Genomic DNA, 142,060 nt, shown 5'->3' with positions numbered 1-142,060 from the left:
AAGGGAAAAAAACGAGAAGGGATCATCTTATTCTCAATTTTCATATTTAGCCGGTACTGTTTATTTATGTTATAGTTTAATGTAAAAAATAATAAATATAAGTTTTAAGGAACTACAAAGTTAAAAAGAAGATTAATTAACGTTACTCTCATATTAAATAGGGATCGACTAACAGTCCCCCTACTTCAGTCCCCTAAATGTCCCCCTAACTAACTAATGGATAAAGTACAATAGAAACCACTAACTACATGGGAAGCTACTAACTATTTTGGAGACCACTTGTATTTGAAAAAATTAACTAGCGCGGGCATGTATGGATACTTATATGCGCAAGTATTACCATATAATATATGAAGTATTCATAGCTAAGACATTAAGTATTAAAAAAAAAACTGGGCATCAACTTTCTTTTACACATTCATCTTTTACATATTTTTAGAAGTGAGTTTTTTTTGTCTATTTAATCTCGTCAATATTTCTAACAATATGTGAGGAATTTTACGAATCTAAAACCACGAACATCTTCTACGTAATTTTCTCTTTCAAATGAGATCCATGATGAAGTACTTTCGGGTCATTCGTCATTCAAGTATTCATAACTTAGTGTGCAAGTATTCATATCCTGTCAAGTATTCTTCTCTAAAATACCGAGTATTCATACTTACTCAGTAAAGTATGAATATTTATGTTGTAAAATATTTTTGAAAAATCCACATAAGTGTCTTTGGCATTAACTACTTGGGGGGATCATTACTGATAGTTTTTGTAAAAATATTAATATCTAAAATTTTAAGTATTCACACTTACGCATTGAAGTGTGAACTGCGATGGTGTAAAGTAACTTAAATCAGTTAATCAGTTAATTTATTTGGTACTTGAATGTATTGATAGGTACTGAATAAAGTATTCATACTTATAAGTGAAGTGTGAATTATTTACATATGACATTTGTATTTCTAAAAAAAATATATAACATATCAAGTATTCATACTTACACATTGAAGTGTGAATTGTTATGTTGTAAAGTAATGTAAATCAATTAATTTGCTTGGTGTTTGGACATATTGATAGGTACCGAGAAAAATATTCATACTAGTAACTGAAGTATGAATTGTTACATTGTAAAGTTTTTTAATTTAATATTTTTTTAAATTAACAATATTCAAACAATTAATATATGAAACGGTAAGTAACAGTAGTTAAGACAACAAGTATTCATATCTACTTGGTCAAATTTTGTTGTTACTGTGATGCATATGTTTTATCAATTTTTAAGACAGTAAATATTCATATCTACTTAGTCAAATTTTAGTGTTCCTGTGATGCATATGTTTTACCAATAGTTAAGACATGAAATATTCATATCCACTCATTTGTGTTATTATTCTTTTCATACACACTTTATATGATTTATTGATATCTAAAACACTTAGTATTGATCATACTTAAGTGTGAAAGTGTATATTGTTATGAAACAATATTTGACTTTAAATTTTTTGTATGCTTGGCTATGGCGTAGGAGCTTGACTCAGTCCTCTCATGGAGTGCCAAGATCGCACCTTTGATCATCTAATTAAACAACACAAAACCAGATTAGTAAAAAGTAACACCATTTTTAATGCAATTAAAAATCTAAATCGGAACAGCAATTAAAACTTCAATCTAATGCATAGATCATTGTGATCTTTTTTCTAATGCTTGAAATTAAAAAAATTTGTATACACTTCAAGTGGATCCAAATCTCAAGTTTAGATCTTGACAGGAGAACCGCCGATCGATCGATGTAAAGCGACTCTGATCGAGAGATCAAAAACAGTAAAACACATCAGAGGAAAAAGAGAAAATACTAATTAATTGTCCATCTTGACGATGGGGTTGACGACCTTGACCTTTTTGAACGCTATGAATGCGAGCTTGCTTGGAGCTGATAGCGAAAGAGAAATGTCTACTTTGGAGGTGAAGAGGAGGGGAAAGAGAGACTGAGAAGTTCTTATAAAGAAAGTATTTCTCTGGTTAGACTTGCGCTTGAAGCAGCATGCACCTTCGCCAAAAGCCGCCTTGCTGAAGGTCACTGCCTCCTTAGCCTTCGACGTCGGTACGAAGGTCAAGCCGAAGGCCGATGAAGTTTCAGCCAGAGATCGAGGTGAGACGAGCGGAGGAGGCGGAGAGGATCCAACTGGGAGATCGAGCGGAGAAGTTGGAGAGGATCCAACTAGAAGATCGAGCGGAGGAGGCGGAGTGGAGGAGGCAGAGAGGGATTTTCTTTGAGGAGAGAATAGAGTTGGGAGAGAAAGAAAGAGCCAATCCAACTGGAAAATGAAATTGGGAGAGAAATGATATATTTTATTTCTCTTTATTGACTTTGACCGTTAGGGGGACTGTTAGGGGACTAAAGTGAGGGGGACAAAATCATTACTCTATTAAATATACAATCAAGGGATAATTATTTTAAAAAAAAATCCTTCCTCTCTCTTCCATCTTGTACCTTAAAACGTTAGCGTCTTAAATAAATACAAATTTTAACTATGGAGTGTATTACCGGATTCACATGTCTCCATTTTTTGTGTCTCCATTATAAATTTATTTTTAGAAAACTTTAATAACTCAAAACTTAAAACTTAAAAGTTAAAATAAAACTGTTAGATATGATCTACATTATTTTATCTATGCACATATAAAAAATTATGACATTTTAACTTTATTTTGGTTGTCATCAAGAACTTGTAAAAATGTACTAATGTGAAAACTCTAGACGTTAATTTTTCAAGTTATTGATTCACATATAAACAAAACCAAAATGTAATAATTTTTTATGAGTACATAAAGAAAAAAAAACATAAATCACATCTAACAGTTTTATTTTGATGTTTATGATTTAAATTTTGAGTTATTAATGTTTTAAAATTAAATAGAAGCATGTGGAGTTACAAAAATAGAGGTATTTAAACCCTCCTCAATAATATTAGTTATAATATTTAAAAAATTATGACCAATACTAGTGTTATAAACATACTATATTCTAAAAGAGCGTCTAATAATTTTCACGTCCAGTTTTCTAAATATATTTTCTAAAAAAGTTATAGTAAAAAAAACAGCAGTCTCTCGTTCCCTACATATCGGAAAAACATATTAGTGCTCATGTTCTACATGGGAGCTCACACGCTCAATCTACGCATCGAGCTCACATTTGATACCTCGTGCCTATAAGAAGCAGGGGCAGACTCAAAAATTTGATCATAAAATAGCAAGAGTAATCAAGTTCAAACTTATTAGTTAATGTATAATCTTAATTTATTTTAATATTCTAACTTCTAAGTACTAATGTAAACCAATCATAATCAGTTATCCAAAAAAACAAATTAAACTTTCACAGACCAAAAAACAAAAACAACAAAAAAAAGGTTTTTAAGTTCGAACCAGTCCAGGATCATTGGCCAGTAGAGTACGCAGCAAGCGGCCAGTACATCACCGAGGAGCGTATGCAGCCGTTTGAGGGTGGAGGAGCACGCGCATCACAACTAAGGAGTGGGGCGCGAGGAGGGGAGTCGGAAGCATGTAGATAACATAAACAATCAAATTTAAAAGTAAATGATTTTTCTAAAATAATTTTAATACAAGATTATTATATTTATCATGGATAAGCATTTAAAAGTAACAATAATAAAATTAAAATTATATTGATTACCCGCAAATAATAAGTTTTATATTTATATCAGATAATAATTATAAAATATAACATAAGAGAATTTTTCAACAAAATGAGAGAAAAAGAAGTTACAGAAATTTCTTCGGTGCACTAATTGAATGGTTTATATTCATTTGATTGGGTGGTTTTTCTGCATTACTAATATTTCCAAAAAAAAAAACAGAATATAAAAGTAATTTTGCTATAGTCTATATCAATTAACGAATTTCTCTTATAAAAAAATAAATAAAAGACTAGTCTTAAAAATAAAGTAATTGCATTTTGCTCTCAATAAATCCCAATTTACTTTCATTTGATCGTATAGTCAAAATTAATTATTGAATTTTGCTCTGAAAAAAATATGGCGTGCTGAAGAATATCTTAAAAATATAATATAAGATATGAAATTAGAAATTCAGATTAATCAAAGAAATCGGACTTTACGTCCTTATTTCAAATCTATTTCGGTATTTCCTAATCTTCTTGCCAAATAGGAAAGGCACACAGTCTACTTTGCAACCTATCAGGGAAAAGGAGGCGGATATCATTAGTTGTGGCTCATGAGGTTTTGAGAGGCCGTATAGGTTCGGTATCTGAAATTCTGACCTCTGGCTCAAACACCCCTCCCCAAAAAAGAGGAAAAAAAAAAAATTATATACAGAGAGATGGACTATTATGGCTGCAGTGTTCAAATAGTCTATTTTCACTTTTTAACATGATTTTCATTTAAAATCTACTTGGAAATCAAATTTTATATTTTCTTTAACTTTTTTTTACTATATTTTTAGAATTTTTAAAAATTATTATTTCTCTTAATTTTTAATGAAAAATTGTGATTTTCAAAAATAAAAAAAGTAAAAGAATTCCAAAAATGCAAAATTTAGTCTCCAAACATATTTCAATATAAAGATCACGTTGATGTTGAGAAGTTCGAATTTTCTATTTAAAATTTGAAAATAGAGATTTGAGTGGAAAGTAAAACATCATCTTTTTAATTTCCAAAGCATCGTAGTTCCTCTCTCTGTATAGAGAGAGAGAGCGTGGGCGTACATCTACAATTTTTTAAACTTTATAGATTCCTAATCTAACATGACGATTTCTATTCTAAATTTAAAGATGTATCTCAGTTTTTTATTTAGAAACTATCAGACAAAGTTTTATTAAGAAATTGTTTCTAAATGCCACTTTGTCAAACGATTCGCTCAAATTATTATTATTTTTTAATTTATTTCTGATTTGGTTTAATAGAAACTTTAAAATTTAAATTTAAAAATATAAAAATTTAGAAATTTTAGAAATTTAAATTTCTAAAAAATAATTAACATTTATTTAGAAATTCCTAAAATTATAGAGATGGGATGCTCTCAATACAGTGAATGGTGTTTTAACGAAGGTTCGAAACCATGGTTTGAAAGACAAAACCATCCTTTATTTTAAGGGGACCTATTTCAATAAAGGACCCGTTTCATTAATTGGACGCTGTTACAAGTCTCCTATTAGTACAACAGAATAATATACAAATAAGTACTAGAGAATAATTACCGTGATAATAAATAGCTCAATATAATGAATAATTATTTTAATTCTCCTACTCCAGCCCATTGCAACAATAGAAGAACGTTGTACTATAGTCCCCACTAATGATATGATTCATTTTTCTCAGTTCCACACTCGTCTCCGCGTCAACCTTCATAGATATAAATACTTTGAATATAAGATATTAATGTTTTCAAAATAAAATATTAATACTTACATGCATAACTTGATATGATTATCTCCTTTTATGGCCTGTCAATTGTTCCCGTATCAACATTCCTCTAATGAAGTAGTAGGGACTTCTTATCTCCACATTAACCTTCTCCGATCATCCATGTGTCAGCATTTCTCTAATGAAGTGGTAGGGACTTCTTATATCCGCATCAACCTTCCTCTAGCAAATATAATTGACCTCATAGATATAAATACTTCAATCCATAGGTATAAATACTTGTCATACTTGATATTAATACTTTCAGGGTATATTTGGATGAAATGAGAATAGCTATAATAGAGGGCTATTCGGAATAGTTAGAATAGTTGCTATTCTCTATTCCTTGTAAATGTTGGAATAACTACTATTCGAAAGTGTGAAGAGAGAAAAAAAATGCTTCCTTCTCGGATTTTCGCTAACACAGTTTCGAAATTATAAAATTGACACCACTTCTGCTATTTTCACGTCGTGACAATTCATTTGAGACCCTACTTGCCTATCTTTCATCTTAATTAGCACCCTGTTAACACTATTCTTTATCGGTTACAGCTATTCACTATTCCAAATTTACAATCCAAACAACATTTTTACTAATCCAAATAGCACCATTTTTATACTAATCAAAGATCACTATTTATTTTCTATTCTCATTTGTTATTCTTAAATTTCACTATTCTAGCTATTCTAACTTCCATCCAAACGTACCCTCAGATGTAATCCAGTGTCATATGTAAACAAATACTTATAAATATAGCTATAAATACTTGCACGATGAGGTATAAATACTTGCGTGATGACGAACCCAAAAGTACGTCATCATGGATCTCATTTGAAAGAGAAAATTGCGTAGAAGACGTTTATGATTTTAGATAAAAAAAAAAAAACTCTCATAGATTGTCAGAAATATGGACGAGATTGAACGAAAAAAAAATCACTTCTAAAAACATATATTCTCCATGTAGTTTGAGTGGTCCCCCATATATTTTTATGGTGCCAGTACGTTTTGAAAAATTTGGTTGAAGAGAATTATTTACATAAAAATTGTTCACCATATAAGTATAAATACTTCTGTATATAGGTATACACATTTTCGTGCATAGGTATAAATATTTTATTAAAAATCAGCGTTATAATTTTTGCGGTCCCTCCAAACAGTTATGACGATTAAAATGCGGATACGATGCAGATACTGGAGTGCGGTTATAGGACTTACTACGCTTTAATTAAAATTGATGATTTTTTAAGCAATAAGAAAATTACTGAGTAAATATTGGAAAATCAAGAAAGAAAAAAGCAAAAGACAAAACATCATTCTGTGATTAGTTTGGATATGTTTGTTAAAAACAAACCAACGTTTCTTATTTTCAAAATGGATTCTTAAAACTTATTAAAAAGGCCTACGACAAAAAAGAATCCAATCCAGATCTTTATTTCTGAGGGTACGTTCGGTAGGTTCAATTCTTATGGTTTTTTTTTTTTAATTTTTTTTTTTAAAATGTGGACTTGTGAAAATATTCTCATTTTAGATATCCAAAGAATTTTATTTCCTTCCGAGTTTCAGTTTCATGGGGAAAAAAAAAGTATATTTCAGTCCGAGCTCCACTTTTTTTTCAAACGGCGGAGCTGTCGGAGACCCAAAAATTTTAACGACCACACTTCTCGCATTTGTCTACATCTAAAAAAAAATATTTATTTTGCTAATTTATTTTGAGTAAAAATGAAGACACGTGTATATCATAAACCACATTTTTTAACTGCTCCTTAATCATCTGCAGACACCAGTGCGTTAAATTTTATAGCATGCAGACAAATTAAAATTGTACCAGATAAACTTAAATCAATTTTTTTTTAAAAGAAAAAAAAACTGTTCATAATGCACTTTTGGAAATTTTGTTAATTAAGTAATTAACAGATTAAATTTTCATGGTAATTCGTAAAATTAACTTGTGACACAACATAATTCTTGGTAGCCACTACTAAGATTTCAAAAAAACTTGTAACACACCATAAACCTGCTAACTTTTAATTGAACTATCTGATAAGTCTAAAATTAACCAAACAAAACATAATTAAACAATACAAAAAGTTGTAATTAACACAATACAAATTAACTTGGTCAATTCACTATTTCATAAATACAATACATGTAATTTTTTTTTTATTACAATACATGTAATCAGTATCGATGTACTTAACATTTTTTTGAGGAAAATCGATGTACTTAACATAGTTTCATGTTATGACAACATTTTATATAAAAAATATAATTGTGCGAGGAAAAAAAATCAACTTCTAAAAAAAAAATTATACACTTACCGAACACTTAGTATTTAACAAAGGGTCCTGATAATTGTACCTCAAATAAAATCCCCGAGCGTGCCCCTCAAGTAGTTTAACGGATACAACTTCAAATGTTATCTAACTTTCATTTAAAGCTATGTTTATAACATTTTACAATGCTACTCGTAAGCATTTAAATCTCTGCAAGCATTACAATTTTAAATCTGTATAGTTTTAACTCCTAACTACTTTTGTTTTCAAGTCAAAAACGAAAAGATTCCTTCCACCCACTTTTTTTATTTCTTCTCTGATAATTCTCATCCATTTTCTCGACGATTCGTGATGAATTTTACAAATCTAAAAATATGAACGTTTTTTACCCGATTTTCTCTTTCAAATAAGATCCATGAAGAATAATTTTTTAGTTATATTTGTGTTGTAATTTTTTTTACCACTTTAAATATCTGTGACTTTCAAAGTTTTTTATTTTTGCTTCAAAATAATTTAAACTTCTGTTTACAAGCATATAAACTTCATTAATAACACTTTAAATCTCTAGAATAAAACATATAAACCTCATGTACAAAGTATATAAACCTCAACAATAACACTGCATTTACAAAGCTAATGTACAAAACATATAAACCTCATGTACAGAGCCTTGAAAATTTGAATGGTTGTAGACTGAGATTTAAAAACTTGAAAAATTTAAAGTGCTTATGAGTTTTACTTTAAAAACAAACAAATGACTTTAAAATTACTCAAAAGTATTTATTCATTGATCTTATTTGAAAGATAAAATCGAATAAAAAACGTTCGTATTTTTATATTCGTAAAATTAATCACGGATCGTTGAAAAAATAAATTATAATTATCAGAGAAAAATTAAAAAAGAGTGAGTGAAAAAAATATTTTCTTTTTTGGCTTGAAGACAAAAGTAGTTGAGAGTTAAAACTATTTATAAATGCTTTCAGACAGAGGTTTCTATGCTTGCGAGTAACATTTTAAAATGTTATAAACATAGCTTTAAATATTTGGATATTAGCGCTGAAAATGAAAGTTAGACAATATTAAAATGTTTTTTCTGTTAAATTATTTGGGGGATGCACTCGGGTATAATTGAGTTCTGATCAGATTGAAAGACAAACTAGATAAAATTGGAAATTTATCGGTTGAACTACTTTCCAAAATTAGAAATATATCAGTTGAACTGGTCGGGGGACTAAATAGGGTATAGTGACTTGGGGTACATAATATTTCTCTTTAACAAATTAATATTTTCATTTCTACGAAATTTCTGTTACCGAACATGTTCTGAATCTGTCCACGAGACCAGACAATGTTAGCATCTATTTCTTATTCACTCCGATTTTGCATGTTATTTGATGCGGAATAGTTTCAATTGCTGGATTTGTTAGTGTTTTTCATTTGTATATAATGAGTTTGGCTAGTATAACATCAGTGTCATTTCAATCTATATAACACTAATTTCAAAACCTATCGAATCGACTTCAAACGATGAATCTAAACCGTTCAAACCGACCTATTTCATTAGTTGTGTGTTTACATGTAAAATTCCGATTTTTTTATTTATATCCAAAAATTAAATCAAATTACAAAAAATAACCGAAGTATCGTTGAATTTTGATTTCTACCCAATCCGGTTATCCAATAACCGGATTTGGGATAAATGTCCGGTTATCCAACAACCGAACTCAAGAAATATAACCGGTTATTGGATAACCGGAAAGTTATGTTTTTTTTTTTTTTTTTTTTTTTTGAAAACCAGAAATTTCGATTTTTTTTATTTTTTATATTAAAATATTAGAAATGTTGATTATATTTCTTTAAAAATAGATGAAATACAATATAATTTGATTTATTAGAAAGACTGCAACAAATAACCCGGATTAATATTTTTCAGGCCGGATTTTTCGCGGCTGTAAGAAAAATTAATATATTTCTTTATGTGCTATTGGAAAAAAATAAAAATGCTTAGATTCTGAGTTATTGATTCCGGTTCAAAATTCACTTTTAGGTAATCTAGAAAATATTGTGATCCATCTAATAAATTTAATTAATAAAAAGTTGTTTCTATTTTGATAATTCTTTTTGAAAAACAATTATTAAATAAATTAAAGTTTTTATTTTTTTCAAAAATAGAAACAACTTTTTATTAATTAAATTTACTAGATGGATCACAATATTTTCTAGATTACCTAGAAGTGACTTTTGAACCGGAATCAATAACTCAGAATCTAAGCATTTTTATTTTTTTCCAATAGCACATAAAGAAATATATTAATTTTTCTTACAGCCGCGAAAAATCCGGCCTGAAAAATATTAATCCGGGTTATTTGTTGCAGTCTTTCTAATAAATCAAATTATATTGTATTTCATCTATTTTTAAAGAAATATAATCAACATTTCTAATATTTTAATATAAAAAATAAAAAAAATTCGAAATTTCTGGTTTTAAAAAAAAAAAAAACTTACTTTCCGGTTAGTGATTAACCGGATTTTCTTTAAAAAAAAAAAAAAAAAAAAAAAACATAACTTTCCGGTTATCCAATAACCGGTTATATTTCTTGAGTTCGGTTGTTGGATAACCGGATTGGGTAGAAATCAAAATTCAACTATACTTCGGTTATTTTTTGTAATTTGATTTAATTTTTGGATATAAATAAAAAAATTGGTAAATGCATCACTCATAAATAAATTGAATTGAACAGTTTGAATTAGTCGATTGAAATCTATTCAATCAATTTTGAAATTAATATCATGTGACACTGATGTCATACTAGCCGGACTTTATAATATTGTTGGGAGTTAAATCCGATGTTTATATAATTATATTGGTCGGAATAGACTGCAATACACTTCAACAGTTGCATGCGCAACAAATTATAACTAAAATTAGCATTCACGTGATCAGTAAAAACTAAAACATTCACGTAATCGGTGATAGATCCTCGATTGACAAACAAAAACTAAAACATCCACGCAATCGGCTGACAAATAGAGCCAATCAGCGCATGACTCCTCACTTGGATCACCTTTTTGGATCTTCTACGTGGCATACTAATTACTACTCAGAATTTAGTATTAAAAAAAATTAGTTATAGCAGCGCTATAGTATTTATATTTCGGTTCTTAAAAGCTATAGTACTATCAGCTGTTTTTTATGTTATAACATTTTTTTTTTTTTTGCATTTTCATAATAACACGATAATTATTATTTAGAACCTTGACTAAGATCAAATGGCATCGGACGGTTCACACTACTCCTATTCAATCATGTTCGGTTCTTTGACAGATCGCAGTATACTGTTTAGTTATATATTTATCATTGAATTAAGATAGTTCGGACAAGAAACTTCGTATCGTACATTCATGCACATCAGGAATGAAATCTGAGGATTTCAGGAACCCTGAAATTCCAAATCCAACCATCTAATTTTTTTTTTATACACGAATCTCAAAGCAGACAGTTTTTTATGCACAAATCTCAAAACATATAATTGGTTGAATTCAGAATTTCTGGCTCCCTGAAATCCCTGAGAATTCCCGCAGATTTGTTTCCTGCACATCATACTGGACCAAATCAAAGTTAATGGATCCTGTAATGGCTAAGGAATTTCGTAGCGGATATTCCAGTTAAGAGTATATCAGGCCCAGTAGTGTGTTAAGCAATGAACATATTGCTAGGATCTAATCAAAATTGTACTCAGTCACGTATTGCACTGGATACGAATCCCAAGGACAGAGGCGGAGCTCAGCTGTAATAAGCAATGGATCAATACAGTATTACAGTCCCCAGATCAAAAGCAAAACAAATCGTACTGAGCTCAAACAATAAAACAATCGTAAAAAGGGTAACACGCATCCTTTGAGGTAACATAATATTTGGGTTCAGATTCGGACCGTCTGATCAGAATCCCAACCACGGATCTTAGCTCAAAACTTTGTTACCTTACGTGATTTGAATTACAACCGAGGAACCGAAAGGATAAGTATAATTGTACCAAACATGGTACTCATAATCGCTTTAGCGCAATAGCAGAAAATAATTGAAAAGTGAAATTGTGCCCTCAATCCAACAACATTAGGTGACACCTGGACCTAGCAACAACTAAAACTTGAACACTAAGACCAAAATCCAGAAACAATTCCAATAGACACAACAATGGCAGCCCATTAGTGCATAATAAATACAGAAGCACGCTCTCTCTTGAATTTCGTATAAGAGCAATGCTAATAATTTTATTAAATTACCATCCCCAAAAAAGACTAAGCAAAGAAAACGACCACACGAGCCTACTACTCAGATTTGGTGTAAATCCTCACACCAACAGCCAAACCCAAAATAACCAGGGGAACAAGGAATTGGAGTATCTTGATTATGAAGTCAGGGGTCTTGTCCTGGTTATAGTGCGGCTGCTTTGGCGGTGTGTACTTCACCTTGGCAGGGATTGTTGAGGCATCGATATCTCCGACATAGTATTCATCCATCATCGCTCTCGCGGTGGTGCTATGACCCACATCTTCAAAATCATCAGTTGCATCTTTAGCTGAAAAATGGAAGAACATTTGACTAAGCAAAGCTCAAGATTCTTTACAGGATCAGTTGCCACCATGGCCTGTGCTTGATATACCAGTCACTGTGGTTTTCACAAGTCCACTGAGGGTTCTTGAGTTGAATATTTGCTATTAATCCTCCTAGGTTTGAGTATGATCAAACCATTAAGTTTTGCAAACAACCCTGTATGACCAGGCAACTGGCTGCTGGTACTGTAATACCCCACTGGTTATGCAAAGGTGCAGAATTATATATGCAACTACTCCTTGCACCCTTTTTCATATATGAAATTATAATGCATTCCTCGATTTATGAATACAAATAGTATAACCATTATCCATGGAGTGTTTTGATAGAAAACATACCAGTTGAAGATATTAGGACATCATCTCCACCAGGGTGATCTTCCAAGAACTTTGTCACATCATATACCTACAGTAAACAAAATTACAAAGTCAGATGGCAAATACTTCGATAATTCTTTCAAGAAATGTGATTATGCAATACTAAAAGGTCGTGTATTTTATCCATGGATGAGTCCCAAAATAATTGGATTAGTAACATTCTCCGTCTGATTCCTGAATTCCATCAAATTACACTTATCAGTGCATACTGGTAGGTACAGAAGCATATGACATTATTATTAAAATCCAATAACTTAGACACTTTTTATATTCTTTTGAAATGTCTTCATGTACCTTCTTAGGAGATGTTTTGATCAAGCTTTAACTAGGATTAACTGGGTAACCTTTCTTTATAATCTTCTATGACCCTTTCACACTTATCTTAAACCCAAAATGTGCTGACATAATGAACCAAAATATTTAAAATAAGGTTATAAAAGATGAATTCCCTACCAACCCACCAAGAAAAAGCCAAAAGAACCAAACCAGCAGCTAACATGCTTCATGTATTACAAATTAATACCCAAACCCAAAAATACCTTATATGCAACAAGGACAACTGAACCAAGAACTATTGGCCCTCCCCTGAACCCGACCAATATTTGCATGCAAGCACAAAATCTAAAGCTGCATCCACCAAAGAAACGGGGGCCATTGGCTAAAAGCAAAGTTGCAGTTTCTACTATCCCATGGACTAGAAATAACATGAATTTGTAATTTATACGGACATACACTTTATTAAAGTATGAAGGTTTCCAGCAGGTTAGGTAATAAACTAAAAAATATAAAAAATAATTCCATATGCAAAAAAGCGGTTGGATCAGAAAGTATACATTGCCTGTCAAGTTTAAATTTTGAAGTAGATAAAAAAAGTAGGTAACCAAATAAATTTCCAACCTCAACCCTTTGTAATTGTTTACTTAATGTTACTACTGTACCATAGAAATGCTATTCAATTAGGATGGGCTGATTGAAAACCAAAAAATACACAGATAATATTAGTCTACATAAATCGTACATCACATGGATACTCATTCATTAAGAGAATTAAAATAAGACAAAAAAAAATGTTCTGGCTCCGTTGATATTAGTTGGTTAGATTTTTGCTGATCTGATACTATTTTTCACCCCACTGAAATGCAAGTACCTTTTTTAATAATGTGTCCCTTTCCTCAAAGTCTTAAATTACTGGACATAGCAACTACTAATATCTATTGATCTATCGACCCAATCAACCCATCCGTAAACTACCGTGTCAATTAGCTGGTCTGACGAAGTATCGATATATCAAATCAAATGCTAGACTCAACAGTGCAACTATATAGGAATTAAGAAATTATTTATGACAATCAGGAAATAAAATCACAAGACCTGCCTGATCGAATAATAAATTATCTAATCGGAAAATTTGAAAGCAACACCAAAACGGTGTCACTTTAGCTGTCAAAAGGAACTCAAATATGAAACCAATCAAATCAAAAGATATCCCTCGTAGTTGCTGCCTTGCTGGCATGTATGCTAGATCCGAGGTGGGAAAAAAAAAAATCAAGCAATCCTAATTCCTAGATGCACAATCCAACAAAGGAGGACTGAAGGAGCTCGAAAATCCCAGATCTATAAGATACAGTTTGTCGCCGATGATATTTATCGTACAAAAAGAAAATCGAAAATTCGGATCGAAATTCTACCTTGCCCCCTATTACGAGCCAACAGTCTTTGACGGTGTTGTGCTTTGAGACCTCCTCAAGCGTAAACACCTTGCCCATCTCTCTCTCTCGCTCTCTCTCTCTCTCTCTCTCTAGATCAGACAGTGGCGCAGATCAAAGTGAATTGGTTGCGAATTTGCGATATAAGGTCGTGAGTTGGAAGGACGCCAATTTATAGAGCTGTCACTTTGGAATTCAGAAGAATATAAAAGTAGACCACAAATTATTTCTTTGTAATTGAACAGGAAATTGGGGCTTCGCCGTACCTACCCTCAGCATGGTTGACTGTTTATAAAATTGAAACGCTCTTTCACTTTCAGGGGTGAAAAAGGATCTGACCCGGATCGGATGGTGGTCCGTACCTGCTTTTAATTTTTCAGATCAACAAATACGGATCAGATATTAAATAAATAATATAATTTTTTTATAATATATATATTATTTAAATACGAATAATAAAAATTTTAATTTAAAATTATATCTGTATTTAATTTTCAAATACGGATCAAATACAAATCGGATATTATCAATCCTTTTCTCCTCCCCTACGGTCTTCACTATTCAGCGACCATTTTTTTTTTGTTTTCTCGTTTAATGTACTGTCATGATTTAAACGTAAAAATAGAATACAAAAATCGGTCAAATATTTTTACTAACGATAGTTAGCACCCTTTCAAACTAATATAAAAAATTGCAAATATAGAAAAACTCGTAGATTTAAAAGAGGTGATAAACTAGTCACTTTTTGTTTCCAAGGGCAACAAATTACTAAACAAAATGAAAAAAAACTAATTATATAGTATATAAGTTATTAAACAAATTCCTTAACACCCTTCCTAAAACAATATTTGAATGGTCAAACGTTCTTTAGCCTCTGTTTAAAAAGCTTTAGTGCTCTGTTTTTCTATCATTTTGGAACTTTTGTCGTTTAAATAATTATGCAAGCGGAACTTCAATTTTCTCTTATTATGCGCGCAACCCTGAAATTGTTTGGTAATCTACTTGAAATGTCACAGGAGTATGACCGATTCGGTGGGAAGGGTAGGTGATCTTGTCATTTTGAAATTCTACCAAGGGTTGGTAGGGAAACTAAGGATATGAGAAATGAACAAGTTCCACTGGTAAATGTTTGGCAAGAATAAGAATTACAATCTTAAATACAGTAAAAGTAAATTATAGTATGTTTGTATTGATAAAAAAACAAGCGAATGACTTATTACAAATATCTTAATCTTTAAACCACAGATATTTAGTAAGACTATCATTTTTATTTAGAAGGTGTAACAAATAATTTTTATGTTAAAGTCATTTAATATTTTCAATAGTTTTAAAATTTGTAAAAATTAAAATAAATCATGTCTTTACGTTCATCAACTTTTATGTCATTATAAATTAATAACAAACATAATTTTACATTCACAAATAAGCTATTGTATTCAACAAGAGATGCTTCTTTTCTCCTTTCGTTTTCGTAAAAAAAAAAAAAAAAAAATTCAAACTGTGAATCTGTGAATGAAACTTTGACTGTAAAAAAATAACTTCAGCGATAAATTATTAATTATACCTAGAAATTGTTATTCTCGAGAAGTTATATATGTGCTTTTTCAAACTTATCAAAGTAAATTATTAAAAATAAGTTTTGTAAAAACGACAGTATATGTTTGTTTATTACAGGATAACACCGGATGAGATTTTAGGAAGATGAGAATCCACTTTTGAAAAGTGAAAACCCATATGTACGAATACAAATAAAATAAATGCAGAGATAGGAGAGACGAAAGATGAGAAAAAAGAAAGAAGAAAGAAGAGAAAGTAAATGGAAAAGAAAAATTAATCTAACAGTGGTGATGAATATTATCGCCGAGGTGGGTAGATAAATGAAAATAAATGAGCCAATCAAACAGTGGTGATGAATATTATCCTAACGTTCCATAATTGTTATAATAGATTTATTATATTTAAATAATAAAGAAGAGTTTTATGTTTCTTTTTTAAACTGCTAATAGGCAAATAGTATTTTTTTTTTAAATATTCATATAATTTATTGACAGTGTCTGGTGCACGCATTCAATATATAGCAGATCCAAATATTTTTGCTGTGATCGAGTTTGGTGACCCTGCCCGATCTTTGCTCAGTTCGTATTTACCCGTTCAACAAGAACGAATTTCTTTGTCAATACCTCTACTTCTGTTTCTGTTGTCGCCCACAGGATCAGGGGATTATGCACAATACAATTAATTAAAGCCGATCCAGAAGATTTTAGGGCCGGAGCGAGATAAAAGTTTGAGGTCGTAATATTTAATTTGGTTTTTGAAAAACTCATTTTGTAATTTAATTTTCTTCTAAAATTTTTGAATATAATTTTTTTGAGATTTTAGTTTTTCTTCTCCCACTCTTTTTATGTTTCTTTTTTCGCTACCTAATACATATTTTATAGAAAACACTGTTTTAAATTAAAAAAATAAAACAAAGTAATAGAAGGATAAAATCTAGGTAATGAGACAAAAGCAGTTTAATCGAGAGGCAGCGGTCCGCCGCCTTACCTCACCCAGTTCAATTGTTGTGTTGCTGATGTTGCCGCGCCACTCGATTTCTTAATTTCTTTCTTCTCTCGTTTATTAATTTACATATAAGAAACAGTGGAACTAAATTTTTAATATTTTTATTCCTACAACGGAACTAGGTTTTCAATTTTTAGATGTTGTCGGCTGTCACAATTTTTTTGAGTCAATGTTGAATTGATAGATTTTCAAAATGAAGAAACTAACAAACGGAAAAATAAAAAAAACCAAAAAGAGGAAGGATTGAAAACCTTTCCTTTGGCGAAGAAACGAAATAATTAAGAATATTTTTGGACCTTGTCGATTGTCCATGAATTAGATTCCAATCTTTTTATTTTTGTGTTTTTAACACATATATATATTTTTCTTTTTAGGACCCTTTTGGAATTTGGAGTCAAGGGCCATCGTCTGGGTGCCCTGGGCCAAGACGGACCCTGCACTTAATACAATAATATATAAAGAATCCATGGAATTGATGTTGGTCGAATCTACTTGGCAACGTGAACATAGCGCCTGATTATAGAAACAAAAATGAGTTCCCAATCTTTTGGGTAAATAATGGTATTCGGTTATTGGATAAACATGGTACCGCCAAGCATTTAATGTTTATTTCATTGGATTTTATAAAATTTTATAATGCAATTTTCTTTGCACCCTCTCAATTTTAGTTTTATGATTCCATCCTTATATTGCCTAAGTCCAGAAACAAAAGACTAATATTTTCAGCGTCTTATGAAAAATGAGATGATTTAAAAATAAAACAATGGAGGTAGGATGTTGGGTATGGAACGATAATATTACCAGCTTTGTATCTTTGTATCCTTTCATGATTCATCTCAATTTCCACAAAACAAATTGAGAAAATGCATTCGTTATATATTTTTGTCTATTGATAAAAATATCGAGCGCATGATTCTACTACCGGGATGTTATTTATGGGGAATTTTATAAACTAATTTTCCTTCGTAAAAAATAAAATAAAATACTTTCTCTTAAATTGTTCGACAAAATGTCCTTTGAGAACCAATTATGTAAAATTGCCTCCTCTTGTTGATTCTCGCTCATTCTTTTTAGTTGACTCTTTTCCGTTCTTTAAAATTCTGATCTAAGTTATATATAAAATCATATATATAAAGAAATTTTTTTTTTTTTTTTTAAAATGGAGACTATTCTCATGAACCTTTTGGCATTTGAGCAAGGCTTAGAGCAGAAGGAGATGAACCGGTCTGATGGTCACAATGAACTGCACGATCAAGAATAAACAAGCATTTAAATTTTAGGATACATTTTAGATTGCTCGCTCTTAATTTATGTTATTTGAAAAAGACCCAATATTTATCTAATATATTTGCAAATAACAACCGAAGATAATATTTCTGTTAGACGTTGACGCAACAAGTTGTTTCTCATTATAATATTAATCAGTGGTACGTATAAGTAGGAATGCAAACAGATTGGATACGGATTAGATATTGGTAAAATTATATATGTATTTGTTTTTATTTTTCGGATATAGATAATGATACATATTGAATATTAAACTGATACAGATACGAATTGAATATTAAACGGATACGAATATAGATATCATACAGATAACATAATTATGATATTGTAATAAAATTAACTTATTATTTATCAATTTATTTATTTTTAAATAAAAATAATCAAGGTTCTAAATAGTGCGCTATAGCGTCGCTATAATATTTTCAGACTATAAAAGCTATGGCGCCATAGCTATTTCACATTATAGCGGCGCTATATGGACATAACGTTGTTTTTTTTAGCCATTCGGCTATAATGCAATAAATGCTATTTAAACCTTTAAAAATAATTCACAAGCATAATTAAAATTAATAGTCCCTCAGACAATAATCACAGTATCATATTTGATTCTATTCGAACTTTGGATTGATTTCTTATCTTTGTTTTGGAAGCATACTAGGATCATATTGTTCATATTAATTGTATATATAAATTTCTTAGAGTTAAAACACTGGAAATATTAATTTCATAAAGGATTTGTGGGTCTAAGTTTTTTTATAGTTAAGCAGTAAGTATTGATATTAATGTCATTATTACTTTTGTGGAATTGTGGGTCCAAGTTAGTGGATTGATTTTACCCCAGTTGGGTATACCCGCCCGTACCCGCCACCCGGGGTACCCGTGCCCGAGCTCGGGTATGGGTCGGGTACTCGGGTACGCGGGTACGGGCAAAAACCGGACCGGACCCGTTATTTTGGACCAATACCCGACCATACCCTACCCGAGTTTATCCGTACCCGACTAAACCCGTACCCAACTACCCGAGTACCCGTACCCGTATACCCGACCACTGTTCATCCCATTTCAAAATTCAAAAAATCTGATTTTTTTCCCCCCCAAACCAACAAAAAAAACCAGAAAAAAATAGAAAAAAACCAGAAAAAAATAGAAAAAAACCAGAAAAAAAACCAAAAAAAAACCAAAAAAACCAGAAAAAAAACCAGAAAAAAAAAAACAAACAAAAAAAAAATACCCGTACCCGTACCCGCCTTACCCGTCAAGAGTACACGGGTAAGGGTATAGGACGGGTAGGGTATGGGTTTTGAAAATTATACCCGCCATACCCGTACCCGAATACCCTTGTACCCGAGTATACCCATACCCGAGACGTACCCGTACCCGAGACGGGTATACCCGGGATACCCGTACCCGCCCAAGTTGCAAACCACTAGTCCAAGTGTCGTATTTGGGATTTCATCTGTTCGCGTAACGTCACAAAAAATAAAAATAAAATAACAGCTGTTGCCATACAGCTGTTTCCATTTAATGCATTCTGCAGTGAGAGAATAAAACAAAGGATTGAAGCTGGGTTGCGGTCTTGCGGATGGCCAGGGCGGACCCATTTTGATCCGGGACATAACTTTTTTTTTTTTTTATTATTTTTTTAATTTAGTGAAAAATTATGGTTCGGTATCACTTTATTTTTTTTGAAAATTAATTTATTTTTCTCTGAAACTAGAAAATCCGTCAAGTCAGTTTAAAAATATGGTTATTGAGAAATTTTGTTATTTTTATAGAAATTTTATAAAAATTTGTGAATCCAAACCAATTTTGTTGTCTTTTTAATATGTAAAATGGTATTATTTTGATGTTTTATTATGTAAGAGTATACTATTTTTATTTTTTTATTATATTAATTATTTTTAATTTAGTATCTGATTAGTTAATGAGTTTAAATCTGATTCTTATTCCTCTCTAATAGAAATTATGTGTCTGCCTCCACAGATAGCTTAACATATATCCAAAATTTTAAAAATTACGGATATGAATAATTATTCAACAAATTATCTGTTTTCAAATATCTGAATTTACAAAATTTTGAGTACGAATCCAAAATCGAACAGATAATATCGATCCATTTGCACCCCTAGGAATAAGCTAGCAATTATCTTTCAGACTATGTTTTTGAGTATACTATTTGATAATAAACTAGGGCATGAATTTCATAATATTTTTCACCATCAAGCACATCTTATTTTGTATTATTCGAAATTAAAATATTAAGAACTCGTTCGGTAACACGTGGAATAATGAAAGAATAGAGCAAGAGTGAAATTTATAATAGACTTTTATTTCCGAAATTTTTATTAATATAAAAAAATAATAAAAAATCAAAGTCTACCCGCTTTTAAGCGAGATTTCGGAAAATGTCCAAACTGATGAGAATCTCACTGTTTTTATATTTTTTTTTCGGTGATAATCTCACTGGTTTTTTATTTTTTACAAAACAGATTTTTTTTTTAATTTATTTATTTTTTGTATTAAAATATTATAATTGTTTAATATATTTTTTTGAAAATAGATGAAAATATGAAATACAATATAATTTGATTTATTAGAAAGATTACGACAAATAATCGGAATTAATATTTTTCAGGCAGAATTTTTGACAGCTATAAAAAAAATCAATATTTTTTACGTATTATTAAAAAAAAATATTTGAATTCTGAGTTATTGATTTTAGTTCAAAAATTACTTTTAAATAAATATATAAAATATTATCAGCAAATTTATTTGCTAACTTCTACGATTCCAGTCAATTATTTTGTTGTTCGGCGAACCTCTGGCCCACAAACATCTTTTCAGAAGTTCAAAACCCCCGCCGCTCTCTCTTTTGAAACCTCGGTGGTGGCTAACGAGTATAATCTCTCCGTCTCCCTCTCTCTCTCCCCATGTCGGGTTCGAACTCCGACTCGGAACCCTCCACCGCTGGCGCCTCGGAGGCGCACCTCATCGGTTTTATCATAGCCAACATCGTTGGCCTCCGCCACTACACTGGCACTGTGAGCGGCCGGGAACTGGTTGTGCTCTCTCGCCAACCTCTCAATCCGTACGATTCCAACGCCATAGCAGTGCTTAACATGCGCTCGGCCCAAGTTGGTCACCTCGAACGCACTGTTGCAGCCACGCTGGCACCGCTTCTCGATTCCCACCTTGCCTTGGCCGAGGCCATTGTTCCCAAGCCACCTGGTAGAAACCCTAAAAACCCTAGCGCAAGACCCTACCGCCTCCCGTGCCAGATACATCTGTTCGCACGACCTGATGCTGAGGAAATTGTGCGGGTGGCTCTCGAAGAAGGTGGGTTGCAGCTCATTCAACAGACGGACCATGAGTTTGGGCTCTCTCAGGCTAATATCTTGGCTGGGGACAAAGGTAAGAAAGGGAAGAAGCGGGATTTGGATGAGATATTTGCACTTGTGGAAAAGGACGCAAGAGGTAAAGTTTCGCCAATGGAACCCCCCAAGGATGTGGTTGTTTCTGAATTGTTTCAGCACCAGAAAGAAGGGTTAGGTTGGTTGTTTAATAGAGAGAAGTCATTTGATTTGCCTCCATTTTGGGAGGAGAAAGATGGAGCTTATGTTAACGTCTTGACTAATTACAAATCCCAAGAGCGGCCTCAGCCGTTGAAAGGTGGGATTTTTGCTGATGACATGGGTCTTGGTAAAACCCTCACTCTACTCTCTCTAATTGCTACTACCAAGAGAGGTGGTGAATGCTCTGGTGGTGCTCGCAATACAAGTAAAAATAAAAGAAAAAGAAGTAATCAAGAGGCAGAGGTATCGGGCTCGAAGGTCACATTGGTTGTTTGCCCCCCTTCAGTTTTCTCTTCTTGGATAACTCAACTGGAGGAGCATACCCGACCTGGTAGCTTGAAGGTCTATATATACCACGGGGACAGAACAAAGGACAAAAAGCAACTACTCAAGTTTGATATAGTTCTAACCACATATAGCACCTTGTCGACTGAGTTCGGTGACCAAAATTCTCCTATAACAGAGATAGAATGGTACAGAGTAATCTTAGATGAGGCGCATGTTATAAAGAATTCAGCCACTCAACAAACCAAGGCTGTTGTTGCTCTGAAGGCAGAGAGGAGGTGGGCTGTCACTGGCACACCGATTCAGAACAGCTCCTTTGATTTGTTTTCGTTAATGATGTTTCTGAGGTTCCAGCCTTTCTCAATCAAGAGTTATTGGCAGAACCTGGTACAGCGGCTTTTGGCTCAAGGCAGTGTGAGTGGGTTGTCACGTCTACAGGTCCGTTTGTTTCTTTTTAACAAATTAGCTTTATTAATAGAATAAAATTAAGTAATGCCTAGATGGTACATAATTGACAATTTGCTAGCAATGACCATTAATTATCATGTTTCACACATTTAATAAAGTTCCAGCTTATCTGATTTTTAGCAGCTAAACCCAACCATTAGTTTGGTATACTGATTTAGGGTTGATTCAGTTATATATTTCTTACTTTAGTTCCAACTCTGCTAAGATTTATTCTTCTTAGTATAATTGAACTAAAATAAAAAAAAGGAACTTAATGTTCATTTCCAAGTTTACATGAACATGTTATCAAAGTTGTCTTAAAAACCTTTCCTTGCTGGTCATGTTGTTGTGAGTGAGCCTAAAAGTTACTTTTCGTCGGAATTTGTGGAATGTGGATTGCAAATTCGAGAAATATGGGTTGTTGTTAAGAGCACAGTTAAAGAATTGAGTGTGATTAAGATAGGGCCCAAAGGAATTTCTTCACAGCTTACTTAATGTTAGGTGTAGCTTATTTTGAGCTGAGTTTTTTGCATTATAACCTTCCAGGCTTTGCTGGGAGCAATTTCTCTTCGTAGAACAAAAGAGGCGCCAGATGGAGGTGAGGGATTGGTAGGGCTGCCACCTAAGGTTGTAGAAACCTGTCTGGTAGACCTCTCTGCAGAGGAAAGAGAGTGCTACGATAAGATGGAGTCTGAAGCACAGAGTACTGTCAGAGAGTTCATTGATTCTGATACAGCCTTGCGCAATTACTCAACTGTTCTGCACATCATCTTACGGCTTCGACAGATTTGTGATGATGTGGCATTGTGCCCTCCTGATATCAAATCCCTTCTTCCATCCAATGTTTTGGAAGGTATATCTCTCTTAATATCTCAGAATTCAAAGATTCTCAAAATTCAAGATTTTCTTCCCAATTTTGTCAAATTTATTACAGCAAATACATGTTGACCTGTTAATGGATGAAATTATTGTGACTATATATTACAGTTAGTGCTGAGTTGGTCAACTTAATCAAATACTGTGAGAATTTCTATGCATAAAAATATACTTAGCTAGCTCACTTTTAAGAAAAAATTTAGAGCGTTCCGGTTGAATTTATTTGTCTGGAGATAACAATTCTTTTGTTTTGTTTTCGCTTTTATAATGTTTCTTTTCCTGATGAAGAAACTTTCTGGTAAATATTTATATTGCCTTCATCAAGGTAAACAAATCAGAACAGAGCAAAGCTGTCCTCAAACTTATATTGTAATTTGTGAAGTTGAATGTTTGAGTTAACTGAACCGCCCATCGACCAAGGACATTAGCTTATAAATATCATTGGTATCTTTTATTTACTAGATTTGACCTGACAATATACATAATTTGTCCCTTTTATCAAAATTCAACCTGAGTGCATACTTGATCTCTTAGCTTTCTGCAATGTAATTCAATGGTATTTGTCTCCTGCAGATGTATCCAACAATCCAGAACTGCTAAAGAAGCTTGCGTCATTAATTGAAGATGGAGATGACTTTGACTGCCCCATCTGCCTCTCTCCACCGGCCAAAACCGTTATAACCCGTTGCACCCACATCTTCTGCCAAAACTGCATTCTAAAAGTTTTAAAGAACCCCAATTCCCGCTGCCCGATTTGCCGGCAATCACTATCAAAAGCTGATCTATTTCTTGCCCCAGATCCACCTCCTGATGAACTTGAACCAAACCCCTCTGCTGATAACGTAGCCGTCTCTTCAAAAGTTGCAATCTTGTTGAAGTTCCTCCAGGAATTTAAAAAAAAGGACCCATTAACAAAATCTGTAGTTTTCTCACAGTTCAGAAAGATGCTTCTTTTGCTAGAGGCTCCACTAAAAGCAGCTGGTTTTGGGGTACTACGACTAGACGGTTCAATGAGTGCTAAAAAGAGGCTAGAGGTTATTAAAGAATTCTCACAAAGTGGTCCAAGAACACCTACTGTGCTTTTGGCTAGCTTGAAAGCAGCTGGCACTGGCATAAATCTGACAGCTGCATCTAGGGTTTTCTTAATGGAACCATGGTGGAATCCTGGGGTAGAGGAGCAAGCCATGGACCGGGTGCATCGGATTGGGCAGCAGCAGGAAGTGAAGGTGGTGAGGCTGATTGTAAGAGACAGCATCGAGGAAAGGATACTTGAGTTACAGGAAAAGAAGATGAAGCTTGCAAGTGGTGCGTTTAGGAGGAAAGGAGCTGAAGAACAGAAGAACATGCGTATTGAAGAGCTTCGTGTAATGATGCGACTGTGACTGATACAAGTGGAACTTTTTGTGCTCATTTTAAGTATGGTTAGTACTTTTTTTGACATAGGTTAATGCTACCACTCCTGATGTACAAGTTCCTAACATCCTTGTAGTAAAATCTTGTGGCGTGTTTTGTTGGTAGTCTTGAACTCTTGATGTAGACGAATATAGCCAAGCTCCCTTCAGTATAATTTTGATGGCAACAAATTTAAATGCCAGTAATATGTGATAGTTTTATTTGCCTCCCATTGTAACTGTATACTTAGTTTCGTTGGTTACTATTGGCTGCTTATGGTAGATGTTACTTTAGCTGAAAAAACTAGCCTGCTTGGCATAAATGTCAAGTTATTTAGATAGATGGCTTTATAAAGTTCGATGAGGTTTCCAAAAATCCACAAATTAAGCACACAAATACGCTCTTCATACCAATTAATATATATCATCATAAATGTACCATAATGTCGTTTTCATTGTGTGGCTCAAAACAATTCCCAAGTTTTGGCTCTACACTCACCTAAATGATTGAACTCTTTTTTTTTGAAAACTTAATAGTAGCTACCAAGGTTCGTGAGGGGGAATCGAACTCTTGATCTTTGAGTATAATAACTCTAGGATATTTTTCTAGTCAATTGTGCTACCTCTCCTTTCTCCTAAATAATTGAACTCAACGTACTAATCTCAGCAAAGTTTATGCTTATGCTTGCGCCTGTATTTGTTTTATTACAAAGAAAATGATATCTGGCTCGCATATATACAACCTTCTTTTGAGATTTCTGCATATACTACCCTAGAAATCTGAATATAATTCGTATGCACATGCAAACATGTTTCACATCTTTCATAAATCCTCCTTTTACTAAATGACACTTCTATGAAAAAAAATCGTACGACCTTTTGCAAATAGCTCCCAAAGGCCCCTTGCTAAAAAAAAAAAACTGGCATATTATCAAATAATCAGCGGCTTTGGGATTAATGAAAATTGACCTTATAACAAAGTCTCCTCTCCAGCTAGATTTATCTTTTTTTAAGCTTTCGCGTACTCTTCTCCACCTTTTTTTATTAATCAATTGTTGGACAAATTCCGTGCAATGAAATATCCACAATGAAAAGAAAACCTGACTCTCGTAACAGACCGTCTTTGATTTTGTCAAGATGAACTATTCTGGAAGAATTTATTAAGCAATAAAATTACCTTTGAGACATGTATAATATTTCCCAAAAATCCTGGGTTTATGTTTTAATACAAATACCCATTTTATTAATTAATTCAGATCATATATTCAAATTATTCTTTACTTTTTTATTTCAAATTCTCAGCCCAAACTGAAGCTAGAGGAATCCAACATCTTCAAGCCTATTTTCCTTTTTAAAAATTAGAATCTTCGAGTCAAGCCCAACATCACTTTTTATTTTCTTTGGTTCGTCTAGAAACAGTTTATTTATAGAATTTGACATTCAAGTCCCCTGAAAAGAAAGGTGTACAGTTTTATGTAAGGACTAAGGACCTCATATTTTTTTTTTCTGGCACTGCCCAAAAGTCATACTCATATCTATGCCCAAATCGTACCAGTACAAGAGAAAAGGCACTGGTACCGATTGGTAGCAGTTGAGAAAGGGCGCCGGAAAAAAGAAAACACACCTACAAGCTGGCCGACAGAGATCTCTCCAACAGGGTGTGATCGAAGCGCAAATACAACCTGAGAAAAAGAGGAAACAAATTAAACTGTTAGAAAAAATAGACAACGCAATTTGTTCTAACAAAGGCACTTAGTTCGAAAATTTGACAATTCCTAAGCACGAAGGGGCAAGAGATCAGAACAGGATCAAGAATATAATTATAAAAGAAACCGAAACGGAAAAGAAAAAACCCGAAAAGTATGGGGGAAAAAAATGGAGAAGCATTGTAGTTTTATAAATATTGATAAAGGTTTATCGTTTAATAACATGAGTATATTAAATGTTTTATATATTGAACATACTCAATAGATGAAAATATTATATGGATTATGTTAGTGTCATTAATATTTTCATTGTGTCTTAGAATTTTTAGATATAAGAAATATTTATTTTTCACATGAGAAGTATATAATGTAATTAATATTAAAAACTACTTGTCATAAGTGATGATAAAAATATTAGTTTCTTGTATATAACTTGTATAGGAGAAAGTCATATGTCAATAATATAATTGTCCATCATTTATAATGAGTGATGATATTTTATGAGCTTCTTGGTAAAGTAGAATTATAATGCATACAATATAACTGAAGTGCAATTATATATTTATAATTTACTTAGGAGACCAAGAAACGAATATATAATACAAAGATAACACAGTCCGATTTTGTATAATATTCATAATATCATGTGACAAGAAATAGACACAAGTGATATTATTTATAGCATTACTTTAAGGGATCGTGTATTGTAAAATGATACTTTACATCTGTGTCATTTGGGTAACTATAATGTATAGCTAGTACTGCTTATAGTTTATGGTAATAAAATGTTATTATGTCATTGCCAACATGACATAGATCCTACAGGGTCACACCGATAAGGAATTAATTAGAAAGGCTGGCTCATAGATTTATTTGACATTTATGACATGACTAATAAATGAGTTTCTCTACTTAAAATGAGATAAATATTTATGAGAATAATTATGAGATGTTTGAATTTAATTAAATGATTAATGAAATTCAAATATTGGAAAAATATCAAAATGGAAGAAGCTTTGTGAGACACAAAAGATAGTTTTTGTGTGCAGCAAAGAGTTGTGTATTTCCGCCATGATTTCTGTGCACAGAACTTAAAACATACATATCCTATAAACCATAGCTCTGATTTCAGTGTTCTACGACTTTTCAAAAAACTTGTGACAAGATCTATAGTTTGATATAAAATAGGCTGTAGGTCTATGTCGCATGCGGTATCGCACAATGAGCTGTTTGGCCAGAATCGGCTAATTTTGGCCTAAATTAATGATGGAAATCGTGGGGAATGTGGCAGAACGTGGGAAACGTGTCTAGGTCGGTCGGAGCTCCTCTAAACAACATGTAGGTGTTGGCTTTGGGAGCCCTTGACTTATCCATTTGACTAAATTTGCAAAACATACATAATTGCATTTGACAGTTTTCCTTCTTGAGAATTTGTGTAGGTTCATGACAACTGAAGGATCGATAATTACACATCAATGATGAATTAATGAACTGCAATACAACATCAAGGATATAGTCATGAAGCACAAGACATTGGATAGCAAAAATATTAACTCAAGATTAAGGATAATCAATCTGTAAAATTGGTAAAATAAGTTTGCGATTAACCTAAGTGAGGCCTACCATTGGAACGGTCAAGAAACCGTTGCAACGGAATAAATAAATCTTTTGTAAATCTCGTGACGCATAAAATATTTTAGCGTCACGGAACGTTAACCCTTCCAGAGAATTACCGTTGGGGGAACCGTTGCAACGGTCATGGACCATTGTCAACAGTATCCACTGTTACATTCCAAACCGCTCAGATTAACTCACTGTTGTAATGGTCCCCTGTATTGTTGCAACGGTCAGCACCACTTCCTTTTTATCAGCTCTCTATAAATAGAAGCTATACCAAGGTTTGAAGAATCACTCTAGTCGCCCCAACTTCAATATTTCGTATTTACAGATCTAGAGAAAGCCGTTGTTGCTTGTGCACCTCAACTTCAATACTCACAATCAATCTCAAGTTTGTTCAATTAATTCAACAACTCCTAGAGTGATCCTGCGTGATCAAATTAATTACTACTTCGAGCCTTGTGCTCACCTAGCAATCATTGAATCCTCGCGAATCAGATTGTCTTCCTTTGAGCCTTTAGTGCTCTTGTTCGAGCCGTGTGACTTTCCAGAAGATTGTAAGGACTCACTGGTTCCACCTTGTAATCCTTTCTCATTGGGTAAAAAAAGGCGCGCCATCTCGAAGGTCACGGGCCCTGGAGACATAGGCGTTAGTGCCAAACTCCGTAAACAACTTTTGTGTCAAGTGTCTCTAAATCTACTATTTACTTTATTTACTTTACATTTTAGTTTAGTACAAAGTTATTATAGTTTCAGCCAAGAATAACTTATAGACACGCTAAAACTTTATTAATTAGACAAAAATCTAAAAAGACGCTATTCACCCCCCTCTAAGTGTCTTTGGGACCAACAGTAGGCTATAAAATGAGGTCCCTACTGCCTAGGGTTTCATCTCATTTATCTCTCATCTTCTTAAGAAAGTCGAAACTTTGTCTATCTCTCGTTTGATCTCTCTCATGTATTGAGAAACCATAAACCCTAAACTCAAGATCTTCCATTAGAGAATAGGAATTAAGGAGTAATTGAAATAATACTCTCTAACAAGAGGAAACTTCAATTTCTAATTAATTTCTTTGGTGGATACCGTAGAGGGCTTCTACTTTGAAGTCTCAAGTTGGTGCAAGACATTTTAGGAGGCCGTTTCGACAAACGAAGGTATCTAAGAGATCTAGAAGAGAATACGACTTCTCTTTACTTACTAAATTGACATTTGGTAGAGGTATATCAAAATGTTCTTTTGTAGATAGATTTATGATGGATGAATGAGTAGATGATCATTCATGCATATGAATTGCTTTAATAGAATTAGAATAATAAAGTAGATCCGTAGATGCTTGAAAAATGATTAATTTTTATTTATTTTTACCGCCTTGACGCATCATGAAATCCTTCACGAGCAACATCACGTTCCACAAAAGCGTGATCGTTCTTATGCGAACTCCTCTGACAGTTATGACAACGCGGGATGTCAGAACTGAATGGGGCTATTTAAGGTGAACAGTTCCACTGAACAGGGCTGTCACTTTTGACCTATCGAGATACGATACAGGATAGAATTATAGTGTCTCACAATTACCATCAAATTCTCAATCCCAACCTTTATACCTCAGACCGCCTCCTTGAGACGGGGCGACACACACATGCACACCCAGTTAAACATTCTATTACGGTACTAGCGTCTCGCCCTGACATAGTCCGTATCAATATAAATCATACCTAAATTAACAATTAAATCCTTCATTTATTTTAAATTAAATGTTCCGTCATTCACATTTTACCTATTAACTTTTTGGACAAAATTTATTAGTCTCTTCGCACAGCTCATTGAAATTTATTGTTCTTTTTACTAATTGAAACAAACTGATACTAATATTTCATCTATGAATTTTTGTAACATGTTATATTCTATTATTTATGAACAAGAATGACAATATAATTTTTTATTTTTGAGCAGCTTTTATTTATATTATAATAATATATTATTTAAACATAAAGGTTTTCTCGAAAGTTTGTGAGTCGTAATATGTACCTGCTTCGGATCTAGATCCGTTCCACAAACAAGTTATGGTTACTATCTGGAACTGAAAGACTGAATCCTTAATATCTACGAATGGATAGATATCCAAATTTAAACCTAATCCAATTTGAAACTAATAAGTATATGGATCGAAATTTGAACCCGAATACTTTTAAGACTTTACCCAATCCGATAACACCTCTATTAATACGTTTCGTAAATCTTAAAATTAATTCATATAATTATAATTGATTTGATTTTGAGCAAATTCAAAATGATTAGTTGCTCTTTGTAGTATACTCCTGAATCCTGATAAGAGAGAGCATCAACCACTGGACAAGCACTGCACCAGACGCGAACTACAAAAGCAGGGAGCAACGAAACGCAGAGCCCCCGACCTACAAGAACAAACAGATAAATGCAGACCCCATATGTCAGCCACCCATACGAACCGGTGGAGACTGGAGTCTGGAGAGTAGTTGTCAATTGTCCCAAGTCATAACTCATAACGCAAGGCCCCTGAAGGAAATAAATAGCCGCAATCCACTGGCAGGCAAGGCAGTCCCTCCGCTATCTGTGAATTCAATTCCCTGAAGTAACTCAAATTTTGAGTTTAGATCCGGACCGTTCAATTTTCTCTGGCAAATATTAAAAGCATCCGTGCTTTTCACCTCATGCCAAATTAGTCCGATCACATCCAAATTGTGATCGGATGGTCCGGATCTAAACTCAAAATTTGGGTTAGAAATCCGGACCCACCATCTGTTTCCACAGTTTCACTGTTCGTGCTTGCTGCGGTTTGACTGCTACTGAAAGAAAAAAAATATATAAAAACAATAATAGAAAATGAGAAGACCGCCGGAGTCGGAGGCGGCCGAGGCCACTCTCGAGCTAACCATCCTCTCCATTGACAGCCATTTCTCTCACCCATTTCTCGCCAAACAAAAACCATCCTTGTCCGCCTGGGTGGACCCGGCTCACAAGCGGTCCACGACATCTCGCAACTGTGTACTCCACCTCCCGCTCCCTCTTCGCCACTTGCAAGACCCTAATTCCGTTTTAACGGTTCAGAACCATGCTCCTCGCTTGGCTTTCAAGACCTTTCGTCCCTCCGCCTCGGCCTCCGCGCCCCTCTCCTCTCTCCGTCTCTCCGGTGATCCCGTCACACTCCATCTCCGACGCCCCTCCGGCCGCCTCACCGCCTCTGTAAGCTTGTCTGTTCGAATCCTCTGGTCGCTGGTTCCAGATCCGATTTTGGATGATTGCGGTGGATTTGAAGCAGAAGCTGGTCTCAGGTTTCCTTCCCGACAATACATTTTATATGAAATAAAATTCCAAATACAATTACCCCTATTTATTTTATGTTTGATGTACCACTCGAACTCCGTTTCTGAATATTATTTATCATTGCTAGGTTGGAACCAAGTGCACCGCCATTGCCAGAACCTGAATCTCAACCTGATGAAAAAATGAAGGATGAAAGTTCAGCATTGAGGAATTTTCTTCTTGGTGCTTTGAGTGGTGCTGCGGCTGTTGTCCTGGTAAATGTCATTAGGCGGCAGTGAGCGGTTTTTTAGCCGATGAGATAATGAAGATAGTATTAACAAAATTCTTGGAGATCTAACAGTGAAGTCTCTCATGGTCTATGGATTCACTTTTTCAGTTCATACAGCTTCTCTTCAAATTTCTGACAGTTTCTGCTACATCACCTGATTAATGGAGATTTTGAATTCTTTTAAACTGTTTGATTTGTAAGGTTTGATTCTTTGGACATGTGTGTGTAGGAGATGATTTTTATCAGATATTGTGAAAGGATTATACATTTTTTTGGCAATATCCTTTCGGGTGTGAAAATGTCATGTTTTGTCAATTTGGTGTCTATAATCTGGGAGAAATTACTTGGAGGTTCACCTTACTAAAATTTTCATGGAACAACTGATCTTTGTATGCCTAAGCTGTGTCAAATGTTAGGTCAAGAGACAAGAAAGATTTAGCAAGATCAAACATCTTGATTGTTGGCTAGCTTGGTCATGTGCATATGCCTGGAACATGTCCTGGACAAGGCAATACATGAATTCAAGAATTTAACCCGTCAATTACATAACAAACTCAAACTACCCCTGAGGTCTGTTCCTGGAAACAGCAAGACCAAGATTTGGTCTACATGCAACTATGTATGATTTGATTTATTCAGGCAACATCTGGCATTCAGATAATTATTTGTCTACCAGGATTACAGGATAGGAACTCAAGTACTAGTGAGGTTACAACTCTGGAACTCAACATCTTATTGATCCTGGAAATGAAAGACTCTTTATTTGTAGCATGTTTTACACTTTCATTCATTGACCTCTGATAGTTACTTCTTTATTTAATAATCCCACTGAAATAATTTTCTGGATAAGTCCCAACATCCAAGCAATATAATTTCAGTATGGCATCCAATGCTTGCTAGAGTTTATAGTTTGGAACAAATATTATCCAGGCTGGCCACATGGGCTCATGAGATGCGATGGTAGTTGGAATCCACTACTGCCCCGGACCTCTTGTCCGTTGATTGCGGACATCAAAGAAGATGTAGATTTATCTGAAAACAGACTCTTAGAAACACCATCCTATGTTATTGTATTTAATTGCAGAGTTATAAAATTTAGCAATTTGTTATCAGGGATTTGATACACACACAAACCTTTTGTTGTGTCCCGTCATATAGTTTTCCTTTTAACTTTGACACTAATAGTTCAGGATTAAAAAATAAAATAACAAATTATTGGTCTATCAGCTAGCATCACACCCCTTTATTTTTATCTCTGCCTATAATATTTTGGTTGGGATAAAAATAAAATCATTGTGGCATACTGGCATGGAACTTCTAAACGACTGGATATGTACCCTTAATAGTAGTTTGCTTTTTCATATGATCCAAACTGTCTATTCCTAATCAACAACATACAATATTACATTTAAAATTTGATAATATATGTCAATTGTTTGTTTTAGACAAAAGAAATATAAAGAGCTAGAATTTTATCTGATGCAAATTGTTTATTTTTTTACTGAAATGACCAAAATTAAATTCTCATACAACTCAAACAAATGCGCCGGATCCTCCGAAGTAACTCAAATTTTGAGTGTAGATCCAGAACATCCGATCAGAATCTGAGCCAATCTGATCTGAGGTAGAATGCACAGGACCTTTTAGTGCGAATTTCTGCAATTTCAGTGAAATAAGTCAATAACAGAGAGAGCCCTATGCCAACTGCCTTTGGTCTGGGTTCAATTGTTGCAACTTGCAACTTCATCTAAAGAAGTAATCCTAAAATAAGCACAAGGGACCATCGGTCCAGACTCCAGCCCCTCGTGGTCAGGACCCACACGGAGAGGCCTAGTCACTCAATCAAAAAAAAAAAAAAAAAACTTTTTGACACACGCCGAGAAACTTATGATGACAGTGATGTTTGGTTGAGTTGGTTATTTTGATTCAGATCTGTTGAATTTTAGAGATAGATAGTATAAAATGAAGAGAGAAAATTATATTGAGAAAAAAATGTATTCTTCTTATTACAAGATTTTCTATTTATAATTACAAAGCTCCAAAACTAGCCGTTGGTACTATTTCCTATTTTAGTAATGAAGGTACACGTTACCGTTATCTATCTATATTTGTAAATAAGTAAATTTCTATTTCTATATTAATTAAATAATGAGATCTATAATTTAACACTCCCCCTCAAGCTAGGAATGTATATATCATATAATCTTAGATTGCTAGTAATCCTTTCAAATGGATTCGGGTCCAAGCCTTTGGTGAAAATATCCGCAAGTTGATCTTCACTTTTAACATACGGTGTTTCTATTTCTTTTGCTTGAACTTTCTCTCTAATGAAGTGGCAATCTACTTCTATATGTTTCGTTCGCTCATGAAACACGGGATTTGATGCTATGTGTCGTGCCGAGTTGTTATCACAAAACATTTTCATAGGTTCTTGAGTTTTAAACCCCATGTCTGACAAAAGTTGCTTAATCCAAGTTAATTCGCTTGCGGTTGATGCCATGGCACGATACTCCGCTTCGGCACTTGAACGTGCCACAACATTTTGTTTCTTGCTTTTTCATGTGACTAAATTTCCGCCTACAAATGTGCAAAAATCGGTTGTCGATTTTCTATCGAAGCTTCCGGCCCAATCTGCATCGGAATAGCCACATATGTTGTTAGAGTTATTGTTTTTCATCAAAATGCCCCTTCCGGGATTCCCTTTTAAATATCTCAAAATTCTATTTATAGCTTCTAAATGTGGTGTTCTAGGTGAGTGCATGAACTTACTAATTTGGCTTATGGAAAAAGATATATCCGGACGAGTAACCGTTAGGTAGATTAATTTTCCTACAAGTCTTTGAAATTGGTTCATATCTTTTATTGGTTCACCATCTTCACTATTCAATTTATGTTTGTAATCAAATGGGGTAGAGGCCGGTTTGCATCCTAGTTTGCCGGTTTCTTTTAATAAATCAAGTGTATATTTCCTTTGTGAGATAAAAAGTCCTTTATTTGAAAATGCCACTTCTATTCCTAAAAAATACTTGAGGTATCCTAAATCTTTTATATCAAAATTTTCTTTTAATTGTTTTTTGATTGTTTGGATATGTTCAAAATTATTTCCGGTAACTATAATGTCATCTACGTATACTAGAATTAGAGTTGTGTTGGTTCCATCACAATTGGTAAATAGAGAATGGTCGGCATTACTAACCTTAAAATTACAAGAAATTAAATAAGAGCTAAGTTTGTCATACCATGCCCTTGGAGATTGCTTCAATCCGTAGATTGATTTATTTAGCCTACATACCAAGTTATAATTGTTTTCCAATTTATGACCGGGTGGTAATGTCATATACACCTCCTCTTCAAGTGTTCCTTGAAGGAAAGCATTTTTAACATCCATTTGGTAAAGGTCCCAACCATTATTTACGGCAATAGAGAATAAAATTCTAACGGTATTCATTTTTGCCACCGGTGCAAAGGTTTCATTATAATTTATTCCATAGGTTTGTGTAAACCCTTTGGCAACTAATCTTGCCTTATACCGTTCTATGGTACCATCACTATTATATTTGATTTTATATACCCATTTATATCCAACCGGTTTCTTATTTTTTGGTAAGAGGACTATTTTCCAAGTTTCATTTTGTTCTAAGGCATTAAGTTCTTCTTTCATGGCTTTGCACCAAATTGGATTTTCAATGGCATCTTGATAATTGTTTGGTTCTAATTTATTTTCAACACAAGTGAGAAATGTATGGTATTCGGATGAAATTTTGTTATAAGAAACAAAATTTTCTATGGGGTATTGAACCGTGTAGGTTTCATAATCTCTAAGTCTAGTTGATGGTATTGGTATCCTAGGTGACCTTCTAATTCCTAAATTATTTTGTACTAAACCTTCACTTGTGTTATTATTAATTTCACTAACTTCATTTTCACAAATATTAGTTGGTTCACAATTTAAGTCATCCATGTAAGGCATCACAATGTGGTTGTTTATATTTGTTTGGTCAAATACTTTTTCTTTGAAGTATGGCTCATTTTCAAAAAATGTAACATTTCTAGAAAGATATAATTTTTTGTTAATTGGATCATAACATTTATAACCCTTTTTGTAATATGAGTATCCTAAAAATATAGTTTTTTGTGACACAAAATCAAGTTTATCTTTTCTTTTGATATGCACAAAACTTGTGCAACCAAATATTCTTAAATGGTCATATGTAATTTTTTGTTGGTAGATGATTTCTAACGGACTTTTATTACATAAACCCACACTTGGTAGTCTATTAATTAAATGTGTGGCACATAGTAGGGCATCCGACCAATAAATTTTAGGAACATTATTTTGAAATAGTAAAGTTCGTGTCATTTCTAATAAATGTCTATTTTTTCTTTCCGATACTCCATTTTGTTCCGGAGTATTTATGCAAGTTGTTTGATGTATGATTCCTTTTTCTCTACAAAGGTTTGAAAATTTGTTGTTTATAAATTCGGTTCCATTATCCGATCTAATAATTTTGAGTTTGGCATTAAATTGAGTTTCTATAAGACATAAGAATTCAAAAAAACACCCAAACACTTCATCTTTAGATTTTAATAAATACAACCAAGTAGTTTTTGAGAAATCATCAATAAAAATAACAAAATACTTAAATCCATTATATGAATCAATTGGGGCCGGTCCCCATACATCGGAGTGAACTAAATCAAATAAAGCCTTAGTTTTGCTAAAGGAAGGTACAAAAGGAAGCTTTGTTTGCTTAGCTAACTTACATGTTTCACAATTCATATAATTTGAATTTTTAAAATCTAAAATACTACTTAAAGTCTTGTCGGATGGATGCCCAAGTCTCTTGTGCCATAGATCAAAATTAACGGTCTTTGCGGAAGCACACAAATTAAATTGCTTGGAGTTCAATAAATAATGTCCGTTTTGTAAAAATCCCTCACCAATCTTGACTCCGGTTTCCCGGTCCTGAAATATGACGTTTTTACAAGAGAAAATTGCATTACAATTTAATTCTTGTGTTAATTTATTTATAGAAAATAAGTTTATGGGAAATGTTTCTAAGTATAAAACATTTTTAATTAACTTGTTACATAAATTAATTTCCCCTATGCCATTTATTGGTGCCTTCATGCCATTTGCAACTAAGACAAATTTATCATTCTTGGTCGGGTTTATATTTGATAACAATTGTTTGTTACCAAACATATGGTCGGTTGCTCCACTATCTGTAATAATTTGGTTAAAAAATAAATCTTTTGAGTTAGAGGCAATACCACATGCACTAGGGGTGTTTTGGCTCCCAAGCAGCGCAGAAAGATGCTCCAGAGCTTGATGCACTTGATCCCCAGCGCCATATCCACCTCCTGACCCGTTTATTGACCCGCCAGTGCTATAATAAGCTCCTGACCCGGTTGAACTGACCCGCCAGCGCCATATGGGAACTGACCCGCTAGACCTGACCCGTTTCCGTAAAAAACTGAGTTAACGGGTCCGCCTGGTTTATTGGGTCCGCCTAGATGATCAACATATCCGCCAGAGTGGCTAATGGGTCCGAAATAACCAGTAACGGGTCCGCTATTTGTAATGGGTCTGAACATTGGGTCGCTGAATCCTCCAGAGTGGCTAATGGGTCCGCCTGGATACATGTGGGTTCCCAATCCGACTTGATTCAGACCCGTTAGTCTATTGACCCCTTCTTCTTCGTTTGAAACCGCGTATGTTTTATTTTTTCCACCGTTTCTTCCCCAATTTTGACCATCTCCTCCTTTCTCTCCTCTAATTTTTTTAGGTTTGAGATGCGGATAGAGAAACCAACACCGATCTTGAGTGTGACCCTCTCTTTTACAGTGATTGCATTTTTCATTTTTGTTTTGATTTGGTCGATTTTGATTGAAATTGGGGTTTTTTACGGCTAAACCACGAATCTCGTGTTCCTCAGATTTTGTGATCTGTAGACCACCCATGACTGACCTCCTACTTTCCTCTTGTTGAATTAAGTTTTGAATTTGAGAATAAGAGGGAAGAGGTACCGTAGTCATGATTTGAGACCTTATCGCTTCATAGCTCGGATTTAACCCGGCGAGGTATTGAAAGATGTCATCTTCTTCATCTCGTTTCTGAAGTGTGGTCAGATCTGTGGTTAGAGGCCGGTAAGTCCGAAGTTCGGCCTTTTTCTTCTTAAGAGCACCGAGGTACTCGGTATTACTTCTTGTTCCTTGCTTTTCTTGTTGGATTTCTTGCATAAGTTGATAGATATGGGAAAAATTATTTTGTTGCCCGTACATGGTTTTTACGGTTTCCCACAACTCATACGCCGTGTCGGCCATCTCGAAGAGGTCGGCTACGGTTGGTTCCATTGACAACATGAGCAAGGTTATGATTCTATCATTTTTTGTTCTCCAATTTTTTGCTGCCTTTTTTTCAATTTCGGTCTTATTTTCTGGATTTACTACCGTTGGCTCTTTCATCTCGCCGGTGATATATTCTAACACCTCCCGACCACTTAGAGCTCTATATACAGCCTTTGCCCATGATAAATAGTTTTGGCCATTGAGCAAAATATGTGTTAGCTTTTGTTGCCCTTGCCCTTCTTGAGTCATTTTGATTTTTGCAGATTTTTGCTATTTTTTTGTACCGACTAGTTTTGCTAGTTTATGTGGTACTTGGGCGGTATATTTCAGATCTGTTGCTCTGATACCATGTTGAATTTTAGAGATAGATAGTATAAAATGAAGAGAGAAAATTATATTGAGAAAAAAAGGTATTCTTCTTATTACAAGATTTCATATTTATAATTACAAAGCTCCAAAACTAGCCGTTGGTACTATTTCCTATTTTAGTAATGAAGGTACACGTTACCGTTATCTATCTATATTTGTAAATAAGTAAATTTCTATTTCTATATTAATTAAATAATGAGATCTATAATTTAACAAGATCGTTTCAAATTATTTATGTTTAGTTAAATTTGGAGAAAGAGAGAGGAACTAAATTTGTAAATAGTCACTGACAGTGAGTTCGTGATGAAATACAAATTAAGATATTTTCGGAAGTGATTCAGTTTAGACCAGTTTAATTCTGGACTTATGTCTAATTAGGCCAGTTTATTTAATACTTGTTTGGTGAAATAACTACGATCAAAACTATTTATGTTTTGATTTAGACCTCTATCAAACACGGTGAGGGTTGTTTTTGCAGGATGCATCAGCTTAATTTGTGCATCCGATAATGAGGGCTGTTTTTGCAAAAGCTTCAATCCATATCGAAAAAAAGAAAAGAAAATTGCACTGCACTGCACGAATTCCATCCCTGTGGCCTCTGAGATATCTCAAATTTTCGGTTTATTTATAATGCCAGGTCAAATATGATAATATATGCATAGAACCCATGCAAGCAATACACACAAGCATAAGGTGAAAAAGAAAATTCGGTTTGTTATTTTATGATTATATATTGTGCACACAAATGTTATTTTGTTTGTTTGTGAGTGTCCGTTGATATGTGAGGATTTCTGTTTCACTTGGGAGTGACGCTATGGTATTTTTTATTTGTACTTTGAATTAATATTTTTATATTTAAAGCTTAAATAATATTTTTTGTTTATACTATAAATTAATATTTCTATTGTTAGGCTTTAAATAATTGATCTGAATTGTTCAATATAATTTTTAAATAAATATGTAATTACAGACTAATTTTAGATTATTTCAGAATACTTTATTTTCTTTTAGATAGTTAACAAAAATTATTATTTTTGAATGTTCTGAAATATTTTAATCAAGTAATTGTTTACTATTAAAAAAATAGTAAACAATTTTAAAATAGTAAAATTTGATCTATAAGTATATTTGTATATGGTTATTATATATGTTGAATAGTTTAGATTGACTATTTGAAAGTTGAAAAGGAAAATAATATTCATTCATATGTAATGAGGGTTAGCGCTGTTGAACAGAACTCTGAGAAGAATGGCAAAAGCATCCTTCATCTCTGGACGCATCACTACAATGCGTCATGAAATTTTGATACCACATAATAAGTTTCTGACAGTTTCGACTGGTACCCAATATTTATGTTTATTTTTTATATAAATAAAATTTTCTAAAATTGTGTGATTTCTAATCCTCCAGTCCCAACAGAAGCTGAGACTTCCATCTATGTACTATTATTACAGATGGATATACAGTTAAAAGTTTTATATTTATTAAAATTTATAGTTAAATATAAAGTGTATAATTAGGGATTCAATTACACCATATTTTTATAAATTATTTTTATGATTTTAAAATTCAAATAGTAAATCCAAACCATTCAACATGATTTCATATTAAAATGTGCTTCGAGACCAAATTTTATATTTTTTTTGGAATTTTATTACTATCTATTTAGAATTTTTGAAATTGATGTTTTTCAATGATCCAAAATTGCTTGAAACAACAATTTTGTATACATCTTAATAAATACTATTTTTTTTTAAATGTAAAATTTGGTCTCCAAGCACATTTTAATATAGAGATCGTGTTGAATGGTTCGGTTTGACTTTTTGGATTTTAAAATCGCAAAAATAACTTATAAATATATGGTATCAAAATGTGTTCACCATAAAACTCAAATATTTGTTAAGACGGAGAACTAATTATTAAAAAATCTCTCCTCAAATCAAGAGAGATTGCCTTACTACTTCAATCAAACAGCACAATAAAAGTGATTAAAAAGCACATTAGCAGCATACGCCTTCTCTTGTCCTCACCTCTTCCCTCGCTAAAATAGATCAAATTCTCTCCGAGCAACCTTATAACTTTGACTTTGACTATGCTAAAGCTGTTTAATCAACTATCAGGTTATACCATTATCTCCAACACAGTGGAAAACAAATAAACAATATATTATCTACATCATATAATTAGAACAACAATTGACCCATTACCTAGTTGATTGATTGCTGTTGCATAAAATAATTTCTATGGATGATCATCTAATATTCAACAAGTCAATAAGCATATTAATATTATTTTTGTTATATCTAAGATATAAAAATACAATCAATCATTTCATACAGTGAAGTCAAACACAAAAGAAGTAGATGTAGAATTAATTGCACAATTGTCAGACATTACGTATCTAATGTCAATTTAGACATAGATAAAAGTGGAACGAGCCTGCTTAATTGCTAGCTATGTATTTCAAATTATAAAAATACAATAACAACATTATATGCATATCTTACAATTATTGACATGAACCGTGTAATCTATCTAATGAGCTTATGAGCACATGACACTAGGAGACTAGGACAGACTGGCCAATAGCTACCCAAAACACTAAAAAAAATTACTTGTGGTTTTTTCTTGGGTCTAAGCAACGCATGCATGTGACAGCCGAACTAAAAACATCCAGCACAGATCCTCGTGACCTCCATATGAAATTATGAATATATGATATACACAGCAAGCATCCCAATTAATGAGAATACCAATTATTATATACTATTTAACTATCAGCTGGGTTTTAATATTTTATAAGAAAAAAATGGAAAATAAGATTCTACCAGGTGCTAGTGTGACACATTGAAACACATCTCACTATTAGGAATATAAGATATAGTAACATTTTATAATGAGACAGTTAGTTGAGCTTGTGTGGTTACTAGATCTGGAGGATAACCTATATATATATTTTGGTGCCATAAACTGTAAACAATATATCTAGAGGATAACATGTATAATTTTCGTTAGTGAGACTATGGTAATATGCATATTACAGAGCGGTCCATACTACGGTATTATATTTTTATTTTTAAAGTACATATAAGATAGATATGAATTGTTTAATATAATATCTATATAAAAGTACGCTTGCAAATCAAAATTTATATATTTTTTTAAATTTTTTTATTACTTTTTAGGTAAATACAAAATTATGGACCATCCAAAACTAATCTAGTATTTATCTATTTTTTTTTAAATATGAAATTTAATCTCCAAGTATATTTTCATATAAAGATGGTGCTTAATAATTTAAATAAATTATTTGAACTTAAAAAAGTAAATATACTGAGTTCATTGTCCATATCGATAATATTCATATTAGCGTAACCTCACTTTTAAAAAAAAAATAAAAAATTGAGTGATATATAGGCTTACGACAATAACGTGGGTTGTACAACAATAAAATTATCTTTCGATTAAAAAAAAAGAAAAGAGAAACAGAATTACACAGCAGAGGCAACGACCAATTTTGTCGATTAGTTATTTTAAAATATTTAAAATATAAATTGTTGGGACTTCATTTACCATCATTACTGGTTTGTGTCGTTTTCCCTCGGCTCGTATACTGATCAGATCGGTACATGCCAATTTTCTTCAGAAGCAATATTAGAATGGATGCAAAACTAAGAAAGCTCTGAAGATTTTAATATTATCCACATTGTCCCTCAAAATTTATTTGCTGAAATGCTTGTATTCACAGGTCATATACATATGAATATCTCAGGATATTCCAACGGTCGGTTCAGTTCAAACTAAAATAAAATGATCAAATTAAACTTTTCTTCAGTTTTTAAAAATAAAAATTAAACTGAACCGATTAAACCTATTAACCAATTAAGAACCGAATCAAACAAATGGAAGTAAATTTTGGTTTATTCAATTCAAATTGAAGTAAACCTATTGATACTATTATTAATTAAAAGAACACATTGTCATGCACAACAATTGAAATTCGGTTTGGTTTAGTTTGGTCCGGTTGGATTTAATTAAATCATTATAACACCAATAAAATTAGAGTCGAACCAATATAAACCGGTCGGTTCAGTTAGTCGGTTTTGAGAAGTCTAAACCAAACCGATCCATTTGAACCGAAATTGTTCAAAATTTTAACCGAACCAAGCCATTTAAACCAAAAAACCAATTCATTTAAACCGAAATATTCCAATTCGATTAAAAACCGAACAAACCAAACCATTTGAACAACTCTAATAGTATCTATGTATTTTTATTCTGATTTGAGCTGTATATCTTGAATCATTTGCATCATTCCATTAGAATTGAACGACCTAAATTGCATCAATGGTCCTAATTCTTTGATAAAACTCATGCATATGCAGTTTCAGTCACCATGCTATTTGATGGCTCGCCAATTTCCTCACACAATTGCCACAGAAAAGCCAGAGCCGAATAAGTCATCAAAGCATATGCAAACTTTCCGCCTTCCGGGAGAGAAAAATAAAATAAAATAATAAAAGTCGTTAGCTGAAAACTGGTTACTGACGTGTACCACTCCAATGGAGTCAGAGCCAAGTCCGACCTGACTTGAAGCACATGTTCTACCATATAAAAAAGCTGTTTCTTTGTCATTGGATCCCTGTTTCTGGAGCCTCAAAATTTAACTTCTCACAGTCTTCCATTTTCTCCTCTTTTGTTAATGGGTTTTAATTACTATTTAGTGGAGAATAATAACCGCAAGCAACGGCCACCTTTGCACTGTGTATAATTAAGAACAAGAACAAATATAGCGTACCTTGTTATTTAAATTTCAAGTTGATTTGGCATTTGCAAAGACAAAGGGATGCTTTGACTGAACATATTGAAATCCCGGCCTTAATTAATTTTTTCTGACACAACTAATAATTAAATAAAATTTTACTAAGATCATCGATTAAATATTCAATTCTAAAAGGTGCTGGATGCTCAAATTTTTTAAATAACAAAAGAAAGAACAAACTTTCAAATTACTTTTTTTTTATATGTGGGACTTTCTGATAACAACTCGTAGGGTACGTTTGGATCGTGCAAGAATTAGTGTAAAAATAGTAATTTTTGAATTAGTGGTTGAAAATAGTGCTAACTCGAGTGGTTTGAGAATAGTGCTAACTTTAGATTATTCTAGATTAGTAGAAACTAGAAATATTGTTTGAGTTGTTGGATGGTATATTTAGAACAGTGATGGAAGAAATTTTTTTTTTTTTTTTCTTTTTTCTTATCAATTAACTCTTATATTTATCATGGCTTGTTAAATATATATGAAGCATCATATTTTCCAATAATACCTCAATTCTTGTTTACCGATTAGGAAATATTTTTTATTATCTCATTTAATACAAATCTAATCACAGTTGAAAAGTAATTAAACAGTATTACTTTTTGTCCTAAATTTTTTACTATTACATAACAAATTTTGAAATAAGTGATAAAAAAATTAAATCACATTAGTTACACAAATTACAGTAACAATTAAGTATTTCAATTACATCAACAAATTACACAAATCACAGTAGCATAAATTGGTCCCATATATAGATGTACATTAAATCAACAATTAGACGTACACAAATTAAGTATTTCAATTATCAATATTATGAGTGCAGCAAGAACTTTGAATGAAACATAAACAAGAAGGAAAATCAAGTTAACAAAAATCACCGTTCTCAGTCTTTATTGTTTTTTTTTTTTCTTCTTTTTCAGCTAAAATGTGTATGAATTAGAATGTCAACTTACAGCCTTTCTGTAACTTCAAATTTCATTTAATATATTTATAGATTTAGTTGAATAAAATTTACATTCATTAAATAAAAGTTCGGCAATATATCTTACCAGAGAATTTTACTTTTTAAAATTGTGCCACAAGTTCAATGAGAAATTACTTATCCCGTTAGAATTGAGTCAGATACTCACAAAAACCAAATGTGAAATCAGTTTTTCACACAGGAAATGTCCTCAAATTAACAAAGAATAAAAAATAAATAAAAAATGGGAATTCGAGATTTATTAATTTCTCGAAATTTATTTGCGATCATTCTAACTTCCAAGCATGAAGATACAAACAAAAACCCGGCAATGTGCCACTGACATTCGCACCGCTCCCTTGGGCGGAGCTCAACAAAGAGCTCAGAGATGAAGAAGCCGAGGCTGACGAAGAAGTCATCAGCAGCACCGGCTTGAATATGAATAGAGCATGGCTCAAACCTGGGCTGAACAGCCAGTCGTGCACGTCCCAGTACACCTCGATCCTTGCTTTCCCTACGGTTATCGATTGATTCCCTCGAAACTTCCACTGGAGGTGCTTCACTGAAATTACAATATGGCCGTCGATCTTTATCTCCATCTGTGGATCGATGTTACCACCCACGCTGCTCCCAGTGTTGCTGTCGCCGAATTGTATGATGATCTCATGATGCCGACCTCTCTCATGGAGCTTGGATCTCATAAAAAACCTCTTCTTGCCGAAAATGTGCTCTTTTCGTGAGATGAGAGTTGCATCTATCGAGGCTGGTCGGGAGGCGGTTCTCTTGTAGACCTCTTTTTTGAGGTCGCCTAAGAGAAGCACCGCCTCCTCAACCTCATCCGACACCACCGCAATGTAGTAGCCCGATCTTGGCTCAGGCTCACCAGAGAATTTGGCATTTCTCAGATCCCAGTGCACGTGCACCGGCCTCTCATCCACGTGCACAAGTTTCGACCCATGTTTGCGCCAAAATTGCCAGGGCCGCAACTCGACTTTACAACTGCCATTTCTGGACCCATAATCGGAACAAGAATTGCCATTCGCATCTATCGAGACAGAGAAACCATGAGAAAGAAGGTCCCGGTACCAAGATATCGTGATCAAACGGCAGTGACCAGCAATCTTTGTGCGGTACACTGACATCACAATACTCTGTCCTGGCTTAGGTGCTGCCGTGGCTGCCCCTCCAGTAGAGGCAGGATCCACAAAAGAAGGTAGGAGGGGAGGTTGTTCATGCATGGTGTTTGCCTGTTTGGTTTGAAATGATGGTTGTTGAATGGAAAGGAGAAAATACGACTTAAAAAGAAATAAGTAGTGATGAGGGTTATTTTGGTCTAGTGTGAAGTGTGTAGTCCGGAGGACCGGAGCAGATGCAAGATTGGAAACAGAAAGGTGAAGGGATAGTGATTGGTCTATATTGAGTGAAGAATGGAGGCCCTGCCCCTGGTATCTTTGAAACCCGCTGGCTGACTGGCTGTACTATTATTAAATTAAAGAAAAATGCTCTTCAGTTTCAGTATCTTTTTTGTGGGTTTATCATCGTCAGTACTGGTAGTAATAGTCTTTTGGAAGACCTGGAAAGTTTCCCTTCCTTTCCTGGCAGCATTTTGACTGACTGAGTTAATTGGTTGATAACTACATTTCTATGACTTGATAATTACGCCTAATTTTTTAATCATGCGGTTGTGATTGCATCCAATTATTTAATTAAATATATGTTATAACCTAATATAGACTGTAATAGAATATGGTAGTGGTGAAGGAAACAAATCTAAGTTGAGCAACCATATTAAAACATGAATGGTAATCTAATATAAATTCAGTGAAATTAGGAGCGGATGCTTTTTTTTGGGGTAAACACAAGAAAATCACTGAGGAACAAAAAACAGTCAGGGACCAGTCAACCTTTGAAATTAAATAAAGGAACAGTTGTAACTTTGGGCATGTAGATGTAGTGTTATGATTCATTGATTTGTGCAGAACAGCTACATTAATGAATTTTATCAACATTGTACAGCTGGACCATTTTACAAAGCTGTTAGTTGCAGAACATGGGATTTCTAGTCAAGACGAGAGGAGTTACGGGGCTTACACGGCCATAGTACGAAACAAATATTTCTGCCCATTTTTTTCTGGGAACTTTGCAAGAAGTTAAAACTTTTCAGAATTTAAGAAGATTAAAAGTAACCAAATTTTGTAAAAAGATAAATGAGATCTTAATCAGCACTCAGCGGTCTGATTTATTTTTGCACTGGCGGATCCGATCCGAGAAATGTCGTGTATCAATCGTACATAATAACAGACTGTTTCTGAAGGAAAAATTGTAAGAACGTCCTTCCAGTTATTGACATTCGACGGATTAGAAATCGTCTCCAACCTAAAAAAATTGCATCTATATCCCCGTATAATTGAGAAATTGAAAGAGCAGCCGTTTAGAATCTCAAAATATTTTTCAAAAAAAATTCTGCTGTCTAACCTGTCTTGTTAACTTTTAGCCCTTCAACAAAAACTTTCATGTGCTACTTTTAGTAAGATTATGTTATATTTTACAACAACAACAACAAAACCTTTAGTCTCAAACAAGTTGGGTAAGCTAGAAATGCAACCCAACCATAAATTGTGTTATTATTTATTATTCGTAATTTTATAATTAATTGTTGTCATCATTTGTGTTTCATGTCAAAAACTACTGTGAAAAAAGAACCATATAATCTGACCATCTAAAAGTTTGACAAGTTGGATATTTTTTTACTTGTAATTTGTTGAAGTGCAGATTACAAATGCTGTAACAAGTAAAAATTTAAATTAAAGATCACTTTAATAATTGAAGATTTAAATTAAAGATCACTTTAATAATCATCTGGTTTAAAGATGACACCATTAAACAATGATTTATTATTATTTTTTATTAAACAGAGGGTCTATTAGAGGTCAAACTTGGACCGTCTATCATAGACAGACAATTCAGATTGTGCAAGGCCAGAAAACTGATCAATGTCTGCCCAAGCTGACCTACTGGTAGAGTGTCAGATCTATTCTGAACCATCCAATATTAATCTGCAATCGAACCTGTACATGTTCATATGATCATAACTGTAATCCATATCTCTGCCAAGCTAATTAGCCTTATCATGCAAAAGAAACAACAAACAGGCCCAGCGTTACCTTCGCATATATTCAATAACCCAAATCAAAGAACGGGAGTACAAAACAATATAACCTTTGAACACAGACAATCCGACATTCCAATATCACACTGTCAAACTGATTTATTAATAAATCAACGTACTAGCTGCTTCACGAGTTAAATATCTTACACTTCATTTAAAAATATATAGGACTATTAAACTTCATTTTCTTTGATCAAGCTGAGGCAGCGGGAGCAGCTGTTTCACCCTCTTCCCAGAAGGTGGTTTTCTTTCCTGTCTTTGATACAGTTTTGAAAACATCATCAGGGGTGACATTTCCTTTTACTGTCACCTTCTGCTCCTTGATGTCGACATCAAATGACTCCACGCCTGTCATATAAAACCAAAATAAACAGCCAAAAAATTAGAATTTCAAAGTTGTCTTGCACATTGCATAAAAAAAATTTGCACTTCTGCATAGTACAGCCATTTTGTTTTTTGTTTTAAAAGACACCTTAATTTTAGGTCTTGTAATAAAATGTATATCCCTAAACCACATCATCTTTGAATCCAACTTAGGCTAAAATCAAACAAAGAAGACCCTTATGTTGGCTCTGAGTATAAATGAACAGGTTCAAAATCAATTTAGCGTGAGTTATAATGGAAAAATCGAGGGGATGTAATCTGTTGGTCACAATCATACTACTGTTGGATCTTGAGCATCATTCACTTATTTGCAAATGATACACACTTTGTTTAAAGCTAGTTGCAAATACAATTAAAAAAGATGGTCTTTTGCAAAAATTACTTTTGTTTTGGCACAAATCTACAAAATAAATACAAACTTTGTTATGGAAGTACCATTGGCGGCTGATAAAACATTCTCCAATGTTTGAAGTACCATTTGAAAAATGATACATACTTTATTTGGAATAGTTGCAAATACAAATATTATATGACTTATACAAAAAGAATAAGTAAATGAAAAATGTTTGAACTTTGAAGCACCATTGGCAGCTGATTATTACTGTCATAATAAAAGAAAAACACCCACAAGGCCACAACAGTCCCCAGCCATAGACATGTACTATAAAAGGAAAGATACATCTGGAAGGTTTTTTCAGGTCTGTAAAGGACATGTACTAGTAGGTTAACACTCAAGACCAATGACTTGACAAAAATCAGCATATCAGGATATCTAGAAAGATAAAAAATGTTTCTGATCATAACTTGGAGTGGGATGATTCTTACGAGCATGATTATTATCATCATTAATTCAAAGAACAATCTGCTGACTCCAGACATACAGATGCACTTTGCATGACGAGCAATTCTATATTGAAAAAGATGAAGCAAGAAAAAAAAAATTATAGAGAGAGGGTCAACAAAAGAACCTTGCATTTTACCAAGGACCCTCTTAACAGCTCCCACGCAGCCTTCACAGGTCATGCCAACTCTGAGGACAACTGTCTGCATTGGATACAAAAATCAAGTCTTAATTTCTCTTAAGATCATGCAAGAAACAATCAGTAAAACTGGGAAAAAATAATAAAAAAACACACATAACAGATACTAATAATGCCTCCACCTCGTTTAAGATGGAACGCTCGATCAGGGGATTAAAAACAACATAAATATGTTACACAAGCCTAATATTCCTTCAACAGAGATAACTCACACAGTACAAAGACATCAAAGTACTCGAAGTGCTAACCCCCTTTTTAATCCCACGCATAGCCTCTCCTATATTTCTGGAGATGAAAGTTCTAATCTATTCATAATCAATTATTATACTACACAAATATCTCCATGTAACACCATAATCTTCAAATTCATTGGGGGGGCACTAATAAGGTTGGTAATGACCAGTCCCCAAAGTCCATGGGATAAGGTAACTACTGAGTTTGGTAATGGCTAGGTATCATCATGTATCTTCATACCTTAATCTAAACTTTTCAATATTGTGTGCCAGCTGTGGTAACACCAGCAGGCAGGAGAATGGGGCCTATAGAATTTGGGGATAGTTATCACGCCTCATCAGAGAAAGAAGAGACATTGAAAGTAATTGTGCATCTAAAAGGAAAAAGATCCATCCTAACTCTATTTTTCATGACCCAACAAATGATGCCTCAGATTCTAATAATGAGAGGAATCGGATGGTTTGACATATAACAGTGGATAGAGGGAAAAGGTTGTAAAGTTTCAGCTTAAAATAAGGTAGGTGTGAGGTTTATTTGTCTTGCATGCAAACCAGATATCATTCTAAATGTATGATGTCATATTGAAATTAATATTAATTGAAGTATTTCTCTACAAACATAGTATTATAATGATCGCTAACAATTGGATCGGGAAGACGATCAAATAGGCTACTGGGTATTATGAATTGGAATAAATCAATAGGAAGATCTACATGAAGAAAAAAATTAAGTTTTGTCAAGAGAAAATCGCCTCTTTCTCAGCTTTTATCCCCAATCCCCTCGAATCTTTCCGCGATTGATCCCGAATAAACAAGATGAGCTACAACTTACAAGCCTACAATCCTTACTAGAACCGTGACTACAAAAGGTATTATGTTAACTAATTGCTACAGAATTCAAACAACAAACTTAAAATTAAAAACAAAAAATCAAACCGAAGAGCACCTCAGCCATGGGAGCCGACCGATCGGACAGAAACGAATCAAGTAAAGAGAATAAAGAGGCGAAAGAATTCTGCAAGGTATTGGTATTTGGTAGTTGGTACTAACCGGTCGGTCGGATGGGTACTAATATATGAATCGACAAACTTGTGGGTTAAAGACCAAAGACCAAACAAAGCGCATACTCTTGGAATACGTAGACCGCGTCATTACTAGGATCTCCTGTCGGCGTTTAGGTGTGTAAGCAATGATCTCAGCCTGAGATAGATTTGGGTGTGTAATCAAAGGACTAGTCAGAGGCGGAACGGAGAAAAGCGAACTCGGAGACGCCCAGATCTCCCGAAATTTTTATTAATTGAAAATATATTAAATAAGAGGAAGGTTCAAATGCACCAAAATTATATACTCCAAATCTATTCCAAAATCTAGACTGTCCAATTTACGCTAATATTCGTGCTACTAAGAAGCGCTGGATTTTATCTTAACGGAGCGGTTCCGTTAAATTTTAACAAGTCATCAGCGAAGGGAGCTTGTTTTCTGTCTTCTCCCTCTCGATGGCTTCTCTCTTCTCTTTGCCCTCCTGTTTTCTCTTCCAGCGGGGGTCGTTTCCTCCTGATCTTGTCTCTCCTTCCTCCCAGAGAATCGAAGGCACACACCTCAGCTTCGATCCGATCCGGTCAGTTTTCTTTCTGATCAGTCAAGCAAAACCCCAAGGACTCTACTTTCTTTGATTTTTTTTATATATGACTTGTATTCCTCTCTTTCTTGGACTTTCAACTATACACAAAAAGTTCAGTTATTTGTGAATCATTGGAGGTCAGTTGATCGCAGTTGAGAACACATTCAATTTTATAACTAGGCATGCCACCCCTGAGGGTGCTTTTTTTTTTGGTACCATTTTGGTAAGGTTCCTGACTGCTGTTTTTTTGGATAGGGAGATTGATCTTGCTTTTGATCCCTCGACTTCTTTTGCATTAATTACACAATCAGTGGTAAATTGAGGTGTAAATTGAGCAACATTTCAAAATCGAATTTAATTAGCAAATTGGGTGCAGTGGGTGTCTATTATCTGTAGTCTGGAGTAGATATAATCCATAACTATTATGTTATTGATGAACAATGTTATATTTTGTAGGCATGAATCCCAAAGAGAACAATAGGTTTGTGAAATCAGGGAGGACACGATGGTGAGTACCAAATGGCAAATGCAAAGAGATGTTATTTTGTGTTGTCGCTGTTAAAAGTGTTGCTCAAGTATTCAATGTTGAGTGTGTACCAGTTTTTGTGCATTATTTTGAGTATTATGTTGATTCATTTTTTTAATTATTTAAGAAATATAAAAAGATATTCAAGGAGCAATTGCTAATTTCTTAATTTTGAAGGAGCAATAAGTAAAAAGGAGAAGCCTTGTTAGATGAATAAGAGTTGTTGTGTATAATTTTTTATTAGGTTTTGTTAGTGTTGATTCATTTTTTCTGAAGTAACTTAGCATCTCACTATTTAAAATTATAGAGCCTTGTTAATCCATTTGAACCATAGGACTGTCTGTAGTACCATCTTCACAATTTTTTCTTTTGATTCTTGGCACTAATCTCAATGCATGATCAGACGGTGTAGATACCCATTGGAATGCCCCCGCTTCCATTTTGAAGAAAATAACTTTGAAGGAGATAGAGGGTTTTTTTTGTCCTTTGTGAGAAGCCAGTGAGAAGGAGAGAGGAAATGATTAGCGTAAATTGGAATGATTACGACGAAGAGAGGAAACATAAGCTCCCTTCGCTGACGGCTAATGACTGATTTAAAATTTAACGGAACCGCTCCGTTAAGATAAAATCCAGCGCTTCTAGTAGCACGAATATTAGTGTAAATTGGACAGTCGGGATTTTGGAATAGATTTGGAGTATATAATTTTGGTGCATTTGAACCCTCCTCATTAAATAAATATCGAAATTAGAGAATGTTTTTAGTTTTTTTTCGAGATATAAGGAAAACATTTTGATTCATTACGGCCTCTGGCCGTTATGACTTATCACGGCCAGAATTAACACTTAATCAATCATTCTAACTAGATTAACCATTTTCTAACTGAACCAGAAAAAAAAAACTTGTCCGTAATAGACAGAAACGGTCAGAATCTGTCCGTGATATATAGGAACTAGATTAACCATTTTCTAACTGAACCAGAAAAAAAAAAAAAAAATTGTCCGTGAAAAACAGGAACGGTCAGAATCTGTCCGTGATATATAGGAATGACCAGGTGCAAAAAAAAAAAATTACCGTGATAAACAGTAACAGCCAGAGCTCAAAAAAAAAAAAAAGATCTGGCCATTATAAATAGTAACGGCCAGAGGCTTCACTCACGGTCAAAGATTCCATTCTCCTTGAAAATATATATTTTATGAATTAAATTAAAGATGGTCTATACTCATTTCATTGTATTGTAATTCAAAGTCCAATGATATATATCAATAAAAGAAAAAAAGGATGTCCATGCTGGACCCCAAAAATCAAATAAGTGCTTTGATCGGACTAGGGTTGGTAGAAAAATTAGTAGTTCGTGATTCGATTTGAGTTTGATTCGAGTTTAATTTGATTCGAGTTTAATTTGATTCGAGTTTAATTTGATTCGTATTAGTTCGAATTGAAATGAACTCCACCAAGTTCGGTTCAAAATTAATTCAAACCAAATTCAAACTAGGTCTCGTTCGATCGCGAATCCATCGCGAACTTTTATGGTTCGAATCTCATAATAACATCGGTCGTTCATTTACTTGATAAAATTAAAATCCAAGATAGAGATGTTATACTAAGTGCACCGCTAATTAGCTCAAAAACTGAAATTAAATGTGATTAAAAGTAAATAGATGAATTTAGAGAAATTTGACACGCGGGATGTTAACGAAGTTCGGCAAAACAAAGGTCTACGTCTCCGGGGCGTCGCAACCTCTTTCTAGGTGCGCCTTTCTATTACCCAATAAGAAAGGTTTACAACTTGTGAACCGGCGAGCCCTTACAACCAAGGAAAGTCACACGGCCAAGAAAAGATGAGCGCCGGCGAGCCCTTACAACCAAGGGAAGTCGCACAAGCTACTTGAGATAAGCGTCGGCGAGCCCTCACAACCAAGGAAAGTCACACGAGCTACTCGAGATAAGAACAAAGTCTCAAAGTCTAGATAAACAAAAGAAACACTCAATAAATCACTCTAACCTAATCTAAATCAAGATTGGTGAAGTGGGTTTGAGGTTGTTTGAGAGATATTGAAGTTTTAAGCTCAATCAACAATGGTCGAACTAAAGCTACTAGAAAAACGCCTCTTTTGCAATTAGGGACGGCTAGGGTTAATTTGGGAAGAAAGCCCAAAGCCCTATTTATAGAAATAGCTCAAAAATGAGCTAAATGAGCTAAAACGTTACAACATTTGAATTCAAAGTGCAATTTAGGGTTTCAATTTTCTGACAGCTTAGTAAAACGTTACAACGTTTGTAAAACGTTATGTAACGTTTTGCACTGTGAAAACTTGATCAAAATCAGGAATTTCTGAAGTTTGGAAATTAATTAAAACGTTACAACTTTTTCTACAAATGTTATAACTTTTTAAAACGTTACAGCAACATTTTTTATTTCTTTGACTTTGATCGAGTTGTTTCACAGCATTTTCTTAAGGTATAATCGTTATAACGTTTTACAAACGTTACCAACGTTTTACAAACGTTACCAACGTTTTTATCCTGTTGAAACAACATCAAAAACACTTTACCAACTTTAAAATATTACAAATTAAATTCTTGATAAATATCTTCATGATTTCTTCAGTTCAAGCATTCTACATTGCAATTCCAATTCGGCTTGAACCTACATAATTCTAAAATAGATTAAATCGTAAAATTCAATAATTGTATGTTTTGCAAATTAGTCAAATAGACGAAAAAGATTATTGCTAGAACAACAAGAGAGTCATAATTTAATCTAGCCGACTCTCCCTCGCTTTCAAATCTCAATAACCTAGTTTTCTCTCTGCCTCTCCCTAACTCGCTCTACCTCTCGCTTTAAAACCTAGCCGACGCTCTCGGCGACTGTTACGTTACGAAACTTTTACAATTAATTTTTAATGATTTAAAGGCAAGAATCGAAAATCGTGCTAACAAAATGGAAGTTTAAACCTTAATTAAGGTTCCCCTAAATAAGTAAATTAAGTATGAATCGAAACCACGTCGGAATTTCGAATTTCTGAACCTTTATAGGTCCAGTGCGTCCGCACTGGTGGTGAGTGAGGGTGACTGACCCGCACTGGATTCTGTTTTCCTTAGTTGTTTTTTGAATTTCTTCTCAGTGTGTCCGCACTGGATTTGAGTGCGTCCGCACTGGAGTATTCTTCTGTGTTGATTGAATTTCTTTCCAAAATCCGTCTAAGTACTGAGTGCGGGTGACCGACCCGCACTGAAATTGAGTGTGTCCGCATTACGCTCAGACATTTCCCTTGTTCAGTGTTGTTTTCATGAAAATTTGACTAAGTACTGAGTGCGTCCGCACTGGAGTATTCTTTTCTGTGTTTTCAAGCTGCCGAAATTCTGCCAAGTATTGAGTGCGGGTGATCGACCCGCACTGAAAATGAGTGCGTCCGCACTCGTGTATATTTATGTGTGTTTTCAAATGCTGAAAAATGCTCCAAGTGCTGAGTGCGGGTGGCCGACCCGCACTGAATTGAGTGTGTCCGCACTCAGGGTATTTTTAACCCTAAAACTCAAATCGAACCTTCTCTCTCTCTCCACAGCCCACTTTCCCCATTTTTATGTGATTTTCGCCCAAGAGAGAAGAAAACGAGCGTGAGAGCTTCCTTTCCCGCTCAAGCCCCGATTGTTGCGAGAAATCGAAGTTGGAACCGAGTAAGCTGCCGTGAATCTCTCCTAACTCTCCGATTCGGTATTCCTTTCTCTCCTTCTCTCTTTCGAAACCTTGAATTTTCTCGATTTCTCAGATTTTCATTTTAAACTCGAGATTTGTGTTCGAATTGTTCGAGGATTAGTTCCTCTACACTCCTTGCTTGTTTATTTGTCAATCTTTTTCCCGATTTCCTTTCGATTTGTGGATTTTGATTTTTAGGGTTTTCATACCAAAACCTAAATTGGGCATAATCGTGAATTGATAAGTTTAATCCAACCGATTAGACTTGCAATCGGTAGGGTTACCTCTTGATCTTGGATTTCTAGAACGTTTAACGGTTAATTTGAGGTTTTGACCAAATTAGGGTTTAACCAATCGGTAAATCGAATCGTCCCGAGGACCAAAGTAGTGAAACGGTGAATGAATTGTTACTTAATTGGAATTGTGTAGGGTTTAAAGGACCCCGAAGTAAAGTGTGTGAAATGTAAAGGTTTTAAGTAAGGAGTGAGGAATTGGTTAAAGAATATATGAACCCTAATACAACTCGAGTGAATACCTCGATCATGAACCACGGTTAAACCTAGTATACGTGTAATATAGGTGTAGGCTCGGTCGAGCAAGACGTTGCGAGGCAATTCGAGACGCCCGATCCTTAACTAAGCGGTACGCTCGTCGTAACCAGGTGCGGGATTCTTGGACTTGTTTGATACTTTATTTTCAGGAATTAAACTGTTTATCGTTTGTCATGTTGAATATCATTGATTGCATCATTGAATTGTGTAAAGCATTTGCATAGCCCAATCAAATTAAACTCGAATTGATGTGACTTAAGTGATTTTGCATTCTGGTATGGTTGTAGGTTGTGTCGATCTATTATGATCTAATTTGATTGAAAGTCACCACGATTTGATATGTATGTGAATGAATTTACGAAGTTAAGCACTTGGATCCAATGAATTTGCAAAGTCGGGCTGTATGCTGGCTTTGATTCCCAGGATCCTAAATGGCCTTAGGTGAACGGCCCTCAATGTTTCCCAGTACCGGTTGGGACGAGGGAGGGTAATTATGTTATGATGCGTGAATTGGAATCGTGGGTGACTAGTGTGTAACGTCTGTGGCTCGGTGGCATTCTCCTACGTGTTAATGCATTTGGACGGTCAATTGAATATTACGAATATTGGAAACGATTCTAAAGAGGATTTTCTTTATGTGACTTGAACCAGACCTTAATAACTGTTAAGCCAAGCGATTGCAGATGGGTGTCAGATAAAGGGTCCAGCTCGGTGGGCCATCTGTAGGTGTCAGTAACCCTACAGATGTGGGTTTGATAAAGGGTCCAGCTCGAAAGAACATCTGTAGTTGGTACAAGCCATAATGAGTCGAGTTAAGCCAAATACATGTTGTGTTTGAAATTCATCTTGGAAATTCCGTAAACTGTGATTCAAATTGGATTAATTGTTGTCAAGCATTGGCATTCTATTATTTATGAATATATATCTGTTTGAATTGTTATGGTTTGGGTTTCATTTTTTAATATGGAGTTTGATTGCAAGTCCAATAATCTAAAATGTGGCAAATTTCGCACTGAGGATTTATTCTCACCCCCACCCTTCGGGTTACTTTACAGGTACTGGTGCGACTGATTCCGGAGAGGCACGAGAGTAGTAGGCCTTAGTAGCTTACCACTTCATGACCCTAGATATGTTTTGTTGTGTAGATTTAGGGTAGGCCTCATGGTTGGTATCCGGATGTGATACTTTTGTTGTACTACTTGATGTCCAGACTGTGTACTCTGATTATATATTAGAAACTTGTTTTATATTACTTGTTGTTTGTTTGAATTGTTAATTGCCTTGTAAGCGTACACAGCGTTGTATGCTTACGGCGGGGGACCGTTACGACCCGTGGCCGCGGGGTGTGACAGCGACTGGCCGTCTCTCCGACCTAGACGGCTGTCTCTCCTCCGCCTTCTCTACCTTTCAGATTCTCACTTCATTAGATGGTCCGATCGAGGGTTTGCTAGAGTGAGCACTCGAGATACAACTACTTGTTTTACTGCATATTCCAGTTATTGTACTTAATCCTTTTTTTATGATTATTTGTTGTGATGGATTTTTTCATGAATAATTTTTCAACTTAAAAACACTCATTTCATACCGGTAAAATGAAGCCGTGTGAATTTTGTCCCGCAAGAAGAAAATTAATGTATAAACTACCAGTATAACTAGGGCTGCTAAAAAAAAATTAGTTCGTAATTTGATTCGACTTCAATTCGAAAAATGTGTAGTTTGCAATTAATTTGATTCGAAACAAATCAAATCCAGTTCAGTTCGAACCTTATTCAAATTAAACTCAAACTAGAGTAAGTTCGATTCGGTTTGATTTGTTGCCAACCCTAGATCCGACAAAGAAAACAAAAATAGACCGATATTTTTTTCTAGACCATCTTTAATTTAATTCATAAAATATATATCTTCAAGGAGAATGGAATGATCCTTGACCGTGCAAGTTAAGCCTCTGGCCGTTACTATTTATAACGGCTAGACCTTTTTTTTTTTTTGGCTCTGGCCGTTATTATCTATCACGACTAGCTCTCTTTTTTTCGCCTGGCCGTTTCTATTTATCACGGACAGGGTCTGGCCGTTCCTGTCTATCACGGACAAGGTTTTTTTTCCGATTTTTTTCTGGTTCAGTTAGAAATGGTTAATCTAGATAGAATGATTGATTAAGCTCTAATTATGACCGTGATGAATCAAAACGTTTTCCCTATATCTCGAAAAAAACCAAAAACATTATTTAATCTCGATATTTATTTAATATATTTCCTATTAATAAAAATTTCGGCCCAAACCTCTTCGGCAGTCAGTATCCTAAAGTAACTCAATTTTTGAGTTTTGATCCAAGCCGTCCGATCATAAATTCGGGCCAATCCGTCCGTTTTGAAACGCAAGGCTCCTTTTAATATTCAAGTTAGAGCAGTTCGAACGGTCAGGATCAAAACTCAAAAGTTGGATTACTTCATAGATCCGAATTCTATTTAGGTCAATGGCCCGGCCCAATAGCCGACGTCTCCTCCACTGGGCCTGGTGGCTCTCCTGTAATTGACATCAGCCCTGATCCAAACGGCGTAGCTAAGTCAGAAGAAAACTAGAAATTAAAGTAGTTCTGAAATAATTATTTTAAATTAGATTTTTTTTTTTAAATTAGAAGTGGAATTATCTGTCAAAAATATTTTAAGAAATAATTTTTCATTACAATCATGAACAATATAGACATCATATTTTGGTATACTATCAATTTTTATTTATTGTTATTTTGACTTATTTTAAGCTTAATTTAACCTAAACGAAGGGGAGGTTAAGTTATCTTAATATTTTCGACAATCATAAAAATAAACTTTAAATTTAACATTATAAGTATAATTCATACAATAAATGTACTGAACCTATAAAATAATAAGATTTCGTTTATTTTTTGTCATTCACTGAGTAATTTAAATATTATTTTAAAATCTAAAATAAAGTCACTTGTAAAATAATATAGTTTGAGAATTTAATCAGCGAGTCACTTATATGAGAACAAAGTATAATATTATTAATGTAATAATATTTTTCTTATTTAATTAGCAAGTCTATATGCGAACAAAATATAATATAGTTTTTAATTATTAATACGGTACATTCCTACTGTCCACAAAAAAATGAAAAACTTTAACTGTATGAATCATAACGTCCATAACCAAAAAAAATAAAAAAACTCGATGATATGAATAGTATCGTCCGTATTATTTTCAACATCTTTTCAATCTAACGCTACCGATTTAATTATATATTTTTTATTGCTATGAATGACAAAATTGGGACTATTCCCTCTGATCGGAACGCGTAAAAAAACAAAGAAATAAGAATTGGAAATGGAATTCGTGTCATAGGAGTGAGATTTGCTAGTGGAATCTCGATGTAGATCAACGGCTCACTCGTCAGATCCGACTTGCAAAGAAGTTATTGTTTTGGTTAAGCGCTGAGCCTATTTGCTCTATAGCTATATAAATCGTCTAACTTTATTTTTATTTTTATTAAAGAGTTCGGTACATTTAAGTATTTTTTAAATTTAGGTATTTAAAGCGGCTAATCTTCAAAAAAAGTATTTTTTAAATATTATCTTTGAAAATTGAACTTACGTTTCTCTTACGGAGATGAGAATTTGTGTGCATTAAACTCGCAGTTGTACTGTATGATTTATTAAATTGCTAAGATATTTTTATTACAATCAAGTAAATATTCCTTAATTTGAAACGTGTATAATTTGAACTATTGTGTCTGAGATACCATAGATTTGGATCATATGAAGTAACACAAAATTTAAATATAGATCCAGACCGTTCAATCAGAATTCGGACCAATCCAACCCGACATTTTTATTTTTACCCAATTAAAAAAATAATTTAATAATAATAACCATGATCCAAGAACATTATTAAAACTACCCAACCCGTGAAATTTTTCCACGGTTCCAACCTCTCTGTTTTTTTAACAAAACAGAATTATTTATTTATTTTTTATTTTTTGAATTGAAATATTAGAAATGTTGAATATATTTCTTTAAAAATAGATGAAATACAATATAATTTAATTTATTAGAAAGACTGTAACAAATAACTCGGATCAATATTTTTCAGGCCGGATTTTTCACGGCTGTAAGAAAAATTAATATATTTCTTTATGTGTTATTGGAAAAAAAATAAAAATACTTAGATTCTGAGTTATTGATCCCGCTTCAAAAGTCACTTCTAGGTAATCCAGAAAATATTGTGATATTTCTAATACATTTAATTTATAAAAAGTTGTATCTATTTTTGATAAAAAATAAAAACTTTAATTTATTTAATAATTGTTTTTCAAAAATAATTCTCAAAATAGATATAACTTTTTATAAATTAAATGTATTAGAAAGATCACAATATTTTCTGGATTACCTAGAAGTGACTTTTAAAGCGGGATCAATAACTCAGAATCTAAGTATTTTTATTTTTTTCCAATAACACATAAAGAAATATATTAATTTTTCTTACAGCCGTGAAAAATTCGGCCTGAAAAATATTAATCCGAGTTATTTGTTACAGTCTTTCTAATAAATTAAATTATATTGTATTTCATCTATTTTTAAAGAAATATATTCAACATTTCTAATATTTCAATTCAAAAAATAAAAAATTTTGTTTTGTTAAAAAAAAAAAGAGGTTGGAACCGTGGAAAAATTTCACGGGTTGGGTAGTTTTAATAATGTTCTTGGATCATGGTTATTATTATTAAATTATTTTTTTAATTGGGTAAAAATAAAAATGTCGGCAATCCAACTCAAGATGAAATTCACGTAGCTGCTTTAATATTTATACCAAAACAAATCTGACGGTCCAAATCTGAACTTGGTGATATGTATTCTTAGGGGACACACCCGAGCTCGCGTCTTTTTTTTGAGAAACTTAGCAGAAGCTGCCAAGAGTTTGCATTCATTAATAATGAGATTACATCTTACAAATCCTCCGCAATAAATATGTTACAGAGCAACACACAAACAAGAAAAAAACACAAAAGCCTAGAAACTAATGCCTTGCTTAATCAAACAAACAGACAGACAGACAAAACAAAGTTGTGTATCAAAGTCTAGAAACTAATGCGCGCGCGTAGTCTTATGTTCTTAAATCATCTGTGTATCAAAGTTGTGACGGCGATGCGCTTTAGCTGATTAAAATTTCTCTCCCGTTTTCCCCGAAGAACCTTTTTTTCATAGAACTTCGATAAAAAAATCTCTCTTTTCGGGGTCTTTGCTATTACGAATACTGTACGGAGGTGGTGCAATTCTCTCTTATACGAAAGCTCTAAACGTTTTCATTTGCAACATATTAACTTTCGAACTTTTAATTTAATAGTCATTCTTTCTTATATATAATTTTAACAATCAACCATTAAATAGTTCAATAGAATAGACTGAATAGTTGTCCACATTAGAAGTTCAAAACTTATTTTATCAAAAATTAAAAGTTTAAACATCTCCAATAGTATTGCCCTTAACTTCAATACATCACAATTATATATATATTAAAAAAAAAATTTCAAATGGCTCATGTCTTTCATGCTCTATCTTGTTTCACATTCTTTATTTTTAATTTTAAAGTTCTAGCATCCAATTCAAATTGCTCAACATATCCATATTAAAATTTAGGAAAAATTTCCAATGTACCCATACAAATTATTAAAATACCAATACCTCCATACAAATATCAGAATTTCTAATATCCCCATGAAAAATTTAAGATTCTTACTTTTATCCCCTTTTAATTATTAAACTTTTTATTTAATTGTTTTGAAATCTGAAGTGACCAATATGCCCTTGAACTGTAAATGGAGGTGACCATTTTAATTGTTTCTTCCTCCCTGGTTTCTCTCTCAGCTCCATTCTCCCTCACATGGGTCTCTCTCCCCGCAAAATCAAGATTTTGCTGGAGTTCGCACATAAACTAAAAATGTTAGTTGGTTAATTATTTCAAGTTCGAAAAAGAATGTTATAGAAAGAAATAAACAGCGGTCAACTATAAAAACAAAACGATATGAGAAAGAAAAAACTAACATAGTTGAATGTCATTATGGCTTGCCAGAGAATGGATCCTCTGCAACTTAGCAACACTAGTGCACAACTGTTTGATCTTTTTGTGATTCGATTTGATACAAGAACTACATGTTGTTCACAACTACTTTTAATTTTAAGATTCAAACATATCGAAGATCCAAATGCTGTTCACCTAGATCAAGGATCTAAGGAGATGCAATCAAGATCGGTCACTGCACAAATGTAAATATGGATTAACCGCAAGCAATTCAGTGTTTGCTCGTGGAAGGATATGAACTTTGCTAAAGAGGATCTTGGAACTCTAGATACAAAAAATTAAAGTGTTGTGCTTACGGTTAGAGAAATAATATCAATGAATAAGATGTTTGTTCTAAAATTAAATAGTTGAATTTGAAATCAAGACCAAAGATTCCTATGAGAGTTCCTCATTATTATTTGGAAGTTCCACCATCCGATTTTAAAATATTAATTTTGCTGAGAAACAAAGAAGGACGAGGGAGGGAGAATGGGGCTGAGAGAGACAGGGAGGGAGGAAGAAACAATTAAAATGGACACCTCCATTTATAGTTCAAGGGCATATTGGTCAGATTAGAATTTAAAATAATCAAATAAAAAGCTTAATAACTAAAAGGGGATAGAAATAAGAATGTTAAATTGTAATGGGATATTGAAATTATGATTTTTTAATGGAAATATAGACTATTTCAAAAGTTTGTATGGGTGCGCTGAAAATTCTCTCTAAAATGGAATATGTGTTTGTGTTTGGAGATTAAATTTTATATTTATTAAAAACTTCATATTTAAAAAATTGTGAAGCACGATAAGAAAGAACTTACATGAGCCATTTGAACCGTCCTCAAAAACATAAAAAATCCGATGCAAGTATATAAAAGGTTAAATCTTTTCTTTCAACCTACTGAAATACGGCATGGTATGAAGATGGCGTCATTTGAACAATGCCAATAAAAATAAGTACCTACTTATCAACTCGCTCTGTTTCGCACAAGATTGAAACTCAAGATGATGTAGAATGCTTTATTTCACAAAATCTCTATAATAATAAAATGTCATACAATGTTTCGTACATAAATTATTTGCCCCCATGATGGCAGCAGTGCATCGCAAATAATATAGGTACCCTGGCAACTGTTCTGCATACACGGAACATTAAGTTGCAACACAGCGATTGTAACCCTAACCAAAAGGTAAAGCAAGCATAGTAGAAAAAATTAAACCAGAAATTACGCCTACTAACACCTATCCCTTCAGACTTAAGAGCATTTTCCACAACTTACATATTTGCCATGACTAACAACAGAAACAAGCAGCCGAGAAAAAGAAAAGAAAATCCCCTCAAAGAAAACAAAATTGTTTCGAATCAGACAAAAGAAGAGAAGTCAAGCCGAACTTGTGCTAATTTTCTTTCGAATTACTCTTTTTCGGCGGGGCTTGGGGGGTGATGCTTCAACCTCTTCATTGCTTCTGAAACCCAGTAAACCAAGGCCAGAAATGATAGCATTTTTGGAAATAAACCATCTCGAATCTGACCCGTCAACCCCATCTGCCTGCTTGTTATATGATCTCATGAAAGTATCAGACTGAACCAATGGATCTGCTTGGACACCAAGCAAAGCTAGCTTTGATGTCTCTCCAACACAAGTGTTCATGGTCCTGTGCATCATGAAATTAATTTTTCAGAATTCAGCTGACAAAACAATTATAACATTAACTTGAATGTACAAGGGCCAGGGATGTTAGTAGGTTTAATTTTGAAACCTAGAGAATTTGCATTATCAGAATTAGAACCCAACTGTTTCGAATATGTATGGTCAGTAAGAATGTTCCCAAGTGCAACAAAGTGACCTGAAAATTGTAGCATTGTACTTGGAGCCTGAAAAAAAAAGTTTTATTACTGACCTGAGAGCAGTGCTGAAAAAGAGGTATACACCAAGAACATCAAAATAATCGAACATAACACGATCAAGCCCAAAGACTGCCTGATAACGGATGTTTGCATATAGTCCTAAGAAAGCTCCATAGCTGAGAGCATAGGTGGTAGTAGAAGGAAGAGTCATAGACAACCTACAGCGAGTAATCACAACAACAATCATAGAGAATTTTCTGTACAAGAAATATAACAAAATGATACAAAAAATAATAACAATGATCAAACAAATGTAGAAAGCTTTGTGCTTAGAGAATATGCAGTGCAACCTTTTGCACCCAAGTATAATGTTAGGCTGCACCCACGATATGATCCACACGAGTTCATCTTAGGAGTTCCTCCACATTTTAATCACCACAGCAAAATAATATCTGTTTCTATATCATATCCAAAGGGTGAGCTATAGTGTCATACTGCCATATAGGTTCAGGTAACTTGTGCTTATTATTAGTACACGACCCCACAAGTCATATAGACTACATTACTTGACGTATCGTGTTCACCATATAGCAATAATGCAATATAGAATGCTGCATAAGTATCAAAACATGCACGAAAAAGAAAAAAAGAAACAGAACTGGGCAAACTAACCTTTCTTCCTTTTTACCGGAGAGAAGATTTGACACAGCTCCCTGCACAAAACCAAACATTGTCCCTACGACGCCAAGCTGAGCTGTCTTATATAGAAAAGATTGGATTCGCTTTTGCAAGTCAAACTCTCGCATATGGTAATTCTTTTCGAAGATATTGTTTGGTAGCTTCTGGATTGTGTTTTCCAAGTCGGATCTAAATGTGCTCCCATAAGAGCGGCATGGTGCAAGTGACCAGACAACAAATGCATTGCAAGCTGTGGCAGTCAAAATGTTTGTCAATGCCAAATCCCATTCTTCTTTTATCCTGAACAACACAAGAATTAAATATGTAAAAAGAGCTCAGATACCAAACAAAATTCTTTTCTCTGTCAAGAGCTGGATCATTTCAAGTAGATTGTCTACACAGACTAAAACATCTCAGATATTTTGGCTTACCTTATAACAATAAAGTATGACCACACTGCCTGTTACCAGTATGTAGCTGTACCCAGACCATACAATAATCTAATTTTGGCACGACAGTTCACCATAATAGCCTTTAATGGCATTCTTTAGGTAAAAGCATAAATGAAATGCATTTCCAATTAAGAAATGAGAAATAAACCAAAAGAAACAAACAAGAACAAGAACAAAAAATTAAGCATGTACAAACTTTGACTGTAGTATTACTTTAAATTGCAACTGGTATAATCATACACCAACTGCAAGAATATTTCCAGTCTGTACAGAAACAAAATCTAATAAAGCAATCCCTGCCTAAATTTAGCCTAGTTCCTGGTCTATAAGTGAGTCATAGCGGCATTGAGTATACACATAACAACACTTCAATGCTAAAGAAAACATTAGCAACTGAACAGCCCCTCTAGAGATAGAAAACAAACCTTTCCTTACGATTCTTGAACTCCCATAAAGTAGAAGTGGCTATGGTAGCTGCTGATTCCAGGAGTAACTTATATAGGAAAGCTGGGTCTGCGAGAATCCTGCAAACAAAAAGATTGTAATGAACCTTACTATCAAATGCTATAAAAAGTTCAACTTCATATCATTGAATGGAAAACAAGTTATTCAATGATGTCTAGGAGAACATTTAGGGTGGCGATATTTCGATGATATTACAAAGCTCCCTAACACCACAGATTACATTATAAGAACAGTTGCACATTTTGAGTTTGGATAACTCCAGTACACAGGTAATGCATGTCAAGACTAGAATAAAGGGGAAAAAAAATACTACCTTCCAACAAAAGCCCGTGATATGGATTCAGGTAGTGCACGAGAAATAAATCTTGTAGTAGTAGGCCTTGAATTTAGAGTCAAGAATTTCACCAATTGAGTAGTACTCACCAATCCCTACAGTAAATTTCATGCACAGCTGTTTAGAACAACAATGAAAAAACTTAAATTTTCAAATGAAAAAAGGAGCCTGGTAAAGTAAAAGCCCTCCGCTATTAGCGAAGATTACAGTAGTGTATGTTACATGCTGGGATAAGATTTTTGCTAATACCTGGCACTAACAGTACAGTACTAAATGGCACAAATTAGTCTTAGATTTGACAAGCACCAGCCATTAGCTGTACAACAACAGTTGATGAAGGTATATGTTGGAATGGCTGGGAAGAGGCAAAAAGATGAAGGGAAGGCTACAATTCAGCAAAAAAAATGCACAAAGCATCACTTATTACAACTGTGACTGAAGACAACTACTACCTACAGCCACAGCTGCATACCATTGTGATCTAAACATGACTGAGATTCCAATCTATTTGGTACTTGGGTGATCACTTTATACTTTGGTCTTGGAAATTAATTAAATATCTCATACCATTTCATAAGCTTGACGCAGGCCTGCAGGTAAATTCAAAAATGTTTTACCCCACTCCTGAAGGACAGCTTCTAAAAATTCCTTGTCGAAGATCTGCTAAAATAAAAATAATGATAAGTGAGAAAATAGAACCCTACTTCCCTATACCAAGGATTGCATTTATAGATCACGGTACTTGGCAAAAATATTATGGTGTTTCTATTATTTTCCCCCAGACCAGAACTATATTTCAAGGCCAAAGTGAGTTTTGATCAATACAAAGAACACTTCAATCTCACGATGACTAAGTGAAGAACACAAAATGACATGTCTGAACTGAGATCAATCTAAAACTATACCATTTGAACCTGACTGGTGCATCATTAAAGCAATAATAATCTGTTCGTACTAAATTGATTACCCATGATGAAAATGATGAAAAATAAATCAACATGATTAGATTTTGAAACCTCTTTAAGGAAAATACGCCTCCTGAATAAACCACCTTCAGCCCCCTCATCTTCATCATCAAAGTCACCATAGTAGTCATCATCGTCGTCGTCGCCACCATCACCACCACCAAGGCCAATTTTTTTTCCGATGTCTCCACCGCCACCTCCAGTTGCAACCTAAATAATTAAACATCAAGCAGGGTACAAAAAGAAAATGTGAGAGTTGCATGCTGAATTGGATTGAATCATCACAACACTACATATGATTTGGTTATGAAGTGATCCCTTTTTGCCTACCGAATCTCTTTAATTCTCCTTTCTATACCTTAACCCATCAATTTGTCCTCTCTACCTGTGCTTGTCTACCCTAATCTGAAGCAAATATTAAACCGTGGCTAGATAACATGAGTGCAGTTCCATATATGGTCCATAAAATTTAAATAAAAACAACAGCCGAGAATAAGAGTTCAATTTAAGAAAATAGATAACAACGAATAAATTTATATACCTCAGGAGGCTTCCTTTTTTTCTTTGCCTGAGTGTCAGTCTTAGACTTTTCCAGTGTGATACTCAACGCGGTACCACGACCCTTTTTACCCATTGGAGGAGGAGCCGACAGCGAGCGTTCGGCCGAGCAGGTGGGCATGCCGGAGTCTTGTGAAATGGAGAGACAGCGCTCAAGGGAATCCAAGTGCGACCGGTCCACGGGAGCCGCCTGAGACGAGGCGGCGGAGGCAGTCAGAGGGCGGAGCTTCAGCCGCCGACGAGATTTCACGAACAAAGGCGCCAGAAGGCGTCTAGACGGTGGGAGAGATGAGCTAGGGTTAGGGTGTGTGCGAGAACACGGTGGCGAGCGAGAGAGTTGGAGGGATAAGATGGCTTTGGAAGCCATTTTTCTCAGCAAGACCCTAGCACCCTGCTATCAGAAAAGGGTTCTATCTGCTTTGCTTGTCCCTCTATATTCGGTTTCTTCACAGGTTAGATTGTGGTTCGGTTCGACCGGCTGTTTTACTCGAGAGTCGCTGAGTCGGTGTCTCGTTCTGAGCCGATTTTTTGCGAATTCATATCAACTAACAGAATTTTGAATTGAATCCGGTCCGTTCGTTATATACCAACACGAACTCAAATGAGCTCCGTGCATTGCAGGCTTGGGCCGGATTGTGATCGGACGGTCCGGATTGTCAAAGATTGTGTTAAGAGTGCGGACTCATTTTTTTGTACGGATCTTCGTAACCGATTTTTTGCACGGATCAAATGCGCCGACAAATTCTACCATTTTTCACGAGATGCAAAACGAAAAATTGGACATTTTAATTAGATTAACATTTGGAGAAAATGTTCTTGTCCATCATGTTTTGTCCACCATCTGTTCACAAACATTATCCACTCTCAATTTAACTGACTATAACTATCTTCGTTCCCCACCGTTAGACCACCTTCTAACGGACTCTCGTGCCTATTTAAACCTCTCCTTCCCCGATCGTTTATTTTCAATTTTTGAATTGATGAGATCAGATCGAGTCTCTCATCTACCTTTAGCTCTCCGATCAAACTCGCGCTACCACAGTTTCCTCCTCTCTCTCTCTCTTTCTTTTCTCCTTGCTCTCCGATCAGATATGGTCCGGATCTATTATTTTGTGGGTGATATTATCGCCAGACGTCAGGTGGAGATTTTTTATTTATATAATTATTATTAAATAATAAAAGTAATAGAAAAAATATCTTGATTTTTGGATGTCATAGATAGATTATTTTCCGGATCCAATTTTTTTTCCCGAAGGCCACATCTTTGAAATCGTTCCTTTCTTTTCTCCTAGCTCGTTGTTTCCAGTTCGGCCACTTGCATCTCGCGACAGCATCGACGAACTTGATCCAGAAGACAGATTCGACAATCGGTCGACTCGGATGTCGTGGAGCGCGATCGAATAGAAGTTGTTTTTGTTGAAGAGCACGACAAAATTCAAATCTAGTAAGTTATTTCTGCTGAATTTGTTGTATGCAGTAACAGATCTAGCATTTTCAAATGAAATCTGGAGGAAATAGATGATAGAGAGGCGATATGGAGTGTTGATCTATTAATTTTACTGTATTGCCCCGTTAATTTTACAGTATTCATCTTGTGAAAATCTGGAGGAAATAGATGATAGAGAGGCGATATGGAGTATTGATCTGTTAATTTTACAATATTGCCTTGTTAATTTTACAGTATTTATCTTATCATTTTTCAGTATTCATCTTGTGAAAATCTGGAAGAAAGAGATGATTTGTTAATTTTACAGTATTTATCTTATTATTTTTCAGTATTCATCTTGTAATTTTACAGTATTCATCTTGTGAAAATCTGGAGGAAAGAGATGATAGAGAGGCTTCTTACTCATCCGAACAATGAACACAAGAGGTTTTTAATGTAAAAGTTATTTGTCCATAGTTTTTTTGTTGCTATTATGCTATTCTGAATGTTGCGAATATTTTTATCTTGTGTTGAACATATGTTGTTTTGTAGTGAACAGATTTTTTGTGTGATGATGGATGTATGTATAGATTTAGCAATTTTAGAGTATACATGGTATTATTTTATGGTTCATATTTTTCAATTTTACAGTATACATGATTCTTTGTAGGTTGTAGTTTAAACTGAAATGTAGCATTTGTTACATTTTATCTTACAGTATAGATGGTATTATTTTATGATTTAGTTTTAGAAATTTTACAGTATACAAGATTCAATTGAAAATTTACAGTATTACGTAAAAATTTTACAGTATACAAGATTCAATTGAAAATTTACAGTATTATTTGAAAATTTTACAGTATACAAGATATAATTAAAAATTATACTGTATACAAGATTTAATTTTTACAGTATACAAGATTCAATTGAAAATTCTACTGTATACAAGATTCAATTTTACAGTTCTGCTGATTCAATTTTACACTATACAAGATTCAATTGTAAATTTTAATGTGTAGAAGATTCAATTTTACAGTATACAAGATTCAACCCAATGCGGACGCTAATAATTAACTCTAACTGCCAATAACCGCTAATAACCGCTGATAACTAACTCTAACTGCCAATAACTTTTTATAACTGTAATTTTCGAAAGTACAGTTTGAAAGTACATTTATTTTGTCATGTTGTGCAAGTTGCAATCTTTTTCTAATTATCATAAGACCACTTCAAATAGTTGCTGGATGTTTTGTGATTAACTGATATATTTTATGTGATATATTGTATAATTATACAGCATGTAGAAGTAATTTTACAGTATTTGCGTAAGTCAAAGCTGTAGACAAATGATGGACAAAAGGCTGTGGACAATTAGACGCTTCCTAACATTTGAGCATTTTTTTAATTTAAATGCTTGGCAGAAGGCTACCGCATTTGAGAATAAATATATATGGGGGTGGGGGATTTAAGGTGCCACCGAAATGATGACACAATCTCTCCTACCGTAGGACTAATTAAATCAAATTTCAATAGAAAAATTCAATAAAATTTTGATCGAGATTTCAATTTGAAAACATCTGTCTGAGAAGTGTGTGCAGATTTATGCTGAAAATTACAAAAAAAAAAAAATACATCTGTTATTGCAATTGTTTAATTGGATAATACTCTGAGCTGTTCTTTTGGAAATCCTTGATACAAGTAAACGTACTTGAAATGTTATCATTCATTTATTTAGTTGAACTGCATAACTAGGAACGAAAAATGATGAACAACAAAGATTAAAATTTAATGAAGGACTAAGCTTGTTTGTTAAGATAAAATTTTAATATTTATATCATTAATCCTAGCCACATCACGTGGTTGTATTTTTCTTTTATCTTATCTTCTTCTTTTATGTGATTTAATACAATTTTGTAGGTAAAAACTTACTAGCTAGAAAAACAACTTGCATCACATACAACAGAAAGATTGTTATTTTATTTCATAATTTTAATTTATTTGTTAAATTATATGATAAAAGACACTTTCCCTCAGGATCGTATTTACATTTGGAGTCAAAGTCCCGTTGTGCCCAAGTCCAGATCATATCTTTAATAAATCATCGTTAGAGTGTGCAAATCAAATGATCTGATCTGAATTAATTATAGTCAAATTAATTTTGTTTTGACTGACAAAATCAAGCTATTCAAAATTCAAAGATATCTATATTTTATAAAAGTTGTTGGATTTCAGACTTTATAATCATGTGAACTCTTAATATCGATCGTTTGAAATGCTTTTTTTATTCATATAATTATACATTAATAAAAAAAAAATGCTTTTTATATATATATATATATATACATTGATTGAATGAGTATTCATGTATTTTTTATTTTCTATTTCTCATTAAAGATGTGTTCATTTTGTATAAATTATTATATAATTCTCTTATCCTCTTGAAATATTGTACATGACCTGTAGCTTTTAAATCCTCTTTTTCGACAGCTCTTACCAAGGTCAGTTCATTAGGCCAAACCAGTGTGAGTTATGTCCCAGATGTCAATCTGATGTACTATTCTGGGAGGATATCTGGTACCAAAATTGTTCTCTCACTTCCAAGTTTCCTCAACTCTACCAACTCTGCTCTAATCAGAAAATCCTGGTACCTGAGGTTATACTATCACAAGGTAGCATAATTCAGTTTAGGAGAACTCTTCAAGGGGTTACACAAACAGATTGGTCTGAAATGCTTGAAATTATTAGCACTGTATCCTTTTCTTCGGACTTTGACAAACTTACTTGGAGATGGGATCATACAGGGGAGTTTACTACTAAATCCACTTATCTTTTTCTTAACAACAGGGGAATAATACCTCCCCACCCTCTCATCTGGCGGACTGTCCCAGTACCACACAAAATCAAGATTTTCATGTGGCTAGTTATGCACCAAAAAATTCTAACTAAAGACACACTAGTTAAAAAAGGGTGGGTAGGGAACCAACAGTGTCAATTTTGTCTAGAACATGAAAACAGGGATCACTTATTTTTTCAATGTCAGGTAGCTCAACAAGTATGGTTCTGGCTTGGTAAAAGTCACCAGTATATGCATGCCTGGAGGGATTGGCAAGATATATTTCAATTCTCATTCACATTATCCAAATCTGACCAAGCTAGTTTCCTATTAGTTTTAAGTGCTGTTTGTTGGATCTTATGGAAACATAGGAATGACTGTTGTTTTAATGATAGTTCCTGTAAAACTACTAGATCTTTTATCTTACTAATCAAAAATACTGTGTTGTATTGGATAGGGAGGAGGGGTGAAAAAGAAGAAGACTCAGATGGCCGCTGAAGATTGGATGCCTATTATTGAAGATGCTATCCCCCTGGGAGGGCGCTGGTGATGTATCAGGAGCCTCCCTGTGGTCCTAACAATGCTATTTGACATTTTGTGCTCCTCATTTACTTTCTGTTTTTTGTAGCAACATCAGCCCATTGTGTTGTGGCTTAGTTATATCCAACTTAGAATATTTCTGGTTTTTAGCTAACTCTGTATGCTGGCTTATCTGCTGCCAGTTAGGATTGCTATCCCTTTATTTTTGTTTTTTTGATGACAGCAACAGTCAGGATTACCTGATGAGTTGCACAAAACTCTGCCTGGCCTGTAATTAACTGTTCCTTTTAATGGAATGGGCATCTAGCCTCTTTTAAAAAAAAAATATTATTATATAATTGTAGCTTTCGTGCTACAACTTCAACTAAAGTTTTTAACTATGATTTAATTTTATTTGAAGTCACTACCCATTATGCAGCGAGAAATACAATCAACTCTATTTATTTTTGCTCATAAATAATTAGTTTATGTTCTGGTTACGAATGTGTATGATGTTAGTCACCACACTCACTTGAAAAAATTGATCACCACTGACTATGACTCTTAACTCTAAAAAATATAACAAAATGAGATCAACAAACATAAAAGAAAAACTAAAAGAGAATGCAAATTAATGAATTTGTTTTTCAACTATTTGGTTGACTCGTTTTAGAAGTTTGAGGATTTGATTAATGCAAAAAAAAAAAAAAAAACATATTTGGCTTCTCTTATTTTTTTTTCAAAGCTTATTATACTAAGGTTCTATTTGAGTGTTTATGGAATGTTGATATTTTTTCCTGTTTTTTCTTTGTCGGCGGAATAGTCAATGTTTTTGTTCTCTTTTTTATGGTTTAAATGCTCTAACCAATCATAATTAAGAAGTGAAGAGGCGGTGGTATTTATAAGGAGTGCGTATCCTCTGAGATATCTCAACTTTTGCGTGACCTACATGTCCGGTGCCTATTCGGGGGTGATGTAGGGGGTCCGTATTTTGTGTGCTTTGAGATTCGTGCACAACGTCCTTAAACGGTTGGGATTTTCCATAAAATCACGCAAAGTTTGAGATATCTCAGAGGATATGAATTCATTTATAAGGTGGAGTTGAAGCCTCTTGATTCTTTGAAGCTCAAACTCGGTGCATGTTGGTTTGCCTTCTATTCAAATTTGTTTTGAACACACTAAACAACATTAGACAAAATACGTAAAACACCTGAGTTATAGTGATTGCTGGCCATAAATAAATTCTATATGCTTAGAAGTTTTTATTTAATTTATTTGATCATTTTAAAATGTTGGGACCATATTTATTATCAACGAGAAGTGAAAACATGATAGCAAGAATCTTGCTGCATGCATATTTTTGCTTCAATTCAGAGTTTTACAACAGTATTTTAGTCAATTACATGATGACAACTGCTAGAATTTTGCAGCAAAGATGTGATTGAATTAAATATATTAAATATGTCTAAATATGCTAGATAAATTGCTTTAAAAAGTTTCAAGTGTTCTTTTTATGGCCTTACAACATGTCAAAGATGATATTTTATATTATTAGCTTGTCTCATTGCTGTTTAAATTTGTGCATAAAATCTTCCTTAACATTTAGACTTCTAATTCGATATAAACATAATAAAATTTACGAAATGATAGCTTTTGATGTTTTATAACATAAAAAAAAAATTACTAAGTCTAGACCATCTAAAAAGATGACTCGTGATGAAGGAACAAAGTTTTTTTTTTGTCATTTGCACATTACATCTTTTTTAAAGTTTCAATTTTGAGATGAAAAGAAAATCTGCTTGATCTAACATATATGTGTAGCAAAATAAAGTATGAGTACAAAGATTTGTGCATTTTAAAAATTATTCTAATAGATCATAGTTTTTTCTTTGAAAATAATTTTGATGGGTCTAAATTATGCTCATTTTTCTTAAAAAAAAAACATTTATAATTTATTCATAGTAGCTATATCTCGAAAAAATAAAAATAAAATTTTGAATGATAAGCAGACATTAGTCATATGTCGTAAATCATAATAAAAAAATCTGATTCAAACTACAATTTTGTCGAACGAACCTCCTGACTTCAGCACATGCATATATTTCGAACAACAACAAAGGGAGAAATTTCTCTCTGTGCTTACGGTGCACGAATTCAATGCTAAAACAATGTATCGCCGGATAATCCCGGAGCATAAGCATCAAAGTGAACTGCTACTGAATTAAGCCCCATTAGCTCGTGGTCCCACTGTCAGTGAAAGTACGAACAATGAGGTTCGTGCCATTTCCGTTGCTCACAGTGCAATTGTTTACTGCGCGGGTTGCAAATGGGGTGACCTCCTAAACACGCGAGCGGCGCCGCATCATTATCATAGTGATATTTCATTTACTCGAAATAATTCGATATATAGTATTATTTGAGAAAAAAAATAAAAAAAATCATGTTTTTAATTAACAATATAAATAAATAATATATTAGTTACACAATTCATGACCTTTAAATAACCATGGTTTACCATGCTCATGATTTATGGTCTATGGATATCAGCTCATTACTTGAAATATTTGAGAAAATAAATAAATAAATAAATGCATGACTTTTAATTAAAAATACTAAGTAAATAATATTTTATTTACACGAGATGGGCTACGGTGAGTTGCGAAGTAAAGTGGCTATTTTACTTCACACTCATATTTTGCGATTTTAAAGTTCAAGACGTCGATCTGAACCGCTCAACATGATCTCCATATTGAAATGTGCTCGGAGACCAAATTTTACATTTTTTTTTGGAATTTTTTTACTATTTATTAATGTTGGGGTTTCCTCGGTGCTGTAACCAAAACCCATTTAGGCTTAAGGTGCGGAATGACCGTAGAACAAAAATTTCTACGGCCAACTTAAGCTCAGGATTAAACGGGGTATGTCAGGAAACTTTCCAAGGCGGTCCACCTTCAGTATTCCTTTGGCATCAAAACCCAATTTAATCCTTTTACAGATCTACTCCATGATTGATTTCTAAAACTTTAATCTACTTACCAATTAAATAGATTAATATAACATATTTATACCTTGTTTCCAAATCACAGTTGGAATGCAGACCGAGCGAGTAGAGCCTCACCAGGGAAGGAATCGACTCGGAGTATCACACGTGTGATACCTCTATCGGTTATCCACCAGGACTAACCAGAGAGCGATTTGTTTCTTCTGCCAGAAATACCGTAAACCGCGGAATTCTGCAAAAACACTATTCACAGGGAAAAGACGAAAACCCGTAAACACGAATTTTCGGTTGCTCAGTTTCATCAATATGCAAAACTGACATACCGCTAAATTCGGTAAAACACTATTCATCGATCCCGTAAATATACTCCACAACAACCCGCAAGATTATACGTCAAGTACGTATAACTTTCTTTTCTCAACCGAAACACTATTTGGGAGAGAAACCGGAAAAGAGAGAAAATATCGATTCGTTTCTGCACGAAAAGATACATGTGAATGTGCATATGTATATCTTTTTCTCTCTACCCCTCCACCCCTATTTATAGTGTTTAGATTCGGTTGCAAAAGACCAAAATGCCCTCCAAGTTCGGCCTATTTACAAGATATGCCATTGACATCTCATCCTTTTATATGTGAAATGACCAAAATACCCCTTCCACACCCTTCCACATTCTTCTCCATGCTTCTACACATGCAAGGTGGCATAGGTGTGAAATGACCATTTTGCCCTTGTGGATAGGATTGATGACATGTCATCTGGATAGGATCAATGACGTGTCATGCGGATAAGGTCGAATCTGAAAAGACCCGAATGCCCTCGGCCCGAACACAAATAATATTCGTATAATTATTCTGAACAATTATATATATATTTTTCTTTCGGTTATTTGTTTCGGTGTCGATGACGTGTCATCTGGATATGATCGATGACATGTCATGCGGATAAGGACGAATCTGAAAAGATCCGAATGCCCTCGGCCCGAACACAAATAATATTCGTATAATTATTCTGAATAATTATATATATTTTTCTTGCGGTTGTTGTTTCGGTAATTTATACAATGTGTCATGCACATTTATAAATTAACCGGTTAACTTTTATACAACGTGTCATACACGTTTATAAATTAACCAATGTTTTTGCTTGTTATTTTTACATAACATTTATAATTTAATTATAACATGTATAATTAATTATAACCATCTTATCATTGATCATAACCAATTTATAATCAATCGAAATAAGATTCTCCGATTAACTCCTATATGGTGTGACCCAATAGGATCTGTGTTATGTTGGTAAATAGAGTTAAAACCGTTTTAACTTCTATAATCATGGGTGGCGTCTGGCAACACATCATGACCATCCAATTACACAGATGATGCTGTACTGTACAATATCACGATCCAGTAAACAATTTACTTGTGTCTGTTCTTCTGTCTCATAGCTATCAGATCAGTTTCAAGGTAGATGTGTGTCATCCTTGCTAACTGAATCTTTTCTTGATCTTGAGCAGATTATCAAATATAATTACTCTTGTAATTATACCGCTAGCAGATAATCTAACTCTATCAAGGGGCCCAGTGATGCTATAGCTCGTATAGAGATACGAGGGACAAATAGTATTCTTGGTAAACTATCACTTCCTCAGCTAAGCTATATATATCGAAATGCTACCGTTATGACTGCTTTTTACGGACAGCGTTAGATAACACTCACACATATATATTTCTTAGTGGGAACGATAAATACCTCATACTGTAGAACGTGACACTGAATGAAAACATAAATGACACGAACACAATTCTATTTAATGTTTCATTCGGGGTCTGTCAAATACCATGTTTCTAGAACATGTATCTATGTGATTAAAATGACATCTCGTGTCAGGTGGTTTGTAAAACTTAACCATCTTTTAATCCACATACTAACCTTATAGCGGTAATTAGTGTTCCTGCTAATTACCTTGGTTAGTGACCTTTTAAGATTAAGAGTATATATCATCTATATTATGGAGTTTCACAATTTCAGTCATGAACTCGAAATGATCCATAAATTCAATAATACTCAAGGCAACAAAATGATATTAATCATCCAATTCATGAACAAAGCTTTATGATAAATTATCGTATTATCGACTTCTAGATTATTACAAACTAACAATTAAGCCACTTTGAAAATCGCCGATCCGGTGGTCCAGAAATTTTTACTGTTTTTACTGTTCATTCGGATTTTTAGATTTTCAAAGTGGCTTAATAAATAGTAAAAAAAATTCCAAAAAATATAAAATTTGGTCTCCAAGCACATTTCAATATGGAAATCATGTTGAGCAGTTCGGATCGACGTTTTGAACTTTGAAAATGGAGATATTGCGTGAAGTAGAAATACATTTTACTTCGCAACTCACCGTAGCTCATCTCTTATTTACACAGTTTGATAATTAATTGGAAGTAGAATTGGGTGTTCTTGAGTTCACCAAAGTCCTTTGTGAACTCAACTCTAAACTTATTGGATTAGCTTCAAACGATGAATCTGAACTGTTGAAATCAATCTATCTTACGAGTGATGCGTGCATATGCAAACATTTTAATTTTTAGAATTAATTTGTATGGAGTCGAGTGGTAAAAAAATATTCAAAAAATGAATACATTAAAATTAATTTATAAATATTTTAATGTTGACCGCTTGACTTTATACTAAATTAATTCGAAATTTTAAAATTTTCACAAGAAAATGCATTACTCATAAGGTAGATGCGTTTCAATAGTTCAAATTTGTTAATTAAAGCCAATCCGATATATTTTAGAATTGAATACACAAAACAACTTAGTGAACTTATCTACTTATTTATCGGAGCTATAATAACCATGGTTACTATGCACATAAATAAATAATTCATGAATATTCACTTACACGAGTGGAGCCGCGTTGGAAATTTGGAATAGAGACGGTCAATAACTACTTCCGAATTTAGTTTCTGATATTAAAAACTGATCATAAACTTTTCTATGTATATTAGTTTTTGCTTATTTTAAAATTTTTGAAGTGAGAGGTGGAGGTCTAGTTTATTAATTTTTTTGAACTTCTGTTTATATTATAAAGGTTTCTCACTTTGTGGGTTATCTTTCACATATACCTTTGTCAACCTTTATCTATTTCAAAATTTAACTTTATACAGTTTAGTATTCAATTTTTATCTGCTTCTGAACTAATTTCTGCTTACGTCCTTATTCACAGTTCCGAGTAAATATCTCTTTAGTATCTGAAGATGTAGATATTTCAGGCTTTCAGCCGAATCAAATTCGATTCGGTATCTATTTAAAATTTTTGTTTTCAAATTGAAACTCACCTCACGACTTGGATCTCATTTTACTGGGTCAGAATCGTCAGAAATTGCACTGGATCTGAATTTTACAGCCCCTCGCCCCATCCGACCGTTTGTTACTTTGTTAACTAACGGCTTGAGCTCATCACTGCCCGCTTACCACATAAACTAGACGACTCCGAAAAAAAAACTAGACGACTCAGAAAAAAGAAATCGAAGAGCGATGAGGTGTGCTTCAGCTGGGAGTAAAGCGGCCTTTGCTACGGCGCTTCCTTCCCTGCGCACTAGGCTCGGTCGTACCATTCGCTGTTCCTCCTCATCCCCTTCCACCGCTGTCGTTTCTTCTCATCCTACCACCTCTGGTAAACTCTCTCTCTCTCTCTCTCTCTCTCTCTCTCTCCTTTTCTCCCATTCGGGCGTGGTTCTGGAAAAAGACTTGATGGCTCTGGGAGGTAAGAGAGCCAGTGAAAGATGGAGAGAGAACTTACATAATGGGGATTGTTATGTACCAGGACTGCACATGAATAGATATTGTGCGCATCAGTGCTCACTTAATTAATTCATTATTGCGATGTCTAACTAGCTCTTGATGCTTTTCATGACATGAGAAAGCAAAAACAATTGTAGTTGTAATAGTATTTCTTGAACTACGGTGTATTAAACTAGAAGGCGTCCTAGAGGTACCCGAGTGGAAAAGTGCAGGAATATTATTAGAATTTGAGATTGAATTGAAAGCCAAATAATTTCATTGTTTGATTGATTTTTCGTTACAGTGCTTACAAGGGTTTATGTAGGTTACTTAGCCATCATGATATTTCCTAATTATTCTACTTGCTGTTAGACTTTCCTATTACACAAAATCTAATCCGGCATATTGATCCTAATTGATTGGATATTAATGTGATTGATGATATAATCTTGGAAGTTAATATCGGTAAGATTGCATAGCATATGCAGCTAAGTGTCTCTAGCTTTTGTGTCTCCAAGTCTTGCATAATCTTCAACAAATATTATATATAAATTGTATGATAATTTCAAAGGTGAAAGATGCGTTGCTCACTTCCTCAGTACATGTGTTACGTTATGATTCCAATTGCTATTTGGGCCCAATGAGTCACGTATCTTACTTATATGTACTATGTAGAGTGAGGCTAGCATGTGTTATGCTCACCAAGAGAGCTTGGTATAACTACAAAATCTATTGGATTGGCTTCAGACAACAAATCCAAATCATTGAATTGATCTACTTCACCGTGCAAAATTTTGAAATTTTCGAATTTATTTTAGTACAAGTCAAGTGCTAAAAAAAAGGAAGGTTTATAAGTTATTTTAATGCATTTATTTTTCATCATTTTTTTACCGCTAGACTTTGTACTAAATGAATCCGAAAATTTCAAAACTTTGCATGTACACGCATCACTTGTGAAGTAAATTAGTTTGAACGGTTTGGATTCGTAGTTTGAAGCCAATCCAATAGATTTTGAAGTTATGCTCCTTGGTGAGCATAGCACACGCTAGCCTTAATCTACTATGTAATTTAGACTCTTGATGAGAGAGAAAATTAGAAAATTCAGTTTACTCCTTTGAGTGTCTCTTGTTCTCTCTCCTCTCTTCTTCCTCTTCGCACCCAAATCCTAAGAACATTTCTAATTTAATTTGCAACTGTATATCTGTATTGTAGTCGAACGAAGTGCATGATAACCCTCTAACTGGTTTGGATTCACTTAATCAATATTTGCCTATATTTTTGCCCATTTATTCTTGTTGACTAAACATAGTTTGGTCAAAATTGCAGATCATGCTCCGTTTATAAAGGATGTTGCCGCTACTAGACCTCCTGACCATCTTCAGTGCTTATTAGACATGCTCCAAGCTAAAGGTACATTAGCTCGTCATGTATTTGCTATTTTTTATGTGTTGGAAGGTTCATCTTTCAATGTAACCAATATAAGCAACATATTTTGCAATAAGGGGAGATGTTTCTTAATCCCACCACATGATAGGAAGTAGAAAGTTTTGAATTATTATCTAGTCTAAATTTTTTTATAATTGTAATAATTAATTTTGTTTTCTCTATATGTAACAGGTGAAAACATTGTTTCCCCTGGAGCAAAAAAAGGATTGGTTCCTCTCATCATCCCTCTGTCAGAAAGCCCATCAGGTTTCATGCCCATATGATGCCTTTAAATTTCAAACAAAAAAGAAAACAAATCTCTATTTGCATTTTTGTGATTTCTGTTTTCCTGGGAACTTGCATTGAAGCACATGTAAGTTTACCTCTTGTATTATTTTTTTTTTATTTGCATTAATTAAAAAGCCCTACTACGGTCAAAACAGCCGACATATACAGCAGCCATTGTTTATGGGGTAAGTTCTGTTGAACAATATTACAATCCTTGATTTTACTACTACACTGGAGAAGTGGATAGTCTGATTTGGAGCTCACCAAACCCAATGCATTCATATTTTTCTCTACAAGTTCTTTTGATGCGATATTAGGCACTTTTACTTTTGCAGGCACTTTAACATCCTTACTGAGATGGCCAACAGCTCCACCTGAGTAATTCCTTTTACTTTTCTCTTCTCTAATTTGATTATTCTGATTATCCTTTATTTTTCACAAGCTGCATGTATTAACTAAGATTTTCAGTTGTGCCTTTGATTAGGATGGAAATGCCAGTTGTGGAAGTACACAAGCATGGGCTTTGGCTTTTGGCAAAAAATGTAAGATGCAAATATCTTGGTTAATGATACATTAGGGCTGTAATTCTTTTGCACGAGCAATTAACAAGTATCCATGTGATCTAGTTAGTTTACAAATACTCTATTGCAATAGAGACAAGCTGTAAACAATAAAACAAAATCTTGCTATTGTCCCACTGGGGGCTTCATTAGTTAGTAGAAGCACCAGTCATTATTTCAAAGAATGATCAATCATTTTGCTAGTGCGTTATGAATTTGTGCACTTCTATGCAATTTATTGAATGCAGAGCATCTTTTGGTGGTCCTTTGACGTGTATGTAATGGTAACTCCAATAACCATTCGGTTGCTTCACTCAACTATACTTGTAAATATGACTACTGTAGGTAGACCAGTACATCCATAAACTCCTTGTGGAAGCAGATGTGGACAATTTAGAAATTGGTGATAGGCTATGGGATGCTTCTGGCGAAGCAGGTAGACAGCTTTACAAAAAGGGCGATGCTAAAGAGGCAGGTGCTTCTGGCTTAGATGTGTATCTTTTGAAAAATGTAAGTACTGCTATGACCTTTGGAAATTCTAATGAGTTTGTACCTAGGATTGGGGTACATAATGGTACTCTTTGTCAATTATACCGAGTATTTGTTTGTTGCGTCTTCAATAAACACCTGGTGTGTTCAATTGCAACTGACACAGTGTCTACTTTATATAAATTGGGTGTTTGCACATAACATTCAAATACTTAAACGAGGGTGGATCTTTTAAAGGTGCTGCAGGCTTAACTTTTTTTCCTTTCATCCACAACTAAATGAATTACTACCAATTTTAGGAAATTAATGATCAGCGTAATAGTATATTCTTGACCTGATTTTAGTTAAAGTTTATTGAGGTTTTTTTTGTAGAAACAAGTACTTTTCAGAGAGGCATAATTGTCAACTTTTAATGTGGCATGCCTTTATTATTTCATCAATTTAGTAGTTTTGTCTTATCAGCAAAATGTCAAATATTATTCTTCTTTATTACAAGAATAAAATATTTTGGATACTACTTGAAAATGTTTCAAATTGGGGTTTGATTCGCAAAATTTCTACATGTTTCTAGTACATAGGAGCACTAGACAGAATGTCTAGATTTCACCATTTATGTTCAGCCTCTCTTTTGCCTTTTGATAAAATAATAATAAAGTCACTAATAACCATTAGACAGGTCATTGAAAGACATGATGTTGATATTTGATTCCAGGTCGGTCTTTTTCCTGATGTTATAGAGAGGAAAGTCGCTCGTCACTTCGAGAATGGAGATCAAGTATGATTCAGATTTCCAACAGTTTTCTTTTCAAGTAAATCCAATATGCTCTTTCTTTGTCAGTTCTTCAAGTGTAACTCGTCTACATTTCCTGTCTATTCTAATACAGGTTTCTGCACTGATCACTGGGGAATTCTACGCCAGAAATCAGTTCCCAGGATTTGGTCGACCTTATGTGTGCTATGCAGAAATTCTTTTGAAGTTCGTAGTCTTTCTGCTGCATTTTCCTTTTTGAGTAGTTGGCCTAGTAATTCAATATTTAGGCACTTTTATTGTAATGGTCACAATCTCACCTGCCTGATAACACTATAAATCATCACTGATGTACAAGGTGGTATCCATAGTTCTAATATACCCTGATGCTTTGCATTTGGAATTGATTCTTAAACAGGGTGGGCCGCAAAAATGAAGCCAAGGATTCAGCTCGAGTGGCTCTAAAGTCACCATGGTGGACACTCGGTTCTAGATACCAAGTATAGCAGAAGTTCTATATATGTGCATTGTATTTTATTTTATTTATTGCTTTTTTTCTGGACATAAATGGGGTTCTTCTTTGTCTCTCAATTCCGGTGAGCACAGGAGGTTGCTGAACTTGCTCAGTGGGAAGACGAGCAGATTGACTTCCTCCAGGAGAAGGTATCTGAAGAGGGAAAGCGTGAAGATATCAAGAAAGGAAAAGCTCCAGAACAGGTACATTGATCATAGTTGCAATTCAGTCCTCATAACTATATGCCAAGTACAAGTACAAAGAACACTGACAAATTACAAGCCATTGTTGATTTTTGTTCGAAGCCATCTGAAAATCATCAACACCCAGGCCATGAGAGAAGATACCCTGTGTTGGCTTTCCTTTATGTTGAGAAAGGTTACCATCTTCCAAGAAAGCTGAGATATTTAGCAATAAACATTCTTGTTTGATCCCTTATTAAATCAGTATCTTAACCTTTCTGTATCTCTTATTAGCCTGAATTCTTTCTATACACCTGTTAGCCTGAATCTAGTATATCTCTGTCACTTCACACATTTGATTTAGTGACTTGATAACCAGGAAAATGACACTTTTTAGGCTGTCGGTACAAGACATACATGATGTATTTAGTGAGGACAAACAGCTGTTGGATCTCTTATTTAATGGCTTAACAAACATTGGTGTATAACAATGTCAAAGATAAGAAGAATGAAAATTGAAGTATTTTGTTCCATATCATCAAATGAAAATAATACTGAACTATTTGGATTTGAAGAAAAGTAAAAAAAAAAAAAAAAAAAAAAAAAAAAAAAAAAAAAAATAGAGCAATAATTATGTTTGCTCTGTATTACCGGGTAATATCAATCGTAACCCGATTTGATCAATTGACAGGTTGCTCTTGACGAGGCTGCTTTTTTAATGGATTTAGCATCAGTGGAAGGCACATGGGATGACGCTATAGAACGAATAGCAGAATGTTACCGGGAGGCCGGGCTTCAAGACATGGCTAGATTTATTGCATACCGTGATTGAACATTTTGATTGCGATTTGTAGAGACCACAGTGAATATCTTTTGGAAAATAAAGAAAAACCCATAGTTTTGTTCCTCATCTAGAATGTAACCGTTACACAGCAATTTTTGTATTCATGCTCCAGCTTGAATGGACCTCAGAATTTCTTTTTCTATTATGTCGTTCTATAATGTTTCGAGTTCAAAACTTTAAAAAGGTTTTACTTCTTGTCTCTGTGTACTGTGCTTCCTTTTGGCTCCGGTCGATCCATTTGAAACAGGACTGGAACTGGAGAGTAGCTCTACGAGTTGAGGCTCTGTTTAGTCCCGAACAACTTGAATAAGAATTTTTTTTCTTATGTGAAACCTTATTGATTTAACCTAACTTTCATTTTTCGAGCAAGTATTGAGTTTGCTAATTGATGCTTGGGAAAAACGTTATAGGAATCCAGCAGCAATGTGTTCCATCTTAAGATGAAACTTGCAATAAAATCATCATCACGTGTTATTTAATGTGTGCACCCAGAGATGTTATTACCCTGCAACAGATGACTTGAGAGTTGGCTCGATAGGTTCAATCACCATCCGATCCGCTATAAGATTTGGGCGTTCTTCTTTACAATTTGGGCGTGTCTATTTCAATTTTCGTGCATATAGATCTTGAAGCGGATGAGATGGTCATGAAGCTCATTGGACTCAAAAATAGGTCCGATGAATATCCGACCTACTCCCTTCTCGAAACAGACCCTACAATAAAAATTCGAGTTACTTTAGGGATCCAAACTCTCCACGGATTTACCGTTCAGCAAAACGAAATTAAAACGGTTTCAGTTTGAACAGTGTCGTTCCGTGAAAATCTAACAGGTTCGACAAAATCCAAATTGAAAACAAACAAGAATTGCGGAAGACTTTCATTAAATATTTTGATAATCCCGCAGCCCATCTCCTTACGAACACGAGGCCCGTTAAGATTTGGCGCCGGCGCGAAGCCCACTGACCCAACCGAGTTAATCGGAGTCGTCCGCTTAAACGGGGAAGGGTGTTTCGTAAAAAAAAGAAAACTGCCCGCGGGAAGCGGGTTAAAAATATTAGATCGGTTAGCCTCAATTTAGAGGCCTTCTCTGACGTGGCTGCGTTGCATGCGTATAATATACGGGATTCATCCTTTTATTTTTATTTTTTTCTTTTCTATTCTATTCCGACACCGCTCTCTCTCTCTCTCTCTCTCTCTCTCTCTCTCCCTTCATTAGAATCTGTCTATTATTTTTCTTAGCGGACACCTCATCATCACATCCATCAGACCATCACAGAAAAGGAAAACAAGAGGGACGAGAGGAGAAGCGAGAAAGATACCAACAAGAAAAGCAATCCCACCTTTTTAGAGTTTTAAGACTTAAGACTTACATTAATTGTTGACTAAAAATCTCTAATCCGAACCAAACTCCAGATGGATTGTACAATCGGACTGTCATAGCGTCTCTAGTTGGACAACTATCTCGTTTTCATATAGCAAATAGGTGAGAAATAGATCATCCGATTGATACTTTCTCTTGTTGATTTTGCCCGATCTGATTGGGGAAGGATGGATCTTTGATGCTTTTTGGGTTCTTTGTTTTTTCTCTGAATTTTTTGTGTTTGCTTTGGCTGGGCAATCGGTGCTCAGAATTATCTTGTTGATATTTATTTGAGTGGTTCAAAAGATGAATTTGCTTTTCCGGGTTTGTATTTATTCCAGGAATTTGTGCGTTTGAGGTTGAAGCGATCTTTTTAGTGCTCTCATTTGTTGGGTTTCAGTATTTGGGATGAATCTAGTGGTATTAATTTGATTTTGGATCGATCAGACTCTATTGAAATTTCGTGTGGGTAAAGGAAAAGAAGACTTTAATCCTCAACTGGGATGCTTTTTTTTTTTCCTTGAATCGAGGAACTTTACTTTTTAGTTGATCAATACTGTTCTTCAACTTATTTTTCTTGCCTATTTGATCTTAGATTCCTTTTGCAATCCCAAATTGTTTAATCAGATCCTTCTCCTTAATTAAAATCCAACTCTGAATATCTGACGGCACTTCTTAGATTAATATCCAAGACAAATTGAGGCGAATTTTATTAAAATCATTTAATATTTTTCTGTTGGTTCCTTCGTGATAACCTGTATTCCTTTCTGATCTAGGAAAATATTACTTTTGGTTGTATTGTTTCCAAAGAAGCTAGTCATTCTATTTCTGAGAACACAAAAAGTTAGATGCATGAAATAGCAACTCCTTTACAATTAAGTTGTTTGGAGTAAGGTTTGCTAGCTAAAGTAACTAACCTAGAAATAAAACTAAACTACACAGCCCACTAAATCTATTCATAATACTATTATAAATGTCGTGTTGCAGATTCCATCTAGTTGAACTAGCTCCTCTTTCTCAAGCTTAAGATGGATGCCACTACAAGTGAGGCCACACCTTCGATCCCATTACACCTAATCATAGACGAGCCTCTCTCTCTTGTCTCTCCCTTGCAACAGACATATCAAAGGTCACAGCGCCATTGCTTCGGCGAATCAACTCCTGGCGAATTCCCACTGGCTGCGAGCCCCTCCATAGTTCTCCATGTGCTCACCTCGTGCAATTTAAACCCTGAAGATCTTGCACATCTCGAGGCAAGTGTTTTTTTTCTTAAATAACCTACTTCTAGAATTGATAATGCAGCTGATAGAATTTTGTGGTTGTACCAGGCAACATGTACATTTTTCAGGAAGCCGGCCAATTTTGCGCCTGATTTCCAGCTTTCCATATCAGAGCTAGCTGCACTTGATATGTGTGAGAAAAGGGCTATTTTTAAACCAATGGGAGATGAAGAGAGGCAAGTATTGAAACAGAGGTGCGGTGGCAGTTGGAAGCTGGTGCTTAGGTACATTCTGGCTGGAGAGGCATGTAGGAGAGAGAAGTCTCAGGCAATTGCGGGCCCCGGACACAGCATTGCCGTGACATCTGGTGGGGCCGTGTATACTTTTGGCTCAAACAACTCAGGGCAGCTAGGGCATGGCACTCTGGAGGAGGAATGGAGGCCTCGTCTTATTAGGTGCTTGTTAAACAATGATGGTCGTGTACCATACCGATCTGTACCTGTGATACTGACCCATGCGGGTTGGATGTGGGTTTAATCTTTCCATTTGGGAGGGATTTCTGTTGCCAATGTAAACATCTGAAACTGCTCCGAGTGTATCATTTTTCTTTTGAGTACTGCACCGTTTTTGGTGTGTATTTTATCCTTTCGGGCCTCTTTTCTTATATAAACTTGTTTCCTTGTTCAGTTGCTTGCGTACAGGTCTTAGCTAAGGGTTATAAATCAAGATACAGAGAAAAAATATTTCCATTTTTTTTATTGATGTTGTACTATATCACTGTACAAGTCAGGTCATGCACAGGGTATACTGGTTAGCATTCCATAAACAAGTCAAAATTTTGTTCTTCTTACAAATGTATCCATCTTGAAATTCCTAGACTTTCTTTTTACTTAAATTTGTGCAGAAAATGATACTAACTCAACTATTGGGATGCTTCCAGTTCGCTGCAGGGTATTAGGATCATACAAGCTGCAGCTGGGGCTGGCAGAAGCATACTGATAAGTGACACTGGTAAAGTGTATGCATTCGGGAAAGACTCATTCGGGGAGGCAGAATATGGGGCCCAGGGGTCAAAAGCGGTGACAAAACCTCAGATGGTTGAATCCTTGAAAGATGTGTTTATCGTGCAGGCGGCAATAGGAAACTTTTTCACAGCAGTGCTTTCCAGGGAGGGGCGTGTGTACACCTTCTCATGGGGTAACGACACGAAATTGGGGCACCAGACTGAGCCAAATGATGTGGAGCCACACCCACTTCTGGGCCCACTTGAGAATATTCCTGTCGTGCAGATTGCCGCTGGTTACTGTTATCTCCTTGCACTGACGTGCCAGCCAAGCGGCATGTAATTGCTCTTTTCTCTCTTGGTGCATCTTTTTTGATGGGTGGCTTTGTTGGAGTTTATTTTCTTTTTTGGGGGGGCTCCATTGCAGGGAGTGGCTTCACAGTCTGGTACTCCTTGGTTTGATATGTACATTTGTTATGACACATCTTCAGGGGATCTTCATGCAGAAGTCAGATGATGACTGCTCATCAAATTTCAGATAATTTTAAACTTACTTTTTAAGGAACATCCACCAAAACAAATAAAAATAAAAAATATTTAATATTTAATATGGGGAGCCAAATAAATGTGGCCAAAGACACATTAATGTACAAGCAGAAACCTCAGCATGCTATAACAGCCTCGAAACTACTCCGTACTGTAATGCACTTGAATAAAAAATTCTGATATTCTTTTAAAATATTGACACATAGGTCGGTGTACTCAGTGGGTTGTGGATTAGGAGGGAAGCTTGGGCATGGATCAAGAACAGATGAGAAGTATCCTAGACTTATTGAGCGGTTTCAGCAGCTTAACTTGCAGCCAACTGTAGTTGCTGCAGGAGCCTGGCATGCAGCTGTGGTAGGAAAGGATGGGAGGGTGTGCACATGGGGATGGGGCCGGTACGGTTGCTTGGGACATGGAAACGAAGAGTGTGAGTCAGCACCCAAGGTGGTGGAGTCCTTGAGCAATATCAAGGCAGTGCATGTTGCGACTGGCGATTACACAACCTTTGTCGTGTCTGAAGAAGGGGATGTTTATTCATTCGGTTGTGGTGAGTCATCCAGCCTCGGCCACTCTATTGCACAGGAGGGAGAGGTTTGTCTGCTCTCAAATTTGATGTTTACTGCTATAGTTCTATTTGTATTTTATGTTTTGCCATCATCCTTTTTGTTATCATGATTACGATTATTTCCTTTAGCTGGAATATACTGATATGGTAATTTTGATTTAACACTGCGCCAAGGACAAAATTCTCCTCAGAAGAAAAACCAACTAAGTACAAGGAAATTAAAATGTTTCTCATGTTTGGCTTGTAGTGGTCATGACTCATGATATACAATTGACCTGTGTGACACTAGCTTGACTGTTGTGATGCTGTCTGTATCCTATTTTAGGAGAATAGACACAATAATGTGGTGACACCTCAGCTGGTTACCTCGCTGAAGAGAACCAATGAAAAAGTGGTACAAATAAGCCTCACTAACTCTATCTACTGGAATGCACATACTTTCGCTCTCACCGACTCGGGCAAACTGTACGCATTTGGGGCCGGTGACAAGGGACAGCTTGGCATCGAGCTTGTAGGCCAGCAGACTGAGAGAGGACATCCAGAGCGCGTTGACCTTGACCTCAGTTGATTGATCTCTTAATTGCATAGATTTCCTTTAATCTGTCTAATGGCATGGCTTTGTTCATTCCTTGTTTATTATTATGGTTATTATCTATATACTTGCTTCTCTTTAGCTAGAAATGGAAGCGTCTGATGTTCATGTTATCTTATATTAAAATTCATGTTAATATGTAAATAGTAGGGAGGAGTCGGTACCAGTGTAGGTCCTGGAATTCACTTAATGTGAAGCAGCAGTTGTTAATTTGGAAACATAGGAAACTGACATGTTATATGCTTTCTGTGAATATTGTGTGTATGTTAGTGCAATATAACTCTATTTCATTAACTGATAACAGCTATTTTAAATTACATTCTTCGTATGATGCCTCAAGAGCAACACGTCAATTATTCTTATGTTCCTTCAAAGTCAGGGACTAAGAGGTCAAAAAGGTTCCTAATAGGATGTTCAGGATGACAGCTTCAGATTTTAGCACGTGCTTTAAATAGTTTGGTTTGCAATGTGCCAGATCCATCTAATTTAGACACGGACTTCCAAATATCATTGTTCTCGTTTTGTTATTTGAGTTGGAAATGCTTTAATTCCACGCCAATTTCACAACAACAGCAACATTAGAATGGTTGTAAAAAACTAAGTATCAAAGCAGAAAAATTATGTGCACAATACAAGCACTAGTTAATATAGCGATTTGGGTTGCATATATATATATACTTTTTAATTTAGTTATTGTTCCTTAGGGCATAATCTATGCAAGAAATGGAAGACACTAAATTAAATGTTTATCTTCTTAGTGAAAATTTCGGATCAATTAGTTTCCCTTTGCATTCATAGGATTATTTCTTACACCATGTTGGGTCTCTGGGGAAGCAAGAGATTATAAAACTTATCCTTCAAGAAGAAACTACGGCCTTTGCTGTCAACTGGCCTTTTCCAGCTACACCATCCCCCGCTTACAATTTTCTTCAGATCATCACTGCCCGTATAATGGGGATCAAGAATGAGGAAAGCACACTCCCCGGTAACATCATTGTACTCAACTCCTAAAAGAGTGTAGGCCAACACACCCCCACCTGCATAATTCATTAATTTAACTCTCAGAGTTACAAATCCAGTAAACACCCCTTATTTTCATCAAAATGCAAATGAAACTTGTGTATTTTTCTCAAATTTGCAACTAGTTGCAGCCTTTTTTGGTTTTATGGCAAATAATACCCAAACATGTTAGTAAGGTAAAATCCGCAATGAACATGGAAACCAACATTAGAATTTACCTTCCTGGATAATCTATCAATTTGGTTTAGTAAATAATTGAAGGCCATTATTAGGGAATAAAAGGCATTCTTGTGAAAATTTCACAAAACAGAACTACCAACCACGCCAATGCAATGAATGGATGGTATCCGCTACTAACAGAAACTTGGTATTTTATGCCAACATGAATGATAATGGTGCAACTTGCAGCAGGAGTAAAATATATAATTATGAATTCCTGAACATGTTTTATAATGTAGCAAAAGAAAAAGAGCTACCTATCATTATAGGTGTTCCCTGTGTCTGGAAGTGGAAGGAAAGTTCTCGGCATTTCTCAGGAAGCTCATCACCAGATCTCACATTAATAATCTTGCAACTAACCTGTTAGAAAACCCAATGCATTGTACTATCGCGTTGTTCATTAAGTTATCATACATGTTGCCTTCCTAGTTGAACTAACCAGTTCAACAAAAGTTTTGGTTCAGGTGATATAAAAGCTCAGAGGGATTGTATATTTATTCAAAGTTTTGGTTCAGGTGATATAAAAGCTCAGAAGGATTGTATATTTATTCATCACAACAGAAATTCAGTACAGTTGATATGAAAAAAGTGAGGAGCCTCTGGTCATTCTGTTTAAAGGTACCTTGATTTTAATGTGCTGAAGTTATTTACATATAAGCAAAAAAAGCTAGTGGTTAACTGCAAGACATGAGGCATCTTGTACTCATGACTTACAAAATTATATTTGCACCACAGAAATGTAGACCAGCGGATGTCATAAGCACATATAAAGGCAATAGAAAACATTCTTGAATGTTGCCAAAACCATATATGAGAACAGAAAGTTTAGATCAAGTAAAGGACTTACACCGAGGAGTTTATCAAGAACAAAGCTGAGCTCAATAGCTCCAATCCATTCACGTGATCCGATGAAAGATGGATCCTTGTCACCGATCTCAACAAGTGCTTGTTGAATCTCCCTGGTAAAGGGGAAATCAGTGTTCAACAAGTGCAACTATTCCATGCAGTCAGCACTAATTAAATACACATCTATATATAGAGTTACCAGAAAAGCACAATACCATACCGGTGTGAAGGGACATCAATTGCTGTGTATTGTTGAAGTCTATACCAAGATATGATTGTTTGTAGAGAACGATAAGCACATCCCCAACCCTGTACATTGGTCCAACCATCATCAGAAAAAAAAAAAAACAAACAAAGCTTCCAGTTATTAGATATCATAATATGAACAAATCATTTTTTGTAGGGTTTTCTTTTCTTGTGCTCAATTTTCGCACCTTTTTTTCTCGAGATGATCTTATATTAAATTCAATATCAAATCAGCCCCACCAAGATGCCAAAAAACTTACGTTGTCATCCACACCATCTTGCAAATAATGGTAATACTCATATGAGCCCTCAATCAAAGATAAATCACCTCCAGACACTACAAAAGCCAAACATTAATAACATCAGTTAAACTAAGGATGTTTGGACAGCAAATGCAGACATATATCTCAATATCACACATATAAAGACTGCATTGTTTTGTAACAGTATATACCAGAACCAACTAAGATTTTCCTTTTTTCTTATTTTGCTAACTGAGGTCGTTGAGGTTTCTTAAAAAATCTGAGGTCGTAATAGAATTAAGGAATAATTGAGGCTCAAGTATTCAGTCAATTACACCAAGAGGGTTTTGAAGTGATAACTCACCACCACTAGTAGGAACTTCAAAGTGTACATTTCTGAGCAATGAAGAAGATCCTGCAATTTTCATCTAGAGATTAAAATGGGGGCAAATTACTTATTTTATCCCTGCAAAACCTCAAACTGTGATTACACTCGGGAAAAGGTGACAAATGAAGCATACCCTTTCCCAATTGCACTCACTGAATTGCCCAAACTGCACCTCTATCAATAGAAAAGGGAGATGTGACGTATAGTTTGGATATATTTGAATAAATAAAAAATGGAGGAACATGACCTATGTTTGCAATAATTTGGAAGAGGATAGATGATATTTCATGTTTTGCAGGGAAATATTCCAAGTTCAGTAAGTGCAAAAAGACTGCTCCATGAAACTAGGAAAAGGGGATTCTACCATCTTTTGGTGCCTTACCATCTCTTGTCCCCTTGCCCCCTCTTTTATCCTTCAGGTCAAAACATAGAGCATTTGCTATGCGCATTAGAGGTCGGTCCAAAGGTAAACCCAGTCGCAAGTGAAGAGATTTCCTTAATTCACCTATATGTGAAGTTAATTCTTATATCTCAGATTTTTTTTTTAAAAAGGAGAAAAAAAATTAATATTGCACTACTACAGAAGTTTTAAAGGTCTTGGTCAGGCTTTATTAGGGGGTTTATGAACCGATATGAGAAAGAGCACAACACAAATAAAGTATTGTCGCAAAACTAGAGGTGGCAACATCTGAGTTAACCAGCAAAAACTTCCCACACTGAGCTAAATACGGAACCCAATACAAACCTACTAAAAGAAATTGTTTAAAATTCACTTGAACTATATTTGATCTGATCCAAATCTAATTAAAAAGTCTGGTGCCATCACAATAACCTTGTACCTTGTTTTTCTTCCATCTCTCCATATTTTAGATCATAAATTGCTGTTATAGGAATCAAAAGCCCACTAGGAAGGAAGTGGTATGGACAAAGCTGGAAATGACCAAAAAGAAAAGTCAACAACTCATTAACAAGATGGTAACTAAGCATTCTGAGATCAATTTTCTACCTCATTTTGGCTGCTTGAAGTTTCAAGGTTACTGGCATAAGCCATAGCCTTTAGCTGTCCAATTAATCCTGGAATAACAATTTCTGATATAGTGGTAGCTATATCAAAGTCTTGTGAAGTGTAGCAGAGTATATCTAGCCTCAAGCTGATTGTAGAGAACCTTGTTTGTTTTGTTGCTGAAGAAAGAAATATAATTCAGAAACTAAATTGACCGCACTTTGTTACCAAATAAGATTTAGAGCATCAATTGGATTCTATTACGAAATATATAACATTTCACAAACCCTAAAAACAAATTATGGCTGAAGTACCTTATACTTACGACTTATTAGAATGCATTACAGTAAAATATTCAAAGTTAATAATCTAGTGCTATTTCAGGAGTATTAGCTTAATAAAATTAAATATGTCATATGAGAAGATGAATGAAACTTTATGCCATGTAACATGCATGTAGTTTGAAAACACGGAAAAAAATAGTCAAATTTTATAAGGACCTCTAGAAACTTCTCACCTGCAAGATACTCTATGGCAGGAAAGCCAGGTTTTTGTTCACTCCTAGATGGGTTAGTCAGGATGGCCACACGGATTGCATCTACATTCTAATAGAAAAGTAAGTAATATTAACAATGAATTTATATACAAATTTAATACAAATAAAAAGCTAATTCAGCTGTTCATAAAAAAAGATATTAACAAAGGAATTTTTTTATAGAACGTGAAGAAAAACAATCAAACACATAATAGGAAAAAAAATACCATAATAGTCAATAATAGTGAACAATAATTCTAGGAAAAAAAGATATAGACGAGCCATTTTACAGAAAACATCTTCACAGGGAATTTGAAGCTACCTCTCTGGTGGTGGGAACTTTGGGCCCTTTTCTCGATGAAAAATGCGAACAAGGTAGAGGTTTTGCATCAACACAATCTAAATCCTTGCCATGAACGACACTACATTGCTTGTCAGAGTTTGTATCGCCAGACTCAACTAGGTACACGGTACATGGATCTTTAAGTCCAACAATAGCACGCTTGGCAAGTGCAGAAACAGTAGTTTCCAAATCTATGAAAAAAAAGAGGAAAAAGACAAAAGCTCAGGGAATTTCTTACCAAGCACGGAACAAATATTTGAGCACTGTAAGGATTAATATAAGGTCTTTGGAACAAGACTTAAAAGTAAATACAGCAGAAGACCTAAATAGTTAATTCCGGAAGATGGGACTAATTTGGACACAAGTACCCACCCACCCAATTCTATTGTCCTTTCTTTCCCTCATCGCCTTTTCCATAAATGAATGTTGATGCTACCTAGCAAAGGAACCACATCTGTACCCAAACAAAGGTTAGAAAAAACATTATTTAGGCCTATTCCGAAATGCATAGTCCCCCCCCCCCCCCGCCCCCCCCCCCAACCAAAAAATAAATAAATAGTGCCAACCTCTAAAAAGAACAAGAAATATTTTTACCTAATTTCTCATACAAAGGAGCATAAAGAGGAAGCTTCAGCACCAGCTGGCACCTCATTAGGCAACCCTTATCCCACAAAATGTTTTCTGGGTTGTCTTCATATAAAACAGATTCTACTTCTGCAACCGTAGAATTAGCAGAAACAAAAAATTGAATTTCACTTGACTCTGCATCAGTAAAAGCTGCCACCATCGAGTGGCTTGCTTTGTCACCATAAAGGCATGATCTCAGTTTATGAGAGGCTTCTATTGCTTTGTTAGCATCCTCTTTTCGGTTTTGACTTCCAACAAAAAGTGCTCCAATTATATCAAATCCTCTCAATAATAGGATCCTAATATCATCTGTCCAAATGAAAGACAGGAAGAGCAAATTTAAGATGATAAAATTTGTGAAAAAATAGAAAAAAATGGGAAAGTGTAAAACAATTAGAAAAATGATCTCCAATATCGGTAAGTTTAACTTCTAATTCTTCAAGGCCCGAGAATTTTATAACCTGCTTACTTCATTATACAAATAGAAAAAGAAATTGCATAAGTCCTCCTTTACATTATTTTGCAAAAGAACCAAAACCTGTATCATTAGATTGGTCTTTAAAAACATGCATTTCCCTTCTACAAGTGGCAATGCTATGAGAAAATGATGGCACTAGCCATTAGAAAAGACAAATCGCTGGCTTTTTTTTAACCAATGCTAAGCTTCAGAATATTCATGGTACATTTACAAGCAATTTTATTTCCATAGGCCAAATTGTCCGATTTATAAATTATGAGAAGGATGGCCTTTTACAACTTCTTTATAAGTTAAAAAACTTGTTTGCAAATTTTCCCAGTAGAAAATTTGCACTTTAGAAGAATATATAGAAACATAATCAGGTGAGACAATCTGCCAGCAACGGTTGCATGCACCTCTTTACCAGAATTCTGCCAGTGGTTGTATACCAGTATAAGCAAACGGCTATAAGCAAGCCAACTTACAATGCAGAATTCTGAAATAGCAACGTACACATATCGGCCCTAAAGGATTATCCACTTCCCCTTCTAATTCTACAAGTTTTGCAAATCTAGTATTGGTTCCTCAAGATTTCATTTCATGTCACTTTGGTCACTACTGTAAAACTTCTAATCATACAAAAATGAACACAGATCCTACTTAACATTGATGTGATTTCATTAAAAGATCCAATCTAATCATTCCATGTCAGCAATGCTAGCGTTGTTTTCCCAATTTTAGCCAAAATGAAGAAAGTGATAAAACTTATTCAAATCGGAATCTTCAGGGACCAAAATGGGAACTCCAAAACTTTAAGAACTAAAACAGAAACGGGTAACACTCGAGGCAGGCTGCCAAATTGTGTAATTTAAAACCGAAATAATACTTCATATTGGGAAGACGACCTGCTTCTTTGGAGAAATCAGGTGAGAAGGGATCGGCGGGGAGAGTGTGGAGGCAGCGGAAGGAAGCAACTATTGTCAAGGGGGAAATGAAGCGAGGCGACCCTATAAGCCATCGGATCCCCAAGGACGGATTGGATGCGAGCAGAGCCCTCTTGGAGCATAGAATACGGACAGTGCACCGCCGATCGTCAGCCTCCATTGTTTCTCCCCAAATAACAGCTAACAGCACACTTCTTATTTCTTAACCACCCTGCTCTCTCTCTTTCTCTACCACTATAATTATTCTCGATCTCGATTCTCGAGTACTCTGGAGTCGGCGCGCCGGGGGTTTTCTTAACGGTTTGAAAGCAAAACACACCCGAATGCGGAGTTATGTAGGCCGACACCTCTAGCATTGAGACAAGTTCTCCGCATCCTCTGGGCTCTGGCCCAATGGGCTGCTTCTTGTAGGAATCAATTGATCCAAACCTGAAAAGTTCAGCGTGGAGAGGAAAAATGTGCAAATCCGACACGAATTTGAATCCGAATATGAATCCGACTTTTAAACCTCTTCAAACCCGGACTCGCTTGTGTGGTTGGCTGGTGGCTTGGCTCGCGGATAGGATGGCGCGTCAGTTATCAGACAAAATGGCGTCACAAAAATTTCCCACTGGGAAAATATGGCGTCGCCTGGACTTCTTCCAAAAGCTCTAATCTCCTCTCCGGTTCCCTCAGCCAGAGCTTCGCTAACCCCTTTCCGATCCCAATCTCAACTGGAAGCGAGCAGTAAAACGAGAAATAGCATTTCTAAATTTCTTCCTTCGCTCCCTTTCCTCTCTATCACAAATCGAAGTAAAGCAACTCGACGCAAGTTCAGTAGTGTAATTCGTGCTTCGTCTGCGCCCCTTCCTGCTGCTCTTCTCTTTGACTGTGATGGCGTGCTTGTTGACACCGAAAAGGATGGGCACCGAATTTCCTTCAATGACACCTTTGCTGAGGTTTTATTTTTTTATTATTACTCTTATTATGATTTAATTATACTGAACTAGTGATTTATAGTATGCATATCATGTCTTGACTTTATTTTTCTTTTCGTTTACAGATGGAATTGGGTGTCACTTGGGATGTTGAACTTTATGGTGAGCTGCTAAAGATTGGTGGTGGCAAAGAGAGGTTAGTCTATCCTTGCTTGATTTCTATGCAGAATTTCCAGAACTTAAAGCAGATATAAATTTTTTTTAAGGTTAGTCAGCAAGGTGCTGCTAACAATTTAAATATAAAACAAAAGGTTTTTTACAAATAAAGCAGATATTATTTAGGGGACGAATTAAAAGAATGGTTTGAGTTTTAATTCGGATTAAATCAGGTCTGGGTTTTTTTCAGGTTTCGGTCAAATTCACATCTAAAGGTCGTTTGGGTTGGACCAACTTGCATTGTGGGTTATCTGGAACTTTCTGAATGACAAGTCTCCTGCTTCAATTCAAGTTGTAGGCCATTTTTGTGTATTTTGTCCAGTTTTTTGGTTTAACTTCTGACTTATGATTGTTATCTCAGACTTGTTTAAGAGTTGCATTTAACTGGGTACCTGGTTTGAATAAGGCATTATTGATGCCTGCGGGTTAGATTCAATTTTTGTCAGGTCAGTTTTGGCTCTTAGATCAGTTGGATTTCGTTTATTTTGAATTTAAGCCAGATCATTCAGGTTTGGATGAGTTCAGTTTTTTTGTTGCATCGGGATTGGGTCATTTGACTTCTCAAATTTTCTGGGCTAGGGGTTTTCAGCTGAGACAGATCAGATCGTTTTTTTTTGGGGTTGGGTCAAACTTTGTCAGATGTCAGTCAAATAACTCTTTAAATAATCTTGGCTCTTCTATCGAACTAGGATGACGGCATATTTCAACAAGACAGCATGGCCAGCTAAAGCACCAAAGACCGATGAAGAAAGAAAAAAATTCATTGCTTCTCTCCACAAAAGGAAGACCGAATTGTTCATGGCACTTATTGAAAAGAGATTGCTCCCTCTTCGACCTGGTGTTCAACGGTCATACTTTTTAAGTCTATTTATTTATATATAATTCACTTAATACCAATGCACAGTGTTTAGCTTATTTTGTTGAAAGATTTTTCATAAATCCAGGCTTCCAAATGTTGAAGATACATAGTCATTTTGTGAGGTCTGACAATGGTCCAAGATTTTACCCAGAAAATTGTTCAATGCAAGTTTCTTTGAATTTCAGAATTATAGATGAAGCTTTGTCAAAGGATGTGAAAGTTGCAGTATGCAGTACTTCCAATGAGAAGGCGGTATGAACTACTCAGACTATTGTTTTCAACAATATTTTGAAACTGATAACTGGTGTTGTAGATGTGCTTCATAGCTAATACTAATATTTGCAGTATCTTCTTATTTCCAGGTTTCGGCTATAGTCTCCAATTTGTTAGGTCCCGAACGAGCAGAGAAAATAACCATCTTTGCTGGGGATGTCGTTCCTCGTAAAAAACCTGACCCGGTAAAGATTTGATGTTCCTTCTTTAGATTATATGAAAACCTACTAGTGAACTCGGCTGGTGCTACCAATTTTGTAATAAAAAAGATGTCAATATTGAACATGAACACAATTAATGTTTTCAGAATTCTCTTAATGCCCTACTTTTTTTTCATTGAATGTTCTCTTCTTCTTTTCGACATATCTTGTGTGGTAGCAGCTGGAGTAATCTTTCTTCCTGACACCACTGTCATGCTATTTTATATTTCTTTTTGATTATTTTTTGGCAGGCTATATACTTACTAGCGGCTAGTACTCTTGGAGTTGATCCTTCTAGGTAATGCTTGAAATATCAACAGCTACTTTTTACAACAACATCAACAGTTACAAATACTGCGTCATGCATCTCACATTATATGAAAATGAACTTGGTTACCAAACAAATTGATTGAAATTTTGTGTTATCGTCTTGTATGCAAACTATCATACTACTAGCATGAAAAGGTATGAATTATACATAAAACGGTATCAATATTTATCCACAGTTGATCTTTTATGCAGACATAATACTTGTGAAATTAGCACTTGATGTACATAAGATGTCGTGGGACTGTTTTATAGTGTATGTATTCTGTTTATGTTTGTAGGTAATTATAGTGTATGTATTTATTTGTATCCTTCTTCTTTTCTTGTTTCTAGCTGTGTGGTAGTAGAGGACAGTGCCATAGGACTAGCTGCTGCTAAAGCTGCTGGTATGAAGTGCATTGTAACAAAAAGCGGGTAAGAATTCTCTTTGCAGTTACTTTAGTTGGTTGTTTTGCAAATTATCCCCCAACATTTAATACTCTTGTATCTAGCAACAAACATATTTTTTATGTTTTCAACTTAATAATATAGTGATAAAGACTAATGATTAGAATTGATGAAGTCAAGCATGTATGATTGTCATGCGAACTTCAAACAGAATCTAAAAAAGTAAATATGTTTTGGCTCGATTGTTGTTTAATTTAGGATTTTCAAAAGGCAGTATTTTCAACACAAAGGAAGAAATAATTTAAGGTTCGAACCCAGTGGGGCTGATTTGTATTACTAGGTTAGGTACCTTTCATGGTGGTACCAGTAAACACCAGCTTGCAAAGTATCAAATTTGCAATTTGAAGATATTTTACTGGTTTGGTTCATTCCATGCAATTCCAATAATAGTTCTGTTTCACTGCAAAAATATTTATCACATCACATGTTTCTGCAGGTACACTGCTGAAGAAGACTTTGTAAACGCTGACGCTGTATTTGATTGCATTGGTGATCCTCCTGAGATCCGATTTGATTTGGGATTTTGCACTGATCTCCTACAGAAACAATATGTCAGCTGAAACAAAGTCTACAGATAAAATCAAACTGTGCACTGTACAAGATAGTTTAATACATACGTGTATATGATGATAATATGAACAGTTGCAAAAGAGTATGAATTGGAAAACTAACTATCATAAGATGCACTTTGCTTGTGCCTTTTTTTCACAAAAGATAAATAAAAAAAGATAAAGATGCGAGTCTGATTGAGATATAGGCCCTTTTCTTTATTTTTGTGTGCTACAAGTCTTTAGATGTCAAATTTTAGACGTTGCCTGTTTATTAGCATAATAACGCTCAAGAGCTCATTTTATGGCGCCGAAGTTTTTATAGGTATAACGAGGTTTCATGTTTATCCGTACCGAGCATTTACATAAAATCAAACAAAGATCTAAAAAGGGCGGACCGCATCCCTTCAAGACTCATTTTATGAATGTTTTTTTGTCATGACTGTTTGATTAGAGTCAAGTGAAATCGAAGGAAAGTGAATATTTCATATGGCTAAACAATGGGAATCTTTACAAATTACCGTCTTCGGAAAGTTCCAAATAAAATGTTATTTCTGTGTAATTATATATTAACAAAATATTCTTATGGAGTTCTTATCTTCCTCCCTCATATTTCTTCTCATCAGTTTTAACGTCTCTCTCTCTCTTTTATATACTATAGAGTGAGCTGTCCATTGTGTTCAGCGTTAGAAGTAATCATTACTTGTTTATTAGACTTTAATAAGCACATATTTTTAAAAAAAAATGTAATTAAGACGATATCTTTTATTTTGACAAACAAATAACAATTTTTTCTGTTAGACAACACATATTGAATAAGGTAAGAGATATATATATCGGATAAGAGGGTCGAACATGTTATCATATTTTTAAGATTTTTGTTTATTATCATCGCGGCAAATAAGAGGGGAGAGAGGAAGAGACAAATATAGAAGATGAAAAGGCGTCAAAACTGATGAAATTAAATATGATATAAGAGTGGAGGGAAATGAGAGTTCCACGAAGATATTTTGTTTGAAAATTTTAGAATTGAATAATTTGTAAATTTTTCCATTAAACAAGGTCTATAGAAAGTGTCAAGATATTAACAGTGTTATTTTGAATTTATACAGATAGTATAATCAAAATAAAAAAAATATAGATATAACACATGCGTAAATAAAATCAAAATAGTATTGTCAGTATTTAGCCACAGAAGGATCCCGTTATGTTCGAACTTGTTGACTTCTTTTCAACTCAAGGATAGTGATAAGCCAGAAATATAATTCGTTTTGTATACTTAGATTAGATATCATTCGTTTTGTAAACATAATTCAGAGGGAGCGTAGAAAATTTGCAACCCAAGCTAAACGTTAATTTCGTAACGTCACTTAAAAGTTAATCGAGCAATGTCTCTAATTGCCGTGAGAATTTAGGATCTCCGTTTCACAGAAAAATCAAATAGATGCATTCCATTGCTAATGTTAATAGTTGATGAAGCATCACCACAAACAATCCTAATGGCCTTTGATTTTTTCCAAGGATCACTTTGGTTTTGTCTTTGGTTGTCCTTTTAATTTCCCAGTTTTTAGGGGTGTGTTTAAGGAATTCACATCCTCCCGGTACTGTAATAGAGAATTTTTTACGATTAGTAGATCTGGACCGTTCTTTTTAATTTGGCATGAATCTCTTTTTTTTGAAAACCGGATAGTAGCTGTCAGGTCAAAAAAATTGGCATGAATCTCAAAGCACAATAGTACTGCCTCCTATGCTAGCCCGAATCTCAAAGCTACTGGAAGTTAATCTCAAACCATAAAGTGAGGAGAATCTTTTACCGTACCTGGGAGGGTATATTTCCGTGTTTAGGAGTGTCAATGGGTATGATACGTTTCGGATGGATAGAAGTATGTTCATATTCTATCTATTAAAAATTAGTTGTATTTATATTCTATTTTTAATTGATTTTATCTTACTCTATTCTAAGATTATTGGATAATGAAACAGTAGCGGACAATTAACGAATAATACTAAAATAATAATTAATTTTATATTTTTTACAAATTGACTATCAAAACTCATTCATTTCACACATATTCAAATACATTACTAATATAAAAATCAAAATACAAATATGTAATCAATTTTAACTTCATTGTTTTTTATCAAAGAAAATTCAAAATACCAATATCTATTTTTCATTTCTTTAACTAAAAAAATTAGACATACAAATAAAACTAATATGTTTTAAACGATTTGAAAATGAAAAATATGCGATATCGGAAATTTAGAAGTTAAAACGAATCTAGTTTATTCATCGGTTTGCTTGTTCTCGAGTTGTCATTTTAAGTCTCTTTCAATGCTATAAAGAGTTAATGAAAAAATTGGAGATGCAATTACATAGAAATGAAATAACGTTGGGCCAATCAAACATTATTATGCTTCTTTTATTGTGTGTTTAATATTTTTATATTATCTATAATTGAAAAGGCATCTATATATTATTTTATTTTATAATTACTTTATATACGAACTAGTTCTTTATATGCACTCTTATCTATTTAGCTAATTAAAAAATATATTTACTCATACAAAAACCCAATGAGCTAATGAAAAAAAAAAAAAAATCCATACTTGCCTTATATATCGAATACGATACGGATCGGATAAACAGTTAAAAAGATGTCATTAACACTCCACCCCCCCCCCCCCCCCCCCCCCCCCCCCCCATCCCTCCCTCCCAAAGTGTGCTCTATAATCCCACCAAAAATTAAAAGATGTACTCATAATCATTCATCTAATAAGAATGTGGTACTTCTAAATTTAAATAATTATGTTAAGCGTGATTATTAAATTTTTTTTTTTATAATATGCTATGTGCACCGCATTGGACAGATACTACAATTAGACTTAGCTAAGGAAGGAATTATACGATGAAAATTAATGAGGGCAGAGGGAAAGGGAAATGAAGGTCTGACCGACGATTATTTGTTGAGTTATAAATTTCGGAGAAGAGTGGAGGGAAGAGAGAAAAATAAGGTGGCCTTTACGTGTAACTTTCAATTTGAGATACATACGAAGTGAACTTGTTGCTTTTTTCCTCTTTCTTTTTCGTCCTTTTTCTTTCCTTCCATGATTTTTTTCTCATTTCCTTTAATGAGAGAGTTGTGGAGGCCAGAGCACAGCTGTCTTTTGCAAATTCAGTTAACGCATCATGCTGATCAAACTTGAAAGGATAATCACTGCACATTATTTACGTTGTGACTAAGACACGCCGTAGCTGATTATGTTGATAACTTTTTTTTCATAATTTAATTTAAGTTAGTTTATTCAAATTTCATCATTTGATCAAGATCTAATTACATATGATTCACGTAACCACATGCCACGCTATGATCAGACTTTCGCGCAATTTGTCATGGCAAATTAATAAAAAAAAAAATCACGCCAAGCGAATATTTACAACACAGGACACGCGAGTCATGACACGTGCCGCATCTAATTACGCTTTGACTTTTTTAGATCCCTAAATTCAGTGATATTCTCTCAGCCAAATAAAAAAAAAGAAAAGAAGTGATACTCTTCAGTCTCAGCCGTCACTAACTGATCATCCCTCAATTTATCGAAGAGAGAAGCTAAATTTCAGAATAAAACAGAAGAAAATTGCATGTTCTTCTTACCTTCTCCACCAATTTCACACCTTAAAATATCTGAAATAATTAGAAAAATAATCTTGAAGTACAAATTAGCAAGTAGTCACACACACACACACACAAAAAAAACTACACATGTTCTGTTAAGCCCTATAAACATATACAATCAGTCTACTTAGAAACAGCCGCACACTAAATTTCCGAGGACAACCTACCACACGTTACGCCTGAGCAACGTATTTGTCACAACGGTACCTCCCTCTAACATACTAAATTACTGGAATTATATTGAAGGGATACATGTATCCCTTTGTCACTGGCGGTGACCCACAGGAAGTGGGACTACTTTAAAGAAAGGAACACTTCTCTGAGGTAATGATCCATCCTCTTCATCATCATCGAATTCAAGAACATAGCTGGTGATAAGAATTAAAAAAAAAAAAAAAAATACCAAATTAAGCTTTTTTAAAGGACAAAAAATCAATTTTAAGGGTTTGCTGCATTTGAAGATTGGAGTCTATAGTATGGAGAAAGACATTTTTGGTACCAGCTAGATGAAGTCAATTTTAAATGGGACGCCCTCTCAGGCTAAAATCTTAATACGGACTTCATGTCTTCGGACTACAGATGAGTCAAGTTTGTTCTTTCTTGTGCAAGGTCAATATGTGTTTCCACTGACCAATGTATGTTTTGCGCAACTACAAATGTGCTTTAATTGTGAAAATGGAGACTTACTCATCAGATTTCTTCTGAATTTCATGTTTAATGAACGGGAGAACATCAGAGAGCATAAAAAAGTCGGTCAGTATAAGTACAGAGACATCAAGTGATGAAAAAAATAATTTAATTAATTAACATATATAAAAAGATTACCTTGCGATGAGAATTGACAACAGTAGCCTTGTACAAAGCAGTTGTACCAGGATAAACTGCTAGAACTTGTTGTCCCTGGGAAAATTCTGGAGCACTTGAGGGATCACTTTTTTTAGGAAAAGGTATTATCTGAGTCATCGGCAAACTATATTTCCTGCAAATGAGGCATTAAAAGCACTTTAAGCTGGCAATAAATTACACGAACGCTAAATAATTACCACCTTCAAATTCGCAAAAATAATAAACGAAAAGGTTGTTGGGCAAATACAAGAAAGAGCCCAAATGTGTTGGACCCATTGGTTCATTTATGGTCAGATAGCATCCAGTAAAGTATGCCACAAAGGCTTCTTAAAATAGGTTGACAAGAGGCACAATTTATGCAGGCTAAGTTATTAAAGTAGCAACAGAGATTCAATCTACTTTTAATGTTCTCCTTTTTTTTTGAGATAGAAAGATGTCTAAGTCTTCCGACTTCCATTTAATGTCCACAACGGACCCCTCATCCGGATTTCGAAACCACGACCTCCCACACAGAGGGTGTTGCCCTTTGCCACTAGACTAAAGGCTGGTTCTTATGTTATCCTTATTTTAATTCGCTTTTTCTAAATAATTTGCAACATGCTTTCAAAACATACTTCTGCATTGTTTCTTCATCGTCTCCTGGTTCTTCATCAAGCACTTCAAATCTACACAACACAAAACAAGGGTAAGACGATTTCAAGCCTTCAACAGCATGTAAATGGAAACAAAAAATTCTTATTCAGTTTACTTACTCTTTCGTGTCCCTATCAAAGTGTGTAACTTTGACGATAAACCACTCATCCTTTTCAGCATTGTCAGGTGTGACTCTTGCGGCTACCTGAAATTGCTTAATTTTGTGAGGAGCGTTGCTCATTCACAAAGAAGTTAGTTACTTGGTAAGTTTGAGGGGAAATACTTTTCCTCATGCAAAGGCACGCTAGAAAATTTCTTGCACAAGAAACTTTTTGTTTTATGTAAAACAATGCATTGAAGTTGGTGCGTGATACTTAATTGACAAAACCATAATCCTTGCCAAAAAGAATTGAACTTATCAACGAATAGCCAATGGTCTAGTTCTATAGATATGAACAAGCTGGTCCCCACAAGGTGATAGTATCACTGTATCAGAATATAAAGAAGTAAAATAACCTGCTCTCCTTTTAGGCTGGCAGCTTGATCAAGTTGGCTTCTTATTGAAGGTGCTGTGAATCGTGATGTATCCGTATCCATCTTCCTCTTCTTCTTCGGCTCATTAACTTCTGTAATTAAATACAAGCGCTATTAGTCTAATTTTCAGAAGTTTGGCCCTAGCATCGACAATAATAATATGTCTCAGTAATTATTATTTATTTTTCCTTTTTTTGGGACCTCATGCACTTACCACTCTTTTTTCTTGTCACGACAGACAGTCCTGACGGTGTCAGTCCATCCAGCATATTAACCAAAACATTTGTGACACTGCAAGATAATAGAGGCACGTTACCATAAAAAGTTTGCACAGATAGTCTTTTAGATAAAACTGATTTGACAGGAAAAGAGAAATAAGTTTCTTCAAATTCAAGCCACCATTTCAAATTTGTATTAAACATGCATCGGAGTTAATTGATTCGTTACATAGGTTTTGGTGTTTTGTATAGGCATGGAATGTAGAAATCACCAAAGGGTCAAAGCCTAGTGATACTTAATATAGTTAATAATTTTTTTCACAAAACATACTTTTTTTTTAACAACTTTGAGAATTCTTTTAGATGTTGATCAAAGATCTACTATATGGGAAACTTTTTAGCTAAAAATAATAAGATAAAATTAGTAGACAGGTCATGCCATGTTTTACATATCAATAGTAAAGCGAAAAGGAAAAAATCAGTTATATTAAAAAATTAAAAAACAAATCAGTAATCTGCAGTACCTGGCTTCACTTTCAGAAAGGTCTTTAGCATGTCCATACAATGATCGAAGCTTAGTTAACACAGCATCAAGCGACTTTTCAACCATTTCAGGAGCTGCATCAAGAAGATATTTAATCAAAAAAGCAAGTAATAAACAAAACGACAAAATTAAAAAAAAAAAAAAAGTTAAGGAAGTGACAATTAAAGTGCTGGAAAAAGAGACTAACAAGACGAGATTTTTTTGTGCAGCTTGTTGATTTCCAGGCAAGTATCGTCTAGTTCCTTTCTCACTTGATCGAGTTCCTTCGCCTTTTCCAGTATTACGCCGATTTCTCCACTCGTCGTCATCCCCTCAATTCAATTGTTTTCGATTCGATTCGATTTCTGATTGGGGGTTAGCAATCGGGTAGATGGGGTCTTAGAATTCGAAGTCCGTTACTTGTGTAGTTGTGCTCAAGCAATCGATTTCTTATCCATTATAAGCTTCGCCGAGGAGATCTCTCTTTGGAACGAACCTATGTCGTCTGTTTTCTGCTGTTTTTTTCCAATGTTGCTTGCTTTTTCTCTTTTAGTCTTTTTAGATTTTTTTTTTTCTGTGGTTACCTCTTTTGTTTTGATCCAAACCAGATTCTGACGGAGTTCAACTAAGATTCCGGATTGGATGCCACTTGGTTGGAACCGCGATAAACGGGAAGGTCTAGACCGTAAGAGCATTTAGTAAAATTCCCAAAAGAAAAAAAAATACAGCTGTCAACGATCAAATAAAAAAATAGAATTTTTAACTTTTAAAATTTTACTTTTGTGTAATTAACTTTTAATTAATTTTAACGGTCACGTCAGTAATTATTACTAAAAATAGTTATAATAAAGGAAACGAGAAAAAAGTTACGTTAAATCGTTAGAAAGCGATTTATTTTTTCTTTCTAATTAAAAATTGCGTTACATCTCACAAAAATAGAATAAAATTTGCTAATGTGTATTTAGAAATAAAAATTAAATTAATTATATAATGATTGTATATTTTATAATTACAAGTCTAAAATATAAATGTTATAAATTTTGTTATTTACAGATCATTAAATTATTATCATAAAAAATTAAGTTCATTTTTATTTTAAACATCTATGCTCGTACAATTAACTTTTAATTATTTATAGCGGTTACATCAGTAATTATTATTAAAATCAGTTAAGAGTGGCAGGAACGAGGAAACAGAGCCACTTAAAACAGTTAGAAAGTGATTTCTTTAAAATAAATCTAAGTTAGAAATTACACTGCATCTCAAAAGGTAGAATAATAAACATCAGCTTAATTTTAGAAACTTAAAAGAAATTTTCAATACATATGCTCCAACGTGAGATTTTAGAGATATTACGTATGAAGTATACTTAATTTAATTATATAGTGATTGTATATTTTATAATTACAAATCTAATAAATGTTAAAAAAAATTATTATTTTACAGATTATTAAGTCATTATTAAATAATCTTCAATTAAGTCTGTATTATATAGAACTTAAAAATAAAAATAAAAATAAAAAGTTTATAACAATACTTTTAAAATCAATTTTGAATTTAAGCTTCATTTCATCCCAGCTTCATTTCTATTATACAACGAGGTCAGTGAACCGAGCACAAAATAACTAGTTTTTAATAATTATATGTGGAAACTAAAGGGGGAATTTCACATGTACCCTTCAAAAAATTTCAAATTACGCTAATTTTTGTTCTAAAATTAATAATATTATATATACCCTTCCAAATTTAAAATGCTCACAGATATACTTGATTCGCTATCTTTTTCTATTAAAACTAATTTTAAATTTATAATGTTCTCATTTCACCATTTATTATATAATTAAAAATACATAGCTTGTATAAGAGAATTGTGAAACATTTCAATTGGTTGATTTATAAAGAGTAAATGGTTTATTTATGTACTTGTAGTGCATACATGATAGTATACAAACATACGTTTATGTGTGCATTAAAATAAACCATTTGTCATCACAAACTGAAAATATTAGAAAACAACACATATATCTTACACAGACTATATATTTTTCATTTAAAAAAAAAAGATAAATTGAGAAGTTTATAAATTTAGAATAAGTTTTAATTGAAAAGACAATAAATTGAATAAATTTGTAAGTTTTAAAAATTTAGAACAGTAAATATAATATCATGAGTTCTAAAAGGGGAATACATAATTTTGAAACTTTTAAAAGATAGGCATGAAGTTGCTTCTAAAATGACCTGGTGCATGTAATATTTTTTTCATATTTGAGCATCACTCGCCATTGTTGCCAACATTCCACTAGAATTCACAAGTAAAAGAATCTCAAAGTTCTAACAAAAAGTAATTTATAGCCCACAAACAAAAAGTAAAACTACAGAAAATTATATTATATAATTCATAAGTCAAACAATCACAAAATCTTATTTTAGCACAGTTTTGTATTGGCATAAAACAGTACCATTTTTTAATGCCATAGCTGAAATATATCATATACTTCGATTTTTTATCGTAAAAGTAAGAGAATTAAGAAAACAAAATATGATTTTGCTTATGTTTCAATATCAACATTTTTTTCCCTATTATTCAACTGTTAACTTCTTCAATAAAAATCATATGAAAAATAAATTTCCAAAAGAGAGAATTCAATAAGCTGGTAACATTTGTCACTTCAAAATAATAAAAATAAATGTAATTTTTAAAATGGACAATAATTAGAATTATTTACAAAATTTGTAAGGCACGGTAACATTTTATAGTAAACGTTGGAAGTCAAGTTACTCAACTATTTAATATCTACAAGAAATTTCTCCATTTGAGTTTTGAACTCGTGACCTCTCACACTGAGGTTATTATTTTTGTCACTAAACTAAATGCTGCTTCTCAAAATGCAGTAACATTTAGCAAAAAGCAGTTTATATTCGTTATATTTTATGTTTATACAAAATTAGGAATAAGTTTATAGTGTTGGTGACAAAGTTTAGGACTTGGGAACAATAGCTATATATGCCAGTGCCTAGTGCCTAATAAGATAAAGAGGTACTTAAACTTTCAGTTATATTCTATTGAAAAGGTACTCAATTTTGATGAAAGAAAAAATGTAAACGAGTTACCAAATCCACGAACTAGTTTCCCGACTTGAATAACTTAATTCGCGGTCGCTAGGATAATTTTCAAATTACATGTGACAATTTTATTTGGAAGGGGGGATTTCATGTATATCCTTCAAAAACTTTGAAATTATGTGTTTCCATGTAAAACTCATAATATCATATTTATCCCTCTAAATTTTAAAAAAACTAACAAATTTATTCAATTTATTACCTTTTATATTTAAACTTATTTTAAATTTACAAAGTTTTCATTTTATCTTTTAATAAAACATAAAAATATGTAGTCTATTTTTTTAGGGCAAATGATTCATTTCTTTACTTGTAACACATAGTGGCGTTTAGGCATACGCTCGTGTGCATGTTACAAGTAAGAAAATGAATCGTTTTTCCTCATAACCGGCCAATTAGAAGACAAAACGTTTCTCTTAAACATGCCACATTTTTTTTTTTTATATTTTTTATAAAATGTAAAATCGGTACTATAAATTTAAAATGTGTTATAATAGATAAGACAATAAATTGGGTAAATTTGTGAGTTTATTAAATTTAGAGGGATAAATATGATATTATGAATTTTAGAGGGGGAATACATAACTTTTGAGGAACATACATGAAATCCCCCCTATTTGAAAAATCAGAACTGTATGATAATTTTATAGAATGTAAGGTTTTTTATAATGAAATTGTTTTTAAAACGTTACGTGGTGAATAAAATTATTTTGTGTTCGCTTGTTCATTTTGTATGAGATTTTTTTTCAATTTACGAATGTTAAAAACAATTAAAATTAATTGTATAAGTGTAATGTTTTTTAAAACTAACTTCTGAATTAATTTTAGTCATTTATATTCAAATTTCACGGCAGATGTTCACAGTCTGCGTAGCACTCAATTGTAACGGAAAATTATTCCTAAAATAACCGAATATGTTAGTCAAACGAGCTAAAACAAAAAAAGGCAGCACGACTTAGGGTCTCAGACTTTGCTGAAATCACAGAAGTTCCGAAGCCTTTTTCTCTTTCGTTTTTTTTATGAATGATTTTGCTTGTTTACTAATAAACGTGTGCCACGTCACATAACACATTCTTTTTTTTTTTGCAGGTTAAGCCCGTAGGCATTACATCTCTTCTCACATTTCTATTACATTTGCTATTTCTATAAAGAGATAGATTTTAGAAGTAATTATATTTCTTGTCACTCCAGAGAGGGTATGTATAAGTATAACCCGTGTATTTCCATCCTTCATTCCTGCCTTTAATTGCTAGATAATTGGCCAACTCGCTGTGACCTCTACTTGTGGGAAAATTTTATGAAATATCCCACTTCTCAAAAAGTTCAATCCAAATACACTCCCTTTAAATTTCTTGACAAAATACTCTTGTGGAACCCCACATTAACCCCTCCTAACCCTCCCTCCTCTTTACTTTCAGTGTTTTGACTTTTGACCCAGAAATTTTCTTTTTACCCCACCTGTCTCCAGAATGGCAATTACAGTACACAGTTATCACACTAGAAGCATTGGAGATGGTGGTGTCGGATCATGCGCCTATACTATTATCATGCAAGAATGCAGCAACTCAACCTAAAAGAATGCGACTAGAGACCTTTTGGTTTGACTATGAAATGCCAAAGAGCATGGTGCAAGTGCTATGGACGAATCAGGTCACACCCCCACAACAAAGATTGCAGGACTTTACAAAAAAAACTTTAATCCTGAATAAGGCTCTTTCTCTGTGGCATAAGGAAGAATTTAATAAAATGGATGCCCAACTAACCTTTTGCAAAAAAGCTATTTTATTTCTAGACAAAATAGAAGAAAGAAGGGTACTGGCTAGGCATGAATTCATACTGAGGATAAAGATCAGGGAGCGGGCATTCAAGTTGGCAAACAATGTTAGTTGGGAGCGGGCATTCAAGTTGGCCTAACCCTCCCTCCTCTTTACTTTCAGTGTTTTGACTTTTGACCCAGAAATTTTCTTTTTACCCCCGTCGTTAGCTCTGATTACTTTCAGTCCACCAGTACCTATTTCTGATGACATGTTGCCCAGGAAATCAGATGCACTCACAATTAATTGAAAGCCTAGATATTAGATAATATACGGCCAATGACAAACAGTAGGTCACTGATATGTGGGACCCAGTAGGCCAGTACCATGAACCTTTACATGTGTGTGCATAGCTTGTTTAGTTGTGAGTTCTGTCTATTGTTTACTTGCAAGAAGCAGGGTTAGTTCTGAAGATTTGGAGGTCTAAGGCAGGAGAAAATTTTGAGCCTTTTACATATACAAGTTTTTTATGAGGCTGACACTTTCATAAATACTTCAACACCATATGATTATTAAGTCATTTTTGCATTTTCAAATTCCAAACAGTCGATTAGAACAGTTCAATATGATATCCATATTAAAACGTGCATGCTTGGAGACCAAATTCTATATTTTTTTGGAAGCTTTTTTACCATTTTTTAAGATAGGTAGAAAGTTATTATTTTATGGTTCAGAATCTTCTGAATCAATAGATTTTCTATCTATCTTAAAAAATAGTAAAAAAACTCAAAAAAAAATGTAAAATTGGTCTTCAAGCACCTTTTTACCTTTTAATTTGAATATCATGTTAAACGGTTTAGATCGACTATTTGGACTTTTAAAAAGAAAAAACAACTTATAAGCATATGGTGTATGGAAGCAATTATTCAGTCTGATTTTTTATTAATATGCCATTAGATCATATCTATTTATAGAAAAAATTGAGCCTTTTATATATACAAAATTTGGGATCTAATATTTTATTTATCTTTAATATATGCAAATTAATTAATTTATATTTATACAAATATTTCTTTAGGGGCCCCTGGACATTAGGGCCTGGAGCGGTCGCCCTAGCTGTCCAGCACCAAAGCCGGGCATGGCAGGAAGTAGCATATGCAAGCTATTATTAGTTAGCTTGTTTAGCATATGGGACGGGACGGACAAATCCGTCCGTGAATTTTTTTTTTCTTTTTTTGCTTGTGGGACGAAAAAGTCTACACCGTTCCGAGTATTTCTTTTGTGGCTGTCGGACGGGAACGAGCTTACCGTCTCTAATTTTTCTGTTTAGTTAATTTAATTAGTAGGCGACAGAGTTGGATTAGTGGGAATGGGGTAAAATGTCCCGTCCGGTGGTTTCGTTTTATCTATTAATAAAAAAATCGATCACCTTTCATAATATTTTATTTATTTATTTTCTATTAATAAAAAAATCGGTCAGATATGTACCCTGCTGTGTGTAAACCTACGGGCATTTGATAACACAAAAAAAAAATTGTAAGCGTGAATTACGTACAAATTTATTCACGCTTAATATAAACATACGGCCCACTTGACGCACACCCATAGGCGGACACGAATTCGGGTCACCTCAGGTGCCTGACTCGAGCAAATTAGGCTCAGATTAGTTCTTTAACTCGGCACGAATTTCAAAACGAATCACTATCGTTTTTATAGGTACAGAATTGACTTTGGCCCAGCTGAAATTAATTTGAACCGTCTGTTTTGTAATTTGCTCGAGTTAGGTACCTAGGAGGATACGGATTCAGTATCTGACACCGGACAATTATCGTCACCTTTAAAAATTGTATCGTTATTTTTTTTTAAAAGATTGGTAGTGAAAAGGAGTAGAACTAGGGTGCTCTTAAGCTCACCAAAGTGTTAACTCTAAAACTCATCAAATTAATTTTACATGACGAATTCAAACTGTTAAAATTAATTTAGTGTGATGCGTCTACATGTGAAATTTTTAAACATTCGAATTAATTTAGTATAAAGTCAAGTGGTCAAAAAACGTTCAAAAAATAAATGCACTAAAATTAATTTATTAACCTTCTAATTTTGACCAATTGACTTTATACTAAACTAATTCGAATGTTTAAAAATTTCACATGTAGACGCATCACACGTAAGATAGGCGGGTTCCAACGGTTTGAATTCGTCATTTGAAATAGATTTGATGGGTTTTGGAGTTAAACTCACCAAACACTTTGGTGAGCTCAAGAACACCCTAGTTCTACACTTCTACTCTAGTGAAAAGTGTATCATTATTACTGTAGTGTAGTATTATGGAAGATCTCGTGGTGCCTGGATTCATACTCTGTAGTGTTGCAACAAACATTTGCTTCATCACAATACTGTGTTGTAATTTCGGAAGACCTTATCCAGTTACTGAAGTTGTTATATTTCAATGTTTCTTGCCAATAAAGTAGCTTGCTCCAGGCAGGATGTTCAATATAACCTTTAGTTGTGACTTAACAAATGTACCAATTCCTCTATTACAAGTGTGCATTGAATCCGTTTGCTATGGCCTATGATATTAAATATGAGTTAAGCAAGTTATTCGTATTGGTTTAATTAGTACGCATCACCGCCTTTACCCTACAACAGAGATTAGATACAACAAACATCCAAGCTAAACTCTTCGATTAAGAACTAGCTTATCATGAAATAAAGCACGACTGTTCTGTTCCTCGCCGGCTCCATACATATTTGACACCAATAAATAATAAAAAAAAACTGAGAAAAACCTACTTTTATTTGGACACTTGAATTTCCAATTTTTTTTAGCTGTTGAAAATTAACTAGATTGTGGTCCAGTCATAGCAGCTGACGGCCCGTGATTCAAAGGATGATGATACCTGCATGCAGGGCCAAATTTGCAGACACCCCAGTGACTGTAGTATACACAGACAGGCTGATCCTGGATAGCAAAGTTTGCCGAAACTTAGATAAGTAAATAAACAAATAAAACAATACACGAGAAGTTCTTTCATAGGGAAATCTGATTTTTTTTTTGGCCCCCATCTACTACACTCGGTTAAATGTAGTCTCTCAATTTTTCTTTGGTATCAGAAGCATCCCAAATTATGGCACTTGGTTAAACCGGACAAATTTATTGGTTCAGTTAGCAGCCCCATGAGAAATTTTTTATTTGGTTGAGTTAGATCTTTAGCCTACCCCAACTTGTTTGGGACTAAAGGCTTGGTTGTTGTTGTTGAGTTAGATCTTCCAATTAATTGTAAAGTTGTCAAATAAAAATCTGTCAAAATCATTATTGAACCTCACATAACTTGTAAAACTAATCAACATTAATAATGCTTGTTTACTTATTTACTAATTTGTATAAACAGATCAGCCAATTCAACTAGTAACAAGAGTGATGAATTCAGGGGGCTAGACGAACAAATAAGAAGTTCAATGGCTCAAAGTTGAACAAGTGCAATATTTTAGGAATGAGAAGGTTGTTGGAACCAAGTGCAGTAGCCAATGGGGTGAAAATCAAAATTTCCTCTTCTTTTATTTAGGACAAGACTTAATTTAGTATACAAATAATTAACCATAATTTTTATTTAATTTATACTCGCAACATACATGCAGATGTTATTTTCTTCTGAAAACTTCTCTTTCTGTTTAATTTATATTTATAGGAAGTTGTCAATTTTACTTATAGAACACATTTACAAGCCCGCCTTTGGCATAATTCTGGACCCGCTCCATACCAAAAATAACACATAACAGAGGGCACTATTCAGTTCTATACAAGGAATCCTTGATTACTGGTAGACACCACTACAATTCAATTCGCAACACCAAAGATCCCCATACCAATGCTAGCCTGGTCAGCATTATATAGTTGCATAGTTTAGGACTAATCAACTCTTTAAGTAAACGACATGAATGGTTGTAGAAGTACTATCCAATTCTCATTTCGAACTGGATGTAGCAGAATTCCCATTTTGGCACTTTGCATCATTTTGATCACTTGAAACTTTTGAAATGTAGGAAAATTCTAATTTGTGCTGGTACAGAATGAGTCACTTTTTATTTAAAGGTAAATCACCCAATGAACACATCTAAGCTTCTCCAGATTTGAAAATGATGGCAAAAGGCTGACGTACAAATCAACACTCTGGGGCCGAAATGGGAACTTTGAAACTCAAGGACCATACCAGAAAATGTTTCTATGACATGTTGTATTATTAGTTAGGTCAAGAAATAACTACCGGATTAAGAGGCAAACCAACTGATGTAAGAGCTCCAGGCGAATTTGAAGAGGCATGACCCTTGGGATGGTGAAACTTGCAAGCGTGTTTGTATTTGCAAAACCCATTCCTAACAAAATGCTGGCACTCAGGCTGGCCAGGCCTCTCTGGATATTCATCAAAAGGAGGTTGATGATGCATGCTAGCGTGACTCACATTTGCAGGTTGATAATTCTGAACTGGAACAAAGTATGGGTTCACCGGTACCTAAACATGACCAAAATCAGCATCCACTCATACAAAGAGGGAGCACACAAGTAAAATGCAGAATTACACTGAACCTTAGAGGTGCAAACAATAGGCCCACAAAAGAGAATAATAAAATTATCAAAATGCCATTTGACCCCTGCAAAATTAGGACAAATATCACGTCTACATCCCCTAATGTAAGTCTTCAGCAGGTTGTAAGTCGGCCCTCATTGTTATTTCTAATGCGATGTAGAGTTAAGCATTAATGCAGGAGTCTGTTTGTCTTAAAGTAAATGAAGTAGTTAAAAGTACAAAGTCTATTTTTCTTTTTCCTTTTATCTTTTTTTTTTTCTTTCTCATTGTTTGCTTTTGGGGGGAAGGGGGAATACTTCTTATGTTCTATAGGCTACACATGACAATGTTTATTTTGCATAAACATAAAAAAGATGCATGAAATTTTGAAGGGGAATGCACAAAATTCCTCAAAACATAAAAGGAGGACAGATCTGACAGGCACCATAATCCTAATGCCTGGTGCCAGTCAGCATATATTATAGTTCGTAGGCACTCCTTGGAACTGAGATGCTGGTGGACATGCACCTGAAAATCTGGTACAAAAGCCACCACTACCTGATAGCCGTTCCAGTCTTGATTTGGAAAAATTCCATGAGGCGGCATAATTCCAGGGGCATATGAAGGAGGTGCTGCAGCCGCATACTGCATTGGCTCTTTCAATGCTGTTCCCTGCTCAGGCCAAGAGGGCACAGAGGGGACTGGTACTGGTGGATGTGCTTGAGTTGTTGGTGCAGCCTTTTCTTTGGAGGATCCATAATTATTACTTTTTTTGTTATTATTGTCACGATTTTCTCCCTGTAAAGCCACGACTGTTGGATCAGGGTGATTAAACTTGCAGTAAGTCGAGTACTTGCAACTACCAGTCCGCATATAGTATGGGCACTCCTTTTCACTCTGAACAAAAAAAGTTGCAAGGAACACCGAGGTCAAATTCAATATTTGTTCTTTTGCACTTAATACATTTTATATTTTTTATCTTTGAAACTAACTAATGTTATTTGATCCTTGCATAAAACCCACGACTGAAAATATCTATCCCATTAATTTTGTAATTTTAACTCCATTTCTTATAGTTCTCATCCACAATTTATCAAAGTGATGTCTGCTAGCTTTTAAAGATGATCGTGAAATACATTCAAGTTGTTAGAAAAATGTTGAGGGCAATTTAGTCAGTTTTGCTTGACTTGATCTTGGTTTTAAAAATTGAATGTCATTTGCTTGTAACCCAAAAGATGAGGAGTGTTAGTTGCAAATTTCAGAAGTGCTGGGTCCTTGCTGCAAGAAATGATAAGTATGAAAAACAATATAGGGCCTCTTTTTTGCTCGAACTTGACATGGTTTAAACTAATTAGTAAAATACTAGTAACCCCAAAAATTTATAGGCATTAACTGCGAGATCAGAAATGTTGGATGTTATCTGCAAATCTACAGAAAATATTTTATGTTACTTCCTGGACATATAAAAGAATGTAAAGAATTTTCACAAGTTGCACAAAGCTGTTTCAAAAGTGATTAACGTACTGGTCTAATTGGAAGACCAAGAAAGTTGAGTTCTACTGGAGGAACATCTGGTTTTCCTTCGGGATGGAGATATCTACATGACTTCCCGAACTTGCATCCTCCAGGTGTAGAAAAATACTGCAAAAAATGTGCTTGTTACATGTGCAATGCAGAAAGAAAAATTGAAATTCAAGTATTAATGGCACTCTGCAGACTTATACATAGTAAGGTATTACATCAACAGCAACAAAACAATCACAACATAAAAATGAGTGTTTCGCTGACCTTGCACTCTTGTACAAAGGCTCCTGAAGTAGACTCCTTATCTTTTCCTTTAAAAGCCTTAAAACATAAAAGGAAATAACAAATGAGCAAGCCAGAAAGAAACAAACCTTAGAAAATATAGGCACAGTAACATATGTACAGAAAAAGTTAGTATATTTTTAAATCAAAGAAATAAGACTCATTACAATCTGCTGGTATTACACGGGGCTGATGTAAGTTGTTGCAGGGACTGTGTAAGAACCATACTTCATAAGACCCACATTAATGCACCAAACCAAAATGAAAATAAAGTGAATATAGTAATAAAAATAACCAATATACTAAAATTGACAAATAAGGTACGGATAATTAGTGCTGCATATGCTATATACAGTGTTTATAAATACTGCACCTACATTGAATTCTGCCTTCTTTGTTGGTAAAGAAATCATTTCAGCCTCCTGTAAAATTGTTGGAATAAGGATAGTAAGCAATTATAAAACAGTTTGAGCTACAATACATTTTAGTCATGACATGCTCTGGTTCCAATCAGATTCTGAAACAAGAAAAAAAATTCACCTCAAGCTCCTTCTGCTCAATTATAATCTTGTTCTTTTCTTCATTGACACCCTATAATATTAGCAAAAATTGAGCAATACATTATATACCAAATCAAAGCAGATAAACTGCAGGTTAGACCACCAAACTACATCAAAATAATCTGATAGAACTAAAGTGGTAAGTATTCACCTGAGGTTCTCTCTGCTCAACATATTCTGAAGACACTTCCTTTCCTTTATCATCACTCTTTTTACAGCAAATTTGACAAATCAACATGATAAAGGAAAAGCAAGTTACTGCAGTAAAAATACAGACTACAGGGACAATCAAATGAATTTGATAGCATGAAAAATTACCTGATCAGCATCAGATGATTTACCCGGCTTTGCCTAACAAATAAAGAAAGCATAAACAAGTTAGGTTGAGTGGTCAGTTTCATTAAATTTAATTAACTCAAACCATGCCAAAACAAGAAGCATTGCAGCAGATCATATGTTAATTTGGGGTTTATCTGTCTATCATCTACAATTTATTTACATGAAAACGCTAACAAACACAATCACCTGCAATTATATCCTTAATCCGTTAAATCTGATTTTACATTTTAATCACCTTGTTGTTCTTCTTCTTCTTTGGAGGGTGAGGGTGATTGAATTTACACTTCATTCCAAACCGGCAACTCGCATACCGCAAATAGAAAGGGCAATCTGGTTGTTCCAGCCTGACGGGATACCTCGGCTTCACAGACTTTCCCTCTTTCCCTTTCTTGAGAGAATCCGGTTCCAGATCCAGTTCCTCTTCACCATCAGCTCCCAGCCAACCATCACTCGATTTCTCCTCCGACAGCTTCAGATCGCACAATCCCTCGTTTAATGCATCTTGAGAATCGTCGTGAGGAGGAGATATGACGTCCCCTTCGGTCTGGGAGGAAGATGCTGTATCGGATTCGGGTGCAACCATTGCAAGAGTTTGGGGAAGAAGCAAACCCTAACTATGGAAATGAGAAGGGGCAGAGCAAGGCATAGTGATACAGATACTCGAGTGGAGCAGGCCGAGCAGCGAGTTAATTTGGTCCAAATTGTACCGAATTAAAATTAAAATAGTTTGCAGTGAAGAAAAATAAAGCGTAACTCTTTTTTTTTAATTTTCTTTTTAAATAAAGCGCTGATAAGGTTCTAAATAGCGTTATCGTCACTAAACTATGTTACATAGTATTTTTTTATTTTAATAAAAATATATCATATATTTGTATTAAATATCAACATTATCTAATTAGTCATTAAAAAATTATAATATTCATATTGAACCGATTCAAAATTCAAATTGCGACTCAAAATATCCATAGTGTCTATGGTACTATGCATATCACGGGTTGTTACCGTGCTACGGCTCTATATTCGAGTTTTCAAATCCTAACGGTCGATCCGAACCGTTCATCTTGTTCTCCATATTAATATGTGTTTGGAGACCAAATTTTACATTTTTTGAAATTTTTTTACTATTTTTTTAGATATTTAGAAAATCACTTGATCAGAAAATTCTGGACCATTCAAAAACAGTGATTTTCAATAAATCTAAAAAAATGGTAAAAAAATTTCAAAAAATATAAAATTTGGTCTCCAAACACATATTAATATGGAGAACAAGATGAACGGTTCAGATCGATCGTTAGAATTTGAAAACTCGAATATAGAGCCGTAGCACGGTGCCAAATCGTAATATGCATAGTACCATAGACTCACTCATACTAATATCATAAACTATCAATCTTTTTCTATTAAAAATATATTCAGCATCATGACATAACCTATATTTTTTCTATTTAAATTTCAAAATAACCTAGACATTATGGTATAATTAACTATCTTAATCTATTCAAAATATTCAAACTACCAAATAGTAAGTATTATTTTGTTACTTCAAGAAATATCTTAATATATTTAATCTGAGTCTTTATTTAAAGTCCATATAAATTGAAAAAAAAAAAAAAAAACAACTCATGTTGCATAGCACGCTGTAGCTTCCTTATTTAATTTTGTTTGATGGATCTCTCATTTAATAATTAATAGTTTAATATAAAGCTTAGTACGTCAATTGCAAAAAAAAAAAAATCACGGTTAAAATCCAATTTGAGCCTTTATTTAAAGTCTATATAAATTAAAAAAAAAAACTCATGTTACATAGCGTGCGCTATTTGCGTTATAGCAGACCGCTATTATCGCTATAGCGTCCGTAGCTCAAATAGCACATTTTGATGCTATAGCTTAGCGTTTATGATTCAAAAATACTGTAACACACTATTTAGAACAATGAGCACAGTACAAGAAAGGCATTTTTTTTTTGTATCTGTTAGCGAAAGCCATTGATTCTATGTCGGGAAGGAATAGAGCAACGGTGCAATTAGTTGCTGTTGCACGGACCATACAATAATAGCTTTTGTCTTTTGTAGTGGCAGATTTATTATCTAAATTTTGCTCTTTATTTTTTTATTTTTTTATTAAAAGGCACTAGTGCCCAGTTTCATTAGATAAATGAAACTATTACAAGGAGCCAACATCTGTTTTTAGAATAATCCTTAGAGAGAAGATACCACATGTACTTCTCTCTCTGCTTCTATGTTAATTTTGCTCTTTATTACTATTTATAAATTTGTTACTCAACTTTTATTTGTTTTTTTGTAACTACTAAATTTTGTAATTATTCTCATTAAATCACTGTGCTTGTAATCCAAAATACTAACAGAATGTTATGTAAATGTCCAATTCATCATTTTTTGAAAAATAAAAATTGTGAAAACAATTTGAAGACAACATTCACACCTTTTCTCTCTTCTTTTTCCTCTCTTCCTCCGTACAATTTCTTTCCCTCTTCCAAAATACTGAGCTATTCGATATCCATTTTGACGCTATCAAATAACTTTCAATTAAAGTATCCAACTATCCATCATAATTTTTTTTGAACAAAATGAATTAATTACAATCTTAATTAACAATTTGGCTTCATCTTCTTTTTTTTTTTTTGGATTACCGTGAAGTTTCAAATTAGATCAAGAGTACAATACCATATTCATACTGAGATTGAAGAGTAAATAATTATTATAGATTATAGAATAAAGAAAAATTATGACATCTTCTGATACTGAGTCTTACTTCTTCAAATTAAAACTTTATTAAAAGAATGATATTCATTGAGGTTATGTAAAATATTAAATAAATATATCATCAAATTGGAGGGGGTGCTCAATTGGTTGCTAGTTTATTCATCAGTTTGATTAGTAACAAATACTGATCAATTGACTGCCAATTTATACACCATAGATATGATACCACTTTAGTATGGTAATTCCAAGGTGATTTCTGAGAAATCTCGATGAAGTTTATATTGGTTCCAGTAAGTACTAACAACAGAGAAAATGCAAAATAGAGTAAGAAAAGAATAGGCCAAATTTTGATTTATTCATAAATCAGAATCACATAATCAGCACAGCATATTTTGGAGAACTAGGGTGTTTGTATGAACTCAAGCCTAAAACCTATCGAATCGGCTTCAAATGACGAATCTGAACCGTTGAAATCCACCTACCTTATAAGTGATGCGTCTACATGTAAAAAAAAAATTTGAAATTAATTTTGCATAGAGTCAAGTGGTCAAAAAAGATTCAAAACATGAATGTATTAAAATTAATTTATTAATCTTCTAATTTTGACCACTTGACTTTATACTAAATTAATTCGAATATTAAAAATGTTCACATGTAGACACATCACTCGTAAGATAGGTGGGTTTCAATGGTTCGGATTCGTCATTTGAAATCGATTTGATGGGTTTTAGACTTGAGTTCACCAAGAGGCTTAGTGAAATTAAGAATACCCTAGTTCTACTCTCATATTTTGCTTATATACTGCGAGCCTTTTACTCTCTCGTTTTTACCAAAACTGAAAGAGCACGGAGGAAGAGTGAAAAAAGAAAGAGGAAAAAGGTGAAATAGAAAGAGGAAAAAAATGCGAATAGCGTCTTCAAATTTAGGACATCAACATAGAATTCCGTTAGTATTTTGGATGAAAATATTAACGGAGTGATTTAATCGGAACAATTGTAAAGTTCAGTGGTTATGGAGGAACAAATCAAAGTTGAGTGATCAATCTGTGACAAAGAGCAAAATTTAGTGACTTCTGAAGAAATTTACCTTATCTTATGAGACAGCTTGTGGATGGATATCTAGTGAACTCACTAAAGTACAGAACAGATTAATTAAATATTGGATTAAAAATTATAATTAATTGATCAATACGACATAAACCAAAAAAAATAAAAATACGCGTTTTGATCTATGAATTAGAAAGAGAAAATTTAGTCCATTAACATTTAAAAGTGTGTGAAGTAAAAGGTTAAGTAAATAACTTTGCTTCATACCTAAATTGTCAATTAAGTTGTCAAATAATGAATAATTATTTAAGTTATTAATTGAGCTGTCAAATTAGAAGTAAAATTTTAAAGACTGAGATCAAGTAAGATGTGAGTTCATCCGGAGTAAATTTATGCAATCTCTTTAGACAGATTAACTTATTCACGCTTACTTCACATGTAGAGTCATGTATTGTCATAAGCACAAGTTTATTTCTCACCATACTTCTTAAGACATAATAATATTAGCCATAACTTAAACTACTAAACCAAATATAAAATATAATAAGATAGAATAAACAATCTAATCATTATTAACTTTACTCTATAATCAAACATAACATTTTAATTTATTTATTTTTAAAAAAGACTTAAAGCTCATTTCATTATCATGAAACTTATTAACTTACATATTACTTATTCGTTCGTGTTACTAGTGGCCCTAGATCATTAATGTTGCTGCTCACTATATAGTTTTGTAACCGTAAGAACATCACAATATCTCAACAGTATGCTATCGCCAGTTAGCTGTAGAACACCACCCAATAACTGATGCAATAAAAAATACCAAAAGCCAACACAGTACAATATTCTTAAGCCACATTTGAGGATGAGCCCAATGAGAACATTAAACAAAAACTAAAATCCCATGTAACTATTACCAGTAAAATCATTGTTCTAGTCAGGGGCAGATCCAGAATGAAATAAAAAATAAGAATAAGAAAATCAAGGAAAACTTTAATATTTCTTAATTTAATTTTGGAGAACTTTGATGATTTGGATGTGTATTACACTGGCGTATGAGTTTCAGTTTCTCTCTAGAAACATATATGCATCTATGATACAACAGTTGCTCTTAATTAAATAAAACAAATTATAATTTGAAATAAAGTTTAGTGATAAATAACGTCACAATTATCTATCGGACAAATTTTAATATAATTTCTAAAAGAGGTTGGACATAAACACAACGACAAAAAAATGAACATACAGTTTATTTTTGCTTTACATTTTTAACTATTTTAATAAAGTTGGTTTCTTTTAGATGTATTTTCTATATCACTGCATAAGATTGAACGACAAATTGAATATAAAGATAATTTCCTCGGCTCTCAATAATCAAATCAAAATACTGTTCCTCACATAACACATTCCATACTCCATACCCATAGCGCCTGTTGCAACTCTTATATACAGCATAAGCATAATTAACTGTTAGTTTTAGGCAACTCTTGAAAACTCCGCTGCTCCTTGGGAGCTCCGCACAGAAAAAAGCGATTATGAAGAAGAAACGAAGACAGTGATTTTGAGAGTCGATTTGTAGCCGGTTGCTCCACTCCGTCTCTCCATCCGCCTTCCCTCGTCTGCTAGGTTCATTTTGTTTCTTCTCAATTGAGCGGATGGCTTCGTTTAAGGGTTCCGCCGCTTATTGTCTTTTTCATTTGTCTCGACTCTCCGGGCTCGACTGAGGGTTTGTGAATCCATTCCATTCCATAGTACCTACTATATCTATATAAGAATAAGGTATGTGTTTTTTGTTGTTGTTGCTGATGAGTTATCTCCTTCTCTCTTTCTTCTTCTTTCTCCTCAGGTCCCTGAGTGGTGACTGTCATGGTCCGGTTGATTCAGTTCTCGGTTCCGGTTTGATTCAATGCCCTCTTTTTCCTCCTCTCTGAGTAGTGACTGTCCCGATCCGGTTTGATTTAGTGCCTCTCGGCTGTGAATTCCTCTGGGCGGTGTTGAGTTCGAAAAGAAAAAGGTGTTTCGTCCTCAAGGAAAGGCTCGACGCGGCATAGTCCGCGAGCTTTGCAACTCGAAAAAATTCCTATTGTCTGCATTCTCAGAGAAGAAAACTGGAAGGCCCACCTACTAGCTATTCGGGCGTGAATAGACCAATTCGCATTCTCTGACTTCACGTATTTTTTATTTTCTGACATAGCAAATTAGATGATTGTACAAGTAGCTCAATGTATATGTTTTAATGCTTCTTAATTTAAACAAAAGAAACCTATGTAATAGTTACTTTGTAAATCATTAGATCAATGTAATCGCCTACGGATTTTAAACCCAAAAAAATAAAAAAAAATAAGCATAATTAACTCGTGCTTGTAAAACTCTACTGATTAATGAAGAAGCCTAAGGGTAATTTCAACCAACCCCCCCAAAAAAAACTCGTGCCTAAGGGCAATTTCAACCAACCCCCCAAAAAAAAACTCGTGCTTGAAATGTTGGTACAAAGAATACGCTGTCTGCTTGTGAGGCCCTTGTGTGACCGACGTGTCCCGTGCCTATTCGGGCATAGCGCAGGGGCCAGTATTATTTGAGCTTTGAGATTCGTGCAGAACGTTTTTGAACGGTTGAGATTTTCCAAAAGGTCGCGCAACATATGAGATATCTCAGAAGATGTGAATTCGCACTGGATCCGGTTCCTCTTGCTTGTATGCTTTACAGTGCAGTGCAGGACTGATTTCATATGCTCAGTTTCTGCGGTCTTTAAAAGCATGTGGAATTCAAAATGGAATCGCAGTATCAAGCCTGTCACTAGCAATGACAACAAAATACTCATAAAGAAATAATACAACTTGTCGCTTGGCGAATATGATGCATATTAAACTACCAAGTCAAGTTCCTCCAAGTCTACAAGAAACAGTATAAGAAGACATCTAAATAGAGCATTAAACAGAAAAGACAAAATATAAAATAAATAAACAACAATATAAAGAAGGACAAAAGCCATTGTTGTCTCGTCATTGAATTCGGTCAATGAACGAAATTAGAGTCCTCTGACCTAACCCTACAGCAACAGCATCAATTGCATTCTAGAAGAATAATGGAATCATATTCCCAGCCACAACAGCTTTGAGGGAACTAAAACATAAGTTAGTTAACATACATCATTAAGTATTAGCAATCATTCAATAAATCTATCAATCAATCAATCAACTCCGGCTCTTCTTTGCCTTTTTGGAAGAATGACCAGTCTTCCTCTTGTGGCGGCTGAAATCAGAGACAAATCGGAACGTCTGACCACAGCCAGGCTCCTTGCACACATAAGGCCGGGCCCCAGTGTGGACCCGAATATGCTCTGTGCGGGCCCATGGCCACTTGAAGGCCATCTTGCAACCCTTCCAAGGGCACTTGAGGGGGCGGTCATCTACATGCACCTTCCTATGGTGAAGCATGTACTTGTGTGAGAAGAACTTTTTGCCACACCCCTTAATCGGGCAAATATTTTTCTTGTGCAATACCAGGTCCTGCTTGTTGCGAAAACTCATATCACACCCTTCTAGATCACATTTAAACTCAAGCTCAGCTTCCTTCTTTTTTGCCTTTCTCCCACTTGCCATACTCTCTGGATTTGGTTCAGATTCCAAATTGACATTCCAATCTGAATCCTCCTGTTTAAGCCTCTTGTTTCTTATCCTTGCACGTGGAGGTGCTTCTTTAACTGTGTCTTTATGGTCAGCTTCATCCAGCATAGGCTCATTAAGAACTCTTGTTTTTCTCCCCACTCGATTCTTCCTGGAAGAGCAGTTACGAAGAACCATGCCACATTTATGAGAAGACGATGTCCCGGGCACTTCTTGTTCTTCATCTTGTTTCTCTTCCTCTTCATCACTCATATCAAAAGCACTCAGCTTGGCAGGTCTCCGTTTAAGTCTTTTACTTCTTGTAGAAATACTCTCCACCACTTCATTTATCTTATTAGATACCTCTGTCTTATCTCGTGTCTGGCTTTCGCTTCTTCTTCCTTTCTCAGCCAGCTGCTTCTTTTTCACTGGTGTAGACAAACTATTTGTTTGAAGACTTTGCTCAACAGGGACACGGAAGAACAACCCACCAGCCCCCTCATCATCTTCCAAAGCTGGTACGTCTTTCATACGTGCCAGGAATGGATGGACCTGGTTTGTCATCCAGACTTTGCCACACCACCGTCCAGCAACTACTATTTTCTTCTGACGGCCTGGCCCCGGTCTCGTACTTGGCTCCTGTTCCTGGCCAAATGCCTTGTATATAATGGCATTGTATGGCATCTGCTTGGTATACAGGGGAGACTTGCTCTGGTTCGCATTGTAGTAGAGATTGATACCCATTTTAACAGCCCAGTCAGTGTTTGTCGGTACAGCTTCTTCGTCATCAAGAGCTGACTTGATACTGTCTTTATCTTCCTTGGTTGCATCCTGAAAATTTATCTCCTTCCAATGGTAAACAATTCCTAGATCTCCAGCCAATTGTCTTGCTTCAACTTCTACTGCAGGATATTCTACAGGTGACGGAAAATAATACTTATAAGAGAAGTTGGCATGTGTAGGGAAGTCCTACAATGGAGAAATAAAGTTCGGTGACCTAACAAAAACTATCGCCGTTATATTAATTGAAGGACCCTGCATAACAGAAGTTTGGGCGCAACTGTCTGCTTATTTACATGCACTTGCAACTTAGCTGCTTTTAAGGGATTATATCTGCAGGATTTTCTTAACCATATAGAGGATTAAATCACTCCTATATGAGTGAGCCAAAGAATTCACTAGCAGGGACCTATCCGTAAAAGAATACAGCTTTAATCAATGCAACTAACCTGGATGGCACAAAAGCATAATATCAGCACCGCCAATTTTTTGAAGTTCTCTCCACACTTTCAAGGCGTGTTCAAGACAAAACACATGCTTCCTCGACGAGTCCTTGTCGTAGTTCAGCACACCTAACTCATCCAACTCCTTTACTGAAGCATCTGTCAGTGCCTCACCTCTCCAATCCTCTTCACTCCAACGCATCCCCGAGTGTCCACTGGAGGAGCCGACAACATTTCCATTTATTATTTCATCAGACTCAGAGTCAGAGGGCCCGTAAGTAGACGCCAATAGATGAAGAGCAGAATTTGCACCACAGGAGCTCTTATGTGGTGCTCTGTTACACTGATTTATAAATTGCACAGAAGAAGGGTCATCTGTTGAATTTCCAACCATCCTTGAGGTTTGTCCTGGTAACCATAAAAGAGGGCACAATCTATTAGCCCTTAAGAGTACCAACAAAAGGTAAAAAGATTAGCACGCAGAGGAGGTTCAAGGTCACAAACGGCTGCCAGCTGTCTGAAAGGAAAACAATCACCAACAGTACTTGTGTTTGAAGCTTTTACTATATTTTCAGTACAACCTCAAATATACATGAAAAAAAAAAAAGGAGGAAATCAAACAGCAATGGAGTACATAATGTACATAATACTACAAAACCAGAACAGAACAGAAGTCATATACATATATTCACTTCGGCACTGATGATTTGACATACTACAAATACTTTTAAAGAATGAAAATTCCATCTGAAATATATACAACATCACGATATTGCATGTAATATATTCACTTCGGCACTGATGATTTGACATACTACAAATACTTTTAAAGAATGAAAATTCCATCTGAAATACCAGTTTCAAAGTCTAAAGTGAAAATATTCAGCAATCAGGGAACTTGACAGTGATTCACTTACCATAACTTTTGGGGGCCATTTTGTTTATTCTATTTTCTAGGAATTCCTGGAATGTAGCCGAAATAATTTCCATCACCGCGTTTGGAGAAGTTAAAATGGAAATCAATACGGCAATCTTCTATTCCATTGGTAATGAGGTCTAAAAAATTCATGGAATGTGATGACTACGCTAACTGGTGGCTTTCTTCAATTCCCATCAAGTATCAATGCCAAATTCCTAGATTTGTCCCTCTACTTGTCTTTTTATAGAACCAATATATCTTTTAGCGAATAAATCAATAATTAGGTTTAAAAGTGCTCATCCAATAAAAAAGGTATATTTAGAGAGGCAGCTTCACAGTCTGGAACAAATTTCATAACTGAATAAAAAAAATTCAAGGTAACCTTTTAAACGATCTGAATTGAGCGGATGAGGTGCTTATGTGATCAATCCTCTCGGTGGCACCAATGAAAAGGTCTAATGTTACGTAGCAACTTTGACAATTCAAAATTTGAGGTTACAAGAATAGCACAAGATGAGAGGCTGCGATTTCAATTAATTAGATTTAACATTTCGTACTTTAGTGAATTTTAGAATACAATGATTTGGAAAATAGCAAAGCTAGTTTAGGAGCATCAGTATTTATGGCAGACAGAAGCCTGTTCGACTTGATGGCATCAGTGTTTATGGCAGACAGAAGAATGTTAGACTCCAAGTGATCCAATTCATAAAGGATATTTTTTGGAATACCTCATTTTTTTAATGATTACAAGTAGTTTCTCAAGGAGATCACCAAACATGGTATCTGTTCATTCCCGGCAATTTCATTCCTGGTAATATAACTTCCGGGCATCCTAATATTCCAAGGTATTATTTAATAACTCCAACCAAACAACCCTGTGGATCTTTTCTTTTCCCCTACTAAATATTTCATTGTTCACAGGTCAATAATAAATGAAAGGTTTGATCAACCTAAACATCCATACAAGGCCAGAATCAAGTAATGTAGACAAGTACAAAAGAACAGAGTAACAACCTGAAACTGGTGTGGAATCATGATTAATTTCCTCCCAGGATGACATATCGTCGACATCACTAGATTCTTCAGAACTCACAGATCGGTCATTAAAAAGTCTACAATTATTGTTTGACATGATATATCTGGCTGCTGCTTTGCTGGGCTGAACGACGGCCACACATACAAAACTCAGTATGCCACACATGACGCATGATAAGAGCCCCTCATCCAGGAGCCCGCTTCCCATCTCTTGTTGTCTGTCACTTGTCGCACTCTGCAATTTCATTGTTTAAGGAAATGAAGAACCAGTGAGCATGTGGTATTGCATACTACTGTTATCATCAATTCAACTATCACTTTAATTTCAGGATTCATCTGCAACCCTTAAAAGCACCAAAGCATATGGTCCTTTAACCATGGGACCTACACTGATTCTATTACAAGTATCCAAATTGCTCCTCTTTTCTTTCTCAGTTTTTGCTTAAATGAAAAATGAGGTTAAGTTAGCATTTTCAGAAGTAGATGGGAACACACAAGATATTTTTCACTTTTCTGAAGGTATATACCTGAACTTCCAAGATTTGTCAGAATATGCTTCACATTTAATATCTCTTAGCAAGGCTCACGTTAGAGCCATGTGATGAACGAAATGGAGCTTCAATGATATTTTAAGTCCACACTAAAAATCATAAAACAACACTTGTCGTTTCTAAATGTTACTGTACTATCTATGCCCGTGAACAGGTAACAGAAGAAATAGACAAAGACAGGGAGTACTGTATTTGAGAGAGAGAGAGGAGGGTGGCAGGGAGGTATACCAAGGAGGAGGCACCTAGGTGTCGCATCATTTGCCTTTTATCTGATAAACTAAGATTATCTCCTGTTGCTTGCACATTACTTCCTGAACTGAATACTAATGATCCTGGCTTCATCATAATTTTTCTACTGACATCGCTCGAGCAATCAGAACCTGAAGAGAAGCAATGAGGAAGGATTACACAAGAACCTCCTCTGTCCACAAGCATGCTAATAAGGTTATTGTTTTGCAGTACGCTTTTGACAAATGTTTCCTTGACCATCACCTCCCCTTCATTTTTCGTCTTATCTTTTAGCCTGTAACTTCTTGGCTCAATTATGCAATTCTTGGACACTCTACAGCACACAATAAAAGAAGCGCGCACCAGGTCAATTAGAGGATAAATTTGTGGTACCTATCTATAAATGGAAACAAGAAAGGTGAACTGCAATGATTTAGGGTTAAAGACCATTACAAAAATTTGATGATTATATCAACTCATAAATGAATCCTTATGATTCATTAGGAATTTCATGAAATAGAAGAAAAGGCCTGGGCAGTATTTAACCAGACTAGGGTGGAGTAAACCTTCATACACCATAGAACAAGGATTCTATAGAGACCTTTCCAATCCAGTTGGAAGGAAATTAACTGATAATAGCGGCAAGCATAGTCAGCACTTGATTAGTTGATTTGATATCTAACAACCAGATACTCCAAAAGAATAAGCTGTTAGAAGAACACATATTTCATTATTGTGCATTCTTAAGAAAACATCCAGTACTCTACTGTATTCTTGAATCAAAGTCAACAATCTACGCACACACACTTAAGAACCCAAATGACCACCAATCTTAGAAACAAGATTTAAGTCAACAGAAAAAGAGGCAACATAATATGAGTATTACAGTTGCCAACAAAATTGTTAAACACATATATTCAGTATTTTAGTCACAAAATTGAGAATGGTTTGTTGTTGTTTGCATAAAAGTTAAGCATGCAATGTATTATTTCAAAAAAATATCTTAAAATTGGATTCCTAAGACAAACCTTGGCCATACTGAAAGAGCAAGTGCATAAAGAAGCTGATAGTGAGAGATCATGGGAGGGGTATTGGTCGAAGCTCTTCTAATTGCAGCATCTTTAGCAACTGCTAGCCATCCAGGTGTTGCAATATTGGCCGCCTCTGCACAGTTGAAACCTGATACGATCATACAAGTATCACAAATTAATCATTGGTTATCCAAAAAAAATCCAAAAAAAGAAAGAAAGATAAACCAGTCAATAAGTTAGACAATGAAATTCAGGAAATGTAAGACTTCTTGAGAGGCCTTACTAAGATTGACCATGTTCCAATTTTAGTACCAATACCAGTCAATCCCATAATAGGCTGCATATGGCATGACATCCAACAATTATTTCTTTTTTTTGTGGTGTATTGAAGTTCTATATGAACAGCAGGATTTATGATTTGTATGCCATGCTAACCAGGATCTGCACCAGATTTCAGCATAGCACCTAATTGTAATACTTGCCCTAAACCCTCTTAAATAAAAATAAAGCAAACTGAGGGGTGACATAGTGATCAAAGGTTATTACCATGGCTGAAACCTGAATGATATGCTCCAGGGAACGTAACAACAAATTCTCCAGCATTTTGCACCAGCCTGTTTTAAAATGACATGTTCGTGTCAACCCAGATTTTGAGTAAAAGAACCATATTTGAAGACACTGAGAACAACAGGCATAGCATAAGACATTGCACACACCTGCAGCAGGGAATCCCAGCACCAACAAGTACTTCGGGTGACATCACTGTCGTCTTCTCACTCAACATAGTAAATGTCACTGCCAGAATTATAAAATACATATTAGGTTCCCAAGACTCGGTAAGGAATAAGGATCATGCCCCCCTAACTAATTGGAAATTCCAAAATACATAACAGAAGAATAGCTAATGATGACAAAAAAGCAAAGCAGCTATTGCTACCGGCCCTGTGATGATGTGACCCATAGAGTCTCAAAAATTTAATCCTCAGGATTTTCTAAGATAAGCTATTACGAGCGGATAAAGAATAGACCAATACTAATATGGTCAAAGCATAACCAAATTAAACAAACATTCCAATAAATCAGTCAACATACCGAGAGGATTCACCTCCTCGCCATAGCCATGCACACGTACTGCCTCTTCAAAGGCAAGCCTTGCATCCCTGGGCACACCATACCACGTCTTTCCCGCACCAAAGTGGAGGTAATTCAGGCTGTGCAAATCGTGATCCTCAACATGCCATGCAAACCAACTGTACATCATTGCCACGTAAACCATAGGCGAGGTCACCCCTGGTATCTCCTCCTTCATAAACCTCAACAGAGACCCCCGTTCCCTTGACACCCCTCTCATGTTCCATGCTGTCTCTCCCACATTTTTTAGTTCCTTCTCTTCTTCTTCTTCTTCTGATTCATCTATTTCTTCTCCAGCCTGGATTCTTTTCTCAAAACCCGACCCCGGCATGTCATTTGCGTATTCCACATTAAAGGGCTTATCAGCACAAGAACTCCAGAAGAGGGTTTCGGTCTCTAAAGGCGAAAGAGATTTTTTGTGGCTGCCAATGCGGCGTAACTGTGTGCGCTCAAACTGTCGAGCCTTGTCCTCAAACTGGGGGAGAGTGTACCGCTCCCCACTCTGCCACACAGCACGCTGGACGGGGCGGGGGCGACGTGGGCACAATCCAACCTGCTGATTTCGGGTTGCAAAGGTGGGAAGAGACAGCTTTGGATCCGAACCCGAGGATCCGGCAAGGGAAGCGAAGGACCTTGTAAGGTTAGAGAGAGTTAAGTTCTTGGGTGGAGGCGGGAGTGGCGGCACAATCTTGCATATGCCGTACTGGGACGCCTCCTTCTCGATCTTTAGGATGTATGCTATGGGGTCAAGAAACTCGGCTAGGGTTGGGTGGTACTCTGGCGCCAGAGGTAGGGTTTTCAGCCACGGAGGCGGTTCCAAGTGAGGTTGAGGCTGGTCCGTTGCCATTAACAAGGGATTTGGTCGAACAATTAGTCAATTCGTTACTTCCATTGAGCTTGGCAACTGAAAAGGGGAAAGGGGGGCTTTGAGAGAAAAGAGTCAAACCTTGTTCTCTCCTCGATCTTCCCTCTCGAATTATGACACCTTCCCTTTATAGATCGATCGACATTATTCATCCGAGTGTTTAGCACTTTATTTTCGTTTTTTCGCTTGCCCCAATCCGCTTCTCCGTTTCACTCTGTGGAGTAAAATAGTAAAGAGAGAAGCAGACAGGGGAAGTGGTGCGAGAGGGGGTCACAGAAGGAGTGGGAGAGTTGAGGCAGAGCAGAGAGCGGTGTATTTTACTAATTTATTTTGGGCGAAGAGTTTTCTCCAATAAAAGTTTGGCTGAAGCTGGTTTCGTTCATTCATTAATGTAAAACAAATTTTAGATGAGAAGTAGTGGGGCCGTATTCTCAGTTATACGGTGTATGATGTTAGTATTCAATTTAGTCTATAGATAATGGTTTACTGGATAAAGGGACTCGGGAAAGGAGCCGTTACAGCGAGTAAATATAAAATATCATCAATTCACTCCCAACACAGTTAAGCAGGGGGCTTAATTAACCGCTTAAGACTAATCCTCTGTTGTTGCACATATAGCTTAATGTGTGACGAGTCGCTTACACCGGTAATTCATACATACCATTTAAGAAATTGCAGAGGTTCTTGATTTTTGTTACTTGTATCATATTACCATGACTCCTAACTCCTAAGATATGTTATTCCGCATATTCTTTATTTTTTCTGATTTCGAGATATCATGGGAGACGGTATACATGTTCCATGTCTGAAGTTGCCACAGGAAAAAAAGTTTCTCTCGTACGATGGGGAAACGTGGTGATTGATATGTACCGTTTCGTACGCGGGTCCCACGTGTAACCGTGCCGCTTGCGAAATGTCGCCTGAAAGGCTGAAACATAGTTTTGATTGATGGATACTTCGTTTTGACAGTTGATTCAGTTTTCTTCGGCTAAAAAACATATATATTGTGGAATAAAAAAAAAACATATATATATTTTTTTTTGGAAAGATTCTTCGGTTAAAACTTCGTAGTTGATCTCAAGACTCAAACTGGCTACTCCGCTGATATTTTGTGCAATAAATCTGCAATATGGGTTCCTGTTATTCCGATCCTAGCCATTCAATTTTTTAGAGATTCGTGTATCAAAAAATTTCTTCCTTGAATTCGCGCATGAATTGTTATTCCAGTATTATTATTGTGTCAATTTTTTTTCGACCTTTTTAATTATTATTATTATATTATTAGAGCTGTGTTGATGGGTTCTAAGAACGTGACATGATTGTTATATTGTTATACGTATTGTGTTGTGATGTGATTAAATTTGGAATAATAATTATGGCAGTTAGTTACGTTATGACTGGTCACATTAGGTTACATTTAGTCGCATTTGATTTCAATTACACATGATCAAGTGCCGTGTTATAATCAGATCTTTCGAGTGTTGTGCTGTAATCATATCTTTCGCGTGTCGCATTGTATTGTGTCAATTTTTTTAAAAATAATCACATCACGAAACATGCCAATCACAACACAGATCGGCACACATACCGTGACGTATCCGGATCGGAACACATACTGTGCTATAACGTATCCTGTCACGCCGGCCGTGATTTTTTGAAATCCCTATATGTTTGAGCTGCTGCTTTAACGGATCAATCACATCGCAATGTGTTTATTTCAAGCGTAAACTATCCAAATATAATTTTGTATGTAAAAATATATTATCGTAATATTTTTGTTTGTTCGGTAAATGAAGGAATAAGAAGAAAACAATAATCACGTTGTTATTTTAAAAATATAAATAATAATAATGACTATCAAATAATATTAAAATAATAATGTAATAACAACAATAATAATAATTTTAATAATAGTTGTTGTGATCGCGATGATGATTAGGTGATATAATAATATAATATATTATTATAATTAAATAGTGATGATAGTGATAAAATGATGACAAAAAAATAATATAATAACAACGATAAAAATATAACAATAATGATGATAACAATACAATACCGTGATAAAATAATAATAACAATTATTAATAATAAAACAATAACAATAATAATAACGACGTGATTATTAAAATAATAACAACGGCATTATCATCGTAGTTATCCTAATAATAATAATAATAGAAACAAGAGTTGGACTATCATACTTTGAGAATTAAAGCGTCCGTTTTACCCTTTCTTATTTATTTTCATTTTTAAAATTCATACATTCGATCTGAAAAAGATCAACGTATTTTCCATATTGAATTGTGCTTGAAGACCAAGCTTTGCATATTTTTTGAAACTTTTTTGCTTTTTTTAGAATTATTTAAAATCACTGTTTCTAGGAATTTATTACTGATTTTTGTATCATATTAAAACAGAGATTTAAAAAAAAAAAAGTAACAAATTTTTTTTCAGAAAAATGTCAAAAGTTGGTCTCTAAGCACATTTCAATACGGATAATATGTTAAACTTTTCAATTCAAATATTAACACAAGTAGAACTAGGGTGTTCTTAAGCTCACCAGAGTGTTTGATGAGTTTAACTCTAAAACCCATCAAATCGGTTTCAAATGACAAATTTGAACCGTTGAAATCCACCTACCTTACGAGTGATGCGTCTGCATGTGAAAATTTTAAATATTCGAATTAATTTAGTATAAAGTCAAGCGGTAAAAAAATGTTCAAAAAATGAATGCACTAAAATTAATTTATTAACCTTCTAATTTTGACCGATTTACTTTATACTAAATTAATTCGAATGTTTAAAATTTTCACATGTAGACGCATCACTCGTAAGATAGGCGGGTTCCAATGGTTCAGATTCGTCATTTGAAACTGATTTGATGAGTTTTGAAGTTAAGCTCACCAAACACTCTGATGAGCTTAAGAACACCCTAGTTTTACTCTATTTACACTTTATTTTTATATGAGCCAAGAAGTAAAACAGACATTTTATTTCTCAAAACATAATAGTCCAATTCATAATAATAATAAGAGTGAGTCTATGGTACTATGCATATTACGATTTGTTACCGTGTTACGGCTCTATATTCGAGTTTTCAAATCCTAATGGTCGATTCGAACTATTCATCTTGTTCTCCATATTAATATGTGTTTGGAGACCAAATTTTACATTTTTTTGAAATTTGTTTACTATTTTTTTAGATTTATTGAAAATCACTGTTTTTGGATGGTCCAGAATTTTCAGATCAAGTGATTTTCTAAATATCTAAAAAATAATAAAAAAATTTCAAAAAAATGTAAAATTTGGTCTCCAAACACATATTAATATGGAGAACAAGATGAACGGTTCGGATCGACCGTTAGGATTTGAAAACTCGAATATAGAGCCGTAGCACGGTAACAACCCGTGATATGCATAGTACCATAGACTCACTCTAATAATAATAATAATAATAATAAAATGCCATAACAATATAAAATAGTGATTGTGATGATTGTGATAGTGATGTAACCCCAACATCATGATAAATTATGAAGATAGTGACATATTTTATATGAACTGTGAGTCCCACGATATTTAAATTAAAGAATAATTTATTTCATATAATCTAAGTAGGTGGCATAGGCTAGAGAGTCATAACTCTCCTCTTTCTCTGGATAGTGTATACACGGTGTATAATACACCTGCACATGATTGGATCACCTAGATTTTATTATACTTTATTGAATGAGGAGGGATCGATTACACCTTTTTTTTGGTGACACCAGTGACACTCTATATTTATAAAGTCTAAACATTCGATCCAAACCGTTCAACTTATTTGATATGTTAAAATGTGTTTGCAGATCAAATTTTATATTTTTCTGAATTTTTTTACTATTTATTAAGATGGGTACAAAAATTCAACAGTCTGAATATAGCGATTTTGTTAAATACTTAATAAATAGTAAACAAATTCCAAAAAATGTAAAATTTGATCTGCAAGCACATTTTAATATATCCAACAAGTTGAACGGTTTGGATCGACTGTTTGGACTTTGAAAATTTTGAAAATGGAGAGTGTAATTTTGTATCACCAAAAAAAATGTAATCAGATCCCTCCTCTTATTGAATAGCCTAAAATGCACTGGACGCTTTGTTTAGCCGATTTTCTTTTTGTTACTATCTTGGAAAAATAATACAATGGCAGCTTCTGCCACTTTCTCAAAAAAAAAAAAAAATACTATCTTGGAAAAATAAATATACAATGTTATCATCGTTTTTGAAAAAAAAATAAACCTGCGTTGTTATATTGGCATTGCTCTAAAGAGAGGAAGAGACCGTCATTAAAGGAAAGAAAAAAAAAATGATGAAGAACAATCAGACCGTAAGGTGCCTGGACATCTTTACCTGCTTCAGAAAAAAAAAATTGAAGAGAGAGCAGAAGGGAGCGAACACTGTGCGGAGATAACAATACTGTGTATTTTACTGAATTTATTACTTCTAAATCGGAGTGTACGGAATAATGTTCTAAATCGGAGTGTACGGAATATTGTGCGGAGGTAAGCGAAGCGCTGATCACCTTCCTTTCTGTTCTTTCCCCTTCCTCTACACGAACTGTTTCTGAAGCACAAACTTCAAAGAGAAGCAGTCAGAAACTGCAATTTCTGTGCTGTCATTTAACGTGTGTCCTCACTCTTATGATAAATTTCATTTTTTTTTTTTAAAATGCTAACATCGTCTCGAATTTTTTATTAATAAAAAATTAATAAATAAAATATTTCATTTTCCCGTCCAAGGGATGGAACTAAATATCCTGTCCAGTTTAATCCTTCGCCAAATCAACCTCAATCATCCTAGTGGCGAAAAAAAAGTCAAACGGTACAATCCAACCCGTCCTGGGTAAAAAAAGAATTAGAGGACGGTACAATCCCAACTTCGATGCCTCCTCTAGTCCGTACAAAAAATACAAGAATCCCATACAAATAATACTCAATTGGCACTTTTATTTTATTTTACTTTTCTTTTTCTTTTTTTCTAAGTTGTAGACGGAATTTCTTTTACTATCCTGCAATTTTTTTTATTTTTCGGACGGGTCTGATTGTACAGTCCTCCTTTTTTTTTTTTCTTTCACTGCTAAGCTGATTAAGATTAATTTGGTGGAGGATTAGCGATGGATAAACCGGATGGGATATTTAGTCCCGTCCCTTGAACGTAATAGTTGGTCCCGGTCTACTTATATCTTGAAAAATTTCAGAAACCATTCCTTATTTTAATATTTTATTTATTTATTTTTTATTAATAAAGAAATCGTTCGTTCCAAATTTTTTATTAATAGAAAATAAATAAATAAAATATCAAAATAAGGATCGTTTCTGAATTTGTAGCGCATGGCAACAAAAAGAAAATCGGCTTGGTTTAGTGGTGTACACTCCCGTTTTCGATTTTTTTATTTATATCCAAAATAAAATATAAATTTAAAAAACTAACCAACTAGCTAATTAAATTGCAAAACTGCCCAAACCGGTTAATCATTAACCAGACTCAAATCAAATTTTCGGTTGTTGGTTTCCCGGACCCATTGAAATAGGCCGGTTAACCATTAACCGGAAATTTGATTTGAGTCCGGTTAATGGTTAACCGGATTTGTGCATTTTCTTTTTTCTTTTTTTTTTCTTTTTTTTTTTAAACAAAAATTTTTTATTTTTTTATTTTTTGTATTAAAATATTAGAAATGTTGAATATATTTCTTTGAAAATAAATGGAATACAATATAATTTGATTTATTAGAAAGACTGCAACTAATAACCCGGATCAATATTTTTCAGGCCGGATTTTTCGCAGCTGTAAGAAAAATTAATATATTTCTTTATGTGCTATTGGAAAAAAATAAAAATGCTTAGATTCGGAGTTATTGATCCCGGTTCAAAAGTCACTTCTATGTAATCTAGAAAATGTTGTGATCCTTCTAGGACATTTAATTTATGAAAAATTGTATCTATTTTTGAAAAAAACAAAAACTTTAATTTATTTAATGATTGTTTTTAAAAAAGAATTCTCAAAATAGATACAACTTTTTATAAATTAAATGTCCTAGAAGGATCACAATATTTTCTAGATTACATAGAAATGACTTTTTAACCGGGATCAATAACTCAGAATCTAAGCATTTTTATTTTTTTCCAATAGCACATAAATAAATATATTAATTTTTCTTACAGCCGCGAAAAATCCGGCCTGAAAAATATTGATCCGGGTTATTAGTTGCAGTCTTTCTAATAAATCAAATTATATTGTATTCCATTTATTTTGAAAGAAATATATTCAACATTTCTAATATTTTAATACAAAAAAAAAATTCTGTTTTCAAAAAGAAAAGAAAAAAGAAAAAAAAGGAAAATACACAAATCCGGTTAACCATTAACCGGACTCAAATCAAATTTCCGGTTAATGGTTAACCGGACTATTTCAATGGGTCCGGCAAACCAATAACCGGAAATTTGATTTGAGTCCGGTTAATGGTTAACCGGTCTGGGTAGTTTTGCAATTTCATTAGCTAGTTGGTTAGTTTTTTAAATTTATATTTTATTTTGGATATAAATAAAAAAATCGGCTCCCGTTTTCATTTTGATTCTTTCAAACATGGGTGACTTCAATCAACATTCTTCTCACACCATGCGGCTTGATATTTTTATGATATTATTCCAACAAGATAATCCAAATAACACTAACATCATTTCTGTAACAATCTAAACACACTCGTACAAGAGGGATTGGTATTATTGGAATCGTCACTGTCCAACTTAACAGTAAACATTTCATAGTTATCCGAAGACCAATCAATTGAATACTACCAAGAGGAGTCAAAATGTCAAATCCGAAACCCAAATTCAACTCATGTTAAATTCCCAACTACACCTTCAAATGGTCCAAATTGATAGTACTGTTAAGATACGGCCGAATAATAATTCAAGAACCAAATGAATAATAATATTTCAAGAGCAAAAGAATAACACTTGTCCATATTAATAATTGAGGAGGGTTCAAATGCACCTAAATTTTTATGCACCTAAATGTACTTTATCTCTCAAAATTTTTTTATCCATTTTCAAAGTTCAAATAATCAATCCGAACCGTTAGATGCGATCTATATATTAAAATGTGCTTGGAGACCAAATTTTACATTTTTTGAAATTTTTTTACTATTTATTAAGCCACTTTGAAAATCGCTGATTTTACATTTTTCTGAACCATTGGATCAGCGATTTTCAAAGTGGCTTAATAAATAGTAAAAAAATTCCAAAAAATGTAAAATTTGGTCTCCAAGCACATCTTAATATATAAATCGCATCTAACGTTCGGATTGACTATTCGGACTTTGAAAACGGAGAAAAAAAATAGGGTACATTTGGATGCATAAAAATTTGAGTGCATTTGAACCCTCCTCTTAATAATTTCATTCCAGTTACAAATTCTAGGTGTCAATTTCATTTGTAATATTAGGAATGTGTGATAATTTCATAAATAGAAATATTATTTTAAATGACATTGCTTTTAAAATGCCATGTTGACAAAAAATATTAATAATTGTTTGCTCAGCTATCTCAGAAATTAATTTTTGATATATATGAAGTTTTTTTTTTTACCAATTTTAAACACTAAAAACAATAAAAAATAATTATACGAGTCCAGTACTCTGAAATAAATTAATTTGATATTAACTATATGAACACCGAGTAAACATAAATTCCCAAATCATATATGAACAATAAGTTGACCTATGATAGGGTATATTAATTTTGTGTTAATATAATTATTTAGGAGATATTAGCTTGACAGTGTTGAAACTTTATCTCAAATTAATTCAAATGAGATTAATACCAAAAAATAATTTTACTAATATTGTTTTTTTAGGACATATAAAAAATCTATCAATCGTATTTCGTGCAATTTGAGTATCATTTTAATGACAGAGGTCATGTATTTTATATCATTTAAAAATAATAATTGCTTAACGAACATTAAAAATAACACCAATTTTATTGTTTATAGGTGTGATAATGTCATACAAATTATAAATAATGTCTATAAAATTAAATTTTATTTGTCAGAAATTGTTGAAAATTTCAATATAGGTCATTGTCGAGCGATCCCTTTCCAATTATTTGTACAAATAAAGCTAGCATGGCTAGCAAAAGATCTGTGAGCTTGAGCTCAAGAATTGTCAGATCAGACTTCAATCGATGAACTTGAACCATTGGTCTTAATTTGCTTGATTAGTCAAATGTTTCATTTTTAGTTTTCAAGTTTGTTTCTATAAACGATTATTATAATTCCATTTTTCAAAAATATGCTATAAATAAAGTTCGGGATTTCCTTTCCAGGTAGGAAAAAAGAGAGGAAAAATATCTTACTTTTGGCATTGCTATCCCGCTGGATGCCTGGACCTGTGGACCAGCACCCTTTTTATTCCTAGTCCATCCATATTCTCTTAGAATGTGTCTGGCGTGAAGACTTGAGTTAGTGAAAATAGTGAGCTAATCTAACTTTTAGTTGAGTTAGTAGAATAACATGCATACTAACCCACAAAAGACAAACAAAGAATAGTCCATTTTTGCTAATCCAAACACATCTAAGCGTAAAATTGTAATTTAGAATAGTAGCTAAATTGGGTTAGCACTATTCTTTGCCTCATCCAAACGCACCAAGACTTGGGTTAGTGAGAATAGTGAGTTAACCCAAATTTGAGATAGTGAGCTAATCCAACTTTTAGTTGAGTTAGTAGAATAACATGTTAAAAACAAATAATAATCCCTTTTTGCTAATCCAAACACATCCAAACGTAAAATAGTAGTTCGGAATAGTAGCTAACCCATGTTAGCACTATTCTTTGCCTCATTCAAACGCACTGACACAGCGTTTGGATCACTCAAGAATAGACCTATTATTGAGTTAGCTCCACTATTCTCAAATCTTGGTGATCCAAACATAAATTATCAAATTGGGTTAGCTCAAGAATAGCTCTATTCTACTAACCCATAGAAATGGTGGGTTAGTAAGAATAGAGATAGTGGGGTTAGTGATATTAATAAAATATTTGCTTCTTTTCAATTATAGTTAGTTTTGTTGTTCGTACAATAATCTTTTACGTCTATTTGACTAATTTGCAAAAACATACAATTATTGAATTTTACGATTTCTTCTATTTTGAGAACATATAGGTCCAAGAAGAGTAAGAACTGCGATATAATAAGCTTGGACTGAAGAAATCACGAAGACTTTTATCAAGAATACAAATTGTAAAATCAAAAGCTTGGTAAAGTATGTATGAGGTTGATTAAATTGAGATAAAACGTTATGGACGTTTTCAAAACGTTGGTAACGTTTTATAATGATCAGAAGCTCCAAAAGAATCAAGTTATAACGTTATAACGTTATACAACCGTTGTAACGTTTTACAAACGTTATAACGGTTTACAAACGTTGTAACGTTTAACAGATACAGAACAACTGAAGAATTGCTGTTCAGTACAAATTATAAACGTTGTAACGTTTATAAATCGTTATAACGTTTTTGAAACGTTGTAACGGTTATAAAACGTTATGTAACGTTTTACTAAGCTGTCAGAGAATTAAAACCCTAAATCGCATTTGAATAAAACGTTGTAACGTTTAATAAAACGTTGTAACGTTTTATATCAAACAGCTCATTTTTGAGCTGCCACTATAAATAGACTGAAGTGATCACTTTTA

General features: G+C 34.3%; 13 protein-coding genes and 1 long non-coding RNA gene across 34 annotated transcripts; 5 read left to right on the top strand and 9 right to left on the bottom strand.

Annotated features, from left to right (window-relative positions):
• Positions 1 to 11,755: 11,755 nt before the first annotated feature.
• On the bottom strand, positions 11,756 to 14,653 carry LOC144553434 (cytochrome b5). 2 transcript variants are annotated; one of them, XR_013511372.1, is made up of 4 exons: positions 14,387 to 14,556; positions 12,660 to 12,726; positions 11,898 to 12,286; positions 11,756 to 11,831 (listed from the first exon to the last, which is right to left on the bottom strand). XR_013511372.1 is itself a non-coding variant. In XM_078301597.1 (3 exons), exons 1-3 carry the CDS (start codon positions 14,462 to 14,464, stop codon positions 12,036 to 12,038), a joined length of 396 nt encoding a protein of 131 aa, XP_078157723.1. In that variant the 5' UTR covers positions 14,465 to 14,653; the 3' UTR covers positions 11,756 to 12,035. The 2 variants fall into 2 exon arrangements, 1 of the variants encoding a protein (XP_078157723.1); XM_078301597.1 differs by having other exon boundaries at positions 11,756 to 12,286; positions 14,387 to 14,653.
• A 6,433-nt stretch (positions 14,654 to 21,086) lies between these two features.
• On the top strand, positions 21,087 to 25,059 carry LOC144553428 (DNA/RNA helicase protein). The gene is made up of 3 exons (XM_078301584.1): positions 21,087 to 22,548; positions 23,104 to 23,410; positions 24,007 to 25,059. The coding sequence occupies exons 1-3, from the start codon at positions 21,184 to 21,186 to the stop codon at positions 24,813 to 24,815; spliced, it is 2,481 nt and encodes an 826-aa protein (XP_078157710.1). The 5' UTR covers positions 21,087 to 21,183; the 3' UTR covers positions 24,816 to 25,059.
• Positions 25,060 to 30,987: 5,928 nt separating this feature from the next.
• On the top strand, positions 30,988 to 31,870 carry LOC144553718 (uncharacterized). Its single transcript, XM_078301928.1, has 2 exons — positions 30,988 to 31,459; positions 31,579 to 31,870. The coding sequence occupies exons 1-2, from the start codon at positions 31,011 to 31,013 to the stop codon at positions 31,727 to 31,729; spliced, it is 600 nt and encodes a 199-aa protein (XP_078158054.1). The 5' UTR covers positions 30,988 to 31,010; the 3' UTR covers positions 31,730 to 31,870.
• Positions 31,871 to 44,313: 12,443 nt separating this feature from the next.
• On the bottom strand, positions 44,314 to 45,729 carry LOC144565239 (uncharacterized). The gene has a single exon (XM_078314949.1). The coding sequence runs from the start codon at positions 45,458 to 45,460 to the stop codon at positions 44,510 to 44,512; it is 951 nt and encodes a 316-aa protein (XP_078171075.1). The 5' UTR covers positions 45,461 to 45,729; the 3' UTR covers positions 44,314 to 44,509.
• A 1,743-nt stretch (positions 45,730 to 47,472) lies between these two features.
• LOC144553728 (copper transport protein ATX1-like) lies at positions 47,473 to 95,082 on the bottom strand. Its single transcript, XM_078301934.1, has 4 exons — positions 95,078 to 95,082; positions 49,995 to 50,057; positions 48,744 to 48,819; positions 47,473 to 47,739 (listed from the first exon to the last, which is right to left on the bottom strand). The coding sequence occupies exons 2-4, from the start codon at positions 50,001 to 50,003 to the stop codon at positions 47,585 to 47,587; spliced, it is 240 nt and encodes a 79-aa protein (XP_078158060.1). The 5' UTR covers positions 50,004 to 50,057; positions 95,078 to 95,082; the 3' UTR covers positions 47,473 to 47,584.
• Positions 62,534 to 67,265, bottom strand: LOC144553682 (plant/protein, putative (DUF3411)). Of its 2 annotated transcripts, none has more exons than XM_078301895.1 (8): positions 66,799 to 67,265; positions 66,309 to 66,467; positions 65,860 to 65,955; positions 65,272 to 65,387; positions 64,919 to 65,017; positions 64,036 to 64,341; positions 63,417 to 63,581; positions 62,534 to 63,170 (listed from the first exon to the last, which is right to left on the bottom strand). In XM_078301895.1, the coding sequence occupies exons 1-8, from the start codon at positions 67,180 to 67,182 to the stop codon at positions 62,897 to 62,899; spliced, it is 1,599 nt and encodes a 532-aa protein (XP_078158021.1). In that variant the 5' UTR covers positions 67,183 to 67,265; the 3' UTR covers positions 62,534 to 62,896. The 2 variants fall into 2 exon arrangements, with proteins under 2 accessions (XP_078158021.1, XP_078158029.1); XM_078301903.1 differs by having other exon boundaries at positions 65,860 to 65,952.
• On the top strand, positions 78,048 to 83,581 carry LOC144553697 (protein IN CHLOROPLAST ATPASE BIOGENESIS, chloroplastic-like). The gene is made up of 11 exons (XM_078301910.1): positions 78,048 to 78,284; positions 79,718 to 79,801; positions 80,009 to 80,083; positions 80,440 to 80,482; positions 80,589 to 80,646; positions 81,010 to 81,174; positions 81,866 to 81,928; positions 82,038 to 82,129; positions 82,320 to 82,401; positions 82,508 to 82,618; positions 83,289 to 83,581. The coding sequence occupies exons 1-11, from the start codon at positions 78,146 to 78,148 to the stop codon at positions 83,427 to 83,429; spliced, it is 1,053 nt and encodes a 350-aa protein (XP_078158036.1). The 5' UTR covers positions 78,048 to 78,145; the 3' UTR covers positions 83,430 to 83,581.
• Positions 84,555 to 89,025, top strand: LOC144553656 (Regulator of chromosome condensation (RCC1) family protein). Of its 2 annotated transcripts, none has more exons than XM_078301892.1 (6): positions 84,555 to 84,924; positions 85,789 to 86,054; positions 86,130 to 86,476; positions 86,962 to 87,363; positions 87,777 to 88,161; positions 88,461 to 89,025. In XM_078301892.1, the coding sequence occupies exons 2-6, from the start codon at positions 85,830 to 85,832 to the stop codon at positions 88,701 to 88,703; spliced, it is 1,602 nt and encodes a 533-aa protein (XP_078158018.1). In that variant the 5' UTR covers positions 84,555 to 84,924; positions 85,789 to 85,829; the 3' UTR covers positions 88,704 to 89,025. The 2 variants fall into 2 exon arrangements, with proteins under 2 accessions (XP_078158018.1, XP_078158019.1); XM_078301893.1 differs by having other exon boundaries at positions 84,611 to 84,924; positions 88,383 to 88,521.
• LOC144553636 (Peptidase C78, ubiquitin fold modifier-specific peptidase 1/ 2) lies at positions 89,406 to 95,934 on the bottom strand. 3 transcript variants are annotated; one of them, XR_013511420.1, is made up of 13 exons: positions 95,559 to 95,900; positions 94,164 to 94,505; positions 93,549 to 93,760; positions 93,209 to 93,296; positions 92,695 to 92,870; positions 92,528 to 92,618; positions 92,053 to 92,193; positions 91,665 to 91,715; positions 91,319 to 91,395; positions 91,033 to 91,121; positions 90,814 to 90,925; positions 90,224 to 90,351; positions 89,406 to 89,764 (listed from the first exon to the last, which is right to left on the bottom strand). XR_013511420.1 is itself a non-coding variant. In XM_078301890.1 (13 exons), the coding sequence occupies exons 1-13, from the start codon at positions 95,755 to 95,757 to the stop codon at positions 89,535 to 89,537; spliced, it is 1,893 nt and encodes a 630-aa protein (XP_078158016.1). In that variant the 5' UTR covers positions 95,758 to 95,934; the 3' UTR covers positions 89,406 to 89,534. The 3 variants fall into 3 exon arrangements, 2 of the variants coding, with proteins under 2 accessions (XP_078158016.1, XP_078158010.1); XM_078301890.1 differs by having other exon boundaries at positions 90,224 to 90,326; positions 92,071 to 92,193; positions 95,559 to 95,934; XM_078301884.1 differs by having other exon boundaries at positions 90,224 to 90,326.
• A 202-nt stretch (positions 95,935 to 96,136) lies between these two features.
• On the top strand, positions 96,137 to 99,580 carry LOC144553708 (Haloacid dehalogenase-like hydrolase (HAD) superfamily protein). The gene is made up of 8 exons (XM_078301918.1): positions 96,137 to 96,535; positions 96,640 to 96,710; positions 97,420 to 97,578; positions 97,775 to 97,841; positions 97,952 to 98,047; positions 98,314 to 98,360; positions 98,723 to 98,803; positions 99,273 to 99,580. Exons 1-8 carry the CDS (start codon positions 96,218 to 96,220, stop codon positions 99,394 to 99,396), a joined length of 963 nt encoding a protein of 320 aa, XP_078158044.1. The 5' UTR covers positions 96,137 to 96,217; the 3' UTR covers positions 99,397 to 99,580.
• A 3,428-nt stretch (positions 99,581 to 103,008) lies between these two features.
• On the bottom strand, positions 103,009 to 106,421 carry LOC144553567 (SAGA-associated factor 29 homolog A-like). 11 transcript variants are annotated; one of them, XR_013511395.1, is made up of 10 exons: positions 106,024 to 106,416; positions 105,817 to 105,910; positions 105,289 to 105,365; positions 105,057 to 105,166; positions 104,660 to 104,754; positions 104,522 to 104,572; positions 103,887 to 104,040; positions 103,749 to 103,762; positions 103,127 to 103,429; positions 103,009 to 103,070 (listed from the first exon to the last, which is right to left on the bottom strand). XR_013511395.1 is itself a non-coding variant. In XM_078301818.1 (9 exons), exons 1-9 carry the CDS (start codon positions 106,142 to 106,144, stop codon positions 103,327 to 103,329), a joined length of 816 nt encoding a protein of 271 aa, XP_078157944.1. In that variant the 5' UTR covers positions 106,145 to 106,420; the 3' UTR covers positions 103,068 to 103,326. The 11 variants fall into 11 exon arrangements, 10 of the variants coding, with proteins under 10 accessions (XP_078157944.1, XP_078157937.1, XP_078157929.1 ...); XM_078301818.1 differs by having other exon boundaries at positions 103,068 to 103,429; positions 103,749 to 103,759; positions 106,024 to 106,420; XM_078301811.1 differs by having other exon boundaries at positions 103,068 to 103,429; positions 105,057 to 105,163; positions 106,024 to 106,417.
• LOC144553628 (uncharacterized) lies at positions 103,457 to 103,742 on the bottom strand. Its single transcript, XR_013511401.1, has 2 exons — positions 103,561 to 103,742; positions 103,457 to 103,530 (listed from the first exon to the last, which is right to left on the bottom strand). It is a non-coding gene; the product is annotated as an uncharacterized LOC144553628 (long non-coding RNA).
• A 6,687-nt stretch (positions 106,422 to 113,108) lies between the features above and the next one.
• Positions 113,109 to 118,646, bottom strand: LOC144553532 (zinc finger CCCH domain-containing protein 65-like). Of its 6 annotated transcripts, none has more exons than XM_078301774.1 (10): positions 118,195 to 118,643; positions 117,939 to 117,971; positions 117,772 to 117,828; positions 117,601 to 117,651; positions 117,438 to 117,482; positions 117,043 to 117,099; positions 116,779 to 116,895; positions 115,813 to 116,151; positions 114,920 to 115,200; positions 113,109 to 113,252 (listed from the first exon to the last, which is right to left on the bottom strand). In XM_078301774.1, exons 1-9 carry the CDS (start codon positions 118,540 to 118,542, stop codon positions 114,940 to 114,942), a joined length of 1,308 nt encoding a protein of 435 aa, XP_078157900.1. In that variant the 5' UTR covers positions 118,543 to 118,643; the 3' UTR covers positions 113,109 to 113,252; positions 114,920 to 114,939. The 6 variants fall into 6 exon arrangements, with proteins under 6 accessions (XP_078157900.1, XP_078157867.1, XP_078157876.1 ...); XM_078301741.1 differs by lacking the exon at positions 113,109 to 113,252 and adding an exon at positions 113,276 to 113,651 and having other exon boundaries at positions 114,955 to 115,200; positions 118,195 to 118,642; XM_078301750.1 differs by lacking the exon at positions 113,109 to 113,252 and adding an exon at positions 113,276 to 113,651 and having other exon boundaries at positions 114,955 to 115,200; positions 117,438 to 117,479; positions 118,195 to 118,642.
• A 6,037-nt stretch (positions 118,647 to 124,683) lies between these two features.
• Positions 124,684 to 132,622, bottom strand: REF6 (relative of early flowering 6). Its single transcript, XM_078301730.1, has 8 exons — positions 131,416 to 132,622; positions 131,040 to 131,118; positions 130,870 to 130,937; positions 130,321 to 130,471; positions 129,293 to 129,626; positions 128,493 to 128,748; positions 126,566 to 126,967; positions 124,684 to 126,250 (listed from the first exon to the last, which is right to left on the bottom strand). Exons 1-8 carry the CDS (start codon positions 132,299 to 132,301, stop codon positions 124,926 to 124,928), a joined length of 3,501 nt encoding a protein of 1,166 aa, XP_078157856.1. The 5' UTR covers positions 132,302 to 132,622; the 3' UTR covers positions 124,684 to 124,925.
• Positions 132,623 to 142,060: the final 9,438 nt, after the last annotated feature.

Source organism: Carex rostrata, chromosome 1, assembly GCF_964058835.1.
Source record: "Carex rostrata chromosome 1, lpCarRost1.2, whole genome shotgun sequence".
Classification (NCBI taxonomy): domain Eukaryota; kingdom Viridiplantae; phylum Streptophyta; class Magnoliopsida; order Poales; family Cyperaceae; genus Carex; species Carex rostrata.
Note: the sequence above shows the minus strand (reverse complement) of the source record. Positions and strands in the feature narration are given on the sequence as shown.

Bases quoted from the DNA above. Each gene is read 5' to 3' on its own strand.
- LOC144553728 (XM_078301934.1), bottom strand. The intron at 47,740-48,743 runs GTTCTTTTGTTG...TTTATATGACAG, and splicing joins GGTCCTTGGTAAAATGCAAG to GCGTGGAGTCATTTGATGTC.
- LOC144553718 (XM_078301928.1), top strand. From the start codon at position 31,011: ATGAGAAGACCGCCGGAGTCGGAGGCGGCCGAGGCCACTCTCGAGCTA. The intron at 31,460-31,578 runs GTTTCCTTCCCG...TATCATTGCTAG, and splicing joins GAAGCAGAAGCTGGTCTCAG to GTTGGAACCAAGTGCACCGC.
- LOC144553682 (XM_078301895.1), bottom strand. From the start codon at position 67,182: ATGGCTTCCAAAGCCATCTTATCCCTCCAACTCTCTCGCTCGCCACCG. The intron at 65,956-66,308 runs GTTTCAAAATCT...TTTTTATTTTAG, and splicing joins GGCGTATTTTCCTTAAAGAG to CAGATCTTCGACAAGGAATT. The intron at 65,018-65,271 runs GTAGTATTTTTT...TTTTGTTTGCAG, and splicing joins TCACGGGCTTTTGTTGGAAG to GATTCTCGCAGACCCAGCTT.
- LOC144553434 (XM_078301597.1), bottom strand. From the start codon at position 14,464: ATGGGCAAGGTGTTTACGCTTGAGGAGGTCTCAAAGCACAACACCGTC. The intron at 12,727-14,386 runs GTAGAATTTCGA...TGTTTACTGTAG, and splicing joins GGCTCGTAATAGGGGGCAAG to GTATATGATGTGACAAAGTT. The intron at 12,287-12,659 runs GTATGTTTTCTA...TCCATTTTTCAG, and splicing joins TGTCCTAATATCTTCAACTG to CTAAAGATGCAACTGATGAT.
- LOC144553532 (XM_078301741.1), bottom strand. From the start codon at position 118,542: ATGGTTGCACCCGAATCCGATACAGCATCTTCCTCCCAGACCGAAGGG. The intron at 117,972-118,194 runs GTGATTAAAATG...TTTATTTGTTAG, and splicing joins AGAAGAAGAAGAACAACAAG to GCAAAGCCGGGTAAATCATC. The intron at 116,152-116,778 runs GTACGTTAATCA...TTTTTTGTTCAG, and splicing joins TTGGTCTTCCAATTAGACCA to AGTGAAAAGGAGTGCCCATA.
- LOC144553567 (XM_078301793.1), bottom strand. From the start codon at position 106,144: ATGACGACGAGTGGAGAAATCGGCGTAATACTGGAAAAGGCGAAGGAA. The intron at 105,366-105,816 runs GTACTGCAGATT...ATTATCTTGCAG, and splicing joins CTTTCTGAAAGTGAAGCCAG to TGTCACAAATGTTTTGGTTA. The intron at 104,041-104,521 runs GTATGTTTTGAA...CCTCATTTGCAG, and splicing joins GATGAAGAAACAATGCAGAA to GAAATATAGTTTGCCGATGA.
- LOC144553697 (XM_078301910.1), top strand. From the start codon at position 78,146: ATGAGGTGTGCTTCAGCTGGGAGTAAAGCGGCCTTTGCTACGGCGCTT. The intron at 78,285-79,717 runs GTAAACTCTCTC...TCAAAATTGCAG, and splicing joins TTCTCATCCTACCACCTCTG to ATCATGCTCCGTTTATAAAG. The intron at 79,802-80,008 runs GTACATTAGCTC...TATATGTAACAG, and splicing joins AGACATGCTCCAAGCTAAAG to GTGAAAACATTGTTTCCCCT.
- REF6 (XM_078301730.1), bottom strand. From the start codon at position 132,301: ATGGCAACGGACCAGCCTCAACCTCACTTGGAACCGCCTCCGTGGCTG. The intron at 128,749-129,292 runs GTATACCTCCCT...ATGAAATTGCAG, and splicing joins ACCTAGGTGCCTCCTCCTTG to AGTGCGACAAGTGACAGACA. The intron at 126,968-128,492 runs GTTGTTACTCTG...TATGGTTACCAG, and splicing joins TGATTCCACACCAGTTTCAG to GACAAACCTCAAGGATGGTT.
- LOC144553636 (XM_078301884.1), bottom strand. From the start codon at position 95,757: ATGGAGGCTGACGATCGGCGGTGCACTGTCCGTATTCTATGCTCCAAG. The intron at 92,194-92,527 runs GTACAAGGTTAT...CTTCACATATAG, and splicing joins AGAGATGGAAGAAAAACAAG to GTGAATTAAGGAAATCTCTT. The intron at 90,327-90,813 runs GTAAGTCCTTTA...GTTTTCTAACAG, and splicing joins TTCTTGATAAACTCCTCGGT to GTTAGTTGCAAGATTATTAA.
- LOC144553708 (XM_078301918.1), top strand. From the start codon at position 96,218: ATGGCGTCGCCTGGACTTCTTCCAAAAGCTCTAATCTCCTCTCCGGTT. The intron at 98,048-98,313 runs GTAAAGATTTGA...ATTTTTTGGCAG, and splicing joins CTCGTAAAAAACCTGACCCG to GCTATATACTTACTAGCGGC. The intron at 98,361-98,722 runs GTAATGCTTGAA...TCTTGTTTCTAG, and splicing joins CTTGGAGTTGATCCTTCTAG to CTGTGTGGTAGTAGAGGACA.
- LOC144553428 (XM_078301584.1), top strand. From the start codon at position 21,184: ATGTCGGGTTCGAACTCCGACTCGGAACCCTCCACCGCTGGCGCCTCG. The intron at 22,549-23,103 runs GTCCGTTTGTTT...ATAACCTTCCAG, and splicing joins GTGGGTTGTCACGTCTACAG to GCTTTGCTGGGAGCAATTTC. The intron at 23,411-24,006 runs GTATATCTCTCT...TGTCTCCTGCAG, and splicing joins TCCATCCAATGTTTTGGAAG to ATGTATCCAACAATCCAGAA.
- LOC144565239 (XM_078314949.1), bottom strand. From the start codon at position 45,460: ATGCATGAACAACCTCCCCTCCTACCTTCTTTTGTGGATCCTGCCTCT.
- LOC144553656 (XM_078301892.1), top strand. From the start codon at position 85,830: ATGGATGCCACTACAAGTGAGGCCACACCTTCGATCCCATTACACCTA. The intron at 86,477-86,961 runs GTGCTTGTTAAA...GGATGCTTCCAG, and splicing joins TGGAGGCCTCGTCTTATTAG to TTCGCTGCAGGGTATTAGGA. The intron at 88,162-88,460 runs GTTTGTCTGCTC...ATCCTATTTTAG, and splicing joins CTATTGCACAGGAGGGAGAG to GAGAATAGACACAATAATGT.